We start from the raw sequence: 118,576 nt of genomic DNA, 5'->3' as shown, positions 1-118,576 counted from the left end.
CTATCCCCTGAGTCATCATGGTATCGTAAAGATATTATTTTAAAGATTTATGCTACTTTAATCCGCATTTTATTAATTTATTTATTATTTACTACTTTGAAGCTACTTTACTACTTTGAAATATAATTATGTAATTGAAGTTATTCAAAATCACCTCGATGATTCGTTTTACCCTACCCGAATATGCACGCTGTTAGATCTATCGTTGGTGCTAAATATTTAAAATGTTACAGCAAATATGAAAAACATTGATTTGGGAAAATTACATTTAAAGGCTTAATCCCTCTGTCAATGTGTAAAAAACACTGACTGAATGTAAACAATAACAAGCTTCCTAAAACCGAAAGAAACGTAGAAAACGTCCGGTGTATCCTTCCGCTAATGTAATGATTACAGGTCGATCTGTGAACAGGCTGCTAGGAAGTTTTATTATTGTGATTTGTGTTTAAATTTGCGCGTAAATTTTACCATTCATAAGAGCTTCCGGAAATTTAAAACTTCTAACAGGTCGTGAGCCTAGAACAAATTTAAAAAAACTATTATTACAACACAAATAAAGTTTAAGGTTTGCCATGTTTTGAGTGTTATCTCTAATTTGGCTGTATGCGTGTAAAGTAGTGCCATTTGTTATTATTTTGGCTAGCATCAAAACAAGCTTGTTCAGTCTTCCGAATTCATTTGTTGTTTGTTTCGTTGTAATTTAAATTGAAAGAAAGCATTATATTGAAAACACTATAAGTATAACAATATTGGATGGCGCACTTTTTTAAGATTTGGCATAAAAATCAATCGAAAGTGGTAACCCGGAACTCTGAAGACGAGTTTTAAACACTAGCGCCATCTGTGTTTTGCTTTCCACGATCAACCATTCATTCGCCAAAGCAAAATTAGCTGTTTAATTTTGTAAAAACAAAGATAGCCGTTTAGAAAAATTCACAGACTGGTGAAATTTCCTGCAATTAATGCTAAAAATTTAACAATGCAGGTTGACGGTTGATTTTTTGAGGTAAAATATGGCATATTGAACGAAAAATGCGAATCATCAATTTGATTCAAATAACCTAAATCACGTCGATGATTCAAATCAGTCCTCTGAATCAGGTGACTTGAATCATCTGATTCAACTAACCGATACGAACCAGTCTATAAAAATAAATATATTAATTTTTTCATTTACGTATGAAACGCGATCTGAAATTCGATCTACGAATTCGGAAAGGTGATAGAGAGAGGATGAAAGTTAACCATAAAAAGTGCATGGGATCACAAATCACGCTGAGAAAGTGAAAATGACGGAAAATCCATCCTATGTCACGTGGGGAAACAACTGCAAAAAAAGGCTAAAAACCTGTCAGCAACAACATTATTTACGTCATTAATTATTAAAAGAGTGGTTCGAAGTCACTCTCGTTGACATCATTGCACAGTTTACAACGACATAAAAATAATTCCTGGTCACTCCCGACGATGCCAGGTGTGTTTTTATTGTATGCCGAAGTAACAATAATCCTCACTCTGAGATCTTTCGTTCCGACCAATTAAATTATAAATTTAAGGTGACCCCCACTGGCAAAAATCACACAGTTTGCGATTTCATGAAAGTTCTATGGTACGTTTTCATCCTCTTGATATCGCTTTAACACATTTTAACACCTCTCAAAATGTTCTAAAGCTGTTGTATAATCTATTGCAATCTTTGAATGAAAAATCTAAAATCATCTACAAAAATTGTCCAGGTATATCATTTACAAGATTTAAAACTATAAATTCTATGCTTCTAATTCTTGCGGAGTAGATTAACTTGCGAAGTAGATCGAGTCGCGAATCTAAAAGTACGCTGATTTTCCACAATTTCGATTAAAATTTGCGAACACTTTATACACCAATCACAGGCGACTACAAGGGGCATCTACATCTTTAATTTTACAGACTTTCAGAATTTTTTTAAATGTTATTTCTTTAAAAAAATTAAAAGCTATTTTTAAGGATTGTTCTCATATAAAAAGTTTAAATTTGAATTAAAAGTTTGTATTTTTATATAATTAGATATATTATTTATAATTTAACATAATAGTTTATATATTGTAAAAATATATAAATTTAGATGTTTTTTTAGATTTATACACTACTATTTTACGATTATCCTTTTCACGTTGTTCAATTCTCTTAAATCTACCATACAAAAGTTAAATACTATATATATATATATATATATATATATATATATATATATATATATATATATATATATATATATATATATATATATATATATATATATATATATATATATATATATATATATATATATATATATATATATATATATATATACAATGTATTACAAAAGTTATATAAATACTTTTGTATTAATAAAAGCATTAAAACTCTGTCATTTTCATAAAATATCTTTGGTAAAGGATAAGTGTAGAAATTCTATTTTGGGACTTCAAGGTTGAAAACATGCCAAAGAATAATAATTAGATTTATATTTCAAAAGAGAGGTTATTTTAAGATCTTTCACTTCCATATAAGGAAAGATTAAACGATTTTCTATGAGTAATAAATAATTTTGATGAGGCGTAAGAATACAGAAAAGGCAATATGACTGGCCTCTTCACACATTTTAATTATCGTATAAAATAGAGGAGCAATGGTTTTTGCGTGCTTTTTGATATTTCATGTTTACAAATTAAACACCGTCAGATCTGACTGAAACTCTGTCTCTCCCTCTCCGGTTGGAGAGTAGTAAAACTGCGATTTCACCATCGTTTAGTAACATAAAAGATTATGCCGAAATGAAGATTAGTTCGAAATGAAGAATAAAACAAAGAAAAATTATAGACATATGAAGAAAAAGGGGGGTGGGAAATAATAAGTAAAAAAAAAAAAAAAAAAAAAAACAGTTTATATTAAAAAAAAAAAAATGAAATGTTAATTAAAAACCGGAAAAAAAGCCGGAAAAAAAAAGATATAATCTTTTCTTCAGCCCACACGATTATATTCTCAAAACTGAGTGCTTTCTGATATTGTATCAATAAAGCCAAAGCAAAATATATTAATACAATAGTGTGAGGAGCACTCAAAAAAATTTTTTATAAAATAACAACAAATAGATCACAAAAAGTGAAAATAAGTAAAAATAACATGTAAAAACAGATAATAAAATAAAATAAAGAGAAAAAACATTAAAAAGGGGGGACTATAAAGCGAGTAGCAAAATCAGAACAACTTACTTGGACGGATATTTTTCAAGAATGATTTAAAAATGTTTTCGCAGAAAGATTGCCAGATTACAAAATATGAAAACAAAAGAGCAAATTGAGTGTAACATGAGGGTTTTAAAGTGTCGTTCTTACTGCACTGCTGAAGTGATTTGTTATTCTGTGTTTTGATTTGTTAGTTACCAAGGATGGGCCCGAAATGGATGTGCGCAAGGTAATATAATACTGGATAATTTTAAAAATTGATCATAAATAGTTTTAGAGGATAGATGTTTATTTAAGAAAAAATATAAAATAGAAAAGAGAAACATAAATTGCCTGTTTTGCAAATAATTTTAGCCGCGGATTTGCACGATATGGATTAGCACATAGAAAAATTATTTAAATTATCAAAGAAAAAAATTTTAATAGATAATTTTAACACGGATTTGCCCGAAATGGACTTGTACATGGAAAAATTAACAAAGAAAAATTTTTAGTAGATAATTGTAGCCATGGATTTGCCCGAAATGGATTTGCACATGGAAAATTGTATAAATTAATAAAGAAATTTTTAGCAAACAATTTTATCCGCGGATTTGCCCGAAATGGATTTGCACATGGAAAAACTGTATAGATTAACAAAGGAAATTATTTAGTAAAGGAATTTTTAGTAAATAATTCTAACCATGGATTTGCCCGAAATGGATTTGCACATGGAAAAATTAACAAAGAAAAAATTTTAGTAGATAATTGTAGCCACGGATTTGCCCGAAATGGATTTGCACATGGAAAATTGTATAAATTAATAAAGAAATTTTTAGCAAACAATTTTATCCACGGATTTGCCCGAAATGGATTTGCACATGGAAAAACTGTATAGATTAACAAAGGAAATTATTTAGTAAAGGAATTTTTAGTAAATAATTCTAACCACGGATTTGCCCGAAATGGATTTGCACATGGAAAAATTATATAAATTAACAAAGAAATTATTTAGTAAATAATTTTGGCAATGAATTTTGGCCTGAAAAGGATTTGCACATGGGAAAATCATAAAAATTAACAACAACAAAAAAAATTGTTTAGTAAATATATCCACCAAAATGTACGATTAATTCAATGATTTTGTATAAAATTTTATTACATTAGTTGGGTATCCATTGTTTTTTATCAGATTTTGAAAGAGTTTATCGATTTGTTTTTTGGATAAATAAATATTACTACATATTCTTTTAATTCTGTTCATTTCATTAAAAGTGGTATTTAAATAGATGCTCCTAGAAACATTAGAATTCCAAGTAACTAGTTTATTAATATTAAAATTAAAATCATTTCTTTTATCGTATAAATCAACAAAGCAGATATTTTCAACTTTCATAATACCCAAATCCAAAAAATTGAAATTAATATTATCATCATGATTACGAAGTAAGATTAATTCCTCAGGGTATATATCACTCAATAAAACAGTAAAATCTTGGAAATTAAAGATAATTAAGTCATCAATATATCTAAAAACAAATTTAATACTAAGAGTATAATTTTTTTCATAATAATGCAAAAATAAGTTAGCTAAGAGAGATGAATAATTAGATCCCTGTGGTATTCCATTAATTTGTGGTATTCCATTTCCCACCCCCCTTTTCTTTCATATGTCTATAATTTTTCTTTGCTTTATTCTTCATTTTGAACTTATCTAATAAGTGCTGTTTACTTGCAGCTTAAGCGCAATAAATGATACTTATTGTTTTTCTTAAGTTTCTTAGTGTTTTCTTGCATTTATTTATTATATATTGTATTTATTGTTATATATATATATATATATATATAATTGAAACCGAAATTATTGTTTGTGAACTTCCACCGGTGAATGTTGACAATCGCATAGTCGCTTGGGTAAAAATCAGAAATATATACTAGGTTTAGTTAAATGTCACTGACCAGTTTATATTTGCCCGGTATGCCCTACATCAATGCTTTTTTAAGGTCAAGTGCTACTAGCCAGTTTTAACCAGTAATCCAAACACTCATGTTTCTCCTAATTTATCCTCAGATATTAAAATATCGAATAAATATATTATCAACGAACAAATTAATATCAGTTCGGATATAATAAATATTTCGGAGATTCATCAAAGCGACTATATGATTGTTGACATTCACTTTATTTTGGTAATTCACGGTAACATATATATATATATATATATATATATATATATATATATATATATATATATATATATATATATATATATATATATATATATATATATATATATATATATATATATATATATATATATATATATATATGTATATAGATATATATATATATATATATATATATATATATATATATATATATATATATATATATATATATATGTATATAGATATATATATATATATATATATATATATATATATGTATATAGATAGATAGATAGATAGTGCAAAGAAATTTCCAAATATCCTAATGTTTATTTTAATTCTACAGTGGTATTTAAAATAGTATAATAGTATTAATAATACACACAGAGAAAAGGGAAAATAACATTTTTATTTATATCCACGCATTGAAATTAAAATACACCTCTTCAGCTTTTCCATAAAAAAAAATTTAAAAACGAAGTCCCTTTGAAACAACTTTTTATTGCTAAAAGAAAAAAAAACCTCTAAAATTGCCAGAATTGTTTCACATTAAGCCTTTCCAATGAACAAAAGTTCCGGGAATCGTACGATGCTAAAATTAAATTATTTCCGATACAAGTATTATTTCGAAATTCTCCAAAAATATGTTTCACGCTACACTTTTGACGTCAATGCAAAATTGCTGCCGAGTAGTGTAGAAATAAAATAAAAATTTAATATTTCATTGTTTCGTTAAATTCTAACTTTTCCTTTCTTTAAAAGGGCGCCATTTTTTGTTTCTATATTTCTGAAATTGTTTTATATTTTAATACTTTTAACAAGAAGGTGCCCTTATTTTAAGACAAAGCTACATAAATTGCTTTTGTCCTGCATGATAATCATCTTTCCTTTACGTTCCTGAGTGATGTTTTTCCTCGTCTCTTATCATTCCGCTTAAAATTCTTTTCTCTCTTTTCCTCAGTGCTTTCTTTTCATTTCTTTCAAGGCACTTACGCAAAAAAGAAACTGTTTAAAATTCACTATATCTCTTTTTGTAATTTTGATTTCCCCGCCGCCAACAACGAATAAGTGAAATGTCAAACCACATCCATTAAATAATTAAGGCTTCTTTTTTTTTTCTTCAATAGAAAACTTTTCTTCAATAGAAAAAATATAGTTAACTGAAAAAAAAAATGCTTTTAAAAAGGGGCTTCCATTTTTTTATACATTCACACACACACACACACACACGCACACACATATGTGTATATATATATATATATATATATATATATATATATATATATATATATATATATATATATATATATATATATATATATATATATATATATATATATATATATGCTACCGTGAATGACCGAAATCAAGAGAATGTCTACTTTCACTGGTAAATGCCAACAATCACATAGTCGCTTTGGTGAATGTGCGAAATATTTGTTATATCCTTATATCCAAATTGTTATTAGTTTATTCGTTGGTATTTTTATATTTCATTGGTCGTATATTCGATATTTTAATATCTGCTGACGATAGATTAGGAGAAACATCAGTCTTCGGAGTACCGGTTGAATACATACTGGGTAATGGCACTTGACCTTAAAAGAAACATCGATGTAGGGCATACCGGGAAATGGCACTGAGCCTTAAGAAACATTGATGTAGGACATACCGGGCAAATGTATACCGGGCAGGGGCACTTAACTAGAAATGGTATATATGTACCAAAGCGACTGTGTGATTTTCAACATACACCAGTGTCAACAGTCACCAATTGCAGTCATACACAGTAACATATACTATAATAATGGAATATATAATATAATGGAATATATATTCATTATTATAACGGTTGATATAATAATGGAAGAGACACTTTCAGTTTTTGACATTTTTTTAAATTTCACAAGAATTACTTAAAGGATTATTTCGTAGCTTTAGAGATGTTTAGTGATATCGTTATTTTAATAAAAGATATGGTTATTTTAATATGGTTTAGATGAAGATATGGTTATTTTAATAAAAAATTTATTTTTTTTTTGCGATGCGTTTTTTCGTTATAACTTTATAGCTATCCAATGGAATTAAACAAAATTTTTGGAGAAATTTAAGATTAATTATAAAATTGCTGATTTAAAATTTTTAAAAAATTCGTTAAAAACTGCGAAAGATATGAGTATTTAAGCCAGTTCTTTTATACTGCGCATGCTCCGAAAAATTTAAAAAGGTTTTTTTTTTTTATAATTTTGTAGGGAATCGTATTTGGCAATTAATAATAAAAGCTTTATTTGAATATTTTGAAAAGTTTCAAGCAATTTTCTAAGTGGTTTTTGTATTTCTCAAAAGAAATCTCGAAATTCACAATTTTATTTGTAATCATAAGACAAAATTTAATAACAAATGATAATACCCTACTATAGATGCCCCAAAACTAAAATGTGATGCTATAGAGAAGGAAAACATATAAAAGAAAACATACTTTTATAATGGGTGATCCCCCACTTTTTAATAAATCTTGTTTAATAGCACAAGATGAAATTTGTGAATATCCCTTATCGTTTTATTTTATCATCGCATTTCTCATCATTTTTATATTTTATTTTAATTGCAATAAAGACTCTGCTATTTGTTGCTCCTGTTCAATTTAATTACTCCAAATAAGTAATATAAAAAAAAATGTTAAAGTAATTTCCTGCTTAGGACAACAAAGAAAAATTTTATTTTAGCTACTTTTTATTAAACAATTAAAAAAATTTCTGCCATATAAAACTAAATAATTAAATTTAATTACTGAATTAATATTTAAAAAAACAGTATTAACATCAAGTGTCATCCACTACAAGCTTTAAAAAATTTATTTGAACTTGAATGGATGAATAAAAAGTATTCGCGATCGCAACGCTCGAGTACGCCATCTAGAGGGAGCCTGTAAATATCAGACATTAATTTATCACGTTTTCATTTAGTTCCATCAAAATCATTGACTGAATCAGACGCCATTTTTTAGCAGCAAATAAGAAACAAAATTTCCCTAAGGAAAAGGCCGAAGAACTTGAAAAAAATCTCCAGAAAAGAGATACATCATGAAAACAATTTCGTTATGTGCTACATTAATGTATGCAAACATTATTATTATGAATCAAACAAATTAAAATAAGCTTAAAAGTTTTAACTTCTTTATTTATTTGTGACATCTGCTAACTTTTAACTAAGGAAGAAAATAAAAATAGCATTCCTTAAAATGAATGATTGGCATTTTATTCACTTGCTTATTATCTGTGCTGCGTCCAGTTTTCTTCCATGTTAAGTGATAATCAGCTTAAAAATGTTATGTTAAACATATAAAATACAACAATAATTATTTTGATCCACGGGTTACCAGTATTTTCGCGTTAATGAGGTATTAATTTTTTTTTTTTTTTTGCGCTCAGACAATAGGATTATTGATAAATATAAATATTGCTTAAATGAGAGGGAAAAAAAACAATTATGATTTATTAAATCAAGCTTCGCCAGTTTACAATTTAAAATGTAAGCAAAGCTTTAAAATAAACGCAATTGCTGATTTAAATATTAAAATTAACATTTTAATCGAAATTAAAAATATGCAATTTGTCCTAAAAATTTAGCTTTTTTTAACCATTTATGGCCCGAGCCATACATCACTTTCTCTGGCTAGTTTCGAATATTCACATTATGTTTGTATGAAGTATAAAAAGAACAAACTTCTCAAAAATGCCTTCATTCTCCACACTTTTCTTCGTGCTGTCACATTTTTATTTACAAGTGAATGATGCAAAATACTCACAATAGCTTATAAAGAGGGTTACAACAGAAGAGTGAAAAATCGTGAAAGCCTAAGGTTTTTATTAAATTCCTAAGCTCCCTCAACCCAATAATCCCAGATTTGGCCTTCGGTACTTAGGGAATCAATATAGCCCTTAAACTGCAAAGTTCATAAATTTATTACATGAAAATATCATTTTGCAGTTTATAAATATTTAATTAATATTTCGTTGTCAGGGTTGCTGAAATCTGGGGGAAAAAATTCCCTGTACATATTATACACAATATATTAAGAGGGAACTCACAATTATTGTATTCTTGTATGAGCTGTATTGGGCTAACGATACTTATTAGTTTTACTTGTTGAAAAAACTTAAGAGGAACAGCTGAACATACTTAAAAAAATAATGCTAGAGTAAATAAGCTATTTTATTATGGCTGAAATATCCTTAAATATTACATATTATTTTGAATATCCCACATCCGCCTTATAAGTGGTTATCATTTTTTAATAGACGAAAACAACAAATTCCCTGTTTTTACCTAGTTTGTAAGGAAAAATTATTCAAAATTCCCTGCATTTTCAAATTCCCTGTATTTTCCAGGTTTTCCATATTCTCCCTGTAGAGTGGCAATCCTGTTTGTATAAAATTGTTCAAAATATAACAGCAATATAAAACCAGTTTTTCAGTTGTAGCCCAGAATCAAAGATGCGATTGAGAGTTATTTATTTAAATTTGTGTCAAATTAGGTTTTTCTTTCCTAAAGGAAATGGTTTAATTTCACTTTGGCCATAAGAATAATATGAGTTTCAAACAGCTTCTGAGGTAAGTTTTTTTGAAATAAAAAACGGGGTGGGGAGTGACATTTTCAGGAAATTTTAGAATTTTTAAATTTTACCTCTAAAGGGGCATCAAATGAAGCATCTAAATCACACACTAAAATCAAAAGAACACACTAAGAGCTCAATGAATTCTACATTGAAAGGCATTCTAAAATTATAAAAATTTTCCAACGTTTCAGTTAACCCACTGACGGACTTTAACCTGCAGTTTTTCCTGCTCAGCAAAACCGGTTTTTCCATGTTATTAGATAGGGAAATAGTATATTGGGGAGAAACATTCTCCTTATTTCACACTTTTGCAAAACCGCCAGTGGGTAAAAGGAAATTTTTTTTGTTGCTTTTTTCGGCTGTAATGAGCATTATGCTCACTTTCAAAGGCCCGCAATCAGAAACTATAATTCGTAATGAAAAATGTTGAGATATGAAAGTTCTATGGTACCAATTACTGATTTCAGGGAACACTTAACATTACAGCTTCGCCCATTATTACACATTACTGCAGGCAAAAAAAAATAATAATAAGTAAAAACAAGTACAATATTTAAAAAAAAATTGTCAATTCCTAATTAAGTCAACAACGAAAAATTTTATTTTAGTTACTTTTTATTAAATAATTTTAAAAGAATTTCTCATATAAAACTCAAGAACATAATATACGGAACAAGTAATCTCCCAGAGTTTTCATGAAACGAGTCACATAAAAGAACAGAAATATGTCCCAGGAGTAATTTTTTTAATAAATGAATCACAATGACTCTCCTCTTGACTTAAATCCTTTTTTGAACTTAGTTTTTTTTTAGCGAAAATTATCAAGAAACTCAGAGGAAAATATTAACTTTTAAGGTAAATTTATAATTTTTTTCTTCCACTCTATGTACTTCATAAAATTTTGTACTTATTCACATAAGCAATAAAGTTCGTGCAACAGAAGAATGCATTTTCGTTAAAATATTTATTAACAAGCTAAAAAATATATTATATATAGATCACACAATATTCTAGACAGATGTCAAAATCCTGGATTCCAGTCTGTCACTTGCGCTACAGTTCTTAGGGAGAAGCAGGTAATAACATCTCCGGGTAAAAAGGACACTTCAGGGTCTTCAACCATGAGACCGCACTCTGTGTCCTTTTTGATGGACTCTACTGGTGTCTTCTCATGCTTCAGGGATGATATTGGACCTGAAATACATAAAGGGTGAAAGAGAGTTTATGGCACTGTGGAAAATACAAAAATGAAAGAGTCATTTTTGAACTTAGAAAAATATTAAGATAACATCATTGTGGCGTCGCTGTGGTAGCGATTACTATTGGTGAAGCGAACTGAAGTGGTGCAGATCTTCAGAGTATAAAAGTGACGACATGGATGCGATAATTGCTTTTTCTTCCACGTAATTTCTTCAAACTGCTAGCTGTATTGACGAGAGCACGCTGGGCGTGTGAGATGTTTGTTTAATCAAATAAATGTTTTCTTTAGTTGTTTATTAGTCTCAAGTCTTATTTTCGGAATACAGGATTGTTCCAGAGCGTTCACCAGATGAACCTACAATCATCATCAATGGCTGCTTATATATTATACTCTGCTTACAAACCTATATCTGTCTTATATATATAGCGGCATACCTTGAATAACCAATCAGAACACTTGTATGATGAGAGATATAACACTCATAATTACTATATTTTTTTTAATGTCTGAAATTAACTTTTAAAAAAGAATCAGACCATAAAAAAAAACATTTTTACAAAGCATAAAAAATTAAAACATTCTTTCCCAGTCATTTTACCTTTCTCCCTGTTCCAGTGATCTTTTGAATTCGTCATAACCGTCGTTGAACAGAGGACCCAATTTTGGGTTTACGACTACTAATGTTCAACTCCGTAGCCTTGTACTTTTGAACCCAATCCAGAAGATAAGCTAACTCCTGGATGGGGAATCTTTGCCTTCGTAAAGGACTTTAATGATAGAACTAACTTGCATTTGCCTTACATAGAGAGGAAAACCACGGAAACCTCCCGCGGTTAGCCTGACGGTAAGGGAACTCTAACCCATGATCCGTCTACCCCTGAGAATAATTTATATCAGCACCGTGGTCAGTGCAAGTTGGGTGCGAAATTCATATCGCTGGGATTCGAACCCTATTCACCTCATTGGAAAGCGAATGCTCCATCTCCAGAGTCACCACAGCTCTATCATCACTGATTGAAAAATTTGGCTCTTTGCATAAGTTGCCTGTATTTTGCGTTGTGCTAGGCAATAGAAATAGCTTACAGCAATCGCTTGATATTTCTTGCTTTTTTAAACTTTATTAAAAAATCCATTTAAAAAAATCATTCAATCAAACTAAATTGCATAGTATAATTCTTTAATAAGCCTTTACTACTCTTGGCTTATTACAAACTGCCTGTCATTTGAGAGCTGAATGATGAACTTAAACGTATATGGAGTTACTTTAATAAACATAAAAAGCGTCAGATGGATAGAAAGTACCGAAGAATTTTCTCTGAGTTATTGCGTCTTAGTTCAATTAACATATCAGTTTTGACAGATCACTCACCACTGTACAGGGTTTGATCATTCCTTGTCACTTTGTAGAGGGCGCTCTTTTTCAACATCCCCTTAATGCACCTGCATCCAGCCACTGGCAACTTCTTCTTCCCATCTTTGATAACAAACTCCTGCAAAACAGTTGCTTCTCCTGCAAAAACAAATATTTATCATAAAAACAGTTATAAAAAAACAATGAACAGTAAAAAAAAATTGAAACCAGGGTAGCCACTCAAATCTGGAGAGAAAAAAATTTCCCTGTAAGTGAAAAAATTATTGTCAGGGAAAATTTTTTTTCCCCGACACAATATATTAAGAGGAAAAACACAATCACTGTGCTTATGTCTAAGCTATATTAGGCTAACTATATCTATTAGGCTAGTTATAATCGCTGGAAAAACTTAAGGAAAAAAGGAACAGGTGAACATACTTAAAACAAATAATGCTATATTAAATTAACTAGTTTAATGTAGCTGAAATATCATCCTTATATATCCCTTAGAGTGCACTTTGAGTGGTCACCATTTTTTGAAAGGCGAAAATAAGTAACAAAATTCCCTGTATTTTCACAGTTTTCAAAGAAAAACTCAAAATTCTTTACATTTTCACGTTTATTTTAGGTAATTTTTAAATTCCCTGCATTTCCTTGTTCTCCTTGTGGAGTGGCAACCCTGCGATTGTATTTGTGCCCTATAAAGATGCTTGCAGAATGATAAAAAAAAGAGTAAAGCCTTCCCACAATAACCTGTAGTGGACCCAAGAGTTCTTGGGTTTTAAAGCAATGGAATTTCATGACCTACGGAAGGATATTGTGGCAATGTGGCCAACATCGTGCACAATCTGCCTTTACTTCTTGGACATTACGGCAACTGACCGATTTGAAGCCCTCGTGGGGATTGAACCCCAGTCCTTCACTTCCAGTGCCTGAACAAATGAGCTATTGAGGATCAATTTGAAGCAAATTTGTGAGTTTACTAAGAAAACCAAGCTGCTTGAATGAGAAAACTGTTTGCATTTTTACAGAACATATTTCCCATCTTTTTAATTTTCAAATGCTTTAAACTACCAAAACTCTTTTTAATGAGAAATTTGATGCATAAAGTCACTTTTTTATATTTATGTGGAATTCATAAATTATTTTTTGATCCAATTCACCCAATAATTCAATAGCATCCACTTTATCGATACAATGTCCAATATCTACCTGTATTGAATTAAAATATTAGCAGTTACAGGCTTTTTATAAAATGTAATAAAAATAACATAATTGGTTTAATTTAATTACAATTCAATTAAGAATGATTAAAAATAAATAAATTTATGAAATTAAAGAAATTTTTTAAAAGATAGGAAATATGTAATGAATATTGTGGCATCACACTGATATCTTAAGACAAATTAAAAAAAAACATTACAACTCATTAGAAATGTCAATCTATTTGCCCGAAACCATAGAAGCTTAACTAAGCTCTATTTCTCGAAATTATCCTTTCTCTTTTTTAAGAGAATCTCTAATTAAATTCAAACAATGTTTTTTTTATATTTTTAGACTGAAGAAATATGTTGCTAAAGTAAAAAATCCATACAAAAATATGTCTCTTAATTTATAACACACTTTCATTTTATTTTATATAATATAATATTATGCTAATACTCTTGCCAGCTTATTACATGCAACTTGGCTACAAAACAAATTTTAGGAATTATAAATATATGCTCAAAAATATTTTTTACTGATGACATTAATTATAAAACTTTTTGACATTATGAAATCTATATTATATTTGAAATCTATATTATAATTTATGAAATCTATATTATAATTTATGAAATCTATATTATAATTTATGAAATCTATATTATAATTTATATTATGATAAAATTTCATAATGATGATACAATAAAATCTTTTCAAAAAATCAAAAATACAATAACAGTGATAACTGTATACATTCTAAAATCTCATACAATAAATCTAAACTGAATATTTTTTATTTGTTCAGTTCAGCAATTATATAATAGGAAAAGTAAATAGGAATTAAAGATTTTAATATTTAAAAAATATTAAGAGCCTCAAAATTATTAAATTGCATAATGTATTTAAAATTGAATATAGATTACTCAATGCATGTTTAAAGTCAATTTGATGTTTTTATTACTAAATTGCTGGCCGAAAATGCTTTTAAAATATATGCTCAAAATTTATAATTAATAATTACAATGTATTAATTTGATGTTTTATCATAATTTGAAACTTGAATGAAAATTATACTATTATATTATAATTAAATACTTTTAAAGTTGAAAATTATAATTTACACAGAAATGGTAGAACAACATTTTAAACAAAAACATAAGCATAAAATTAAAAGCACACTAGATTATCACTTATAAATTGCAAGTATAATTTTCTTAATTTGTAAAGAAAATAGAAATGTTTGCTACCTTTTCATCGAAATTCAAGTATTTCAGAATTTTCTAAAGAGGTAATATGTGGACCCAGTTTTACCCCAATAGTGGGGTTATAAATAGATGGAGTTAAAAATAGATTTTGTTTTTGATTTAGTCATGACAGGGAATTAATGAGTTTTTCATTTGCACTGAAATAAAAAGTTAGCCCTTACATTGGTTGTTAAGAAAAGAATAAAATATTTATATTAGCTTTTTATAAAATGTAATAAAAATTAAGTAATTTGTTTCATTTAATTAAAATTCAATTAAGAATGATTAAAAAAATTAATTTAAGAAATTAAAGAAATTTTAAAAGATAGGAAATATGTAATGCCTATTGTGGCATCACATTCCTCTGATTATAAATTCTAAATAATAATATATTATATCATTTAATTATACTTCTTTAATTAATAATTTAAAATGTTCTTGTTTTAGCCTGTATTGATGTAATGTTACGTGATATGGCATTTTGCGCACCCTGTTTTTACGTAATATTACGTTCTGGTTTATACATTCCATTTTATCTTGTGTTTGATATAACATTTTGTTCTCTATGCTTTAAATGCATGTTAGCAAATAGTAAAGAGAGATAGAAAATCAAATAGGATTAAAACAGGTAAGGGGTAAAGAATATAAATGATTATCAAAATCACAAAAAACATCAAAATATGGTTTTAAATCCATTTTATAAAATAAAAATGACTTTCGAAATGATGATTATTTTGGATTAAAAATGAATGAAATTAAGTGGAGTTTGAATGGTAGAGAAAAAAAATTATTAAAAAGTATATGTAGAATCTGCAAACTAAAAAATTAAATATTCACCAATAAATTCCTCTTCTTCCACTAAAGGTAGCTTGCTATTGATTTCTATTTTCATGTCAGCAATGAGATGATAAATGACATTAAAACTTTTTATCTTGATACCCTTTTCATCAGCCATCTTCTTAATTTCTGATGGCACACTGACATTGAAAGTATATATAAAACCTAAAACATGAAAAAAATTATAATCAATAATTAAAATGAAACAAGATGACCATCAGCATCAATAGCACGGCAGCCCAAGGGGGGCCTTCTCAAGGAGTTTTTTCTGGGCCAACCTTTTTCCTGCTGGCATTTTCCAGTTTTTAGTTTTTAAGACGAAACGGTCTCTTTCTACGCCATCTATCCACCTCAAATTCGGCCTCCCTTTTTGTGGTACGCATGGATGAGATAGGCCAAAAGGCAAAAAAGCTGAATTTTCACGCCAGTAAATCTTACGTGATTTATAGCAAAACTATCAGTAACATACTCTCATCCAGTTTCGCTGATGTTGTAATGCCTATATATAGCAAGAATCAACGATAGAAAAACTGCCGCATTTATAGTATATAACTAATTCGAGAAAATGAACTTACCTTTTACAAGAATTGCGATAAAGGATTTTAAAATTGCATGAATACAAATAGCGATTTTGGATTTTAAATCGTTGGTTGGATTTTAAATCGAATCGTTACATAGAATTTTAAAAATGACTCAATACAAATCGCGATATTGGATTTTTAAATCTCGTAAATAAGAACTGCTATGAACTATATTGAAATTGCGTGAATAACAATCAGGTAAATACGAGCTTTCTAGGGGACGGGTAAAAATGAGAAAAATTTTATTTCCTGCTCTTAAAAGCTAATAGCTGAAATAAGTAGTATGCGGAAAGGTTGGAAACTACGTAGTTTGAATTTTCTATATATATTTCGATATATTATAATCAAATCGGAAATAGATATGACATGAAAACTCAGGAAAAAAATTCCCCAACTTTTTCCTGATTTATACTAATTTTATTCAATTTCTCGGATTTTTGTAACCAGAAACATACATTTTATTATTAAATTTTCAGTTGGGCATTTTTTATACAAAAAAGCGATATTTAGATTTTTTTTTCAGTTCAATTCTTCTTGAATAATGAGATGAAAAGAAAATGAAATGATGGTAGGATAAGTTTTGAAGCCTTCTTAGTAAAATTATACAAAATAATGTCTCAAATTATTTACACATAGAGGATAAATTATTTACAGAGTAGAAAAATATTAATACTATTTTACATACTTCTTAAATAGAAACTTAGACTAACTGAAGTGTTCATTAGTTGTGAAATAGATTTTGAAAATTTTAAAGCAATATATGATAAAACGTCTAATAATTTGAAACAACTTGTCAATAGAAGACTGAAACAAAAACAGCAATGATAGAAATATTTTTCAAAAACTGATTAATTTAAATACAGACAAATCAGAACCAAATTTAAGTTCACAGATTCTTTTTTAATTGGATAAATACACATTATAAATGAATTTTATATTTTTAATAAACAAATACATTGTTGATAAGCCAGAGAAGATTTACTTACAATAACAGTTAAAGTAGAGCAGAAATTCTTTTGGTTTTTAGCTTACATTTTAAAATAAAAATGTTAGTTTTATCTTGTAAATGAAAAAAAAAAAAACTGGCGACTAAGTATTCCCACTCAGTTGAAAGCATTACTGGTAGACATGAAGAAAACAATATTAAAATAAATTTGACAAATATCTTAAAGTAACTTAACAGTAGAGTTAGTTTTTTTTTATTTCCCTTTTCACAATTTAGTATTTTTTATTTTTGAAAATAGGTTAATCACTGTGGTTATCTGGTCTAGGTTGTTGTGTAGTGATTACTGTACTGGACTACTGGGTCAATGGTTGTCGGTTCGAATCCCACTGTAGGCATGGAGGTAACTTTCTCTCTCTCTGTTTTCTATGTCTTTTCCTCTGTGTGATTTTAAAATATTTTATAACCGCCGTTGAACAGCTGACCCAATTTTTGGATTTATGACTACTAATGTTCAACTCCGTAGCCTTGTAATTTTGAACCCACTCCTGAAGAGAAGGAAACTCCTGAATCAAGTATTGGGAGAAATTTGCCTTTGTGGTGGACTTCGATCGAACTAAGCCACATTTGTGTTACACAGAGAAAAAGAATACAAGAATCTCCCACGGTTAGCTTCACGGCAAGGGGACTCTAACCCATGATCCATCTACCACTGAGGATATTTCTAGTCAACACTGTGGTCCGGAGTTCGTATCGACCAGCCATAGCTGGAATTCGAACCCGGTTCACCTCATTGGAAGGTGAACGATCTATCCCCTGAGCCATCGCGGCTCTCGTCTGTGTGATTTTTTTTTCAATTTAAATTTTTTTTACATCTGTCATTGAACAGTCAAACCAATTTTGAATTTACGACTACTAATGCTCAATTCCGTAGCCTTGTCATTTTGAACCAATCCAGAAGACAGGGAAACTCCTAGATCAGTACCCCTAGAGGTATTGATTTGTTATGGGAACATGGAGGACTTTGCAACTCGACAAATTTAATGTGCATCAGTCACCATTTACTACACAGGGACTCTTCGGCCAACAAGGATCGAACCCACGGCCTGTTGGACTTGGTCCCAGTGCCCAACCTGTGTTGTTATGTATTATTTCAGTACATATTAAATAAACGAGCAGGATCTAGCATCTTCCAAACACATTTAATAACAACTTAACGAGATACGCAAACACAAACTGAAACTAAACATAAATACAAACTGAAACTAAAACTAAACAGTTAGTACACAGTTACAGTTAATCTGGCTGATGCCACATCTCCCCCCTTTAAAGATTTAGTCTATTGGGAGCTTTCACAATTCTTCCAGAGCGAGTCACAACAGTTTTTGAAGATACATCCTTCTTCTGAGTTAACACTGTAGGATCTGGATCCGTTATTTCTGGTAAGCTCCTTCTGTTATCTCTTTCTGAAAGAGCTTCCTCTAAATCATCGTTTAGCGGTGGAATCTGTAGTTTAGATCCTGGAATCAAATGTTTCCTATTCCGTCGAAGCACTTGTTTGCCTTCTTTAACAAAGTATGACCTTGGTGATTCAGCCTTTCTCTGTACAGTTCCAACAGCCTTCCTATCAGTTATCCATACCTTGTTACCCGGATGTATTGGTTTCAATTCATGAGCATTGTGCCTCCGATCATAATCCTTTTTCTGTCTTTCTATTCTTTTCTCTTCTTTTTCTTCCAGTATCTCCTTCTCTATTAGCTTTGGTTGAAGTAGTGAAATTGCTAAAGGTAAGGTTGACTGTAGTCGACGCCCCATCAACAATTCAGCAGGACTGTAGCCGTTCTTTAAAGGTGTTGTCCGATAACTCAATAAAGCCAAGTAAGGATCTTTAGACTTTTTGAATCTTAATTTAATTATCTTCACTGCTGTTTCAACAAAACCGTTGCTTTGAGGATATCTTGGACTTGAAGTAATGTGCTTAAAACCGTATACTTTTGCAAAGTTTTGAAACTCTGCTGTTCTAGTAACTTCAAACTGTGGTCCATTATCTGATCTTACAACATTTGGAATTCCATGTCTGGCAAAAATTGATTTGCAGTGTAAAATTACTTCTTTTGATGTTAAACTATCCAGTTTTGCCACTTCTGGATAACGTGAGTAAAAATCTGTAACTAATAAATACCATTCTGCATGGAGTTTAAATAAGTCCATAGCTACAATTTCCCATGGTCTCTGAGGAAAACTAGTTGGTTTCAAAGGTTCAGAACAGTTTTTAGCTTCCTGTATACATGAAGGACAGTCCCGAACTAATTCCTCTATTTGTTTACTGATGCCAGGCCAGTATACTGCTGAATTCGCTAAAGCTCGACATTTATTAATTCCCATATGCCCTTCATGGATTTTGCCCAATATTTCTTGTCGTAGCCTATTTGGCACGATTATTCGGTTTCCTCTCATTAACAAGCCATTCTGTATGGAGATTTCATATCTTAGAGGCCAAAAGGGTAAACCGGATGGTACTATCTGGTTTTTCTCCGGCCAACCTTGAGAAGCGTAATTGATCAACATATTGCATGCTGAGTCAGTCTCTTGTTCTAGTTTTATCTGGGAAAGTCTCTCTGAAGACATCGGAACAGATTCTAAAACTTGATTGATAAAAGCTTCAACTTCCTCTTCCAATTCCAGATTTGGAGTTTCTTGTTGATGTGGTGCTCTAGATAGTGCATCTGCTACGCAAAGATTTTTCCCAGGAGTGTGGAAAACATCAAAAGAATATCTCATGAGCCTCATTTTGAAACGTTGTAGGCGAGGTGTTAAATCATCCAAAGATTTTCTAGTAAGTATTGGGACAAGAGGTTTATGATCTGTCTCCAAAAGAAACTTGGTACCCATTAGATAATTGGAAAATTTTTCGTATGCCCATGTAAGTGCAAGGGCTACTTTTTCTATCTGAGCGTAACGTTGTTCAGTAGGAGTTAGAGTTCTGGATGCATAAGCTACCACCTTGATTGTAGAATCATGCTTCTGACACAGTGTGGCTCCTAATCCATAAGAAGAAGCATCGGCTGTAAGAATTGATTGTTTGTTTGGGTCATAGATGGTAAGTATAGGTTCAGATAACAACATGTCTTTTAACTTTTTTAGTGCGGTTTCCTGAGGAGAGTTCCAAACAAATGTATTCTTTGTGGATAACATAGAAATCAAAGGTGCCATAATATCTGAAAATCGTGGAATAAATCTTGCTAAATAATTTGCCATTCCAAGTAGCTGTTTCAGTTCAGTTTTGTTTGTTGGGCTTCTGAAATTTTGTATGGCTTTTACTTTGTCCTGATCTGGGTGTATTCCAGAGTCATCAATGACATGACCAAGATATTTTATAGATTTAACAGAGAAACAGCATTTTTGTTTATTAAGAGTGATTCCCGTTTCTTTCAGACGGATTAAAGTAGATGTTAGACGTTCATCATGCTCCTTTTGATTTGAACCCCAGACGAGTATATCATCCATGTGACATATAATACCAGGAATACCTTCTAAAGCTTGTGACATTCTACGTTGAAAATGTTCTGGAGCAGATGATATTCCGAATGGTAGACGTAAGAAACGAAATCTGCCAAAGGGTGTGATGAATGTTGTTAGATATGAAGATTCTTCATCGAGAGGAATTTGCCAAAACCCAGAGTTTGCATCTAATTTCGAAAAGATTTTCACCCCAGCCAAAAGTGATAAATTGTATTCTTTGTTGGCAGTGGGTGCCATTCTCTTTTGATGCTTCTATTGAGTGTCGTCAAGTCGACACATACTCGCACACTTCCATCTTTTTTTCGTACTACCACTGCAGGAGAACACCAATCAGTAGGTTTTTCTACCTTCTGCATAACATTTAATTCTTGCATTCTCTGTATTTCTAGTTCAGTTTTCTCCAGAAGAGGTATTGGAATTCGACGTGGAGAAGTTAGAGCATATGGTTTAACATCACTATTAAGTTCAACATGGTAACTTCCTTTCAGTAAGCCAAGTACTTGAAATAACGAAGGAAATTCATGAAAAGGATTAAAACTTGTAATGTTGAGCACAGATTGAGATTGGATATTGGGACCAAGTCCAAAAAATTTTATGGCAGGTTTTCCTAATAAACATGTTTGGAGTCCTTCTATAACATAAATTTCTTCTAAGCACTTTTTTCCATTATATTCAACATTTTCAAGCAGTTATCCCATTAACTTCAAGGGTGTTTTATCGGGGCCAAAAATCACTTTATCTGCACTTTTTAGTTCTGCATGTTTGAGTACTGTGGAGGCAATACTGCTTGGAATAACAGAGTAGTCTGCACCACTATCAATTTTAAATTGGATGCATTTTCCTAGTATTTTAACAGGAACAACCCACTCATCTGTGTTTTGTGTACTTCCCACTAGTCCTACAAAACCAGCATCACAAAGTTCATTGACTCTTTTAATAGTAGATAAACAAACATTATCCCAATGTCCTCTTTTCTTGCATTTTCTGCAATTTGAGTCCTTTGCTGGGCAGTTTCTTTTTTCATGTGGCTGTTTACCACACCATTTGCAATTTTTTCGCTGATAATTAGTCTTCGAATCTTGATATTTACTTTTCGAATCATGAAAATTACTTTTGTCTGCATTAGTTGTTTTATTATATTTCTTCTTTTGACTAATAGCATTAACTGTAGAATTTTCAACTAGTAGTGATTGTTGTTTCTTAACTGATTCCGAAAGACGTACTTTGTCAATTGCAGTTTGCAGGGTAAGTTCAGAATCAAGTTGTAATTTTTCGCTTAAAGTTTGATCTTTAATACCAACAACTATACGGTCACGAAGCAATTCGTCATGTAGATTACCATATTCACACTTGTCAGCAAGAGCATATAAAGCAGTAATAAAATCATTGACTGATTCACCTTCTTTTTGAATTCGCCGATTGAACTGAGCTCGTTCGAATATTATGTTTCGTTTAACAACAAAGTGAGTGTCGAAACTATTCAAAACCTCTTGGAATTTCTTTTTATCCTCTTCCGATATACTGAGCGAAAGAAATATGTCCTCGGCTTTATCGCCCATGACGTATATGAGAGCATCCACTTGTTCCTCTTCTGTTTTTGTTATTAGTCCAGAAGCAGTTCGGAAACGTAGCAATCTTTGCTTCCATTTAGGCCATTCCGAGGGAATCGAAAAAGGAAATGATTCTGGCGGCGTTATATGATATGCAGGAGCTGATGTCATGATGTAATTTCAGAATATCGAAGGAGAGTCAAAACTTACTGCGTTAATTTGTTTTCTTTTACCGCTGCCACCATGTGTTGTTATCTATTATTTCAGTACATATTAAATAAACGAGCAGGATCTAGCATCTCGCAAACACATTTAATAACAACTTAACGAGATACGCAAACACAAACTGAAACTAAACATAAATACAAACTGAAACTAAAACTAAACAGTTAGTACACAATTACAGTTAATCTGGCTGATGCCACACAACCAACCAGGATATCTCGGCCTCCCTCTGTGTGATTGTGTGAGGGCACTGGGCCCATGTCCAAGAGTTTGTGGGTTCTATCCCCACTGGCCGAAGACTCCTCACGTATTAAATGGTGACTGATGCACGCTAAATCTGTCAAGTCGCAAAGTCCTTCATGTTCCCAAAACAAATCAATACCTCTGGGGGTACTGATCCAGGAGTTAAATTGTCTTCTGGACTGTATCAAAATTACAAGGCTAGGGAGTTGAACATTAGTAGTGATAAACCCAAAAATTGGGTCGGATGTTCAACGACGGATATAAAATCAAATGTAACCCATCCTATAAAGGGGTTTGTGGTTGTATGAAGTGGGCGACACTATTCGACCTCCGTGGTTTAGCCAAAAAGGCCCACCGAGTATCGATAAGAGAGTAGCAATTCCTGTATTTCTGAGGACAATGGGAAATAGACCCATGTGCTCGCCATTAATTTTTTATTTATTTTTAAAATAGACATGAAAGGTACCATTGAAAGCTTCAGCCATTTCAATATCATTTTCAGTGACACTGCCTACAGCACTGTGGAGAACATCCATTCGGCATGTTTCATGAGATTGATATGTATCAACAACATCCAAAATGGCCTCCACTGAACCATGCACATCACCTAAAATTAAGACAAATAATTTAATTATAACAAATCAAAATATTTATTTCCTTATTATCACAGATGCGATTGATGAATCACAAAATAACTCTTTATTACAGATTAATCATTTATATTTTCAATTTAAATAAACAAGAAGAATATTTACAATTTAACCCTTTTGTCCTAAATGATATATATACGTCCCAAAGACAAAACTTTATTCCCTAAAGCAGTGTTTCCTAAACTTATGACTTTTGTGTAACCTTTCAAAATTTTTCGTAACGCTGTGTACCACTAATAAAAAAAATTTATGTATTTTTTGAAAATATGTTTATTTTTCTTCTTTGGTACAAAGTTTTGTAGGTACTAACCTGCGATCCATATTCTATGTTAGGGATAAAAATTATATTTTATAAAAATAATCAAAGTAAATAGAATTTATTACAAACTTTTACTATAAGAAAATTGCTCAGAAGTTAAAATCATAACTGTTGACACCACTAATTATTAACTGTTAACTCTGCAAAAAATAGCCAATAGAAAAAGATGCAATCGTAAATTTTCATGGCTAGCTTATGTTTTTAAATAAAAATTTTTGAAATTTTCGTTTGTTGCAAGATATTTCGCCACTGAACTGTTCCCGTACCCCTGAGGGTACGCGTACCACACTTTGGGAAACACTGCACTAAACAGATCCCAATTTTGCACAAACTTCATTAATTTTTAGATGTCAGTGGGAAATCATTTTCCCACCTATGATTTGTGTGGTCATCTTCTGCTAACTTCAAAAAAAAATGTAAGAGTTTTGTTAAAATAAATATTCTGCTTTTTGGCTTTTTTGCTGGTATAGTTACCGTTTTATAAGTTTATCGACACTACCAGACAATGTAAATAAAACGCTATAAGCATTTTTTCTATAGCTACATGTTATAAAGCAAAATTAGAACATTTTGCTACTGGCTAGTCATAGCTTTTTTAACAGTGGTCAATTTTCAAATATTAAAAATTTTAAGAAACAAGCCTAAATAAAATACTTCTAAAATTATTATGAAATTTTCAAAATAGTTCAGTATACATTTTTAAAAAAATAAAATACAAATGGAACGCATTTTAAATACAAAAATGGCGACTGGCAGAGAATACTTATTTATCATAATTTGTTACCTTCAGTTCTTTTGTCTCAAAGAAACCATTGAGGTTGCTTTATACTACACATAAATAAACCAAAAGGAAGATGAGACAATATTTACGGGTAATAATTATGGAATATAACTAAAATGGGTTGTAATCACAGAAAAACTATATATAAATAATTATTAAATAAAAAATCAACAAATAAATTAAAATTAAATAAATAAAATATTACAAGCTTGGGACAAGTTTGTGAGCCACACAATTATAGATTTCCAACTCAAAATAGAGCTTTTTTTTAGAAATCCTCAATGGTGCAATATAAAAAATTTGCGTTCTACACAAAATGTTTTTAGTCTGTACTATAACTTTAAAACAAAATATAGAACAAACCTTTCAAGACAAAAGCCACATAAGGAGTAGAATCAAGAGTGAACTCTTTCTCTCTAAAGTAGTTACGTTCCTTCCTGTAACGTCCCCTACTCAAGCGTGCCATTCTTTCTTCCCTGTATTTCTCAGTGTGCGCATCTGCTTTCTTCTGAATGATCTCCTGATCTGCAATCATTTTCTCTTCCATTTTCACACTCTCGCGGTATCGAATTACTTCTCGTGCACGCCTCTGGAGAAAAAATTTATTTTAAAAAGTACACACAAGAAAATAAAATGAATTCAGAAATAAAAACATAAAGATGACGTTTTCAATACAAACAAATAATCTAAGCAAACTACAGAACACAATTCTGATAATTTCAATTTGAAAGTTAAAGCAAAGCTAGATAATGGTCTTATATTGCATTAAAAAAGCGTTTCCCAAAATTTTTTACACAGAGTACCACAATTCTGTGGAGAGATCACAAGGGTTCCGAACGTTTGGACTAAATTTAACCGATTATGATCTTTGAAACTCCGTCTGTATATTCCCTCAATAATTCGTATTGAATTATTGGGTAATGAATGCGTATTGAATATGCGGATGCGTAACTGCGTATTGAATATTTAATATTTTGGGTTTTTTTTCATGTAATTATTCAAAACTTTTTATTTCCGTAGGAGCTGATTCTACATCACTGCAGTTCATGCATAACAGATGCACTAGATTGAAGACTTAAAAAAAAGAAGAAAAAAAAAGATAAAACAGTAATATAAACTTTATAACTACAACAGTAAATACATTAAAGCAAGACCAATAAAATGAATGACATTGATAATAAAAGAAAATATTATTCAAGTAAAATATTGATAAAAGAAAAAAACATGGCATTAAAGAAAAAAGTGAAAACGATATGCATGTCTAAAATTTGCCACAGTACTTCCAATCGAATTTTTCAATCTGAAATAAAAGAAAACAAAAGAATAAAGAAATATAATTCTCTGAAAATCATTTTCAAATTATATAGCTGTTTCTTTTTATTACAATGCAAATCATAATTAATCTTATTTCATTTATTGCAATCCTCACTTGATTCAGAATCACAATAAAACATTTAAAATAGCATAGTAATTGCATGAAGCAATCATTTTTGGAATTAAGATAATAATTCCAAGAATGATTGATTCATGCAAATACTTCCATTAGTACACAGAACCTTAACAAAATTAAATAAACGTTCTTGAGTTAGGGCTTAAGAAATATGTGTTGGAAAGGTTAATTACGAGTTTACAGTTCAAGTTTGATCTACTATGTGACTTTTATAAACTCATGTTTGTGAAAATCGCAACACTATGAAGGAATCGTCATAATTAAATGAAATTTAATACACAGTTGAGTAGTAGTGGTACAAATAAATGATTAAACTTTCAAAGCAAACAAACAATAACTAGACATCGAAATCAGTATTTTGTGTAGCCAGCACCCGCCGCAATAAGTGCCGCTACACGACGTGGCATGGAGACAAACAAATTTTGAATGCCTGTCTGAGGAAGAGCATTCCATATTGTTTGTATGCGTACCCAAAGTTCGTTTGTAGAAGCAACAGGACGAGGATCACGAGCGAGACGCCGAAATCCCACACATGTGCAATTGGCGACAGGCCAAGGAAGAAGCTGTACCTGCCGCGATGCAAGGAAGGATTGAACAGTCCTAACAATATGAGGGGGGGATTGTCCTGTTGAAACACAGCACCTGGCAAGGCTTGAAGGAAGTGAACAGCTTGGGACAGTAGAACTTCACTGATGTACCGGTTGCTGTTCAGATTACCCACAATTCGCAGCAATTGAGATCGTCCATGATATGCTATGGCACCCCAGACCATAACTCAGGATGTTCGTCCACAGTGCCGTTCGATAACGCACTCCGGAAGGTGGCATTCACCGGCAGAGCGTCTGACACGAATGCGGCCATCATGGTACCACAAATTAAAGCGGGATTCGTCAGAAAACACGACACGCTGCCAATCTGCACACCAGTCCCTATGCTGGTTGGCCCATTGCAGCCGCAAACAGCGATTGTTTAGCATGAGGGGGATACTGTATAAAGGAGTCCTTGCGCGCAGTCCACGCTGCAGCAGACGTCTACGAATTGATGAAGCACCCAATGAAACACCTGTAGCTATTGGCCACTGTGCTGCCAGTTGTCTAGAGGGAGCTGTACGGTCCGTCAGCGCCATGCGGACCAGGTGTCTATCGTCGCGAGCTGACGTGACATTTCGGAGCACTCCCGGATTTCCGAGTTGTCTGACACTCGTTCGTCCACTGCTTCCAAACACGCATCACTGTGCTGCTGATAAGCTGCACACGAGCGACTACTGCACGATAAGATAATCCAACTTCCCGAAGGCCGATGATTCTCCCCCGTTCAAACTCCGCAAATTGTTGAAAACTCGCTCTCTTTCGTCGAAGAGGCATAAGTAACGACTAAGATAACGTTTACCACAAGCAGATAACCTTACACGCCTCGCTACAGCCGTCTATTTATTCGGATCCATCAGCCATTAAGAGGACGCTGCTCAGCATTCGCATGCGCTACGGATCTGAAATTCTAAACATTTGCATATCATGCATTTCCTGAAAATTTCAGCTGACTCGCATAAGTCCTTCATGGTGCTGCGATTTTCACAAACATGAGTTTATAAAATTTATCAAACAAAAAAGGTATAATATATAAGATCCAAAAAAGAGGGGCAGTTGTGCAGAGCGTGCAGTCCAGAGACGCTATGAAGTGTAGTATGGGTAAGTTCTCTCCATACCAGTTATTCCCTTTCTTATATATTAATTAGTTAAAGTATTTTATGTTAACAATATAAGATAATAACTTTATTTTAATATAGTTGAATATACCTAATTATTTATTGCCTGCACCATCGTAACATTATTTTCAACTTAAGTACACCAAAAAAATAAAATTCTTAACAAGATTAAACGCTATTTCATGAATTTAATAACCTGACATAAAATTTTATTTTTAGACGAGCATAGATAGATAAAAAAATGAATTCTGATTTTGAAATAATTAGCTGCCTTTCATAATTACAAATGAACATTACAGAGGCGTAGCCAGGATTTCAATTTGAGGAAAGAAATTTCACTATAACCGGGAGTTCACTATATTCGTTCTGCAAACAATTTTAACTAATGGTTCTGAAGTTCTTTTTATTACATATTATTTAAATAAATGACCAAAAAAATTTTGCATTTGCTTTTTTTTTCACACATATCTTTTAATCCTCTTTAAACATGAGAAACTTTTCTCATGTTTAAAGCAGAGCATGCTGTAACAGAGCATAACAGAGCATGCTGTAACAGGAATTTTGCTCAGTATTTTTGATACACAGTATTTTCGATTAGAGGAGTTAAGTTCTCTATGGCCTACTTAATTCAGATTTCAGTCAAGTCCAGTGACATAAAAAATATATATATTTTCTTATATTTTTAACTGAGAATTTTCTTACTTATTTCAATAGTGTGTGGAGTGAGTTTCAAATTCATATACGGTACATATAAATTGCTCCATATCTCCCCTTCATATTAATGTATAATTTTCAAACTCGACCATATTTTATATTATAATATCCTCTACTACCAAACCAAATTAAATAATTATAGACAAATTTAGGGTCCACAATGTCGCACAATACGGTTCCATTGAAAAAGCACAGGAAACTACTTAAAGCTTTTTTTTAAAATCGGAAAGCTAATAATTGCTAATTCCGAGGGTCTTGGGTTCATGGTTGTTGGGCCTGTACCCCATGGTTATCAAACACAGGTCTATTATTTTATGTCCCAGAGCTAAGAAAATAAAGCAATTTGGCAAAAAAGTGAGATGAAAGCAACTTGAAGCAGCATTAGAACAATGCCACGCAATGCTAAGAGCTTCACAGTAGAATTTCAGAGAAATGGAGCTTGACAACTAATTCTTTCCCTTGTTAATACTATCAACATTAAAATAAAATTTCAAAAATATAATTAAAGAATTATTATTATTTTTATTTATTTATTTCGCAATTTAGCTTATTTTACAAATTGATTTTTACATTGAAATTTTGCAACAGAAAAATCTATGAACTGAAAATTACATTGATTTTTCTATTGCATGGCAAAATAGGTAATGACAATTTTTTAAATAAATGCCATTTAAAAATGACATACAAGCTAAAAAAGAAAAGCATGCACTTAATATCTTTAGCTAACTTACTATCTTTATAATTTTAAAAATGTAAACAAGAAAATACCTCAGACTCTACTTCTAATATGATTTCACCAGTAGGAGGGAAACTCTTCCAACCAACCACTTGCACAGGCGTACCAGGAGTCGCAACTTTTAGAACATTTCCATTTTCATCATATAGGTTACGCACCTATATATATAGCAAATAAAGGACTCATTTAGACTATAACTTAATCAGTACATTAGAAAAAAACGCACACACAGTCATAATAGCATAAAATAAAGCAAAATAAACGTGAGGTAATCCATTTTTAGTGTATAGAATATGTAACCATCAACAAGGGTATGATAAAATTTTAAGTAAGAGGGAAATCACTTTTCAATCCAAGTTGCACAGTGATCAAAATAAAAAAATGACCACCCTGAATAACTTTTGATCCAATGATCGGATCTTCATATTCTAGAAGTCAATCTTAATGATTCAAAGGGGTAACCTCAAATATGCTAATTAATTAGCGCAGACGATATTTTAAGTTATGATAAAATTAGTTACAAAAACCTACTTTCTCTGAATACACATATCTTTTTTCAATGAATTCGGATTTCTGACCCCCAAAATATAGGGGGTAAAAGTAATCTGGGAAATATGGCCCAAACAGTTTGGTCAGCAGACCAGTCTAAAGTTTGGACCCCTTAATGTAAATTTTATTTTTTGTGTATTGCGCTTTTTAAGCGAATTGAAAATTTTTTGCTCACAATTATAAAATTAGTTCATGATTGTGTGCAATATCTATTATATATAATTCTCTTACGTGGCTCCCAAATTTTGGCTGTATTTCTTTTCCGCCGGTGGCAACGTTTACTTTGTTTTGAAAACACCATTTTAATGATGTGTTTCTGATCTAATATACATAATTGTCTTACGTGGCTCCTAAATTTTGGCTGAAGTACTTTGTACAACTAAATCAGATTTTTTTCACAACAGTTAAATATTTACTTTATTTTCTTCATTCATAGAGAAAACAGTCGGCAAAGAATTCTGTTAGGTTAAAAAACATTTCGCTAAAAAAATAACGAATTCTAAAAGAAATAAAAATAAACAACTTAAAAAATAAAAATGCTGTTGCCAGCCATGGAATTTTTTGAAAGTTAACTTAGCAGCATAAATCAAAATGACACAGAAGCGCAACTAGATCAAAATTATGATACCTGAGCGCTTGACGTAACAAATCCTTCAATTCTAAGAGTGTTGTATCGCCAAATGCCCAAATTAACAATTGTGTTCTTAAAGAAATTCTATAAAAAGTTTTAAATAAACAACCTACTTCTACAACTGCTTCTTGAAGAACTTGGCTCATTGATTAAAAATATTGCTTTAATTTTACAGTACTAACTTTACTTCTACTTTCATTATTGCTATGACCCTCTTTCATTACATTTTACAACTTCATGCTAAATTTGAGGACTTTAAGTTGTTTTGTGGTTGAATACTGACATTTAGAAATGTGTACATAAAAAAAATAATATTTAGAGGTTAAGAGTTGCCTCAGAAAAATTTGAATTGTTGACATTGAACTTAACAATGGAAACAATCGTTTTTATGAAAAATTGAATTGTATTGTTGACATCAAAACTAAAAATATTGTGTTTCAACTTGACAATACTACCTTAATTTATACTTTAGAATTGCTTCGGAGAAATTTGAATTGTTAGCAATGACTTAAACAAAAAGTGTTATTTTAACTGACAAATACTATATTATAATTTTAGCTTTCTCTATGACTATACTCATTTTCTTACTCTTTTCTTTGTTTTTTATACATTTTATTTTTTTGTGATAAAATAAAAAACTTATAGTTGTTCTGCTTCTGAACACTGATGAAAACACAAAATGATGGGCTTCGTCAACAATCAATAATATATACATTTATTTTACAAATTCCATATTATTAAGGTGGCGCCCTTCAGAGAATTAAAATTACAAAATTATCTTCATCAAAGCCGATGCTTTACATCCGGCGTTCAAAGGCAGACTACTATTTCATATTGTTTTACAACACATGGCTTTAGCCCTCTGGGAAAGACTTTAAAACAAAACTTGCAACAGTTACTTTTCTCAACAACTGAAATTTAGAATAGTGTGATTAAGAAAAATATGTGAACTGTTTGCAATTTCAAATTAATATTGGAATGTACAGTTTTAGAATTTTCTACAGTGAAAAGTTTTCGGAACTTCAGTTTTCAAAAAAGTATACAAAAACTAGACGTTAAGAACGTATCCAATGAGCGAGCAAAGCGAGCATTGGATTGCGAAGCAATCCAAAATGAACTGCGAAAGCAGTTCCGGGGGTTGGTGAGCGCCAGCGAGCAGGGGGCGAAGCCTCCTAGTCTAAATATAATTCTCTGATCCAAAAATAATTCCCTGCAAAATACCACTTTTATTTTTTATTAATATGCATTTGACTTTTTACATCATTTTAAAGAATGCAATTTTAAATGGCAAAATACAAAATTTAAACGAAATCGGTCAAATTGTTCCTGAGAAGTAGAACTTCAAAAAAGCTGTATTTTAAAAATCAAATATCTCAGGAACTATTCAACCGTTTTCAATCAAAATTTGTATTTTGCCAAGTAAAATGACATGTTTAAAAATGATGTAAAACATTTTATACCTTACAATTCAAATTTTTTTGGCTGTTATTAAACCAAATAATAAAAAATAATAAATACTTACTTAAAGTGATATTTTACATAGAATTATCTTTTGATAAACGAATTTCATAGTTGTGTGCAAAAAATTTTTAATTCACTTAAAAAGTTCTTGAGATATGGCGAAATACGGAAAAGTAGAATTAACATTAAAGGATCATAACAGGGATAATTAACATAAAAATAAAGAATAAAGTCAGTGTTTTCACTACAGCGCGAGAACGCGAGAATCTCGCATATTTTTTTATATTCTCGCATTAAAAAATGATTACCGCGAGAAATTCGCGCATTCTATAAACCAATTTCAAAATTCGCGAATTTCTCGCATTTTGAAAAAAATTTCTCATTTGCGCCATTTAGAATAAAATCCGTTTCACTTTTCTTCCTGGATCTTTTATTATTTTCAACATCTGCCTATCTAGTTTCCCTATTTACCAGTATTGTTCAGAACCATCAAGAACAACAAAACACAATCCTTCCGAACCTCTTTCAGAACGCATTTCTCTGCAACCACGTGTTTACCGTAGGTAAGGTTTCTTCATGTAAGACGTTCAAATTTTTTGCTCGTTAATGTAAGATGGACAAATACCTTGTAAAGCCAATATCTTCTACTCCGAAACGGACAAATGAAAATTAAATAAATGTGGGTAGAAACGATCAAAACGAAACAAATACGCATTTGAGCAACCTAATGAGAATAGCTGATGAAAAAGTAGATGTAGAACATTTTCCATATGATGATGCAGCAAAAATATTCAATGCTTTAAAAATTAGAAGATGTTAAAAATGCATTATAATTAAAGAAATTATTTTTTTTTTCAAGTCTCTTTGTGTTTTTTTTTTTTTGAAATCTCACTTAACTTTTTGAAATCTCACCCTGTTTTTGAGAAAGGGTGAGAAATTCTCACCCATTTTTTTTCTGAGATGAAAACACTGAAAGTGTAAAAATGAAAAACTGCAAACAAAATTTCAATGCAGTTCTAGAAGAAATAAAGAAATGTGATCGCTCTTGCCAGACACCTCTTTTAGAACTTCTATACAAATCTATCTAGAAAAGTTTAGAGAGGTAGCTCTGACAGTAAGAGCTCTTACTCCTATTCAAAATAGCGTGGAAAGACCATTTTGCTAGGAAGATTATCGAATCGATTCCACGTTCCCCAATTAATGAAAATCTTGCCAAAAAGCTATAGTGCTTCTCAAAAATTAATAATGCCCGTTTTTCTATTTCGTAATAAATGTTAATTAAAATAAATAATCTGCCATGCTCCAATTTTTTCTGTAGCAACTATTACTTCCTTTATATTTTAAAAAAAAAATAAGCTGCAGCAAATGTTTACTTATATATGAGAGAGTCAGAGTCTTTAAGTTTAAAATTCCGAGCGTTGTAGTCCGCCATTTTCCCAATCAACTTCATAGTCCTGTTAAAAATAATCAAATTTATAAATTCTGTGTTTTAACAAATAAACCTGAGAGAAAAGTATTAGTTTCTCTTTCTCTTTTAATTATTTTTATTTTCTAAAGTTATTAGCTAATGGCCGCCAAATTATAGGTGGGAAAATAACATCGCAAGAACATTTAAAAATTAATGAAGTTGGAAATAGAGTTTCTACAGACTTATAAAGGGTAAAACTAGATGCAAAATTTAAATGAAATAATTGAGATATAATCAAGAAAAAAATCTGATAATTTATTTGAATGTATAATAACTCTAAATATGAAAAAAAAGACTTTGATAAAAAAAAAATAATTAAAAACACTCATTGTTACCAAAAAAAAAAAAAAATAATCACTTAAAAATTTATAATGAAATAAAGTTTTACAAGAACTGATAATCATTTTTAATTTAAAATTATGCACACATTTCGATGCTTACCTTCGCCCAAGAAGTACCAGCAACAATGACACTACCCTTTTTTAGAGTACCACGCTGAATTAATGCTGTAGATACTTTTCTGAGAAATAAAAATTAAGGTAAAATAAATTTCATAAAAGTAATAACCAATTTTAAATTTAAATTTATACAAAACAAATTCTGATAATGCAGAATATAAAAACATTTATTTATTATTGGTCAATTGTCTCTTACAGCACATTTTGTCAGCTGATATACATTGAAAATTAATTTTTTCTTTTTTTGTGTACTTAAAACAGGAAAATTAAAGAAAAGTTGTTCCTTAATTTCAGTTTTTTTCCTTTTAGTCTTTCATATTTAAATATTTAAGTTACTGTGTGGTACTTGAAATGCTTAGAATCAACATTTGCCTTGTGTTTTTTAAACAGGTTTTTCTATTAATTTTACTTTGACTTTTTTTTGTGTCAATATTTAAGTTACGATTTTATGCTTGAAATACAAAATTAATCACATTGTTGCATGTTTTCAAAGCATCTAAAAACATAAAAATGAAAATTAGTAAAACAAGTTAATACTTCTTCTATGATTTTTATTTACAGATTGTTATTATTTACGGTTTACTTACAACAAAAGAAGGTGGGGTGATCATTTTAAAGAAACCTTGAACAGAAAAAATCCCGCTGTTTTGAAAGATATTTCAGGAGACAGACAATTATCGCAGGTCCAACAAATCAGTTCGAGGTGCATCAAGCAAAAAAATTGCTTAAACATGGTAAAGCTGCTGGCAGTGATAACCTACCTGGTGAACTCTGGTGGAGTTTAAAAACTGCAATCAAGGGTTTAACTGGCCTGTTTAATAAAATCTTGAAGAGCGAAGAGTGGCGTAATGTCTGGGACGAAGGTCTGCAGATAGAACTACCAAAAACATTTAACGATATGTGACAATGACGATATGAAAGGAAAATGACAATATGTAACAATGGAGCCCTGATGGCTCAGGGGATACAGCGGTCGCCTTCTAATGAGGTGAACTGGGTTCGAATCCCAGCTATTTCTGGTCAATACGAATCTGCATCCAGCTTTGACCGACCACAATGCTGACGTAAAATATCCTCAGTGGTAGACGGATCAAGGGGTTAGAGTCCCCTTGCCGTCAGGCTGACCATGGGAGGTTTAACGCAAGGTGAGTGGTGTAACACATGGGAGGTATAATGCAAATGCATCAAATAGTCCTCCACGAAGGCAAAAATTGTCCCAATACTTAATCAAGGAGTTACCCTGTCTTCTGGAGTGGATTCAAAATTTCAAGGATACAGAGTTGAACATTAGTAGCCGTAAGCCCAAAAATTGGGTCAGTTGTTCAACGACTTTTATAAAATAAAATATGTGACAATGACGATATGAAAGGAAAATGACAATATGTGACAACTGGAGAGGAATCATTTTCTTAAATATATGTAGCAAAAGTTTCACTAGAATAGTGCTGTGAAGAATTTAAAAAAAAAAAAATCAACAAAAGCCTCTGACCAGAGCAAGCACATTTCAAAGCTAATAGATCATGTGTCGACCACATTGCAACATTAGGAATTATTGTTGAACATTCTATTGAAAGGCAATTAACAATATATTTAAATTTCATAGATTTTGAAAGGGCTTTCAATAGTTTACACAGAGAAACACTCTGAAATCTGCTGAAGTACTATGGAATTCCTAATTGTTTTGCAAACATCATCAAAAATACATATAAAAATTACAATATACGAGCTATCACTGCTGGTCAAGAATCAGAATCCTTTGGAGTTGATTTGGGTGTTAGACAGGGTTTTTAGCTTTCTTTAACAATCTTTTTAATTACTTTTGACCGGATTATGAAGAGAGTATGAGAGAATAGAAGGGGTGTAAGATGGAATCTTGCTGAATATCTTTTTGATCTCGATTTTGCAGACAAACACCCATCAAGAAAAAGCAAACAAACACAATAATTTTAAACGTAGAGGCAAAGAAAATGGATCCTATTATCAATCGAAATGAAACTAAAATTTTGAAAATTAATCCTAAACATTAAATTACATATTCTTGGAAAATAACAAACTAGAGGAAGTAAACAGTTTTATGTATCTTGAAAGTATAATTAACAAAGGAATTGATGAAGATATATGAAGATTAAACAAAGCCCAAAGCAAATACGCTCTCAATAAATTCTGGAGAAAAACAAAAACAAACAAATTCTACATAAATTTAAATTTTCAATTCTATTGTAAAATCAGTCCTACTCTATAGACTTGAGACATGACACTAGAATAAAAATAACACAATAAAGCTTCAAGTATTTATTAATAACTGTTTAAGAAGAATCTTGTGTTATCAAACAGTTCCATAAGATTTATAATGCAGAAATCTTCAGAAAAGCAAAACAGAAACCGATTGAACCAGAAATTAGAAAACGTAAATGGAAATAAATTGGTCATGTTCTATATAAACCAGATAAATTTTAAGTAAAACAAGTTTTTGATTGGAACCCTCGGTATATTTGGCACGGGACAATGGTAAGAGTATTGAGAACAATTAGAAAGACATGAAGGGAGATAAAACATCTGGCCACAAATAGAATGAAATGGAGAGCTATGATAGAAGCCCCATGTTCCAATTTGGAGTAAAGAGATATATGTATTGTTCAGAATTTATTTTTGTTTGCAAAGCAATAGATTCCATCAGCAAAAAAAAAACATGTTGAAAAAGCTTTTGCTCCAGAGTTAAAGATAATTTTGCTGTGCTAAAGAATTTTCTTTTAGTGAAGTGCTTGCATGCTCAAATAACATTTGTGCCATTAAATGAACGTAATGAGCGGCAACTACCATAGAAAGTTTCCTAGCTCCCCCCAGTAGAAAATTTAAACTCTTTTGATGGAGGTTAGATCATCCTACAAGGGTCATAGGAGTGCTTTGTTCAATCCCTGCTCATGGCCGATGAGCATCTTTCTCACATGCACTCCTCCACACTGGTGACAATGAACACTGCAAAGTTCAATCCTTGATGGACGGCAGCATTACACTGCTTTACCTCGCTCCACGGTTCGCCTTGATTCGACCATTTATTAAGTCGAAGAAAAAATCCCATACATCTCAAGCTTTCCAAATCACCCTACTCCGGGTGATTGACAAGAGAGACAAATTTATATCTTTAAGCAGATTTTAGTTTTAACACACTAAGCTGCACAAAAAGTAATAAAAACTCACATTAAACAAATTGGTACAAAGAAATCATATTCTTCCATTTCTAAAATCAAATTTCTCTTAATATCAACAAATAATTTATTGATTAATATATATGTTTTACAGAATGTCACCTTATTAAAACAAAGCAATACTAAAATAGCATGATGAGACAAATTTGTCAAGCTTAAAAGTTACTTAAAAGTTCATTCAGAAATTAAAACCTTTTTTTTAGTTTTAAAATTACTGAATTCAGTGAAAATTCTCAAAAGCTAAACATGTTTGGGCTTTAATTTGAAAAAATACTGAAATTAAAGTTCAAGTGGAACCCTAATTACATAATTAAAAAAACATAAAACATAATTAAAAAAATAAAATTTTTATGAAGTGTATATACACTTTACCCTTTTGAAGTGTCTAGGCTAGCCTCTAAGACAACGCCCTCTACCATTCCTTTTGGGTCACCAGCCACACCCATCACTTCTGCTTGTATCAGGATAGCATCTGTCAGGTGATCTAAGTTGATTTTCTGTATTTCACAATAGGTAAAAAGCTTAATTTACATAACTAATTGACAAAAGGGAAAAAAACAGTGTTACCTATAAATGATTTCCTGCATTATTATTATTGATTTATTTTTATATAGGTTGATCATAATTGAAGAGTTTAATGGAAAAATAAGTTAAGGAGTTAGACCATAAGTAGCTACATAAAAAAAGCATTTTTAGGAATTATTTTCAACAAAAAAATGGAACAAATCAAAATTCTGAAAAAGTTTTTTTATTACATGAATAGTGAATATGTTCACAATTCATATAACAAAATATTTCCAAATCATAAGTTGACAAATGATTCCAAAATAAATTTTTGGGAGAAATACAAAACAAAATGGTGGCTGAAAACTTTATCGCTTAGAAAATTTTTTAAAAAGTAGATAACCGGAACAATAGCATTTATACTTTTTATGGTGTTAACAAGTTAGTGAGGCAGGATGTTATGTTAAGATAAAAACAATTTTTCCTTTCTTGATTATGCACATGAATAGAAAAGTACAAAGAATTTCTTTAACACAATGTTTGCAAGAATACAACTTTTCTGTTTAAGCCCTTAACGATCAGTTAATTTTCAAGAAATACACAATTTTTTGTGTGATAAATTTCAAAACATAAAATACAGAGTACGTAGCATGAAATATAAATAGACGTATTTGATTAGTGCTGACATCTAGTTTAAAATAAACTAACTATCTACAATTACCTTAAAAATATCCTGGTACTGCCATTTGGTGTGTAAAATGAGAAATAAAATGTTTTCCCGGCAAAAGAAATGAATTAATTTTATTCTTATTGGCACATTACTTCTGAACACTCCAGCCCGGAAATATCATGGGAGCAAGAAGTAGAGGGCGAAACCTAACCCCGTTATTTTCACAAGAACAAGAAAAGGTTAGTCAAGTACTTAAAAAAACAGCAACATTGTTTTGAACATTAATAGTGTTTATTTACTGTGTTATGCAATTTTTTTTTAGTTTCTTAATTCAGATATGAAGTAAATTTGCATAAAAATAAAAAAAAAGTTATTTGAGGTTTTATAAATATACATATGTATATACAGTCACTTCACAATATCATGATCATTGATAACATAATATTTTAGTACCATGTAAAATTTCAAATTGTACGATGTTGCTAATAAAGAAAATATCTTTCAACAGAACAAATTTTATGGTAACTTTTGATTTTACAAAGGATTTTTGATCATTAAATTTGATTTTCCTAATTTCTGAAGAAGTAAATATGTTTTCTAAAATTTCAATTTTCAAAATATTTTCTTGAATTATTTTATGAATCACTTCTCAAAACCCTAATAAAAAAGAGTTTATCATTTTTGAAAAGAGCTCAATCATTTGTTTCTGAATAAGAAAACATACAAGATCAAATTGGAAGTCATTAAGGAGAAATCTTCAGAGGAAGGCATTAGCCCACATTGGGCTGTCTGGCCAACTATGATGATGAGACATACAAGATATGTTTATAGATAAAGATATCCACTCTGAAAGAATTTGCTAAATTTAATTAATCCAAAACAAACAGTTATTCATAAGGAAATAGTTACTGTAAACAATAAAGTTTCAGCTTGATGTGATCATGAAGAATAAGAAATAATAAAAGATTACAACACCTGGAGAGGCGTCAGAAAATGTTGATGATCAAACAAAAGAACTTCATTAAAATGTAAAAGCATAGTTATGCATGTTATACAACTTTTAAATGTCAATACAGTTATCATTTTGAATGAACTTTAAAAAAAAATCTTTCAATATTCAATTAAAATATTTAATTTTCAGTGAATCTTGAATGTCCTAAATTTTTAAAGTTTTCCTTCATGTTCGTAATAATGAGGCTCGACAATATATATATAGTCAAAGCCCGTTAACGTCAACTCGAAGGGGAACAAAAAAAAATTTCATGTTATCAGTTCAGAAATTTTTTTGGTGAAAATCTTATAATACACAAATATTTTCTGTTAACCTATTTGCATTTTCTTATCTTAAATTCCTATTATAAATAGGTCAATATAGATTTCATTTCAACAAATATTTAAGTTTCACACTTTGTATTTAATTAATAACTTCTATACATCTCAAAATAAATGCAATTAATTACTTTAAAAGATAAAATAAAATTATAAAGTAAAAAAAAAATATAGTTCAGACAAAATTAAAATAATAAACTTATTTTTGGAGCTCAATTTTTTAAAAATTCATTTATACCTAATAAAAATTGCTGAAAAGTAACTAACTAATAGAAGTAATCTGATTTATTGTACAAGTTAGAGAGGATTATCACAAAATAATCGGTAATAGCTTGCAGTTTTAGTTTCTTGTTTGCATACACTTCCAATAAGTCTTATAATTTATCAACTGTCTAAAAACTGATGCAAATTTTTATTTTACATTACAAAAGAACAAATAGTTTAATTGCTTTTTCCATCAGAGAGAAGTAAACCAAATGACCTGTGAAATTTAAGAAAAATTTTAGCTTCACAAGTCTTTGTTCCCAGAAATACAATTCAGCAATATCAATTTCTTAGAACAACTTATGAAAGTGTAGGGGAAATTATCATCTCAAAAATAAGATGTTTAAGAAAATAAATAAATAAAACAAAAACTGCCAATATTTTTTAAATAAGAAACTTTATAAACATGTTTACTTAGTAATAATTATGAAAGAATTTTTTTACATAAAGAAATATTTTCAAACTAAAATATTTTTTAAAAAAGTACACATTAATAAAACATTTTAAGCAATAAATCGATAATTATTCATACAATTTAATGACTGAAATACTTTTTTTCTAAGAATTAAAAATAATTTTCATAATAAACTAAAAAAAATAAATTACACAACAGTAATACACAATCAATAATAAATGAAGAAAATGTTCAATCCCATTATTTTACCACCCTATTTTGTAAATATCCAAGTATTTTGAATTTCAATAGAATTGTATGGCTCAGAAATTAGATAAAAATGAGGAAACCTTCCAAAAAAAAATCCGCATCAATTGAATATGCATCACTAACATAAAAACATAATATATAAGTCTTTCTTAAGAAAGCATACCTTTAAAGCAGATATTGGAATTGCTTGCACTTCTCCTCCAAGCTCTTCCACTTGTATGCCACAACCAAGAAGATCTTGCATCACTCTTTTCTGAAAAAAAATTCAAAAATACAAATAAATAGAACACGTCATGATACTTTATTTTATAACCATGCACAGTTGGCCAACATCCAAGGTTTCGTGGCCAAAAGTGGTATTTCAATAAAATTTGTTTCAAAATTTGGGGGGTTTTATTTAGGGGTTTTTATGCGCAGGGGAATTGAATTCATAGTTGAAATTTTGAAACACACTAAAAATACCCAAAAAAAAAACAAAATGGCGACTGAAATATGGCAAGCAAAAATAAAAAATCATAATATAGTACGCTTAAATAATTAAATATAGCAATGAAAATACAATAATTTATATTAAAATTTTATATTTTATAATTAAAAATGATAATTAATATTATAATTAAAATTAAAAATTAATATTATAATTAAAATTAAAAATTAATTTTATAATTAAAAATGACATAATTTTATATTAAAAATAAAAAGCAAATTATATTTCCGAAGTAATATTACAAAATAACGCGAATTAATTAGAAAATAACGCAAAAACTTGAAGAAAAAAAACATTATTTTGTGCAAAAAGGGACAGGTTTTTTCGAGAGAAAAAACATCAAAGAAGACAACAAGCTAATTACCACGCGGAACTTTTTGGAACTAAGTTTCGAAAGTCATTGAAACATTGTAAAATGTCAAATGATAAGATATAAACTATAAGTTTGTCAAGAGTATTAACTAATCCAACAAACTGAAAAAGTGTACTACAATTTCAGACTAATTACTTTGATAAAAATGTAACAGTAATGTGAAATTCCTATATATATTTCTGAAATAAAAATGTAAAAGTTAAATTTAAAAAAAATTTTTAAACATATTTTTCATTACATTGTACTCTTGTGGGTCCAAAAAGTAAATTATAATGTTTGGAATGATTATGAATACTTAATTTGGGCTATATTAAAACTGCTTACACACATTTTAGTTGAAAATTTAATTTTTGACTTTAAGCCAAAGATCATGGTCTTCTGGCCCACAGTGCCATGGTTGAACAGCCGACCCAATTTTTTTGTTTTACGACTACTAATTTTCAATTCCACAGCCTTGTAATTTTGAACCCAAACAAGAAGACAAGGGAACTCCTGGATCAAGCATTGGGAGAAATGTGTCTTTGTGGAGGGCTTTTTGATGGAACTAACCCGCATTTGTGTTACCTGGAGAGGAAGACCACAAGAACCTCTCACGGTTAGCCTGATGGCAAGGGGACTCTAACCCATGATCCGTCTATACTGAGGACATTTCAAATCAGTACTGTGGTTGGTGCAAGCTGGATGCGGAATTCGTATCGACCAGCCATTGCTGGGATTCGAACCCGGTTCACCTTATAGGACGGCGAATGCTCTATCCCCTGAGCCATCGCGGTTCATTGAGACCATACAACCCAGATCGTGGCTACCCCCAGATGCAAATGTGGAAAAAAAATTACCTGTTTACCCTGTACATATTGTACACAATATATCAAGAGGAAACACAATCACTGTGCTCTTGCATGAGCTGTATTGGGCTAATTATACTAGCTATAATTGCTAAAAAAACTTAAGGAAAAAGGAACAGCTGAACATACTTAAAATAAATAATGCTATAGTAAATAAACTAGTTTAATATAGTTATAATATCATTCTTAAATATTCCATAGATTGTATTTCAAGTGGTTACCATTTTTTTAAAAGACAAAAATAAGAAACAAAATTCCTTGTATTTTCACAGTTTCTAATGAAAAATTTCCCTGTTATTTTAGATGATTTTTTAATTCCCTGTGGATGTCAACCCTGTAAGAGTACCAGATGATGACTATTTTGATTAGCAAATTTTGTTTATAGAAGTGAATTCAGCGTTAACAGGGAAATGTTATTATGAACATGTACAAATATTATGAATATTTTTATGTATTATGAATTTGCATAAATAAACTAAAATCGAAATTTTCAAATATTAAATTAATAAATAAAAATATTATCATTTTAAAATTATAAAGACAACTATTGTATTAATGTGATACTGTAGTAGTAAAACCTTTTGTTTACTGAATTAATGTTAACCTTTGAGGTGAATAAAATATTTAATTTCCTGTAGCCAGAAATGCATAAATTGGTCGACAGTTCTAGAATTATAAAATAAAATATAGTAATGCAATAAATTGGTATTACAAACTTAGTCTAAAATAAAAAATTTTGAAAAATTAAATAAAGCAGAGAAAATATTACTATTTGAGTAATAAATTGTTATTGCTGTACTGATGATGGAAAGTACAGCAATAACCATTTGCTGCAGCAAAAAAAAAAACTTTTTTATAAAGAGCTTTCAATTTGAATGTTTTTTTATGATTATTGGGAGAGATTTACTTAAATCCCTAAATTTATAGCAATTAAATAAAAATAGCAATATTAAAACAAAACAATACTTACCACATCATGGTTGGCTTTGTCAATTTTATTAACTGCAACAATAATAGGCACTAAAATATCAATAGAAAAGATTATAAGAACCACAAGATACAATAATGATATAAACAGATTTAGCACATAAAATAAATTTCAAAAGTGTTAATTTTTTCCTTTTTTTTTATCTCAGATAAGAAAAAAACTTATTACATTTATGTGAAGAAACATGTTAGAAAATAAAATAAAAAAAAGCATATCAAGTTCTTATTAAATTAATAAATTATATTCATTAAAGTAAGAATCAAATATGAAAGCAAACAGTTTTCATTTTCTATCACAAGAAAATTCTGTTGAAAAAAGTGTAAAAGTTCGCAACTATGTCATCAAATAAAACATGCCTGATAAGCTACTTTTTACTGAATGCAGATAATGCCAGTATTACAATAAGAGTTCTTAAATTAATAAATTCTATTCATTAAAGTAAGAATCAAATATGAGAGCAAACAGTTTTCTTTTTCTATCACAAGAAAATTCTGTTGCAAAAAGTGTAAAAGTTAGCAACTATGTCATCAAATAAAAGATGTCGGATAAGCTACGTTTTACTGAATAAATTATAGAACTGAAGAATAATTCTTTTGTTACTGATTTTATCATAAAGAAGTATAACAAGAGTATACAAGTACAAATTTTTATAAAGTCTTAAATGAAATAATATTATAATGAAATATATTAATCTTTAATATTAAATTTTGCTATTAAAAAAGTTAACTTTTAAAACAATAATGCAAACAATTAAATCATATTTGTATAAAAAATAACTATAAAAAAATCTACATTTATATTATCTGACTTAAGTTTTAAAATTTTAAGAATATTTTAATGAACTAAACTGAGTATTTTAAAATGTAGCCATATTTTAAAATATAGAAGTTGTTAAAAGAACGAGTTATAGAAGTAGGAGTTCTTTTCCAGCAATCTTAAAAGTATTTATTCAAGATAACTACAATTCTTAAGATGAATAAAAAATTATTTTCGGACTTCTAAATGTTTTTGTTAAGGAGATTTAAAGCTCTTGTAATAGATAATGCCAGAGTTACAATAAAAGTTCTTAAATTAATAAATTATATTCATTAAAGTAAGAATCAAATATGAAAGCAAATAAAAAAATTGTTAAAAGAACAAGTTATAGAAGTAGGAGTTTTTTCAGCAATTTTAATAGGCTTGCTTCTGGAGGTTTAAGATTGAAAAAATGTAATACCAGTCGGAATCACTTACATGCTGAGTATCTGAGTAAAGTATCTGGACAAAGGCAAAATTTTACGATTTACTGAATTAATTTAGCATAAATTTTAGAAATCTTTTCACACAAAAAATATTTGCACACAAGATAAAAGTCATTTGACATTAAAATTAATCTCCCAAATCAAAAGCTCTGATCAGAAGTAACGAATCGCTGTACTTTCTTTATACCTATTAAATTTTAAATTTTTTATACTTAAAAACTGAAACAAACATTTAAAAAAAAAACAGTAAAAAAGTTTATGAAAATTTTATCTTGAGAAAGCGCCGGTCTAGGTAATACCTTTTCCAGTAAATGAGCCCAATTCGGGCTTATGCTATCTCATTTCTCATGTCAGATATGATTGTCATTCCAGATTAGGAGGTCATGTATTCTATTAAACAGCATGTTTTAGTGGGACTGAAATATCACAGACCTACTGCATTTGTATTCCTTTCAAGAACTCTGCACAGAGTACAATGTAAATCTAAAATTTCTGCATAAAATTTTACATCTTTTATAATAGACATACTGTTTGTTTCATTCCTTCACCATCTCTAGTTTCAAAGATTTTTAATTTATATATATATATATATATATATATATATATATATATATATATATATATATATATATATATATATATATATATATATATATATATATATATATATATATATATATATATATATATATATATATATATATATATATATATATATATATATATATATATATATATATATATATATATATATATAAAATATGGAAAAAATTAAAAGATTAATGAAAAGAAAAGAAGAAGAAAATATTTTGTAAAAAATAATTCTTTTTCTACCTCTATTTTAATTAATCTTTAATTTTTTCAATGTTTCCTCCATGTTTTTAACTTATTTTATGAGTTCTACATACTTTGAGCTTATGAGCATCAAATAAAACTTTTTAATGTTCTTAATTTTCTACGTTTTCCTCTTTTTATCCTTTTTGTCTTTATTGTGATATATATATATATATATATATATATATATATAAATAAATACAAGAAAACACTAAGAAAGTTAAGAAAAACAATAAGTATCATTTGTATTAATATATTTTGCTTTGGCTTTATTGATACAATATCAGAAAGCACTCTGTTTTGCGGATATAATCGTGTGGGCTGAAGAAAAGATTATATCTTTTTTTTCCAGATTTTTTTCCGGTTTTTTAATTAAAATTTCATTTTTTTTTTTTTAAATAATATGTTGTTTGTTATTTTTTTACTTATTATTTCCCACCCCCTTTTTTCATATGTCTATAATTTTTCTTTGTTTTATTCTTCATTTTGAACTTATATATATATATATATATATATATATATATATATATATATATATATATATATATATATATATATATATATATAACATGAAAATCATAAATTACTAAATTATTCAATATTAAAAAGCACTTTATTTTACATTAATTAAAAGTCCAGATGTAATTCTAAAAGCAGAAGAACAAAGGGTTCTAATTTCATGACATATTTCAAGACATGTTCTAATTTCTTGAGAAGCTAAATTTCAAAACCTAAAAAAGAACTGAATGACGGACTAAAGTTTATGCGCCATATTAAGAGATGTTATTTGAAAAAAATTTCTTTATGTATTTTCAACCTTTTATGCCCTATATTAAATAATACTTGGACTTTATTGAGAAAAAAACTGTGTATTTGTCAAAGCAGGCTTTTTCAAAAAATAAGTTCAAAATATAAGTAAATACTTGCACTATTTCTGTTCTGACCGTTATATTAAATGCGGATTGAATATATAAAAAATATATATGCAGTCGTAATGTATAAAAAAGTTTCAGATAAGACACATTATTTGACATCAATTCCTATGATAACATAAAATGAACACGAACTTTTGTTAAAAAGCATATTCATACACAGTTACCATTTGCTTCACGGGCATATCTAACGGATTCTATAGTTTGTTCCATTATGCCATCATCTGCAGCAACAACAAGTATAACAAAGTCTGTGACTTGAGCACCTCTGGCTCTCATTGTCTTGAAAGCAGCATGCCCTGGCGTATCTAAAAAGGTTATCCTGCCTCCAGGTAAATCAACTATTAAAAGAAATAATGGCTTTTAAATATAGCAACAGTAGTTTTGAATAAACTAAATATCAAATTAGCAAGCAAATTAGAAGCAAATTAATTATCCATTAAGCAAAATAATTATTTTTATAAGTTTATGTATTGAAATTAACTAGAAATTTTTTAAATTCAGAAATGATTATAAATACCATAAAATGTTTTAAAAGAAAATATATACCTGTAAATGCACCAATATGTTGAGTGATTCCACCAAACTCTTTAGAAACAATGGAGGAGTGGCGGAGTGAATCCAGTAGAGTAGTTTTACCGTGATCTACGTGACCCATTATAGTGACCACAGGAGGTCGCTTCACTAAATCTTCGGGATGAGGAGGTGGCCTGAATTTAGAATTCATGTCTGTTACAATCAACAAACCAAATTTTTATTCATCAAGATTATTATATATAGCACCCTTGCAAGAAAAGTGACACAAGTCAAAAAACAGTAATTTTGAGGTTATGTCAATAAAAAATATGTATGAAGTGCCCCATCAAGCTCAAAAAGTGTCACATCTCTAACTCGGAATTTATCCAGCAGAGAGCAGTTGAGTTAGTTTTGAGTCTAATTCTGAATAAAGATTATCTTATTCATTAAGTTGATTTCTCTCAAATGCTGCATTTTAGAGTTATGACACTTTTCTTGTCGTGGTGCGATCTGTGTCATTATTCAACATTTGTCTAGTAACATAAAAATTTAAAACTTGATTAATTATTAGTAGGGCCCTATAAATTATGCGAAGATGCGGAGGATGCGGAAACCCGCATAATTTACAATTTTCCGCGTAATTGCAGCATATCTGTATAATTTTTACTTTTCAGCAAAATGTATTCGTTTACCAGATAAATTTCTCCTTAAGGGTTTTTTTTCAATTGAAATATATCTTCTTTTTCAATTCCAAGAATCTTTTTGGTCAGGTGGTCAGTTCTTTCCAAGAATCCCCCCCCCGGCACATAGCTTCTTATCAGTCGCCATTATCTTCAATAGGAAGCTGGTTGAACAGCTTTCGCGGTGTATAGACAATAGAGGTCACCTCTATGGTATAGACCACAGAGCTAAAAAGTTGGGGAAGAATGACCCTCCCCCAAACTCCAGTCCCACCTCTTTTCTTTGTAGTTCCTGGAACTCCACAAGATATTGCTTGAGGGCCATGCATTCCGCTTTATTCATTCTTCGAGTATGCATGCGAATCTTTTCATTTATTGATTTGAAATTAGTTTAACTCATTTCCACACAAATAGTCACTGTAAACATGTCTCTATCTAAAATTAAAAAAAATGCCATCCATATTTCTGCACAGGATAGATGTAAGCAATATCAGAGTATTTTTCACGCTTCGGATGGAATAATGTTCTGTACCTCGTGTAATATTGCCGTGGATCACACAAGAAAGTGTGTTATCGATAAGCATTTGGATAGTAATCGTCACATAACAAATAAAAGAAAAAATGAACAAGAGGACAGCGAAGTGCAGAAAAAAAAACAAGCAACCGTGTCATCAATGTTCAAGAGAAAAACCGAATGTGCTGAAATGCGCAATCTTTTAAACTTTGAAATTGTTGACGCATTTACGAGTGCTAATATTCCGATTGAAAAACTGGATCACCCCAAAATGAGAGATTTTCTGACGAAAAATATTTCGGGTGCAGGTGCTTTACCTTGTGCTAATTCTCTTAGCCAAAATTATTTACCAAAAGTATTTGAAGTAAAGAAGAATGAATTGAAAGAAATTCTTCGTACTACTGATTCACTCTGCATCGGCTTCGATGAAGGCAGTGATGATAAAGACAATTATGTTTTACATATTTTAGCTGTCCCGCAATTTACAGATACTGCAATGATGCATCCTTATCTTCTTGATAGCATTCATCTTGAAGCTGTACAATCGACTACAGTTTCTCAAGCCGTAGTGCAGTGCTTGACAAATATGGAGATTGATTTCAACAAAGTTTCAGCAATCTTAACAGATAACGCAACTTACATGACTCGGGCATACAAGGAAGTGTTGCGTACTCTACTGCCCAATTCAGTGCACATGACCTGCAATGCTCACATTCTTAATTTAGCTTCTGATCAGTGGCGTGAACATTTTTCAGAGGTTGACAAATTCACAGGAAACTTTAAGAAATTGTTCAAGCATTGTCCTGCAAGAAAGCGCCTCTATTTAAAGTTTTTAACGGATAACAATAAGAAAGCTAAACTTTGTCCAGTACCAATAAAGACACGGTGGAATTCTTGGTTTAAATCAGTGCAATATCATGCTGAATATTGTAATGTTTACATAGAATTTTTTAGCAGTGAAATAAACCTTACTCCTGACACTGCTTGTCTCAATCAGTGCAAAGTTTTGGTGGAAAGCAAGTACGTTTGCAAAGATTTTCAATTCATTGCAGAACACGCTCAGTTATTAATGGATACTCTTCTCTTTTTCGAAACATGTGGTGTATCTATTCATAAAGCTTACAATAAGATTTTTGATCTGCGGTCTAAACTTCGATGTAATTCTCAGGCATCATACTCACGAAAAGATTCGCGCAACGTATTTCTTCAAGAAGTGTTTCACAAAACAATTGCAAAGTTGAATACTTACTACTCTCCAGAACTAGACGTATTCAAAAAACGCGGGCCCAAGTTTAGTCAACCTGCATTAAACTTCATGAAAACTGCTCGAGTTTTCGATCCAGAACAAATAGTCAACCTCAATATTGAAGACGACGATGTATTCAAGAATATTCCAGGAATGAGTGGTCAAGATATAAAACTCGAGTATGCTGCTTACAAAGAATATGTAAAAGAATGTTCAAACCAGGACATAATTAGATTCTGGAATTCAGAGGTAGTCTCAGAGAGATTTCCAGAACTTACAAAAAAGGCAAGACAAGTGCTCTCAGTGCTTCCTAATTCAGTAGATTGTGAAAGAGCAGTATCCTGCTACGGCCAAATTTTTACAAAACAAAGACAGAGTTTGAAAGAAAACGCAGCTTCTGGACTAACTTCTCTCCATTTTAATAAACTTTAATAATTGTTCTGATGTAGAAAATGGATGTACAATGCATAAGAAGGTAATTTAGTTGAAATATTTACTGTATTCATTGAAATTTTTTTATTTATTAAAACAGGAAAGAAAGTTGAACTTTTTTAAGAGATTTTTTTTTCAGTTTCAATTGTTTTCTGGGTCATTCGCAACCGATATGCATAATTTTTAAAAGACACCGCATCCTTGCCGCATAATTTTTAAAAATCGCCGCATCCTAGCCGCATAATTTTTAAAAAATTTCCGCATAATTTATAGGGCCCTAATTATTAGGAAAAAAAATACTGACTCAGTTAAAAAATTTCTTAGAATAATGTAATTAAAAAGGTACAGAATGTATTTAATATTTTATTATTTGTATTTTTACTGTGTAAAAAAATACAGGCATTTCAAAATGTGGGTATAAAATGCCCTGTATGCAACACAAATATTTAGCTTCCACTAATTAGAACCTAAAAATTATTTTAATGATTATTAATAATTAAATCATAATTAAAAAAGGATGATTTGTGATTAAGATTCAATTAAGAGTCAAATAAAAATTCAGGAAGTGGTAAATTTCTGTAATCATGTTTTTGACAATTTCGGACTATTCCTATCCTCTTGCCAGCAAAATTACTTAAGGTAGATAAAGTATGTACGTTTCAAGCACTCAAAATAAAGCTTTCATACAGAGACAAATCACACGAGAGTCTGATCATGTGTGGCGCCCTGTGGCAGAGTTGCAGCGACAGGGCAGAACGCTTCAGAGTTCTTACAGAAAGACTTTTCCTTTGAAAAGCAAAAAATTTTACTTTTCTTCTCCACAGAAATTTACACGTAATATTCAGGAATTTAGATAATCACTTTTTGGAAGACCTCAATTTCCGCCAATAGTGTCGTAAATCGATGTAATGTTTCAATTGTATTTTTGGCAGTTATTGATATTGATTTTGACATGGTTTTTAAATATCCCAATATATTTCAAACTATATGGAAAATTTGATTCGTGCATTTGAGTATTTACTTTTTAAGGCAGTAATTCTATCAAATTTTGGGCAGTTATTGCTACTGATTTCTCCATAGTTATGAAGTCTGATATTTCTTACATAATATTATTTAATACAACAACCTAGTCTTGAAACGAAATTTGAGGAGTCTGATTTGTGTGATTTTGTCGTTGATCCTTTTTTTTGGCAATTACTACTACTGATTTCATGATTTTTAATTATTTTTTGTTGTGATGATTATTTACAAAATGCAAAGAAGGAAATAATTTGTGTGTTCCTCCCCCCCCCCCCCAACAAAATGCACTAATATCAACCATAATATTAGAATAAAAAATTATTACATACTCAATTAAAAAATAAATTATTATTGTTTTTTTTTTGTAAACACAGCGCTTTTGTTATTTCAAATTAGCAACATATATGTTTGTTACTATTAAAAGTACCTTGCAAAAAGATATTAGTGCTATAATTATTTATTTTTTTTTTTTTGCAGGTAGCTCGAAAAATTTTGCCACAAGGGCGTGGCAGTTTCTCAGGAAAAATGCTTGAAACGTATATATATATTTATATTTAAGTAATATTGATGCAAATGTGAGTTGTGGAGGTAGTATTTTGTAGATGCATTGCTTAGGTACAAGAAAATAAAGCACTGGTTTTTTAATCTTATTTAAAAAGGATCTGGTTATCAGCTTAAGTTTGGCAGAGCAAGAATTAAAGAAAATTTATAATCTAATAGAAAAACAAATACCTTTTGGTTACATCTTTATTTTTCTTCTCTTCAGCAACTGATCCAGGTGGTTTTACAAGCTGGACTCTAAAGCCTAATCGTTTTGCTATAGCAGTTATAGTGGCAAAATCTGTTATCTCTGAAAAAATTAGCAAATGGTCATTCCTGATATTTTGTTTAAAGAATTTTCTACATTAAATAAGTACACTTTACTTCACTTTACCTTAACTTGACACTGCGTAATACCCTGACAAAAGTGTAGTTCAGCTGATTATGTAATTAAACTATTGAAATATACATTCAGAAATTAAAATCATTTGCAACAACTACAAAAAAAAAAAAAAACAAAAAAAAAAACAAAAAAAAACAGACAAATAAATCTAGCTGCAACAGTTTATAGGGTGCTGAAATTAATGACAAAAAAAAATTAAATATTGTTCAACTTTATAATGCTTGCTTAAATTGTTATTAATTTAACGATAAATACTGGAATCACTTTTAGTTTAATGCTTAGTTTATCTAGAAAACTTAACATTTTGATTAAAATACAAAACAAAGGTACAAATTAAGGAAATTTAGTCACTGGTGTATAAAACCTATAACTCAAAAATATAACTATAATGTAAACCAGACACATTTTCCCTGGCTTGTTTACTGAACTAAAATGAAAAATAATAATGATAAGAATGTGAAATGTTCACAATTAAGACAATAATGTATTTTGAAACAACACAGACCAAAATAAGAAATTAGAAACCAAAAAATCAAAATAGCTTACCATATATAACAATATATTTCCAAATAAAAGCCCTTCTAGGCATAAGCCGAAGAGTACGCTTTTTATTCAGAAATTCATGCAAAATTGAAAACTCCTACATAAGCAGACATGAAGAAAAACGAGGCATACTATGCTTGGAAATAAAAATGGTAAATCTAGTAACGGTTGCACAGTGGGTAAAAGAAGCATGGACCTTCCAAATTCGTAATTAGAAAACTTTAAAAAAAATATCCTTTTCACATTTTTTTATGCATTTCTTTTTCAATTTTTATATTTAGGCAGTCCGTTTTCAATTATTATTTTTATGCTTTGTTTGTAAGTTTTGCAATATTTACTGATTATGGCTAATGCTCAGCAAAAGTAGAAACATTTCTTTTGGCGATAACCTCCTGGAATTTTTTTTAATTAGGGGATCTGATTACAAACCGATCTCCCAACTTTAGATTTTGAAAATTTTCCAAAAAAATTATCGGCTTATAATAAGAAATATACTGTGCCATTCCTTTACATTGATCACTGATTCAAGAGACCACTAATAATTATTTTATGCTGATCTGAGTCAAACTTTAGTGGCTGTCCATTGTTAATTTTGAGTCTTATTTTAATGTTCAAGACAGAAAGTAAATGGAATATTATTGCAAAGTTTGCTGTAAATAGTTAACTGAAATTTGATCCTTAATGATAATAATAATTCACAATTTAAAACTTTTAACTGTATCATTTCGCTGCAACAATTTCTTTACTTTAAAATTTTGCAAATCAAAGAAAATTAGCTTCTTAATGAAGTATATTATCAAAACTTGTATTTTCAATTGAATTGCATTTTAAAAATTAACAATTTATTTTTATTAATGAATCTATTCGTTTGCTAATAATTAATGTTATAAATTTTTTAATATAAATAAGCCTAAAACGTATTTTGACAGAGGTAGCAGAACAATATGTTGAAAAAGTAAGTCACATAGGTTCTTCTTTTAGTTATTTAAAAAGTTTTTTTTTAAAAAAATAGTTCGAAAGTTAAGACATTGGGTTTAGGTCTGTACAGTTCAATAAGTTTTTCCCCATGAACTACAAGACATGCCAGTAATTGAAATATTCATTCCTTCAATAACAGTTTGCTTGAAGAGTTGAGTAGAAGATATGTTAAATGGGAATTTGAAAACATTCGTTCTTTCTAGTTTTAATAAGTAAATGATAATAAATTATAACACTTTAATAGTTTTTGAAAAGAAATGTTATTTACCTGAATCAACCTCCTGATAGAGCTCATAAGTTTCAAGGTAAGAAATAGCTTCAAATACATCATCTAAAAATAAAAAGCAAATAAATTAATAAGACAAAATATTTATGTTGGTAATCAACTTCAAATTATGCGTAACATTTTGAAAATGAATATTGAGAAGAAAACAGCTTCGCTTTGCACATTTAATATAATTTATATAAACTTTTTTTTGTTAGTATGTCTACTTGTTAAAGGGCATTCACTTTTGAGGATTATCTTTGTGCGGCTGTCAGATTAATACTCTACCATATTATTGTCTTTGTTTTAATATATTTAGGTATGTTAAGGTTGAGAATTTTGTATTCTTAAAGATAATTGCTTACACTGTAAATGCTTCTGAGAGTTACTTGTAATTTAAAACAAGAAGTGTACAATTGTAAAATAAACTGTACAGTACAGTGTAAGCTGCTTTTTATTGAACAATAGAGAACACTAAGTATAATCTGAGTGAAATACTTCTGGGAACCAAAACCGGACTAGTAGACCACCTATGATTTCAGACAATGAACTATGGATACAGTATCAATAATTCTTACCTATATCTCTTTGAGTAACATCAGCAATGTCGAGGGGTGTAACTCCTTTCCATAATTCCACAACAGTCTGTTTTGATTTAGGTTTGAACTGAATAACATTTTTAGCTTTCTGAAAACGATGAATTTTAATCAGTCTACAGGGTGTAAAAAAAAGTTTGGAAAATCTAAAAATTGATCAGACATGTCTATGAAAAGTCTGTTTTTTATTTTATAAATTGAGGTGAAATATTTTATAAAAATGATAAAATTGTTTTTTAAAAAAAGAGTTTATTTGCTGCTAATTCTAGAAATAATTTTTTCTTTTTAAAATGAAACAAATAAAATAATATAAACTTATTTATACTCATAATGTGATTTGTAAATTTCTTATCAAATCTTCAAAAGGGAATTCAAGATTAAACAAAAAATTTTCATAATAAATAATGTGCTTGGATTTAAAACTTTTTTATGGATGTTATTTAATCTGTTGACCTTCTTTTCTTGAAGTTATTTAAAATAAAAGTTAATTATACAGTTTAGATAATATAATTATTAATGCAAAATTTTAAATGCCTCATGTCTTTCTCAAGTAACAAGAGTGCACATTTTTTAAATTTACTATTTTATAAAACTATTAAAATTTATCAATTTTTTGTTACATGAATATGAAAGGTAGTATATATTCTTCTTCGTTCATTGGAAAATTGCTCCATTTAAAATAAAGAGATCATGAGTAAAAGCAAACCATGGAATTGTCAAAAATAACTGAGAAATATTAACAAGAAATAGCAATTTAAGAAACAGCATTTTCTTTTGTTATTTTTTCTCCATAAAATTTCATGGTAAATTTTCAAAAATCATATACGAATATTCTGATCATAGAAGTCAGATGAATTTACGCACGCTAAATTTATAACATACTTTAATAGGCAAACAAAATTTAATTAATAATCTCAAATTATTTTATTATTACATTTCTATTTATTTAAAAAACTTGTCAACTAAATTTTATTTTATATTTTATTTTATAACCGTCGTTGAACAGCCGACCCAATTTCATGGGTTTACGACTACTTACGTTCAACTCCGTAGCCTTGTAATTTTGAACCAATCCAGAAGACAAGGAAACTCCTGGATCAGTACCCCCAGAGGTATTGATTTGTTGTGGGAACATGGAGGACTTTGAGACTCGACAGAATTAACGTGCATCAGTCACCATTTACTACACGGGGAGTCTTCGGCCGGCGAGGATCGAACCCTGTCAACTAAATTGACAAAAGGTGACTAACAACTTTGGCATTGCATTACAAATTATATTTAGCATAAATTTTAGAAATCTCTTCACACAAAAACATTTGCACACAAGATAAAATATTATTATTCTCTTTTCAAAATAAATAAAAAAATAAAAATGCTTTTTGGCTACATTACATTTCTTTCTTTTTTTTTTTTTTTAATATTTCTAAGCAATTTCTATTAAAATTTGTTAGATTGCAGACTTTATGACAGGCTGCTCACTAACTTTTTTTAATGTTTGAAATGTAAAAAATGCCTTCAAACATTATATCTTACACAATATTTTAAGCATTTTTATTTCTATTGAAGTTTTCTAGGTTGCAGATTTTTTGACAGTCTGTTTACTTACTTTTTCACCTCCTTTTGCTTTGTTTAATGTAGATGATGTGAAATATGTCTGGTGACTGGGATAATGTGATGGGTAAGAAATAATAAGTTTTGAAAATATACTGTACAGTGAATGGTCGGACAATGTTTTGCCATGAAAAACATTTTTGACCAAAATTAAAGGAATCAACCTTCTCATTTTAACCTTTCTCTGTCATCTGAAAAAAGAGGAAAGAAATTATCAAGACCCAAAAATAAAATCATGCAGGAAAACAATAAAAATTAAATTAACAATTAATGAGTAGATTTTTTCAATATATAGCAGGTTGCAAAAAAATCTTATTTTAGGGTAATATTCCATTTTGAAGGGCCAAACTATTATTGATGCTTAATTTATTACAATAATGGTTAATACAGAAATAAACGGAATTTTAATAAAAAGCTATATGTATACAGATATGCAAAATATACATGAAAGCAAACCACGAGAAAATTGGTCACAATCGTGGCATATGTTTTTGCCTTAGGTATTCATCATAAAAAGAGTCAAAATTCTGCCTGACTTTAAAAAAATTTCTAAAAAACCATTCCAGATTAATTATTGAAAACCCAGTAATGGAAAATGAAAATATTAATTTTATTCTAAAACACAAAGGTTCAAAAAGAAATTAGAGCAGTGTAATGATTTTGTGCAGGAAAAACTGAAATGGGTTCTTTTATTAGTGCATTTTATAACAATAAAATATAAACTTCATGTATTGAAATATTTACCATTACTTTAGTCTACTGTGCCTTAAATTATCTAACCATTATAAAAACATGTATAATTAGAAATCACAAATAATGTACTAATGTATTATCAAAAAAATTTGAGACACTAATTCACAATACAATTGAAGCTGTTGCTATTACAAGATATAATACATAATGCTTTTAGAATCCTAACTCAATGAAATAAGATAATAATTCATAAAAATATTTTTTAACTATTAGTTTCCCACACCTGTAATTCTTGTTACATACAGTTTCAAATTATTTTCTTAAAATGCAGCTAAATAAACGCAAATTAATGATATTTATTGTTGCAGCAAGAGTTACTATAAGACTAAAGAATAAAAAAAATGATGAATAAAACTAAAGTAATTTTTAAAGAACTGAATAAAAGCCTAAACAAATTTAATAAAGCCCTGAAAAAAACACAAAAAAAAGCCCAGTGGGTAGGGTTTCTCCGGAAAAAAAAACAGGATTTTTACAAGCCTGAATTAGAAAACATAGCAGATTATTTAATAGAACCAAAGTCCTCATTAAAAATAAAAATATGTTGATCTGGTAGATATGCCATATTTTAAATCCTGCATCCCCATTCTTTACAAAAATTCTAAATTTAAAGTCATATAAACTCATATGTATAGTAATCAGTATAGAGCTTCAAAAAAAAAACTAGAGCGCTTTCAAAAAATCAGCGATCATTTTCAAACAAATTTTGTCAGGATGTCAAGTTACAAGAAACAGTAAATTACTCATGGATGTTTTTTGATAATAGTTTACAACAGGGGGCCCTTCTTAGCAATTTGAAAATCTATCAACTTTGGTGATTTGAAAATAAACCAATATATATGAAAAAAACAAAAAAGAAAAAAAAAACAATCACATAATGGCTATTAAAAACTGCTGTAACCCAAAGGTGATACCATTGAAAGCAAAAATAATCATGGTAACCGGGAACGGTGTTTCAACAAAACTGAACGAAAATTATACCAAACTATGGAGCCCCAATTCTACAACTTAATCAGGTTTTTAATTGAACTTTTGCATTTGCAGAAAGCTTTTCATTTTATAGAAGTTTGTATGTAAATAACATAAAATAAGAGGGGAAATATATTTAACCTTTTAACTTAAAAATAATCTTACAAAAAAAAAAGAGAATAGCCTAACTTGTCACAGGCTTTTAAGTTAAGGAGCTAATGTAAGCATCTGAACACGCCAAGAATTTCTTCTTATATATATATGAACTATTATTAGATTAATAATCAGAAACTTTTAAAGTATCCATAAATCCGAGGATAAAAGTAAAAATTAATGCATATTCACGTTTATAAGATTATGGCGAACTTTTCAGTAAAACGATTTAGTTTTTTATTTGAGGTGTACCGATTAGTTCATACCGATAATTTCAAAATGAAAACGAGAATATACAATCACAAGCATAAGTTTTATAAATGTTTTTAATATCATACGTACCACAAATATAAAAGTAAAGTTTCTAATTTCTATTCATTTTATATATCACAGCTAAAACCGGTGAAACTTAAAGAGATTCCCACAGTTAAAAGTTGATAATGAATATCCATTGAACCTTTTATCTGCATACTGAAAATTTAGCTTATAGCTTTCATGCACTTAAATAATTAGGTTTGTTTTTAAAATACAAAGCTGTAAGCTAGTCTTATTATTCGCAGAAACTTTTGAAATAACTTATCTCACATCCACTGCGAATACGAAACTAAATATTTAGCGTTAGAATTTAAAGCTTTTTTCATTGTAAATCTAAAGCTTTACAGCATGAGCTCATTTCATACACTCGTATTTTATTTAATGGAATAAAGTACTGAAAATAGTTTCAAAATCAGCAAGATGGACGAGAACATCAGCCGTGGATATATTCAGCTGGGATCGCAATGCAAAGATAGATTGTTATTAAAAAGAACGGGATTCAGTTCACATCCTCCGAGCGATTCTTGTCATTGTATCTATTTAGCGTTATTGCTCGCAGGTGTGGGTTTTCTCCTTCCATACAACAGTTTCATTATCGCTGTAGATTATTTCCAGTCGAAATATCCGGCCACCACAATTGTATTTGACATGAGCTTGATTTACATTTTGGTTGCATTTGTTGCCGTTATCATCAATAACGTGCTTGTAGAAACTCTCTCTCTAAATGTGCGAATAGTGTTTGGATACATAATTGCTTTCTTCACATTAACATTTGTGGCAATTTTTGAAATATGTTTTGAAATTTTCGACGATTCCCTCGGCTATTCTATTAATTTGATAGCTGTTGCTGTTGTAGCATTTGGTTGCACAGGTAAATATGCTGTTTACGGAGATTATGTGGGGATATGTATCGTGATCTGTAGCGCCAACTACAATCAGCAATTATTCTGCCACAGATCACGATACAGAAATCTCCCCGGTTATGTTATAATTTAGCCATGCATTAGCCATTTTATTACATATGTTTTTCAGTTTAATTACTGCAACTTTTTATATTATAATAGTTATTACCAATAATTTAAAAAAAAATATTTTGCAAAACTAGCATTAAATTTGGTATCTTTTTGTTAGCTAGGTACAAGAATGGGTATATTTCCGTATGGTGATCTGTTGTGCCAACTACAATCGCCAAAGAGGCAAATTGATTTTAGGGGATATTTCCATATCATGATATGTCGCGCCAACTACAATCACCAAGATGCCAAATAGATTTTAAACTTGCAAATTTTTTTAAAAAAAACAAACACGAGTTGGTCCCTTTCTGTGATGTTTTATTTAGTTTCTCGTGGGCCACTGCCCGGAAGTTTCCAATACTTGGCGGTTGTTCTGCCATAGATCATGATAGGGAAATCTCCCCTGATTTTAAACTTGCAGATTTAAAAAAATAAAAGATGTCAATGTTTACCAGGAGGTGACTACAAGTTATACCTTTCGAGTCAGTGTTGTTGTTTTTTTTAGTTTCTCGCAGGCCGCTGCCCAGAAGTTGCTAAGACTTGGCGATTATCCTGCCACAGATCACGATATGGAAATCTCCCCACAAAAATATTTGCTGGTAGACTCAGGGTGCGGCAAAGAATCGCCATACTTTGATGATGGCTGAGCAATTGCACATAGAAAATTACATCACAAAGGTGGACTAATTCAAAAGATTTAACTTAAGCCACTCTGGAGCAACTAAATCACTAGATATTTTTTTTTGCATCGATTTTAATGGTTTCTGTTCTGTTTTACAAGGATTCAGAGCAGGAAAATTTATTTATTTATTTGTCTTCTTTAAAGTACAACCAAATCAATTTTGAAAATGTATTTCTTAATAATATTTTATTTTTCTGAAAATTATGCATGTTCGTATGATAATTAGTTTGTTTTTTTTTTATGAAATATTATTCAAATTAAACACAGTATTGTCAATAATCTCTCTCTTTTTCATTTGAAAGAAAAATTTTATTTTCTTATTATTATCACGAAGTTCTGTCGATTTGGTATGACTCTATCTATTTATTATTTCTTTTTTATCTTATTGTGATTTCTTTTTGTTAAACAATAAGAATTTTATGTTATTGTAAAAAATCTACAGTGTTAAAATTAATTCTTGATAAAAAAGAAGTTCTTTAAACTTTTTTTGTCGCCATAATGAAATCTAGAATATGCTACAACATGGGTTCCTCAAAGTGTACATACTGGAGCATTCAATATCTACCAAACACTTTTAGTCTATCTACAATCATGATTTATTGACCAAATTTTTATTAGATGCTTCAGAATTTGGATGTTATATCAATTTCACTTTTTCAGGGCATCTAAGCAGATTTAAATTACTATAGAAATGAATTTACTTCATTTATAAAAGATTATCAGTTTCAATGAAGTAACATTAGTACCAGTTATCTAATCAAAGAATTCAGCTGATTTAAGCGAATTCCGAAAAAGGCAATATGAGGTTTTCATTTAAAATAATGATAAGTCAAAATGGAAAAGCGTTAAAAGCAGCTAAAACCAAATTTGTCTTAATTTCAACAATTTAGAAAGTTGAAAACACAAATCAAGCAAAAAAAGAAGAATTTCTAAAGGTACGTATGTTAGAAAAAACAGCACTTCAACAGGGGACACGCTGTCTGCTAACATACAGGAGCCTTTCTGTTTAATTTAAGCAAATCCAGAAAAGGGCAAAGTAAGATTTAAACAGATTTAGTATCAGTTACTATGAAGTAACTTTTTGTAGCTATAAAGAGTTATTGTTTCTTAATGCAGACTCTAAGATATGAGAACCTCAATTTAACGATGCTTCTATTACTGAACAAAACCGTTGTAAACGGGACATAGCTATTTTGGAAACATGAAAACTCCCATGAGAACTAAAATTTAAATGCATTCTTTAATTTTGTTATATATTTTTTTAAATTACTATATTCTATCTGAAATTCTAAATGCTCTAAGTGCAATAAGCAGTAATGTAGATGGTGCACTAAAGAAAAGAAACCCCATTTCTTTTTTTTCTCTTCCCAGACCTTCTTGAAAGTAAAATGACTGTAATTCCACGCCAGTAGCAGAATTGTAGCAACATTTTCGCAGATAGATATCGAGTTCTTGCAGAAAGAGTTTTCATTTGGGAAGTAAAAAATTTTAGTTTTCTTTTTCAAAAAATTTTATCTTTTCTTCAAAACTATATTCAAAAGGGGCCTCCTCGCGCATCTGAGTGGAAAGAAGATGCTTGTGATTTTTTTATTCTCATTTGAGAATAAAGAATAATGAAGTAAAAAATTTTGTTTCCTCTTCTACAAAAATTTCCTTTTTTGCAGTTATTATACTTTTAATTTGGACATAGTTTTTAAATCCTATATTTTTAAAACGATATTATTTATTACAATAACTGAATCTCAAAATGAAAACACACATTTAGTAAACCCTTTTTGAAGAGTCCCATTCACGTGATTTCGCCGTCGATCTTTTTTTCCCTTAGTTTCTGCTAAGGATTTCGGGTTTTTTAATTATTTTTTTAATGTGATGATGATTTACAAAATGCAAAAAAAGAAATAATTAGTGTGTTTTTCTCCCTCCAAAATGCGAGAATACCACCCACAATGTTAGAGTAAAAAAAATATTACGTATTCAAATAAAAAAAAAAAATTTATCCAAAAAGTTTTTTTTTTTTAGTTAAGGCTTTACTTACTTTAAATTAACAACATTTATATTTGTTATTATTAAAAGTATCTCACAGAAAGATATTATTAGTACTAGAGAAGTTTGTTGCAGAAAGCTCGAAAAAAATCTGCAGCAGCGATCCCTCATCCCTATTTAAAATGATAGTATAAAAGTAAAGGTTTGATCCAATTTCAGAGGTTTAAAATTCCATTTCATTACATAGTAGATAACAAAGTATTATTATTTATTTTATTTTATTTTTTTTGTATGTGTGGTTGCTTGACAATATTTGAAAATTATTAACTAACAGTTAGACGAAGATGAAGAAAAACGTATTTCAGGGAAATAATATCAGAGAATTCTCTAAACATTGATATTTTTATACATTATTCCTATGGAAAATCAAAGGGAACTAAGCTGAAAAGATGTTTGAAACAGGATCATTATACGATGGTGATGTTAAATCTGTATTCTCCTCTATGTTATTTTATTATTATTAAACATAAAAATAGTTTTGTGTGTATGAAGTCAATCAGTTGTTTGAAACAAATCAGTATTGAATTTAAGATTGCATTGAAACTGAATTGCAATTTAGATGGGGGGGGGGGGGGGTTAGAGTGTTCAAATTGTTTCATAAAAATGCAGAAATGAAGTCTCACAATTTTTTCATAATAAAAAAGAACATTGAAAAATACATTTGTTTTACTGGATGCACCTAGTATTCAGTTATCAACTAATCTTAATATTTGGTTAAGTTGTATAATTTCCTAACAAGGTTTAAAATTTTAAACTATGTAATGCTAAAAACGCTAAATTATATCCTATCCCAGATATATACAAGTGTTACATATCTCTAAGAACATTGAAATTTTCTTTCTATTTCTTTTTTTTTTTTTTATTCCTTTTAATTTTTTATCAGGTTTGTATTAATACCAATTAAATTCCAAATATTAGAACAATTTTTTATTTTTATAATATAAGAAAAATGGGCAGAACCTCTCAACTGTTTCAGTTTCTGTGTAAATTTTTGCCTCAACTTTTATTACTCTCTGAAGAAAGAAGTTAGATTCTGTTAGGGGAATGTATTCGTTGGACAATAATCTTTATTTATTTCTGTATGTGTAAGGAAGAAATCTCGGTAACAAATTACCCTTCAGAACAAGTATTTTCTTAGATTTTGAACTAAGTTAAGGCAAGTTTAAGTTTTGACTATAAGCTAGGTTAATTATCTACTTTGCTACATTACGAAATTAAAAGATCATGCGTTGTCTTTTATGCTTTAGAAAAGTTTAAGGTAAATGTTCCATTTCTTTCCAATTTATAAATACAATAAATATACGACATAATTGCTTCTCTGTATAACATATTAAGGTTATTAATATTTTGCTTAGATTGTTATGAAATAATAAGATTGATGTGTTTATATGAGATTTTTTATTTTTCAGTTCAACAGTCCAGTTTTTATGGCTACACGAGTATGTTACCCTCACGTTACACTCAAGCAGTTATGACCGGCGAAAGTAAGAGTTTACATTGTGTAATTATATGGTATTCTATATACTTAAATTCTATTTTGAATTATTATAGTATCACGACCAAAAGTTTTATTATAATGAGGTATTACTATTATTGAGGGCCAAAATTTTTTGTGGGCCGCTTGTCAAAATAATATCTTACGTATATTTTTATATCAATATTTTATTTTCATATTTTGTGGATTTTTTGAAGAGCCGGTATTAAAAATTATAGTTCTAATTGAGTTCAATTACAGAGAACTCTCTTCAGTTTTCCTTAAAAAAAAAAAAAATTAAAGAGTTATTTCTTTTGTATAAAATCTAGACTGGGCATTCAACAGTTATGGAGCAATAAAGACTTTGTGTTGTATACCTCTGATTTTTTGGTACTAAAATGCCGCGTGTCAATTGTAGCCCAAGGGTCACATTCTATTAAGAATATATTTTTATATCAATATTTTATTTTCATATTTTGTGGATTTTTTGAAGAGCCTATATTAAAAATTATAGTTCTAATTGAGTTCAATTATAGAGAACTCTCTTCAGTTTTCTTTAAAAAAAAATTTAAAAAATTAAAGAGTTATTTCTTTTGTATAAAATCTAGACTGGGCATTCAACAGTTATGGAGCAATAAACACTTTGTGTTGTATACCTCTGCCTTTTTGGCACTAAAATGCCGCGTGTCAATTGTAGCCCAAGGGTCACATTCTATTAAGAAGGGAGGATGCCATTTATAGATACTCTAATCAAATCATTAAGTGTTTCAGTTTTCAAAGAGTTAGCACAATGTCATGGTGCGTAACGTTTTTGAAAAGGGCTTTAAGGTGCTTATTTTCGTTTTTTAAAAGCCCTTAAAGGTGCTTTTTTTCATGGGGTGTTTTTAAGAATTGCTTAATTTTTCCTTTTTGAAAATAAGATTTCTTTCTTTATCATGTCTATTTTCGCTGCATATTATGCAAAAGTGTGGTTTACACACTGTTCTATTCAAGGTTTTCACAATTCATTCAATTACAATCCATTTTGCCGTATCGTCGGTCCGAAACGTATGATAACACCAATCATGTTACATATTTGATGAAATACTTGGGAGTCTGCATGTGCGACTATTGGATGAGATTCTTGCATTCTCATGTGCAACTTGGCTGCATTTGGCAAGATGCTCTCAATTTCAGGCTTCATTCCCTCTGAAATTGAGCCGCGAAATCTCTCGATCTTTTTATGGTGGCTAATATAATCAAGAAATATTTTTTCTCAGAAACTAGTTATTTTATCATGTAAAGTCTTTGAAAATTATTTTGCATTTTGTTTATGTATATAGTGCTTAGAAATATTTTTGAATGTACTTTAAAGGTGCTTATTTTTTGTTGAGAGATTTGGCAACGCACTCTGACTGTTAATAATTAATTTTTATGTTTAATACTTAAGGTTAGTAAAGAAATCTGTGACTAAATGTTTGTTTCATTTTATTCAGATTTTTTTCATTGGACGTAATATTGTGTTTCAATGTTATTAGGTGCTGCTGGACTGCTTGTATCGACCAACAGAATTCTGACAAAGCTTCTTTTGGAGAATGAGAAGCTGAATACCATTTTGTTTTTCTGCATCTCTATCGGTCTAATTGTGGTCTGCTTCGTCATCCATTTCATCTTGCAGCGCACTGAGTTTGTGAATTTCTATCTCAGTCTTTGCGTCAATGCATCAGAATCTGATGATATGCAAAAACACATAATACTGGAACCCACTGAAGATGTCAGTTTAGTGAGTTTCGAGTTTTTTTTTTCTTTTCATTTATTTTTATTTTAAATCCTTCCATTGTCAAGGTTTGTAAATATCATATTTGTAGAATAAAATAATTAAATCTATTGAATCCCATTTTCTATAAATTTAACAAAATGAAACAATAATTTGTTATTTTGGTTAAAGTATATTCAGGGTATCTGCGCACCTGGAAAGTCGTGAAAAATCATGTTCAGTCAAACCTCTATATCTCGAACTTGAAGGAAGAGGAGAAAAAATTCGAGATACCGAAAATTCGAATTATCGAAAATCGCATGTTATCGATAATAGAATAAAGAAAAATGCTCTTTACATGCCTTATTTACTATTCCATATTTATTCAAAAAACATTTTTTACACTTTCATTTAAAAAAAGATTCAAATTTTGTTTGCTTTAGAGATGTGTAAGAAAGTTTGTCTATAACACTTTCTAAGTGGACTATAGCTTTGAATGACTCCTCTGACTTATTTGGCTGCCTCTCAGTAAATCTCCTTAAAGTGTCCACTGCAGAAAGTGCTTGTTTGTTAGTAAGATTGGGCGGTGAATCTTCGATTTCCTCATCCTGATAGTTCACAAGAAGCTTTTGTTTGAGAGATGATATCATTGTCATCACATTGACCACACACTGTTATTGCATCATTTACGTTTACAGAGTCATGAAATTCCATGTCATCAAGTTTCATGAGTCCAGTCAATCTGTCCCAATCATTTTCGATGTAGTTTTCAGCAGAATTAACGATATTGATTGACTTTCGTGATCTTTAATGCATCCAGCCTTCTTGAAGACATTCATTATCGTAGAGGAGGACACATCATTCCATGCCACTGATGTCTTTATGTCCATTTTTTTTTTTAAGTTTATCATTATGTGAATTGGTTTTCTATTCTTAAAATGTTTTGTTTTTTTTGGAATATTTTTTTATCTTCAGAAAAAAAATCTACACTATTTATGGAAAAAAGAATTCAAGTTATCGAGGAATTAGAAAAAAAAATTCGTGAAATCAGGTTTTTTTTAACATTGAGTGTATAGGAAATTTGAAGGAAATTTTTTCTTCTTCGAGATATCGAAAAATTCGTGAAATCGAGGTTCGAGTTAGCGAGGTTCGACTACATTTGGATATTGAACAAAGTTTGTCATGAAATATCATGATTTTAATTATTATTTTTTTAAAAAAACGATGGAAAGTCATGGATTTAGGTCGCCAAAACATCCAATTTTTAAAATGAAATTCACCCCCACTCCCTCATTTCATGGTGTTCCGAATATCTGAATTTATAGCAAAATCCCCACTCGCAGTCATATTTATAAAAAATATTAAATGTTTTTATCGTGTTCTTTGAAAATTACTGTGTTCTTTCAAAAAATGAACGAAAGAATATCATTTCTGAGCAATATCTTTTAAACTTTTTGATTTCAATTTTTTTTTTATTATTTTTATTTTATCAATTTAAAATTCTAGCTGAAGCAAGCCAGTCATTGGCGAATTTTTTTAAATTCTGAAATGAGAACAGAAAAATCAGAAGTACTTCTTTCCTTTCCCATGAACAAGAAAAGTATCTTTAGAATATAATTCTGCAGAAAAAAAGAAAAAAAAAATATTTGCTTGTATTTTTTCAGCTATTTTATTGCTTCAACTTTTTCTTTACTCTGTTTTTTAAATTTAAAACCAATAAATATGAAGAAGCAGATTATAACAGTTTGGTATCATTTCAATTAATGTTATTACTATTTTTCTTTTTATTTCTCTTTCACCTTCTATTCAACGATATGCGTGTGCAATGCTTGTTCCCCACCCCCCACATAAATCAAAGAGAAAACGAAAACAGCATGTCACTCCCTTTTTGATTGACGGTAGCTTATCTGAAAACCACAAATTCTTGGGAATGCAGGGAAGAAAGTAAAAAGTTTCCCCTTTTCTGGCCCCTTCCCGTCCTAAAGAACTTCAAGGTTACAGAAGAAATAATCAAGTTTTCTCTTGACAAATGACTCCCCCCACCCGCCCTTTTTCCTACTAAACTTCAAAAATGAGTAACACTTCCGCATTTTTTCTCCATCCTTCCAGTTCAAAATGGCGGGAAAACGAAGCGAAATTTTTCCCGGTTTTCTGGGTACCGGATAAATGGTTCTGTACTGTACTTCCAAAATGATTATTTTCCAAAAGGAAAATATTGTGTATTTATAATCTTTTTATCGCTTAATTATTTAATATCTGATCTGTATTTATCTCAGATTTAATATCTGATATGTAATATCTTAGTGTGACCTTAAATTATTTCAGGTAGATATACTTGATCCTGCTGAGACGAAGTGTGGTAAATATGGTGTGTTGTCTCTGCGCTCACCTCCCTCCTCACCCGTCATTCAGCAGCAGCAACTCCCTTCTGATGCAGCAGCCACCAGTGATGATGCCTCTTGTGAATCTCTTCCAACCAAGTATCGTGTTCATGTTCACATGAGGGGAGGAAGATCTTATGCAAAACATATCCAGTGGTGGACTGGAGTGAAGAGTATGCATTTTTGGTACTTAGGGATTATCCTGTCGACCATTTTTGGGATTATCCCATCTATAATTTTAGTACTTTGGAATTATCCAATCGACCATTTTCCTACTTTGGGATTATCCCGTCGACCATTTTAATACTTTGAAATTATTCCGTTGACCATTTTCATACTTTAGGATTATCCCACCAACCATTTTCCTACTTTGGGATTATCCAGTCGACCATTTTTGCCAAAAGGCTGCAAATTTTATCATATTTACTGTGCAATCCTTTATTACTCGAGTTAGTTTTTTTTAGCATATTTAAATGAATTTATGTGGTGGCACAAGGATAATGGTTTGTTTGGTTACGCTTTAAAAGCTATTTTTTTAGGCACTGAAATGATTTATAATAATATGTATGGTTAGATCCAAAAATTATTCAATGTGTAATTATAAAAAAAAGATGTTTTTATTTTGTTTTAATTCTTTTTATTGCATTTTTTTATTATGTATTTTTACACTTAAATTTTTTTTTTTTGTTTTTATTATTTTATTATTATTACTATTTGATAAATTTAATGTGTTTAGAATGTTTATTTTGGAAATCGCTTTTCATTATGATAATGCCGAAGGATTTGCACATTTTCACAAGCATTGCCAGGTTGATGAAATAATCTCAAAGTACCACATTTTTTCATGTAACAGTTCAAAATTTCCCATAAGCAACTCCCTATTATTGATTTTAGCAGAACAAATGAAGGTTGAGTGACTGAAGCATATAAAAAAACGCTACTTTTTTAAATTTCAAATTAGAGAATGGACAAGACATCAACGTGTAAACTAAAGATTTTTGCTTTTTTTTTTCTTCATAAATTTAATCTGAAAACATCTAAACATTTGATTAAATACTGCTTGCCAAAATAATAATAATAATAATATGACATTTTATAGAAAGAAAAGGAAAATTTTTCAGCCATTGAAATAATTACTTAATTGGTGATTGTTATTCAATAAGTATCCGGGGTTTGATTTTATTTTAATGGATTGAAAAGAAAAATTTTTTTAATCAGAAATTTCGATAAATAAAGGCTCTTTAAATCAGGATCAATGCCGTAGCTAGTGGTATTTAGAGGGGACATCCATTTGTTAATTATGATCCCCATAACTTCTTCAAATTTCTTCTGAGTTGTATAAAAAGTGTCTATTAGGTATTGTACTTAGCTTTGCACTTAGGTGTTTTTAGTATTAAATGTTGACATATTTTTCAAGGAGGCGTCCTGAACAGAGTGGAAGTGTCTCGTCTTGTTTGGCCTTACATGGTGAGCATTGCACTTGCCTATTTTGTGACTCTCTGCCTCTTTCCTGGGATTGAGAGTGAGATTGTAAGCTGTAATCTCAGATCCTGGATGCCTGTTATTCTCATGGCTATTTTCAACTTATTTGACTTTGTGGGCAAAGTAAGTACCTTATACCTATTTGAAGAGCTTAGTTGAAAAACATTTGAGTTGAAAATTGATACCTAGTCGTAAACCCAAAAATAGGTCGTCAGTTATAAAACAGTGTTGCCCCTCCACAGGGAAAACCTGGAAAATACAGGGAATTTAAAAATCACCTAAAGTAACAGGGAAAATGTAGGGAATTTTGAGTTTTTCTTTAGAAACTGGGAAAATAGAAGGAATTTCGTTTCTTATTTTCGCCTTTTTAAAAATGGAGACCACTCAAACTGCAATCTACGGATGATATTTCAGCTATATTAAACTAGTTCATTTACTATAGCATTATTTTTTTTAAGTTTGTTCAGTTGTTTTATGTTCAGTTTTTTCAGCAATTATAACTGTAGTTAGCCCAACATAGATCTTACAAGAGCTTGTGTTTTTCCTCCTAATATATTGTATACAATTTGTACAGGGAATTTTTTTTCCAGATTTGAGTGGCTACCCTGTAAAATAAAATTAAACATTTATGTGTCTCTTTCCAGATCTTCGCATCTGCCTCATTTGAGTGGAAGAGAAGGCATTTGGTTTTGTTGTCCGCTATGAGAATCCTGTTAGTTCCCCTTTTGGCTGCATGTGTTGCACCCAGAGGAGATCCATTGCTCCCTGGTGAAGGGTGGTCCATGTTCTTCTCTGCAGTGCTGGGTATCACCAATGGAATCGCTGGATCCGTACCCATGATAGTGGCACCTTCTATGGTCTCTGATGACCAAAAAGAGCTCACTGGTAAAGCATTTTTGTTAACCTAGTTGTACAATGTGCAAAAGTGAACACACTGCCCTAGCAACAAAACATCTTGGACCCTCATTGGATCGATATTCATAAATCTTGGCTCAATACGGATTCAAAGGACCATTATTATTTTTCCTATATTGTCCCTATGTAGAATAGTCAAATTTACCCAATATTTTACAGCCACTTTACAAACATTATCAGCCCTATGTAAAATTGTCAGATTCATCTGATATTTTATATTCATTATTTAACCAATATAGGCCCTAAATAGATCGTTCTACGACCAATATTAAAAAAATCAAGACATCCTAATATCAGTGCATGTTCCAGGGAGCGTAGCGTTTTTAAAAAGTGCTTATTTTTGATTTACATTTTTTAAAAGCCTTTAAAGGTGCTTTTTTCATTTGGGGTTTGTAAAAAGTGATTAATTTTCTATCTTTTAAAAAGAGACTTTTTCTTTGCCGTGTTGATTGCCGTTCTAAATTACAAAAAAAATGCATGATTTTCACAATTTTTCTCCGCAAAATTTATCAGAAACTAGTTATTTTATCATGATTATGTGAAGTTAGTGAAAATATTTTTGAATTTTAATGATTTTATGTTCATGAATTAAAAACTTTAAACAATGGAAAAAAATAATTTTTATTACTGCACAGATCCTAATAATGATTTTTTTTTTTTGGAAAGTGATTAAAAATATTTTTTGAGTGCTTAACAAGTATTTAAAAAGTGCTTATTTTTTGTTGAAAAATTTGACTACTCACCCTGTGTTCTTATAGGACCCATATTGATTCAATTTTGAGTCCAACTGGGGCCATGGTAAAATTGTTGCTAGGGTGAATAAATTTTGATATATTAGGGCTGACATATCAGGCACTAAGACTGGCTATTTCCCTGGCCTACCTTTAAACATACTCATTAATTATTGCAGACAATATTTTAGCCTATGAAAAGACGCAAAAACATTTCTCTAATTAAACATACTTTTTTTCTGACAGACTCGAATTTCTTACCCATAAAATATGGGAGGTAGCCATAAGCTGAAAAATATCTCTCCATTAGTTTGGTCAGGAGGGCAGTCAAAAAATTGGACCCTTTTACCTTAATTTTACTTTTTACGTATTTTGCTGTATCTCAAGAACTTATAAAGGAAAATTAAAAACATTTTGCACACCATTATAAAATTTGTTTAGCCAAAGCTAACTCCATGGAAAAAATAGTTTTAAATAATTATAATTTTACTTAATAATTGTTTAAAAAAATTTCCAATTCATAAAGTATACAAATTTTTATATTGTTTTAAAACTTAGAATTTTGAATGACAAAATATGAAGTATCGATGAAAGCGGTCCAATAGTTCTCGAAGAATTAAATTTTTAAATAATGTGTTTTTTTTGTTGTTTTTTTTAAAATTTGATAACTCAGAAACTATTCTTTCAAATTTTGAATTTTGTCATTTTAAAGGAGTAGTATGTCCTAGTATGTGAAAATCCTACTACTGGATCCAAATTTTTTTAGAGTGTTGACCTTTTTAAATTTATATTCTGTACATATTTTTAGAATTAAGTCTGTTATCACATAATTTTGATAAAAGAGAAATCTCTAATTACCCATATTTTCTTCGAGAAATGTAAAGAAAATTTTTCTCCTATTAATTAGAGTACATATTTTTTGGAATAAGTCTGGTATCACATAATTTTGATGAAAGGGAAATCTCTAATTATCCATATTTTCTTCTAGAAGCATGAATGAAATTCTTTCTCCTATTAATTAAAGTGATTGGTTCAAAGTTATTCTTAATTTTAACTTGATAAAATTTACTTGAGAAAAAATCAGTTATTAAAATTGTAATCACCACATAAATAGTTACGAAAAATATTTATAATGAAAATAATCGATAAATTATGATAGATATAATCAATGATTATAAACTAAATGAAATAACTCTGTGGAGGTAAAAAGAAATTTTTTTTTTCAAAGCGTAGGCCGTGCTTCAAGCATGCCTTGAATGATAGTATGATGTGAACTGATTCTTCTAGGAAACAGGCTGTTTTCTATTGAATTACAATTGATAAGGCAAGATTGTGATCACATTTAATGAAATATACACTCAACTCTACACCGCCAATGATTTTGAAGATGGTGATAACTAAGTTGGTAAAGTTACTATGTCAAATGTCTGAACATAGGTTAAAACTATTGATTACTTACAAGGTAGTTTCTTGAACTGCATAAGAGCTCAAGAAGTTCAAGAGTTCACTGGCTACCCGAAATTTTTGTTGACTACCGACTCTTGGAGCCCTGGAAATAACCATATATTAAAATTTCTATTTCATTTTAATTTTGCACCTGCTATGATTACTTTAAACAGCTTCAATGCTTCTGATAAGTACTCTCATTTCTTTTCACATATTATTGTATTTAAAGAAAATATGACCATTTCAATAGGCTAGTCAACAAAAAAAAAAGAGTGAAATAGGCCAGTCAAACTTCTTAACTGATTATCCAAATAACTTGAAATTTGAGGGGATAGAGCATTCGCCTTCCAATGAGGTGAAGCAGTTTCAATTCCCAGCAATGGCTGGTGGATACGAATTCCACACCCGACTCACACCAGCCACAGTTTTGGCATAAAAATATCCTTAGTGGTAAATGGATCATGGGGTATAGTCCTGTTGCTCTCATATTAACTGTGGGAGGTTTTCGTGGTTTTCCTCTCCATGTAACGCAAATGCGGGTTAGCTCCATCAAAAAAGTCCACCAAAAAGGCAAAATTTCACCCAATATTTGATTCAGGAGTTCACTTGTCTTCTGGATTGGGTTCATAGTTACAAGGCTACGGAGTTGAAAATTAGTAGCCGTAAACTCAAAATTTGAGTTGGCTGTGAAACTACGGTTCTATAAAAAAAAATCTTTAAAAAAAGGTGGAATTTGGAGTTCTTTTCGATGGGGTGAAGAGGATTTTTGTGGGACTCAGTAGAATCCATTGCAGAGTGGGACAATGCTGCTAACGTTATTGAATCATGAATATTTTGGAAATCGGAATTTTTTGTGGAATATTTCAATTTCTAGCTGTACGGTATGTTTTAAAAGTTTTCATTGTGTTTTATTTTTTGAAATTCTCTTGAATAAATAAAATATCTTCACTTTTCTTATTCTTAATTTTTTTTTCTGAGCTATTTAAAAGGAATGTTTTGAAAAAAAATCTTTATGTTTTAAAAAAATATGATGAGAGAAAATGCAAGATTAATTGAATATGGCAGATTAAAAAAGTTTTGTAAATTAGTACCGAGTAGTTCATATATATATCGTTGTTTATAATGCTTTGGTATTTCAGAGTCAAGAAATGTCCATCTTTATTACTGAGACATAAGTTAACCCCCTGATTTTCGTAATGTTTTGGGGGTTTGAAAAGTCACCACATACACCAGGAGGATATACAGTATGCTTTAGAAAGCTATGTTAAATACTTTTCCACTTATATCTATCTATTTTCAGGTAACATTATGACCTTGTCCTACAGTATAGGATTGACTCTTGGATCGGGTGTTGCATATTTTATCGACTACTTACTTGGACCAACACTCCTTTCTCCCTGTGCACCATTGATTCCAGAAAATATTACTGAACACTCCTTCAGTAATCTGACTATTTACAACTCAGATGTTTGGAACATAACATTACCTTTGAATTATTCACTTAATAACAGTAGCTTTCTGTAAACAGATGATGTTTCTTTTCTTTTTAAAAGGGGCTATTTAAATGTGACATAAGCATTTGTGATTTGCTTTCTTTTTTCTTTTTTTGCCAACATGGGAGTGTTTACTGATCAATGCTTACTTATGAAGCTTAAATCCCCTCCTTTTTTAAAAATGAAAAAATAACGTAAGAAAAATTAAAGCAGTTAAATTTCGAAGAAATTTGCACTTGAAATAAATGTTAAATATGGTTAAAGAATAAGTTTGGAAATCTTTTTGAAGGAATATTTAGTTACATAAATTAATTAAAAATTTAATTTTATTTATTTATGTATATATTTGCAAAGCTACCTCGTGTCTAATTTATTACTAAAAATTTTAAAATTAAACTACTACAGTAAAAGGGAAGAAAGGGAAGTCCAAAAATAGGCTTCTTCTTCTATTGGTGTGGCAACCCTTTGTAGGCCAGAGCCTTCCCTAGAACCTTCCTCCATTCTGCTCTTTTCTAACCAATTGTTCTCTAGTTGGTAATTTTTAGGATTTTAAAATCCTCTTCCTCACACATTCTTACTCTCAAGCTATCTGATCTTAGGTTTACCTCCAACTCTAGTTTCCTATGATTTGTAATTTAAGATCTTAAATGTCAAGGAAGAAGGATCCATTCAACCAGATGTGACCCGCTAGCTTTAATTGACTTATTTTGATGTATTTGTTGATATCAGCTTCCTTGCATATACAGCTCAAAATTATGTAGTTGCAAAAGAAATAGGCTTATGTAACCTTTAAAGGGCTCCTTAGCATTATAATATCTTTTAATGTCAGTGTAACTTTGGTTCAAACATTATTAGCTATAGAACCAAACATATATTATTGTTATCACATGGATTATTGGGATCCTTGGATAATTGGACGTGGATTATTGGATTATGGGCTTATTAGGATTATTGGAGAAAGTGGGAGGCTCGTGTATAATGATAAAAAAAATATCTTCCTCATATGGAAGGCAAGATCTATAGATTGTTTTTAAATTATTTAATATGTTTTTTATACCTATTTCATATGTTATTTATTGAAAAAAAAAATTCATTAAATTGAAGCATTTCTATAAACCTACTATTAATTTCAAGGTATGAATAAATGCTTATGAATAAATTCTTAATCATTCCTTAAAATGAATTGCAAGTTGAAATAATTTAAATATCAAATTAAATATAAATTCGCATATTATTCATTGATAACGTTTTACATTTTTTTTTCTTTTTATTCATTAAATTACAAGATTTCATGTATGAGCAAATTATGGGCAAGATTTTCGTATCCTGATCTGTGGCAGAATAATCGCCAATTCTTGGGAACTTCCGGGCAGTGGCCCATGAGAAACTAGAGACAAAACAACACAGAAAGGGACCAACTCGAAAGATATAACTCGTAGCCACCCCCGGACAAACATCTACACGTTTTTTCTAATAATTTGTGAGTTTAAAATCTGTTTGACACCTTTGCAATTGTAATTGACGCGACAGATCACGATACAGAACTATTCCCAAATTATCATGTATCAATTTAAAATATCCTCATTGGTTGATGAATCGTGAGATAGAATCCTTTTTCCTCTGGGCTAACCGTGGGAGGTTTTCCTCGCCTTGTTAATCCAGGTTCAACCAAAAGGTCCGCCACAAAGCCCTTTTTACTTGTAACTTTTTTTTTTATTATGTATTTTATAATGTGAAGTTATTGGCAGCTAATCTGCTAGTGATGTCTTAATGAGGGGAATAGAATGTAATAAAATTTCTAGAATACCTCCTAGCTTCATAGAATCAATTTTTGAGATTGATATTTAATTATTTATATATATATGATAAAGACTAATTTTTTTATGTGTAATTTTTAATAGTATTCCCGTGAACATCAAAAAAATTAGTGCATTGTTTAATATTGAATTATTTATAATTATTATTTTAATTATTTATATTATTATTTTGTTTAATATTTAATTATTTATACAGTTAAACCTGTTTATCTCAAACCTTTTTTTCTCAAAAACCTCTATATCTCAACATTTCTAAAATTCCTTACATTTACTATTTAAAATCAATGTATTTTCCATGTCTATCTCGAATTTTTTTTTTTCAAAACCTCTGTATCTCATATTTTTAATAACCGAGCACAAACGCTTTAACAACATGACAAACAAAGAAGGTTAGATGTCAAAAATCTTTAAAAAAATTATTATTAGTGTTAAAGGTATGTTAATTTTTTTTTTATGTAAATAGATATATGTGGTACAATTAAAGCAGTTTTAATTGAATTTCTTAATTAAATTTTATTTTTTAAAGTACCTGTATAGCTCGAAACCTCTTTATCTCAAATTTTTCAACTTCTCTGTGAGATTCGAGATAAACGGGTCCGACTGTATTATTAATTTGTTTACTAATTAATTATTTGTTAATATTGATTTATTTATAACCATATAAGAAAGACTAACTTTTTATGATATTGACTGTGCAATTCTTTACTAGTATTGCTGTATACATCAAAAAAATTAATGCTTTGTTTAATATTTAATTATTTATAATTATTATTTTAATTATTTATATTATTATTTTGTTTACAATTTAATTATTTTTTAATATTTAATTATTTATAAGTATATAAGAAAAATTAATTATTAAGACTACTTAATGTTTTGTTTAATATATAATTATTATTTTAATTATTTATAATATTTTGTTTTCTATTTAATTATTTGTTAATATTATATTATTTGTTGATATTTAATTATTTATAAACATAATAAGGAAGACTAATTTTTTTATGATATTGACTGTATAATTCTTTACTAGTATTCCTGTGAACACCAAAAAAATTAATGTTTTTTTCATTTTTAGAAACTGTAAATAGTTTTATTTTTTTTAATTTTATTTTTATTAGATTTTTTTTAATTAGATTTCTAGATTTTTATAAGATTTACTTAAGCATACTTCTAACTTATTATGTCATTAATGAATTAGCTTTACTCTTTGTGTATTTTTTTAAATATAAATAATACTTGATGTTTTAAATCGTGCGTCCCAATTTGTTAAAATTGAAAGTTTTAAATTTTAATTATTTTTATCTACACTATACATTGTAACAACAAGTAATTATTGCAATATTTAACCCAATTTGTTAAAAAGTATTGAGATATAAAAAGTTTTCTTTTCATTAAAAATTAATATGATATTTTGTTATATAAAATATTCTTAAAAATATGGTCAATTGTAAAATGTAATAACAGTAGACTTCTGGTTATCTGTTATTTGTACTGTTCCGCCTAATAAAAATGAGTTATACTCGAACAAACACTTTGTAACACACATGTTGTAGGAGGAAAGATATATAAGAAAAGCTAAAGTATTTGTCTATATAATTTGACACTTTCTAGTCATAACTTTTCACATTTATGTAGTTCTTTAATTAACAGTAAGCATTTTTTCATTGCTCAAAAATTTTATATTCATTATTTTTCCCAATCTAAGTATTTTTAATTATATGTTTTTCTTATGTAATTATTTATGTGTTTATTATGCTATTAATGTATGTTATAATGTTTTATTATGTGAATAATTGTATTTATCTATGTGTTTTTTAAATATATGTTTTTCTTCTTTAACTAATTATATGTTTATTATGCTATTAATGTATGTTATAATGTTTTATTATGTGAATAATTATATATGTTTATTATGTGATAAGTTATGCGTTTATTTTGTTTTTAATTATATTTATCTTTGTGTTTTTAAGTATATGAGAATGGAGCTGAATTTTGTCTTATGCAACTGTTTTGTTATCTGGCCTAATCCTCTGCGACATTAGACCGGATAGTTGAGAATCTACTGCATTTTTAAAAACAAATGGTGGTTTTTATTTTAACTTTAGTATTTAAGGAAAGATATGTTTTCTTGATTTACAAAATAATGCTAACTCCATACTCTACCTATAAATCTGAAAATGTTTGTGAGTTAGAACTGTGAACAACTTTTGAAAGTTCCATCAAAGATTTCGGAATGGCTGTTATGTATATCTACATAAAATCAATGTTTAAAGTATAATTTCTATAAAAATCTCAACGCTTTTGTTACCCTCCTTGCAAAAATCAGATTGATAGAGAGTAACAATGTAGGTTTTTTAATAAGTTAATAGAATACACAATATATGGTCTCTAAATCACATGACTGCGTTTCAAGAATTGCGATGTGTAATTCATAAATCGCCTAAATATACCTGATCTATAAATCTTGATATATGTTATTCTAAATAACATGTGAATACTTATTGAAATGATTCCAAAATCAAGTGAATGTGATTAATGTCTAATTCAAAAATCACATAAACAAGAATCATGAAATGTAATTTGTAAATCATTTTATCCTGTATTAATATAAAACTCTTTACCTGTTAAGCTCTTCAAAAAATGTTTTGGGAGTCTTTCATTCCCTAAATTTAGTGCAAAACTTAAAATTTTTGTTGGATCTTTTCAATTTTTTCCCTTTTAAAATTATTGGAATTTCTATGTAAGCATTGCCCATACCCTTCCAATTATTAACATTTTGCGTAACATTTCAATGGTCCCACATAAATTGTGATTTGTGAATCAGGATAAAATAAATTGAAGCTGAAGAAAAATATGTATTAGGTATATTTCGCTAAAAAAAATCTTAGTTTTTTAAGTAATAGAATGTTTTTTGAATATCTACTTCTACCAGATTTTTTGTTTCGATTTCAAATTGATGGAAGGGTTTCGATTTTTATGATGTCAAAGTCTGTCAAAAGGCGCTAACAATTTTGACCTATGCCATCTTCTGAAGATACTGTTTTATTGTGTCTGTAAAATTTTTCATTTTGAACATGTGCCAAAAATTGAATTTTTTAAATAGCTTTAAGGAAAAAGAAAAACTTTTCTGTCTCTTACTGCCTGAATTGAAAATTACTTTGATTGTTTTCATCTAGAGCAAACTTTTGCCAAAATTCTTCAATGTCTTAAAATGTTTGAAATATTATCATAATTTTTGAAATATTTGCTACTAAATCTAAACAATTTCGTATCCCTCCGCTTATGTTATGCTTACGAGGCTGTGTGTGAACAGGCTTGATGTTCTTCTGGAGTTGCGATTTGTGTTCAAATTTTACCATTCATAAGAGTTTTATGTGATTTATAAATTCTAACAGGTCGTGACCCTAAAACAAAATTAATATCACAGCATAAAAAAGTGTAAGGTTAGTCATGTTTTGTGTTTTATCCCTTATTTGGCTATATTTGTGTAAAATAGCACGGTTTGTTATTTTTTGGATTGCATCATAGCAAACTTGCAGAGGCTTCCGAATTTATTTGTTGTTTGTTTCGTTGAGAGTTAGATTGAAGGAGCGTGTTATATTGAAAATATTACTACAATAATAATATTGGGTGACACGCTTTTTCAAGTTTAGGCGTAAAAATTATCTGAAAGTAATGACCGGAAAGTCTTAGGACGAATTTTAACCCCTAGCAAAATCTGTGCTTAGCTTTACGCAGTCAACCATTCATAGTATAAAATTAAATCTCACCTTTAAGTACTCTTTTGTTTTCTTTTTTCATTTCATTTCTTTAGTGAAGCAACTTTCAAAATCACCCATAACAGGTTTTAAGTAAATAGAATTTTAAGTTTTATTGTTTTATGACAGGGATTTTAAATAATAGACTTACATGATGAATGTTTATTATAGCAATACTCTGTTGAGAAATGAAAATATTTAAGAGGCTCTTTTTCTGGTTTTTCTGATTTACAGGGTATAACGGAGGAATATATTTTGCTTACTTAATTAATAACTGTCTTTCATATCACATATACTTAAAAAATTATTTGAAAGAAATATTTTTATAATTACATAACAAGAATGCAAAAAAAATTTTTTAATTGTTTGAATGATGAAAACATTATTAAAAGGTTGGGGGGGGGGTAAAAAAACTTAAGAAAAAATACACTTGAGAAAAAATACACTTTTGAATTTTCTTTTCTCTTTTTAATTAAAATTTTTTAAATTATCAAACTAGTTATTATTTATCCATAGTTAACATTATATCATATCACATATACTTAAAAAATTATTAATGAATTATTTTAACTAAATATTTTTAAAATTACATTGCAAAAGTTCAAAAAAATTTTTTTAATCATTTGAATGACGAAAAAATTATTAAAACGTTGGAAGGAAAAAAATAGTTTAACGAAAAATACACTTTTGAATTTTATTTTATTTTTTAAATTATTAGACTAGTTATCATGTATCCATATTTAACATTACATAAGTTATCAAAGAGAAGTGAAGTTAGTTTAAAAGTTTAATATTCCTTCAATCTCTGTCTTCTTGTTGTATAATTTTGGCCATAACATAATACAGCCCTTTCATATTCAGGAGGTGCAGAGAGCACTTACTTTTTGTAATTTCTGGAAAACTCTCTGAGACTATCTCTCAACACAAGAATCTGATTTTAATGTACCACTTTCTATGCAGCATACATATCAATTTTGTATGTAGCATACATATCCACTTTATATGCATACTTTGTAAGCAGCTTTTAATGATACCTAGTTTATTCATTTTATTAATATTAAAACATAGTGGTTACTTAGTATTTTTAAGTACTAAGTCATTTGATTTGAAACTCTAGCAAATTTCATGAAATTTAATCTAATTGACAAAACTTGGACCTACATTAAGCGGCATAGAAATCTGCATGGAGAAAAAACCCTATTAACAAATTCCCTCTGATAAATAAAGACATTAGGTTAAAAAAAATAAATAAGTGTGTGGATATGTCACCAAGAATGACCGAATCAAGAGAATGTCGACTTTCACCGGTGAATGTCAACACAATCACATAGTTGCTTTGGTGAATGTCCGAAATATTTGTTATATCCGATTTGATATTAATTTATTCGTTGATATTACAGTTAAACCTGTTTATCTGAAACCTCCTTATCTTGAAATCCTCTAAATCTCAATTTTTTTAAAATTCCTTACATTTACTATTTAAAATCAATGTATTTTTCATGTCCATCTCGAAATTTTTTCTTTCAAAACCTCGGTTTCGCGAATTTCTAATAATCAAGCATAAATGCCCAAACAACATAACAAACAAAGAAGGTTACACGTCAAAAATCTTTAAAAAGATTATTTTTAGTGTTAAGGGTATGTTAACAAAATTTTATGTAAATAAATATATGTGATATAATTAATTTACAGAAATGCCTATATTTTTCTACAAAATACAATTGAAGCACTTTTAATCGAATTTCTTAATCAAATGTAATTTTTTAAAGTACCTGTATAACTCGAAACCTCTTTATCTAAAATTGTTTGCCTCTCCCGTGAGATTCGAGATAAACAGTTCCGACTGTATTAGATTTATTTGATATTTTAATATCTGCTCAGGATAGATTAAAAGAAACATCACTGTTCAGAGACCGGTTAAATGTATACCTGGCAGTGGCACTTGACCTTAAAAAAACATTGATGTAGGGCATATAGGGCAGTGGTACTTATCTAGACCTAATATATATTTCGAGCATTAACCAAAGCGATTATGTGATTGTCAACTTCAAAGGTGGAAGTCATTCACGGTAACAAATATTCAATGATTATACATACAGTAGTAAATTATGCATCTTGGTACAATTTATATGGCTCTAATTGTGATATTTATATTATGATAGAAAATTTTATTTTCTTTCAAAATTAATTATTTATGCTCATTTATTTATTTATAATTATTGTGATTATTTATTAAATAAAAAGCTTTATTTATTTAAAGTTAAAGCTGCGATTGAATTTTATTGCAGCAGCTTGTGATATGTTATTTAACAATCATCAACGATTGTTGACTGCGTTTATATTTTTGAAATATTTACTTTATGTTCATTTTGTGTTTCATAAGCAAATATTAAAAGAATGTTGCCAAAGTATTGATTTTATAAAATGTTTTTGCATGTTAGCTTTTTTTTTAGAAAGAAAATTATTACATTATTTTCTTTTTAGTTTATACTGTTGATATAGACAGTTGGACAGCCAAGATTTAAACGTACTTAATACTTTAAAATATTTTCTGTTTTTTTGCTTTTTTTTTATTGTCTTTAGATATTCTTTGAAAATTTGTTTATTTTTTATGACCTTCGTTGAACAGCCGACCTATTTTTTTGAATTTATGACTACTGTTCCACTTTGTAACCTTGTAGTTTTGAACCCAATCCAGAAGACAAGGGAACTTAGGGATATTTGATTCTGTGGCTCTCTGGTTATAAGAATCCAAACTACAAGTATTACTCATACAAATTCTAAATTCTGTACTCATAATGATTTGTGAAACTAAACTTTGCTATTGAAATGAACTTGTGTGTGAAACTTTTTGGCTGTGAACATTACGAGTTTTTTTGTAAACAATACCTCTTTTTTTCTTCCAAATATATCCCATGTTCATCATAAATCAATTTGTTAAGTAGTAAATTTGAAATTTCTGTGGTATTTTCCTCCCATATCATCTTCTGACGTTAACCGCAGGTTGTGTGCATAATAAAATTATGTAAGTTGCTTTGAAAATAAATATGTGTATATATGTAATTAGTGAATTCTATTTTCCCCCTTCTTATTTTCTATCTCTCCAGGACTTGAGTCCCTGTACAGTTTGTCTATTGTAAGAACTCTCCCCACCACAAAGTCTGAGGTCATCTGCTGCCATGGAAGCAAGAATAGCGCAATAGATTGAATAGAACGATTCCTTTTTTTCTCGCCGACCCGAACCAAAACCTGTCCTAAACAGTGACCCTACACCCCTACTTGAAATAGTTATACCTCGTTACCATAATCACCGCCACTTGTCCAGACAAATGGCTAGGAAAGTTCTTACTTTAGACAAACTATATCTAACGTGGAGGGATACAACAAATATCTTCACATTTGTCCAGAAGAGGAAAATAACCACTCTTGGAGAAGATTCCAGCCTGACTTCATCTGACATAAATTGCATAAATTGATCCAGCTCTTTAATTATAAAAATATATAACTTATTTTGGAATTCATATTTTATCCCTTAATAAAAATTCATTTGAAGACGTAGCATAAAAAAATATAGCAAAGTCAAACTTGGAGTAGCGCCTAAGCAGCAGAAGCCCAAAATTTGTTTTCATATATATTTATAAAAAAATTATTTATAAAACTTTTTTTCAAAAAAAAATAGTAACTGTTTATTTAGCATAGCATAAATAACGTGGGAAAATTATAAAGTGTCCGTCATAGTATTTTAAAAGTAATTAATTCACCAAATATATGGTCATTTAACGGTAATTTTGCACATATCTGATACTTTAAATAATTAAGATTAATTTTTTTTAAAAAAAAGGAGTTGAAGTATATATAATTTGAATTATAATTGTCGAACTTAAAAACGACAAAGTAAAAGAAGTTTGCTCTACTTGAGTATAAAAGACAAGATCATTTGCCGACGAAGAATAAAATAAATACAACTATTTTTAATTTCAGAATTACTTCGTTTAAAACAAAGTAATTTAACAGTTTTCAGTATGAATTTATTAATGGAGCACTAAACAGCGCACCTAATATTTTAAGAACAACTTGTATAAAATTTTTATAGAACTATTTTTAAAACTGTAGCATTAAAAAAAATATATATATATATATATACATCACATACCAATATTTGACTAAATTCTGTTATAAAGTTCAAAATTTCTCAAATAATTTTAAGGTATAGCATTTCCTTTTACATTTTCCTTGAAAATAGCAGCTTTAGTAATATAATGGTTCAGTTTAGTATAGTTTACATGTAAAAAAAATATATTTATAGTAGATAGCCTTAAGAATTCTCCTCAGAGAAATAATTAAAATGCTATTTTCATGCATGTTTTAAACAATTATTGTAATGAACCAACTAAAAAAAACCATCTCGTGATTAGGACTGGGCTATAAATCGATATATCGCGACATATCGATTTAGCGCCTGTATCGGCAGGCCGATGCAGCGACTTTCGTTCCAGGCGATGCATCAGAAATCTGATTTAAGCCGTCGAGTGAAGAAGACGAACGATATAGCGATAAAGGATATAGAGATACAAGACACGCAAGGATCTCATACGTTCCGATGCCAACTCGCGCTGGGGAAGACGATGCACGTATCGTTATATTGAAACGGCCTTAATTGATGAGCGGTAGAATCAGAATCAGTTTTGAGAACATATATCGTGATCTCGCATGTTCGTTTCCGCACCTCTTAGGTTTTTTTTTTTCTTCTTTGTGGCGACTTGATATCGTTTCTTGTAGATTATTTTCAGTGGGACTGACTTCACATTGTGATCACTGTCGTTACCTTGTTCAGGACGTAATCTATTATTGAAAAGAATATATAAAGAAGTGTTTTAGGTAAAAAAAATTTTTTAAACAAAACTTCCCCCTTTATTTTTAAATGTGAAAATTAATTTTGATATTATATGTTTAAGTATTATTTTATTTTACATTATTGAATTTATTGCAAACGGAAATATAATTTAAGGCGCCCATAAAGAATTAAATTAAAAAGTAATTAAATTTGTTAGGCTATTTTTTACTTTATTTTAATTTATTAAAAATTTTTTGAATAAAATAATATTTTAATGGGTTTTTATTACTGATTTTAAATTTATAAATCTTTAGTTTTTTCATTTTTATAAATAAAATTATAACAAAACTTATTTTTCCTCTCCAAATGGATTTGGACATAAGTCAATCAACTTTGTTTATTCAAAAAAATTAGTAATGTTTGCGATTGCGACTTCTTTTTTTAAAATCATTTAGCGCTTCGTTTTATTTAAAGAGTACAATCGTATTTTTTAATTTTCTTTCAATATTGTCAGTTGAATATTATATTATCGAATATCATAATTCTTTTGTTTTTATTTTTAAGAAATTAAACCTTACTTTCAGAATTCGGTAATTATTCAATTTATCTTTATTATTTATGTGAAATAATAATGATAAAAAATAGTGTTATTTTAGAAGTGTTTTTTTTTTGTTTAATTTATTTAGCACTTTGTTTTAAGCATACAAATAATTTTTAACGAACTTATTTTTTAAATTTTCTTTCTATATTGTTAGGTAAATATATTGATAAATTTCAATTTTATTTATTTTTTTATTATTTATTTTTAAACTAAGAAATCTTTCGTTATTTGCGCGATCATTCTTAGAAAATATAACATTAATAGATATCTTGCTTGAGCAAAACATATACATCAAATTCATAAATTGATTTAAATCAATCTGAGTATGAAGTTTTGATAGAAATCCGACTTTCTGCGCCTTATAAGTAAATGAATTTCAAAAATACTATATCGCGATACATCGCTATATCGTGATGCAAAACTGGCGATGCATCACGATCTAAAATTTTTTATATCGCCCAGTCCTACTCGTGATATAACTGTTGAACACAATAACCTTGCTAGATGAGTACTAAATTAGACCATTTACTAATTCAACTGCTACTTCAAAAGTGTAACAATGTTTTTTTTCCCCTTATTTTAAAGATATAACGCAGAAAAAAATTCAAAAAGGAAAAAAGAGATAACTTTTCTAAGTAAGGTAAACAAAGTAATTTTGATTCTGAAAACCAGAAAGCAACTTCAAGTTAAATGCGAAGTTAAAATAAATAATTGATCAAGATTCAAAATCAATTTTATGTATACATATAAAATTGGAAAAAAAATGATTAAGCGGTAAAAAGCCAGAGCAGTTCTGGCCCTGATAAGTCAAGAATATCAATAACATTTGTTTAAAAAATAATTTATTATCCTAACTAATTTGTTAAAAAAAAAAAGGGTTAGCTAAGTGAAGGTGTTTGAACCGTTTAAAGAAAAAATTGGTTCAGCCATACGTATTATCGATCATGACATCTAGCAAGTGATGGAGAAATTTGTTCTTGTAGAACAAGAACAGAAAAGGTGATAAGAACTGCACGGAAAACTATATGGTACTGAAAACAACATTAAACATAGTTCTAAAGAAAAGCATCGCGGAAATTTAAAAAAATATTTTTATTAAATAAAAATATTAAGTTTGTTTGTTTGTTGTTAATTTACGTCGCACTAGAGCTGCTCAATGGGCTATTGGCGACGGTCATAAAAATATTAAGAAAAGGGAAAATATCGTTGTACATTCCTATACAACTGAAAAGTGATGGAGAGGAAAGGGAGAATGGCCAAAGGCATGAAACCGGTCTCTCCCCAGATGGCGTATTTGAGCGTTGCGGTCGCCAGGGAGGGTCCATTGTGCAGCTCTTGTGCGACGTCATAGGCCCTGTGCGACGTAAACCTGTAAATGACGACGTAATGTGCGACGTAATGTATACAACAACAGCTCTCTTTCATCAATTTAGGCTTATAAGCCTTTTTTAAATAGAATAGCAGATCCCGCTACACTTTGCACAGCGTTTGGAGTTTTTTTCCCTTTTAATTAAGGGGCTCTAAATTTTATGATGATATGATAAAAATTATTGATATCACTGAAGATGATATCACGTGATGTTTATGCATCGATATAAGATCATTCCACTTTAGGGACAGAATTAAAGAGCAGAAGTCGTTGTCACATTACTTTCTTTGAAATTTCATTATTTTATAAATAGAGTTGCAGCTTTAAATTTTTTTATATGCGGCGAATAAGTTTTTCCCATATGTTGATCGGAACGTTTCTCGGAGGGTTTTGTTCTTTGTATATTATGTACCCATATATTCAAGAGAAACGAAGAGAGATTAAAGATAATAAAAAAGAATAAAATTTGAATTAACAACAACTTAGTATTATATCGCAAAATACAGGAAAGTTTATAGATTAATGTTCGTTCAAAGTTTGTTGCGTAAAATTATTAGTGTTCGGTATGTATCTTAAGTTTCGTGACTGATATCATTAAGCTTGACATTATATTTTTCATTTCTGGACAAGTGGGGGTATTCCCCAGTGGGATTACCCCCACTTTCTCTCTGTAGCAGTTTCAACATAAACTGAAGTCAATGCTTATTAAACATGTCATTAGTAAATAGTAAAGAATTTAACTAAAGCATAGTTTTATAACTCGAATGTCAATAATTATGTCGTAAATTGAATATTTTATTGTTGCATAAAAGCTCTAGTTAAACGTTTTAATTTTTAGGATTTATTTTTTGATGTATTTAAAATTTGTTTTCAATTTCTATATTTTAGTGACTATGGCAGAAATTAATTCCAGGAAATCTCAAGGTCATTATATTCCAAAAGATTTACTAAACGATCTTAGCAGGTAGGTAATAGGTGTTTTTTTTTTAAATGTTACTTGTAGGTTAGCCTGGAGTGTAAAGTCATCAAAAAATTTTCACTTCCACCAATTTTTTATAAATACAGTAGAACTCCAATTATCCGAACTCCAACTATCCGAATCGTCGATTATCCGAATCTCTTTCAGAATTCATATGGAAATATGAAAATATAGTAAAAAGATAAGTTTCTCTTTTTTTATATGAATAAAATAAAATTTTAGTAAAGACAAGGAAAGATTTATGCTGGGAGTTTACAGGATAGGACAAAGATTTGTGGAAAAGCTAAGATCTTTGCTGAAAGGCTGGGTTATTTATCTTTCAAAGCAAGTAACGGCTGGCTAAGGAATTTTAAGTCTAGGCACGGTATTCGTGAGCTAGATTTAAGTGGCGAAAAGTTATCTGCAGACTCCAAAGCTTCTGACGAGTTTATTGAAAATTTTAAAGTTATAGCAGCCTCATTACGATTCCGACTTCTTATACAACGCCGATGAGTCTGGTCTAATATGGAAAGCTTTACCCAAAACCCATTTAGCCTCTAAAAGAGAGTGCAGTGCCAAAGCCTCCGAGTGCTCCAGGGCATAAAGCTAGTAAAGACCGCGTTACTGTGCTTAACTGCCCGAACTCAACTGGGAGCCATGAAATACCCCTTCTGTTAATAGGGAAGTCAAAACGCCCAAGAGCATTTAAAAATGTCAAAAAACTTCCCCTATTATATAAAAACCAATACAAAGCTTGGATGACTGCAGCATTGTTTACAGAGTGATACGATGCAATTTTCATTCCTGAAGTGAAAAAACTCCAAAAATCTGTTGGAAGTCCTATGCTTTTGATTGTTGATAATGCACCAACTCATCCCACAGAAGAATTGTTGAAATCCTCAAGAATCCTTAGAAGAAATCCTTAAAAACATTTTTTCCTCTCATTTCCACTATACATGCAGTAATTATTTAAAATAAGCATTTTTAAAAAATAAAATCCAGTTATCCGAATTTTTGATTATCCGAACGGGGTCCGGTCCCAATTGATTCGGATAATTGGAGTTCTACTGTATATTATTTATTTTATTAAACACATGAAATTTAAAAGGAAATATTTGAATTTTTTTTGTTCCTGGCTAACCGATAAGTACCAAAAATGTAAACGGTAAATAAGTTTTTCAATTAACACACAGCATAAATTACATCTACCTTGTGTTACAAAATTTGCATAATTCTATTGGTTTAAGTAATATACCTATAATATGAAATTGCAGAAATTCCGAATCCCTGAGTAATCCAAAGCTCAAACAAACATTTTATTGAGAAAAAAAAAGAAAGATGTAATAAATATGTAAAATATAAGCACTTTCAAGTTACTCTCATGTAAAATATGTATTGTATTTCCTTTCTAGAAAATAACTCAGACTTACATTTTTCTTACTAAATTTGACAACGTTTTAGGAAACGTGCAGCAATTATAAATATATTTAATAATAATATTAACTCCACAGCCTTATTTAATCTTTTTAAATATAACAAATATATTTTTCTTGAACTTCTACTACCAACCCGACAGTGTTAAGCAATATTCAAAACAACACTTAGATTTTGCTCAACACTCCAAAATTATCTTACTTATCCAGGAAGTGTTGATTGATTGAGAAAGTATATATATAAAAAAAAAAAACTGGCAAATTCTTAACTATTGAAAAATTTCAGCGCAGTGAATTCGAGAAAAAATATATTTTATACAGATTAAAAATGAACATTGATATTAAAGAATTGTGTATCCCTTTAAAATTAATAGGAGAATCCAGTATTAATCAAAACAACTAGATGATTCCTTATAATTTTATCAAAATTTCAATATGAGCATTACATCAATACCTTTCTTGCCCCCTACTCTCCTGATCATTACATTTTCTGCTTGAACAAAAGTCTGATCTAATCATCATATTGTTATACAGGTTTGTCACTCAACAGGGAAATTTAATTTTCTTTAGAAACTGAAAAAATAAAGGGAATTTTGTTTTTTATTTTTGTCTTTTTAAAAATGGTAACCACTTAAAGTTCAATCTTTAGGATATTTAAGGATAATATTTCCTCTATATTCAATTAGTTCATTTACTATAGCATTATTTGTTTAATCTATGTTCAGCTTTCCATTTTCCTTTAAGTTTTTTCAGCAATTAAGGCTATTATACAGAGCTCATTCTAGGCAGAAAAAAGGGCAGGGTGCAAAAGTTTAAAAAAAAGGGCATTATTATTCTAAAAAGACAATAATTTCTTTCTATAGGCTTTACACATTCTATTAAAAAACACTGTCAATTTATTTTTTTTACTTTACTAAAAGTAGCAAAGCACTCATATTAATTACTAATTTTTATTAATAAATTAACATATATATATTGAGTTAATGAGCTAATTAGCTTAGTAATTTATTTAAAACGCATGCATATATTAATAAAATAATAAATGTATGTTTTTAAGTGTCTGTAGTTATAATTTAATGATAGTGGAAGTAACTGCAAACTTTCAAAGACTAAGTGCAACAAGGGGGTGTGGTGGCTATTTTTCCTTTCTCATATAAATCTATGTATTGACAGCAATGACAAACTAAATAAAAAGAGTTGAAAATAACAAAAGTTAAAAAAATCCATTGTAGAGTTTGGGGAAAAAATAAAGAAGGGTTGGGGAAAGAAAGGGCAGAAAGTGTATGGAGTCTATTACATCAGGACACTAATTTACTTCAGGGGCAACAGGGTGGATTATTTTGACTAAAAGGGCAGCATGGTGCTGCGCCCTGTTTACCCTGCCTAGAATGAGCTCTGTATTATAGTTAGTCCAATATAGTTCACGCAAGAGCGCAGTGATTGTGTGTTTTCTCTTAATGTATTGTGTATAATATATACAGGGAAAACACAGGGAATTTCTTTTTCATATTTATCAGCAATGAATAACTGCAGAGTAGGACTGGGCTATAAATCGATATATCGCAACATATCGATTTAACGCCTGTATCGACAGGCCGATACAGCGACTTTCGTTCCAGGAGATGCATCAGAAATCTGATTTAAGCCGTCGAGTAAAGAAGACAAACGATCTAGCGATACAAGGCATGCAGGCCGATGCAGCGACTTTCGTTCCAGGCGATGCATCAGAAATCTGATTTACGCCGTCGAGTAAAGAAGACGAACGATATAGGGATACAAGACACGCAAGGAATTCTATCAGTCTTATCGTCTTTCCCAACTCGCGCTGGGAAAGACGATATACGTATCGTTATATTGAAATGGCCTTGATTAATGAGCAGTAGAATCAGAATCAATTTTAAAATATATTGATAAATTTCAATTTTATTTATTTTTTTATTATTTATTTTTAAACTAAGAAATCTTTCGTTATTTACGCGATCATTTTTAGAAAATATAACATTAATATCTTTCTTAAGAAAAACATATACATCAAATTCTTAAATTGATTTAAATCAATCTGAGTATGAAGTTTTGATAGTAATCCGACTTTCTGCGCCTTACAAGTAAATGAATTTCAAAAATACTATATCGCGATACATCGCTATGCAAAACTGACGATGCATCACGATATAAAATTTCTTATATCGCCCAGTCCTACTGCAGAGTAAAAACAAAGCAGTTGCTAAAAGAATTGCATATTACTATAAAAAGCTTATTCTAAAGTTGAACTGTCTGTCTGTACAGCCGTTTCATCATCAACGTCCCTGAAGAGGAGAGAGTTGATCTGATTCGACTGTGTTTCCAGATAGAACTTGCACATTGGTTTTACCTGGATTTTTATTGTGAAGAGAACCCAAAGCTTCCAAAGTGTACGGTCAAAGAATTCATTAATATCAGTATCCTTTTCAAATAACCAACTACTATTGTTCATTTTCTTCATTTGATTGCCAACTATCCTGTGTTAAGTAAAATCTTAAGCAAGAGCAAAGTTTTTACTGAAGTATCAACGGACTAGTCATATTTAACCTCTTGCTACATGTGGATATTTAATGTTAATAAATTGGGAATTGCAAAGTAATTAGTGTAGTAGAAATAATCTATCTGAAAGCATGAAAATAATTTTTAGTCGAATATATAAAGTAGAATATATAAAATATGTTCATTAGGATATGGAAGTAGAATGCATAAAATATGCTTATTAGGTTAGCATATTTTGTTGAACGTTAAAGCTGAATTTGTTAACCGGTTTAGGGAAACCAAAGTAGTAAGCTGAGTTAGAAAACCGCCTATTTAGTTTTTATAAGATGGTTTTTATTAACTATGGAATTGAAAAATATTGAAAGTCAAGTTTAATCTTAAAAAAAAAAAAAATTCTTTCTTTCTTTTTCTTCCCCCCCCCCCCGTTTTTCTTTTTTTCCCTTTCGAAATTTTTAAGTAATACAATTAAAAAAAAAAAATAACATTGATCATTAGAGTTTATTTGCAGCAACCGTATAGAAAACAGGTGGTAATTCCTCTCTCTCAAATTTCTTAGATCTCTATTGGCAAATCTCAGAAATAAAAATCTCATTGAATTAATTATGAAATGACCAGAAAAACATATTTTTCAAAAAATATTTCTATAATTAATTTCTTTGTTAAAATACCATTTTCATGTTTTTATACAATTTACCATTTTCATGTTTGTCTTTTTACAATTAAGATGATGCAACATTAAAAATTTATTGATAAAATTATGGTAGAAATTTAAAAATTATCCAATGAATTAAAAAATATATGTATATATATTTTTACACCATCATTCAATCATTCATTTTAAAAAGATGTATCCAAAAAATAGCAAATGCTAAGTTTTCTTGCTTTCAGATATTGAGAAAATATAGCGTAAATTTTACTGACTATCACTAAAAGCCATTTTGTGATTTCTGAGTTTAATTAACTGTTTAAGGAATACTATCCTTTTTAAAATAATTTTTTATTAAGTTTTTTTCTTCCTTTTCTTTTGATTGCTGTGTTTAATGTGTGTGCACCAAAATATTTGTGAATCAGTTGAATTGGGGATTTATATGTGCGGGATATCTGCGCACCTGGAAAGTGATGAAAAATCATGGAATGTCATGACAAAATTTGTCATGATTTTAACAATTTTTTTTTTAAACAGTCATAATTAGTCGTGGATTTAGGTCGCTAAGAAATCTAATTTTTAAAATGGAATTTACCCCCCCCCCCCAATTTCATGGTCTTCCGACTATCTGAATTTGTAACAAAATCCCAACTCAGTCATATTTTATTAAAATATAAAATGTTTTATTATGTTCCTTCAAAAAATGAAAGAAAAAACATTTCTAGAGCAAATTATCTTTTAAACTTCTGTGATTTCAGAATTTTCGTTATTATTTTCTATTTTTATTTTATCAATTTAAAATTCTAGCTGAAGCAAGCCAGTCAGTATTTCTTTTATTCCGAAATGAGAACAGAAAAATCAGGAGTATTTCTTATCTTTCCAATGGAACAAGAAAAGTATCTGTAGAATATAATTCTACAGAAAAAAAAGGGAAAAAATTATTCGCTTTTGTATTTTTTTCAGCTATTTTATTGCTTAAACTCTTTCTTTACTCTGTTTTTTAAATTAAAATTCTATTAATGTGAAGATGCAGAGTATAGCAGTTTTGGTTATACCTAACATTTTAATTAATGTCATCATAATGCTTTTTTAAATTTATTGTTGTGTTATTGTCAGAGAAAATAGTAACTTCATTAAGTCATTAAAAATTCTTGGAATTAGTCATGGAAAGTCATGAATTTGAAAATCTAAAATGTAGCAGATACCCTGCATATGGAACATGCATTTGAGCATTTTTTTATGTAGCGAGATTTTTATTTAGTTTGTATATAACATTGCTTTTGAAGCCTAATTATAGTGCGGCTTTCAGGAGAACTCCAGACACCCGTCTCGCGTTGTGGCGGGTACTATGGTTACGAGGAAAGGTCACTTCGAATAGGGGTGAATAGTCTTGTCTTAATCTTAGCGTAGGTCCTCGTGAGTAAACAAATTGACACCTTCTTTCCTCCATTTCACCCCCCTTAGAAATGTGCTCTCACTTGTTACCATAGCAGCAGACAGCCCCAGACTTTCAGTCTGGAGGAGTTCTCCTCAAAACCTGGAATTGTCAGGGAATTTTATTTTGCTTCTTAAAAGCAGGGAATAGTCAGGAAAAATTTCAATTTTCAAATAAAAACCTGGAAAACTCCTACATCATACCTGGAAAAGAACTAGTCTCAGAATTGTCTGTAACAGTAATCAGTTATTGAAATTAGAGTTAAATAATTCTGACATCTATTACAATTATTTGTTGTAAAAATGTCACATTTTAGTGAAATTTCCATGCTTCTATTCTCATTCGATGATATTTCTTTTCTCGCAAAATCTAGTATTCGACATTACAAATAAAAAATCAAAGTTGTCTGATGAAAAATTGCATGGTGGAGATGAAACATAGTTCAGATTTTCATTAAAATTTTCCTGATATACATGGAAAAAATCAGGGAATTTTTTTTCCTTCTGAAATTGAGAAGGAACCCTTTATTTAGCTAAAACAAACAAAATATTTGGTATTCTTTGACTATTAAAAGTATTCAGGCATATTCCTTTTCTTCAAAAATATTGCCAAGATATAGATGCTGTCATTGCTGACTGGAGGGAATATAAATCTGCTGTACCAACATATGGAGCAATATTATTAGATCAAAACTTGGATAATGTTAGTATTTCTTCTCTTGAAATCATTTGTGTTTATTATTTATTGAATTTGTATTTATTGAATTATTTTTTTTAATTCAGGTTTTGCTGGTTCAAAGCTATTACTCTAAAGCCAGCTGGGGATTTCCCAAAGGCAAAGTAAATGAAGATGAGAAGCCCTATCATTGTGCTATACGGGAGGTAAAGTTTCTTTATTTTATTGTTATCAATGAAAGTTTAATAACAAAGCATTTATCAATTTAATTCAAATGTTGTTGCTTTTTTTAAATGTACTTTTAAACGATTGAATAAACTTGAATAGAAATTATCAAAAAACCATTGTAAAAACATGCCAGCAAATCTGTAACAAAAGAATAGCAACAAACATCAATTAGTAAGGTCCTTATACAGTGTTGACACTCCACAGGGAAAACCCAGAAAATACAGGGAATCTTAAAATCACCTAAAATAACAGGGAAAACGCAGGCAGTTAGGATTTTTTCTTTACAATTTGGGAAAACACAGGGAATTTTGTTTCATATTTTCGACTTTTAAAAAATGATGATCACTCAATACATAATCCATGGGATATTTAAGGGTGATATTCCAACTATACTAAACTATTTAATATACTAAAATTTTAATATAATAAACCAACTATACTAAAATTTTAAGTATGTTCGTCTGTTCCTTTTTTTCTCTAGCAATTAAAACTAGTATAATTTGCTTAATATAGCTTACACGAGAGAGCAGTAATTGTGTTTCCTCTTAATATAGTGTGTATAATATGAACAGGGAAAACACAGGGAATTTTTTTCCAGATTTGAGTGGTAACTGTGATAAAGCACAATATCTTTTATATTTTATGTTTTCAAGAGAAAAAATGATTTTAAAAAAAAAAAAAAAAAAAAAAACAGAAAAAGTTAAAACTGGCATTTGATCGAATTCAAACGGAAAAAAAAAATACTGAAATAGCCTAAAGATCTAACTTAATCAGCATATTTTAGGTTATAGATTAGGTTTTTTAAAATAAATATATTCTCTTGTAAAAAGTGGATATTTTTTTTCTGCAAATAGTGATTGGTTATCATGCAAACACCAATAACTTGAGCAGTTTATTACCAGGAAAACTTGAAAAGTCAACCGAAGTCTATTTTTCTTCGTTAAAATGAAGTTTTTAGATACTCAACTCTCGAAGTCATAATGTCTCTAAATATGCTTGACGTCCACCAACTCTGTTTAGTATTTATAATTAGTTTAAAGTAGTAATCGAAGGAGTTAAGAATTACAGAGCACTATGGGACAGCAACTTTTAAACTGGCTATGTCTGATGTGCATTGAAAAATGTTTTAATAACGGACTTTTATAGTTTGACGAAATTATTCATACCTTTTGAATTTTTTTATTTGTTATACCCTTGCGTTTTTTTTTTAAATTTAATATATTTTAATTAGTTTCTTGGGTTTGAAAATTATTTTGTTATTTGAGGATTGCAACTGGTTAGCATCTAAATTTTTTTTTAAAAATCATGCATAATTTTAAAATGATTTATTTGCATAGAGTTTTTGGGTGAATAAAAATGTTTTTAAGTTTGTTTAAATTATTGCATACCTTAAGAATGCTTTATTTTACGTTTGTGAAGATTTTTAGTTCGATTTTAAACAGTATGGCATGTTATAGGTGCCCAAAACATTTCTGTGCCAATGGGCCCTACTTGTTATTAAGAGGGCCCTGAAATTACCCACTACAGATATAGGATCTTGATTCGTCATATTGATAACTCAATGCCTTAACCACGGGCCATGGGTTTCATGTTTTTCTAAGATATTTAAAAAAAATATATAAATACTATATTTTTTATTCATTTGTTTAAAAATTTGCTGTAAATTATTATGCGCTATTCATTTCGATACCAATTTTAAAAAAAATTCTTATCTTTTTCTCTTTCTTTTTGTTTGCTATCTTGTTCCTGATAGAATGTGAACAATACAGTAACAGGGTGCGTGGCATTTTTAGGAAGTGCTTGAAAGTGCTTATTTTTGATTTACTTTTTTTAAAAGCCCTTAAAGGTGCTTTTTTTTTGTTCGGGGCTTGTTAAAAGTGCTTAATTTTCTATCGTTTAAAAAGATACTTTTTCTTTGCCGTATTGATTGTTGTTCTAAATTACAAAAAAATTCAATTGTGATTTTCAAAATTTTCTCTGCAATGTTTATCAGAAACTAGTTATTTTATCAAAGTTATGTAAAGTTTTTGAAAATGTTTCTAAATTTTATTGATTTTATCTTAATAAATTAAGAATTTTAAACGATAGAATTTTTTTTTATTTATTACTGCACAGATCCTAATTATGATTTTTTTTTTGCAAAGTGATTAAAAATATTTTTTTTAATGCGTGAAAAGTACTTAAAAGGTGTTTATTTTTTGTTGAAAAACCTGGCTGTGCACCCAGAATAATCTTTTGTTTAAAATAAAACTTCTAATTTTCAATCCTAAATGTATGACTTTGGTTTTAGGTTTTTGAAGAGACTGGGTTCGATATTACTGATTACATTAAAAACGAAGAATTTTTAGAGCATTACTTTAATGAACAGCTGATAAGACTTTATATAATTACTGGAATTCCTCTTGATGCCAAGTTCCACCCCAGGACAAGGAAAGAAATTAAAGTAATGGAAAAAAAATTATTATTTTTTTAAAATTCCAATTGTATTTATCTAAACAAAGTGAATAACAGGAAAGGTGTTGAAAAACTTATGCATCTATTATGGCGAAATTAGGTGCGGTTGTAATTGTATGGTATAATTGAAGATTATGATGATCATAATAAAAATTTTATTCAATAAAAGCTGTAGAGCTCGAAATACAAAATTAAAGAATATTTTATACAGAAGACTTTTTAAGTGAAATAATAAATTTTGCATATTTATATCAATAAGGACAGGCCATTGGAGATAAATCCTCCATGACCAGTCTAATCAAAAGCCAAATTAAAAAGTGATTAAATTGTTCTCAACAGACAGCTAGGAGCATGGGAAGAGATTCATGGATAGCGACTTATCGAAAGATAAAATAGCCCAAAACAAAGCCAACCCCCATAATCAATATTAAATTTAAAAATAGCTTTTTTGTGGCAAGAGAAATAAAGCGTTAAAAAATAGATTTTGATGTTTGTTTTAGTCACGACATTTAATTAATGAGTTTTACATTTGTTTTGAAATAAAAAGTTAGTCGCTCTATTGATAGTTATGAAGATAATAAAAATTTTATATTACATAGCTGCCAACTCTACTGGTTTGATAAAAATTCTCCTGGTTTTTGTATATTTTTAAAAATTCGCTAAATTGAATTAGTTTTTTTTAAAAAAAAGAAAATCTCTATCCAAATAGAATTTATTGCTTGCTTGAATATTTAATGAAGTATTGCTAATACATAATGAAGCGAGCCTCATTGTTAGTAATCAGTTTAAAGCTTTTTTTATCTAAAATTTTCAGTTCATTTTTATTTAGAACTCCTTTTATAATGAATTAAAAAAAATTAACTAACTTTTTTTTTTTAAATTACTTTTTATTACTATTAAAAATGAGTTAACATAATAAAAAACATTTCTAGTTTATTTAATATCAATCATAAACGAAAAATATTGCAGACCATTTATTTAGTTATTAGAGTGATAAAGTTTTTTGTATTCTGATGACAATAAAAATCCTTAAAATTCCCTATATGTAAAATATTTTGTATATTATGCAACACTTATCGTGAGATTTATATTATTTTGTAAAATCTACTGGAATTTTTCTGACTCATGTATGATATTATGATATTAGCTTTTATAAAATGTTATAAAAATTAAATATTTGGATTAATTTAATTAAAATTTGATTGAGAATGCTTAAAAAAATTAATTTGAAAATATTAAAGACATTTTAAGAGCAATGAAATATGTAATGCCTATTGTAGCATCACAGCATCAAACATGACAAAATTTGAATCCCAAAAATGTCAAATCATTTAGAAAATATAAAAATTTCAGCATTGATACATTGAAGAAATATGCCTTTTTTTAAAAGATAGAGATTATTGTAAAATTAATAATAAGCATTGTTTTCTCTTTAAATTAATTTAGAATATTTGTACAATTTTTTTTATTAAAAATATTTTTTCCCTTAAACTTTTTAACAAATTAGGCTTTATATGATTATTGAACTCCCATAAACAAAGATAGTAATTTAAGTAATGAAAAAATTAAATTCTATTTATGTACACAAAGTAAATAACAGAAAAGATGCTTTAAAAACTATGTCGATTACGATAAAATTTGATTATTAAACATGTGATATCAATAAGAAAATGTTAGAAACATTTAATCAGAATTATGAAAACTTTTATAAAAATATGCAAATTGCAAAAAAAAAGAAATTGAGATTATAGTTTGTAAAACTTTATTTTTGCTCTATAATTCTTAAACTTTTTCACCCATTAGAGCTTGGTTACCATTTTAAAGGTCAACTCTAAAATTGCATAGTAAGGTCTTATAAAAAATTTTTTTAATGTATAAGCTCATAAAAATTATTTCATCTCTTTTAAAATTTCTAGAATGGCTTACATATAAATTAAAAAAAAAATCATTTCTTTGTTTATTTTTTATTTTGCGGTGGCCATAAATAATTCTGGACAATTTTGTTAATATTTAGGCATGTGAATGGTTCCCTGTCAATCATCTGCCCACTGGAAAAAGAGATGAAGCATCCAAGACAAAATTGGGTCCTAATAACTTCTTCATGGTTATCCCATTTGTTAAGTAAGTCTTTCGAAGTGAGCTGTACCTATTAATAGCAGGGTTGACAAACATCAGGATTTTTTTAATTTTATTTAAATAAGATTTTTAAATTTTTTTTTTATTTTTACATTTACTTGTCAAAGCATCTGATAAAATATATTAATGTATAACAATATTATAGATAAAATAATAAATTTTTTCTTACAAAAATTGTTAAAATTATTGTTTTATTGATACAAACTAATTACTGAATAAATAAAATCTTAATTCTTTTTGTTATAGCTTAACATTCTAATGAGTTTTGAGGACAGAGGCAATTTGTCAATTAGATATCCAATCCAATGAAGAGTAAATTAGTTTAAATTAAAAATCATTTATGCTTAGTTGAACTAGTCATTCTTCTTAATTGATACACACTACTAAATTTTAAAAGTATTTTTTTGATATGTTAACTATTTGTTTAATTATTTTTGTTTAAGCTTAACATTCTAATGAGTTTTAAGGAACCAGAGAGGCAATTTGTCAATTAGATATCCAATCCAATGAAGAGTAAATTAGTTTAAATAAAAAATAATTTACTCTTACTTACAGTTACTCTTAGTAGAGTTAGTCTTTCTTCATTATTGATATACACTAACTACATGTTTACTAAGTTTTAAAAGTATTCTTTGATATGTTTACTAGCAAATAATTTTACATAGAAAGAATAATAAATTTAATAGAAAGCTAAAAATTCTGTGCCACACTTTTCCACTTTGTCTCCTTTTTTATACTTTTTCATTTTTTGAAACATAATAATTTAAAAGCTCTTTCGTAATTTCTTAATAAAAAAAACCCTCATTATCAAGGATATTGAAATTTAAAAAAGAAACATTACAACAAATGAATGTATTTATTAATTATATCACATAAAAAATGTTTTAGACTTAATTAATTATTCAAAAAAATTAAGTCTAAATTAATTGTTGACAAAGAATAGAAAGTTATTCCTTTTATCAAAAACACCAATTTGAGTTTTCGACAAGTTAAATGTAATATATCTATCTATCTATCTATCTTTATATATGTATATATATATATATTTATATATATATATATATATATATATATATATATATATATATATATATATGTATATATATATTTATATATATATATATATATATATATATATATATATATATATATATATATATATATATATATATATATATATATATATATATATATATATATATATACAGTGAATTCGCGATAACTCGAATCTGATAGGACTGACGAAAAACTTCGACATATCGGAAGTTCGACTTACCGTTAGTTTCGGTTTTGGACTTTCAAAATTTTGTCGGATTACTTAATTAATGCTTATTTATTAATTACAAATCTTCTAAATGCTTACAATATTTAAGATCATTTTTCTGACAAGCCATTTACGATAAGACTGTTTGAAGCACTTTACGATACCCTGGTCCATCGGCTGCAACTTTGCTGTTGTGTTTGGCGGGAGAAACTGCAAGTTTACTGCTTTCAAATTAGGTAGATCACTATGCGCCGTGCATTTATCCATAAAGAGTATCACTTTTCTTTTTTTAGCGAAGAATTTCCGATCCAATTTTCTTACATAGTCTTCAAATAAAACTGATGTCATCCAAAACTTTTTGTTAGACTTGTAATCCAAAGGATACGTTTTTACATTCTTGAAACATCGGGGATTTCGGTATTTTCCGATAACAACTAAGGGCAATTTCTCTGTCCTAAGCGCATTTCTTCCAACTAGGACAGTCAAACGTTCCTTGCTCATTTTACCCCCGGAGCAGTTTTCATCCTTAAACATCATAGTCTTATTTGGAAGACATTTAAAAAATAAACCCATTTCATCAATATTGAAAACATCATTTTAACTGTATCCTTTAAGTAAATTTGGTAACGTTTCATTTAACCATTGCTCACATACTTCAAGAGGGACAGCTTTAGCTTCTCCATGAAGAGTGCGAAAGACATTGTGTGTTGCAAAGGAAGGGGCAAGATATCAGCTCCTAGGTTTTTTTTTCTTGCTTTAAAGGATAAAAAAAATCAAGTTAAAGGGAGTAAAATTCGAGTAATCGAGAATAATTAGCATGAAATTGAAGATAAAAGGGTCGGGACCTCATAAAAAAATCGAGTTATAGTAATATTCGAGTTATCGTACTTCGAGTTATAGCGAATTGACTGTATATATATATATATATATATATATATATATATATATATATATATATATATATATATGTATATATATATATATATATATATATATATGTATATATATATATTTATATATATATATATATATATATATATATATATATATATATATATATATATATATATGCACGAAATTTTGCATTCTGAAAAAGTACAGAAGAGTTATAACATATTTTTAGCAAACATATTGTAATTTATTGCTTGTCAAGTACTGATATAATTTTACCAATTAAATTAACATATTAATACAGGACAATATATTAACTAATTTTGAAATTGTGAAAATCAATAAAAATTTTAAACAATCTAAAATTAAAAAGCTTTAAAAAAATTTTTGACTGATAGATTATTTAAAATAAAATTTATTTATTTAAATGAATGATCATTTTTAAAGGAAAAAAATCAATTGAATTAGATATATACATGGTTTAGTATATATATACATATATAAGAGTGGAGTATATATATATACATATATAAGAGTGAAGTATATATATGCATATATAAATCATTGAACCCTGCTGGAAGGAATATTTCCTCTGAGAAGCTGTTAAGGTGAAAAGCTTTAAAACATGAACAAGGAGAGGGATTTGGAAGGATTTGCCCCTTTTTAGTATAAAAAAAAGCGTATTAAAATTTCCTCTCTTCTTTCTTGCTTTATTTTGCATTACTTTAATTTTTACTATTTAAATCAATATTCAATGTTATCAATGATGTCAAAAATTTTGGCTGCTTTTCATTTTATCTTTTAGTTTTTTCTTTTCATTTCTTATTGCTATTTTAACACAGAGCCGGATTAAGCGTACGCGGAGCCTTAGGCCATTCAAAATTTTGGGGCCCTTGGATTAAATTTTTTCCCTTGTATATTTTTTATCTATTTAAATATAAAAGTATTTATATATCTTTTCATTTATGAAAGCGTATTTAAAATTAAAATAAATAATAATAAATTAAATTTTAATAAGTAATAAATAAATATGATAACATTATATAAAAAAAATTATCGTATTTTATTAATAAATATTTGAAATTGATTTTTTTTTTAGAAAATCATTATTTTTCATAATTTTTTAAAATTTATTTTCCAAAAATTTATTTTCCAAAATTTTTTTTCCAGAATTTTTTTTTAAGAGGGCCCCCAATAGTTGGGGGCCCCAGGCCGTGGCGTAGTCTGGCCTAATGGATAATCCGACACTGTTTTAACATTACATTTATGTATGACAACAATCTTATTATTAACAACAATCTTACTATAGTAATAATTCAACCTGCTATAGTGAATTATCATTACAATGAACCTTTTTCTTGTATTTTGCTACTATTATTTATTAAAATGCGTTTAAACAAATCAAACTTTGATATAGAAAATTTTTCCTCTCTATTTAGACAACTACAAAAGTGGATTGCTTCATACAAAGAGAAGGAATCTCTGAGTGATGTTGAAAAAGATAGCAAAATGGATAAACAATTCATAAAGCAACAGCGTTTGTTTTCACAATTAACGAAAGTATGTTGTTCTACCTATAATTTTTTAAACTATTTTAGATTTCCTTTAGTAGCTTTTAAACTTAATTTCATTTTATGTACAGTGCACAGAATTCATAAGGTATCACCTGTATAGCTTTTGTTCCAATGATCGAATTTTCCCAAACTGAGTGATCAACCCCAAATATGCTAATTAATTAGCTAAGGCCGGGATAGCCTGGTTGTTAGGGCACTGGGCCTGTGTCCAAGAGGTCGTGGGCTCCATCCCTGCCGACCAAAGACTCCCCATGTAGTAAAAATAGTGACTGATGCATGTTAAATCTGTCGAGTCACGAAGTCCTCCATGTTCCCTTAACAAATCATACCTCTGGGGTACCAATACAGGAGTTTCCTTGTCTTCTGGATTGATTCAAAGTTTCAAGGCTACGGAGTTGAACATTAGTAGTCGTAAAGCCTAAAATTGGGTCGACTGTTCGACGAGAGATATAAAATAAAATTAATTTGCTAGATGGTTCAGGGAGTAGAGCGTTCACCTTCCAATGAGGTGAACTGGGTTAGATTCTCGACGATAGTTGGTCATTAAGAATTCAGCACCCGAATATCCTCAGTGGTAGGCGATTAAAAGGTTAGAGTCCCCTTGTCAGCAGGCTAACCGTGGGAGTTTATCGTGATTTTCCTCTCCTTGTAACGCAAATGCCGGTTAGATCCATCAAAAGCTCCACGAATTTAGGCATATTTATCCCAATGCTTGGTTCATTAGTTCTCTTGTCTTCTGTATTGGGTTCGAAATTACAAGGCTATGCAGTTGATCATTAGTAGTCGTAAACCCCAAAAATTGGGTCAACTGTAAATTCATGGTTATAAAATTAATTAGCTAATTTATTTAAGTTAAAAAATCCGACATACTTTCTCTACATAGCTTCTTCTTTTTTCTTTTTTTTTTCAATGGAATTGATTTCTTGATTGACAGATTTGGGGTAGCCGCAATCTGGAAAATATGGTTCCAATGGCGAGAGAAGTTAGGAGAGAGGCTTAAAGTTTGGGTCCTCTAATGTTAATTTCACTCTAAACGTGTTTTGACTTGCCTCAAGCTTTAAGCTTATCGAAAAATTTTAGGCAAATTCACGCGTAAGAAGTAAAATTATTAACTCTTTGATGCTCATGGGACACCAGTGTCCCATATATAAATTTTTTTTTTCTGATGCTCTAATTACAAGCAAAAATATATTTTGGTGCTTTTTAATTATAAGAAACAGTCTAGTATAAAAATCTGCTAGATTTTCAAAATTATATTAGTACCAAGATATAAAATCCAAAAAAAAAGAAAAAAAGAGTAGTTTAATTTTTTTTTCCATTCATATTCTAAACTTTATTAATAACTGAAGAAATTTCAAAGATGAATAACTGTTCCTCTTAATTCTAAGTAAGTGCAAATTTGAAAAATTATTGTTTGTTTAATTATTAGTCAGGATTAGTAATTATTAGTATATTTAATTATTGTTTATTACTAAATAAATTATTATTGTTGAAAATTATTTATTATTTTCATTCATATTCAAAACTTTATCAATATTTGAAAAATTATTGCTGGGAAGATTTTACCTTTCATGAAGAAAAAGAAATTTCTTAACCATAAATTATTAAAAATATTATATTTTTCACTGTTTTACCTAAATTATTACAAAACAATGGAAAATATGTATAATAAAAATTCTGCATCAAAGAATTTAGAGAGCCAAACGTTTGACGATTCTCATAATGAATATGTTGGGACCATAATTTCCAGAATCTAGCTGCCCTTCAGTGGCGTAATGAGGGGTGGGCAAGGGGGGTCATCATGCCCCGGGCGTTACTCGCAAAGGGGCGCCAAATGGTCCGCAAAACAAAAAATTGTAGGATAATTTTTATAATAATTGATTTCTGGAAAATATATTTTAAATTTAGTGCCAGTGTAATATAATATATGCTAATTCGTAAATAAAAAGGAACACTAATAGTCTAAATAAAAGTGTAATAATATATTCATAATGGAAATGGCACGTCTTTTCTACTGGCAGGACTGACTCGACCTGTGTCTGTCTGCACTTCCTTATAGCATCTACGCTGTGTGGTTACATAAATTATCTCCTCCTTTCTTGATTTGTCTGATGAAATAATATGTCATAATGAATATTTGCTGTGTACAAAGTACAAACATTCTTTCTTTCAGAACACTAATTATTTTTATTTCTATAAACGCTATGTAGCTTACGCTTGTTATTTTAAAACGATAACAACAACACTCTTATGTACTTATATGTACAGTCACTGAAAAAAATATCCCGAAAATAACAACTGAAGGATCGTCTATTTTTTAATATAGATACTTCTCAGGCACAGAACAAATACAGCGTTTTGTCATTTCTAGGAAAGGACACAAACGCCGTATTTGTTGTGTGCCTGAGAATTATCTGTATTAAAAAATAAATAATTCTCTAATTGTTACTTTCCGGATACTTTTTTCTGTGGCTGTACGTATCCGTGCAACTTGCTACAGGTTGCGGGAGTCCGCAACAAATTCGAGAAATACTCTAAATATTAACGTTTAAGTTATTTTGTGTGTGTATTTTTCAGTTTTGCGCCCTTGCCATCGCGCTCTGCTTAGAATAAAAATGAAATGTTATGAAATATTAAATGTTATAAGTTTAATGTTAGCATAAATTATAGTGTATATTTCACTGTGTTCACCTTTCAAGTTCAAGGCATTCCTGGTAAGTAATAAAACAAATAATGAGACCTTGCTGAAAAACTAGCACTTCAAGATGGTACAAATGTAGGAAACCTATTATCTTTACTTAGACTTAGCTCAGTTTGATCCACTACTAGCAAATCATCTTAAACATGCCACAGAAATTCCAAAAACTGTCTCATATTTGTCAACACAGATTCAAAATGAATTCATTCATCTTCTGGCATCTACAGTTCGAAATCAACTAATAAATGATATCAAAAGAAATAAATATTATAGACTTTTGTTTGATTCAACTCCTGATATCTCTCATCGAGAACAAATGTCCCAAGTCGTTAGGTTTGTAGATGTTGATTTTAACAATAAAAAAGTTTCCATCCACTACTCTTCGACTGAGCCAACGAACTTCAGGGAAATAAGGGACATCAAAAATTTTTTCGTCCAAATCTTGTAAAAACTGCCTGAACTGTCGGTGATTTAGTCCTCTGCTCCTTATAAAATTTACATTTTTAATTATAGGTAGCATGACATGGTCCATTTTTAAATGCTTGGATGCCAATGATTCCTGATGAATTATACAGGGAAATCCCACAAAATTTTCTGATGTTTTCTGTTTTAATTTAGTTACAACGCCCGAATGATTGCCAGCCATGGCAGTAGCGCCATCCGTAGTTGTGCTGTTAAGTATATTCCAGTCGAAGATTCCGCTTGCTGCTAAGAAATGTCGTTACTGTCTACCTCTCTCGCTTGTCTAGGCACGCGCTGCCCTTGAAATTACTTGTAAATGTAGTGTGCACATTTTAAAACTTCCGTAGAGGAATCGAGAGAAGTCTAAAAGCTCTAAAAAACATGATTCTCCTTTCTGTGACATATCGCGATCGCGGGCCGTATATTTGACATGACTGTGCTAGAGAATATAGTAGAAGTATTTGAAAAATTAGCAGAGGACACTACCACTACAAGTGACACTAGCAGTGAAGCTACAATTCTGTTGCAAAATGTACTAACTTTTAGTTTCATAACTTCAGTTCATTTCTGGTATGAAATCTTAAGGAGGAATGATCGTGTGCAGCTAAGATTACAAGATCCTAGACTGAATTTTAGAGAAGCGTTCCATGATCTTGAATCATTAACGACTGAACTAGCCGAAATTCGAGACAAGCTCTGTGAAGAGGCAATCGAAAAAGCGAAGTTTCTTTGTGAAAAATGGGATAATGATACAACAATGCGTGTAAGAATACGACGCAAAATGCCCGAAGAATTGGCTCGAGATGTTGGTCTTTCAGCAGAAAGTGAAATTTCTCGCTTTAGGAAAAGCGTTCTTGATCGTCTCCAACAAGAAATATGTACACGATAAAGTGATCTTAATTTCAAATTTGGATTTCTACTAGACTTTGAAAATTTATTAAACGAGGATAATGTTGATAACGACCTTGAAAAAAATTGCAAACATTTGAGTGAATTTTATAATACAGATTTCAATGGAATATAACTCTTTATCGAAATATGTGACTGCAAAATGTTACTCCGCAGTAGAAAAGAAATTGAACCCAAAACTCCATTAGAATTTCTTACTTTTATAATCTAGTATGGAGAAGATGTTTTTCCAAACCTGAGAGTGGCACTTCAAATGCTCCTGACTATCACAGTATCAATTGTTAGCTGCAAACGTTCATTCAGCAAATTAAAATTAATTTTGACATACCTACGACCAACAATGGGACAAGATCGCCTAAGTGACCTAGCATTTTTAAGTGTGGAAGGAGAAAAATTTGAAATGATCACCTTTGATGATATTATTAATAAATTTGCTTCATCAAAAGTAAGGAAAATTTATACATAGTATTTAGTTTTATAAATGTATTATAATTATACTATTGTTAAAAATACGTATCTCCTTAGAGATAATAAATATTTACTTTTTATTGTTTTAAAACTGCGTGTTTTTAAAATATTTCTTTATAAATATATAAAATAAATAATAGGTATCTTTTGAACTAATTCTAGATGATTATATACATATTTATTGATTTGCAAGTATATTTTACGTATAATATTATATGGTTTTCGAGTAGGGGGGGGGGGCGCTAAAAAGGTATTGTGCCCCGGGCGCGAGTTAAGCTCACTACGCCACTGCTGCCCTTCCCCATATTTTTATGATGAAAAATTTTGTGGAAAGAAAGTGTGATTATTCAGAGAAATTACGTTTTTGTAACTTAATTAATAAATAGCAATAATTAAATATCATAGTTTAGTTGACCCTCTTGAAGCATTAAAATTAAAAAATCTAATCTATAATTAAAAAATTTACTTGTAAAGAACATTAGAACATAAGTTATTTTAGGTGATCTTTTTTTTTATTTTACACACTGCACTAAATTATTTACAATATATCTTATCAGAAAATAAAAATGAACAGATATTTAATTTATGTAATTCTGGTGTTTTCAAATGGAATCAAATTACTAAAGGTGATTTTTTTTTTTTTTTTTTGCTAAAATATAAAAAAGCAAAATGAAATGTAAGGAACACAAAACAAAGTGTTGTAAATTTTTTTTACATATTATACTGTAGTTTTCAGATATTATTTATCATTTTGAAAAATTTACTGATTTTTTTTTTCCTCTTTCATTTTGATGGCTATGAATACATGCATTCCAATAGATTTTTTCAATTTTATTGTTTCGTTTTAAAATTAAAAGTTTTCTGAAAGTTTCCATAAGTAATAGAAAAGTCTTGCAAGAATGATCCTACTTTTCTGTCACACTCTGTACAAACTGTATTAATACTAGAGGCATAAATATTTAAAATTATAAACACTGTCCCTAGAATTTTTTTATCTTTAAAAATGACTTGCAATCGAGACATTTTCGATTTGTATAGTCATCCATTAAGCCAACTTCATTTAGGGTTCCATTGTTCAACTTTCCTAAAAAATTGAATTGCTAAACGATTTAAAAACCAACTTGACCAACTTGAAAGGTATAACTCGTAACTACCCCCTGGGTAAACATCTACATGTTTTTTTTTTCTTTTTTAAAAAACTTGCAAGTTTTAAATCTATTTGACACCTTGACGACAGATCAGGATATGGAAACATCCCCTTATATATATTTTTTTAAAATAAAGAGTTTAAGAATATTTTTTGAGTGCTTGAAAAGTGCTTATTTTTTGTTCAAAAATTTGGCTGCGCTAGAGGAATGAGCTTGTAGTTTAGATATAGAACCAGAACTGATTTTTCTAAAGATTGTTAGCAAATGTAAAGACATTTCATTGTTACAAGAATTGACTGTAACTCGCTATCAAAATAAGGTATGGAATTTCCAACCGGAAGGTGAAGACAAAACTAGTTCATAGAACCATATTTTTTGGATTATGGCTACCTCCATATTTTTTATGCTCAAGAATCTAAATTTTTCTAAAAAGAAAATTATGTTTATTCATGAAGAGTAGATTTTTGTGCCTGCATTTGTAACTTTAATTATTGTCTGCCCATATTAACTAGCATAATTAAGGTCAGCCTGAATCCTTCGAAGATCGAATTTTTTACTGTGCATAAGCTGCAAATATTATTATTTTTCTTCTTCTCTTTTCATAAATCTTTATTATATTTTTTTCTCTACATTTTTAACTTTTTATGTATGTGCTTACCTGCCAAGTCTCCTGGTTTTTAACTAAAACTCCTGTTTTTTACAACATTCTCCTGTTTACCCGTATATTCTCAAATTTCTCTGTATTTGTTGAAGAAATTTGAAGGAAGAAAAAAAAATTGGCGATAAAATATCTGTGAATGGCTAAAATACTTCTCTTATTCCTCAACAGATGGTGCTCTTGCCAGTACTGCAGTGTGTTGAGTATTTATAGTTTAAGTAATTATAAATAATGGTTTAAAAAATCTTCTTTTGATTAAGATTTATTTACATTTTATTTCGCTAAATCTAAGTGTTTTTATTATTTTCAATTTTGACTTGCATGATTATGCACGATGTATCAAAACTTCACTCGTAACCCAAAAAATGTCGCTAATAAAATCTCTGTTATTTTATTTCTCCAATGTTGGCAGGTATGTATTGTGTATGTGTATTGTATATCACCTATGATATTAAAACAACTGTTTCTATATCTTATCAGCATTAGTGTATTGATTTTTAGTAGCCAAATATTTTGCCAGTTAATATAAAATCACACTTTTTTTTCTTCTACGTAATAGAAAGATCTTGCAACATATATTAAAGGTGATGCTTTTTCTGACAAGGGAAATCGTTCGGATTCATCAAATTATTCACCACCTCCTAGAATGCTACGGCAAAAAAACTTAAAACATAGCGAGAAGAAAAAAGTGTCAGGCTCTAATCATCCTATGGTTAGTAAGCAATAAAATTTTAACAAATTTGTATGTTATTTGAATGCTAATGTCGTGTTTTTATGTCATTTTTTAAAATTTTAACAACCCAATTATCAGAATTTTTTTTGAATATCTTTTATGCATTTTCTGTATAAAATTGCTTCTTCAAATTCTTCTCTAATTTGCCATATTTTAAATAAATTTTTTCTTTCCTAATTTTGACAAATTTTTTATTTAATTTCCTTGTATAAGTTATAATTACAAAGAAAAAAAAATTATTGTGACTAACTTTTATATCTTTGGGAACATGCATAACTGATACTTACAAAACTCTCTGGACATACATACTTTGCAAATTAATAAGGAAATACTTGCATAGAAGTTTCACAATGATTGAAATATGCTATAAGCTGTATAGAAAAGACTTTTTTGTTGGCAGGTAATTCTCTGCAAATAGCCTGAAATAATGAAAATGGAGTATTTTTCTAAAGAAAAATGAATAAGTTATTTGTTCAATATATAGCATGGTGCGTAGCGTTTTTAGCAAGTGCTTAAAGGGGCTTATTTTCATTTTTTAAAAGCCCTTAAAGGTGCTTTTTTCATTGGATGTTTTTAAAAAGTGCTTAATTTTCCCTTTTCGAAAACGAGGTTTTAATTCTTTATCATGTCGATTTTCGCCATATGTTATGCAAAAGCATGCTTTTCCCATTGTTCTATTCAACGTTTTTACAATTCATTCAACCATAATCCTTTTTGGCGTACCATCGGTCCATGGCATATGAAAGCACTAATCATTTTACATGTTTTACATTATTTTGTCGTGATCAGGCTTCATTTTCTACCCTTTGAAATCAAGCCGAAAAATCTTTCAATCTTTTTATGGTGGCTGATATAATGAAGAAAAAAAAGTTCTTTTTCAGAAACTAGTTATTTTATCACGATCATGTAAAGTCTTTGAAAATTATTTTGCATTCTTTAATGTATATAGTGCTTAAATTTTTTTTTTGAGTGCTTAAAGGGTGCTTATTTTTTGTTGAAAGATTTAGCTACTCACCCTGACTCTTTAAGAGATCTTTATTACATCATGTTGATTGTATAATTATGTTGTTGGTTGATTATTGTTGTGAAACGTGTTGTTGATTGATTATTATAACATATTTCCAGCAGCAAGCATGATTAGCAATTTGTCCTGAGGAAACCTATTTCTCTTCCAGGACTGTCATGCTGAAATATGCTTAGCATGCTTTTTAACATTTAAAAACTAATTTATTATCTTATTTCATCCTTTTCTCAATCTTTTTATACCATAACCTTTAATTGTGTGCAGAATGAAATATTTTTTTGTCAGAGATTCCTTCTGCGTAACACGTTAGCATAAACTCAAAAACTGAACTAAATGTTTTGATTTTATTAAATTTCGTTATTATTTCTCACACTTTCATGTCCGCCAACTGATAGAATGTGTAAGGATAAGAAAATGGCAATAACTTAAAGCAATTAATAGCCAATACATAAATTCCTTAATTTTCCTTTGATTTTTAGTTCGCTTAAAATGTTCTCAAGATATAGCGAAATATGCAGAAAGTAAAATTAATATGAAGGGATCCAAACTTTGACCACTCTCCTGACCAAACTATTGGGACCATATTTCCAAGATCGCGACTACCCCCTGTATTTTGTGGGTCAGAATTCCGAAAAACTTGAAGAAGGAGTATGTTTATTCAGAGAAAGTACGTTTTTGTGTCTGATTTCGTAGCTTAAAATATCATCTGCACTTATTAATTAGCATATTTCAGGTCATCCCTTTGATCCATTAAGATTGAGTTTTAAAACGTGAAGATCCAATCATTAGATCAAATATTATTCAGGATCATCTTGTTTTGGTGTACTGTACATCTGGTTACCATTATATATTTTTTTTACAATTTCCTTCATTATATCACATATTCATTATTATTTTTCTTATTCTGACTACTGCCTAATTTAAGAAAAGTTGAAAGAAGATTGTGGTTGTGGGTTATATTCGCCATTGACAATAGTCACATTCTTTTTTTCTTTTTTTAATAAATAAAGTAAAAAACTACAATTTTGGTATTTTTTTTATTTTTTTTGTTTTTTAAAATACTTATAGTAATTAGTTTTATTAAAATGTATAATTTTGCAGGGGAAAAATGCTGTTTCCAAAAATGAGTTGAAGTTTGAAGGTATATAATCTGTATTGCAACAAACATTTATTGTTATTATTTATTTTCTTACACTTCTTTTTCTCAACTAAACTATTGGCTATTTTTAAGGTTTTAAAGAAAGCAAAGAAGGGCAAGAAAATATTTTTAGGCCATCCATTACATGGAAAAATTTTTACTTGGATTCTGAAGCAATTGTCGCCACTTTTAACATTTCCATGAGGTACATTCATATTAATATCCTTTTTATTCCCAAAAACCTTTTATCAGGGTAGCCAAACCATAGGGAAAAGTATGAAAAATGCAGGGAATTTTAAAATCACCTAAAATAACAGGAAAAATCCAGGAAAATTTGAATTTTTCTCACAAACTAGGAAAATGAAATTTTGTTTCTTATTTTCGTCTTTAAAATAATGGTGACCACTCAAAGTGCAATCTATTTAATATTTAGAGATGATATTTCAGCTATATTAAATTAGTTTATTTTCCACATTATTTGTTTTATATATATTCAGCTGTTCCTTTTTTCGTTAAGTTTTTTCAACAATTATAACTAGTATAGTTAGCCTTAGCCTAATATATCTCAGACAAGAGTGCTGTGATTGTGTGTTTCCTCTTAATATATTGTGTATAATACGTACAGGGAAAGCACAGGGAATTTTTTCCCCCCAGACTTAAGTGGCAACCCTGTTTTATAGATAATACAGTAGAACCTCGATTGTTTGTTTCTCAAGGGATCATTCTTGACAAATGATAGATAGGGGAAAGGGACAAATGCAGGTTAACACAAAATACTAAATAGTGACTTGAAAATGTATCAAAAGTAATAAAGAAGTAATAAAATTGCGTTAAGTATGAGGAATTTATTTTAATAAAAATTGTTATAGATGCCAACGATGCAAAAGTAAAATGAATAAACACATTATTAGTTTGAACACACACTTATAGCAAACTATATTTGTGACTTGATTTTTCTTCTCTTGATTTTCACATTTTCATGCATTTCTCCGAAACTGAAACAAATCCTAATTTTCTACTTCATCATTAGCATCAAAAGTTCTAAAACTGAAATATTTAAAAAAAAAAAATTTTTTTTTAATGTGGGTCAAATTTTTGAACAATATACACCAGAATTTTCTAGTTTCAAAAACATCTGATTCAGGTATTATTAACATTATAAGAATAAGATTTGTGACAGGCCTATTAAAACAAGACGATCCACACAAGAAAATGAAAGATAGTGGATGATGGATCGAGGTTCGACTGTATTCTATAAATTATACTAGTAGTTTTTTAATGTTTTATTTTTTCCATGTATTTACATTGTAAAACTTCTAATGAGTCTTTTGATATTAATTTATAGCTTAAAATATCTATTTCAAAGCCACCCCTTTATTTTTACGCTTTATTATCCAATTTCCTGCAGAAGAATATCTTTTTAAATGTTAGCATTTCTTGGAAATGCTTTTTTTTTCCAAGCAGAATACTACTATAATGAGAATCCATAGCTGCCAACTCTACTGGATTTTCCAGTAGACTACTGGATTTTTTCAGTTTCTCCTTATCTACTGGTTAAAATTTTGAGTTTATTTTTTTTAGAATCCCCCTCTTAAATAAAAAAATCTTTTTATTGTCTTTGATGAATTTAATGCCTATTACCATTCAAAATTATGAGGAAACATAATACGTAACTTTTCCAAGTCCATTTAACGTTAATCATGACTGGAAAATGTAGCAGTTTTTCTTGTTTGATGACTATAAAAATATCTAAAATTCCCCATGTCTAAAATATTTAGTGCATTTTCTAACAATTATCATGAAATTTATTTTATTTCGTAAAATCTACTGGATGTTTTCCTATTGATGTTGGCAGCTATAATTAAAAGATGTGATTTTTTATCTGCAGGGGTCTGTCCAGACAGTTTGTAAAAGGTCCGTTTTTGTAAAATTGTGAAACAATTACTCGTAATTTGTGAATATAAAATAAACATTAAGTCAAATTCTTTCAACCAGGGTCCTGCTTTTGTGAATTTGTGCAAATAGGGTCCTGTTATTGCAAAAAACTTTTTCCAAGGAATTTTTAAATTGCAAAGACATAAAAGATTATGCTCAACACTGTAAAATTATAATTAAAAAAAATTACATTTTAAATAAACAGCAATTGCTGCTACTAAATTAGAGATGCAACATACAAATATTTGGTATTTAGCCTATACTGCTGAATGCAGAATATTCATTTTTCGGACAAATAAAGGACAAAACTTAGTTTGTTTACATCAGTCTTTCTTTCCCCCCTTCCTTGGAAGGGTTTATTCGATTAACAAAACAATAATGAAGATAAACAAATTTGTGAAGGGTCCAATTAAAAGATAAATTATTTTGTGAAGGGTTAAGTTAAAATATTTTGTGAAGAGTCAGTTTTTATGAAAAGATATTTTGTGAAGGGTTCTTTAACTGACCGAAATTTCTTCTAAACAGACCCCTTATCTGACAGTATGACATAATTAAGAGGTCTCTTAAATTAAACATACATGCGCAAGGATAGATTCTCTCTCATCCATTGACAGTTTTCTGTGTTGCAGCCTGATGTAGGTCATTAAATAATAAATGTAAGATGTGAAATTATTTTTCTTCTATTTAGGATTTATTTAAGCTGATTGTGTTATAACACTGCATTGCAATAACTATATACTCTTATTATTTTTTATGGTGTGTAGCGTTTTTTAAAAGTACTTAAAGGTGCTTATTTTCAATGTTTGTTTTTAAAAGCCTTTAAAGGTGATTTTTTCATTAGGTGATTTTAAAAAAGTGCTTAATGTTCCCTTTTCCAAAATGAGAGCCATTTCTTTTACCATGTCGATTTTCGCCACATATTACGCAAAAGCGTGCTTTTCACATTGTTCATTGTTTTCGCAATTCATTCAACCACAATTTATTTCGGTGTACCATCGGTCCATACCGTATGAAAGCGTCAATCATTTTACATGCTTGATAAAATACTTACGAGTCCTGAAGTACTTGCAAGTCCGCATGTGCGTCTACTGAGCTGGGTTCAGTGAGATTATTGCACTCTCATGTGCAACTGCTGCACTTTGCAAGATATTCTCAATTTCAGGCTTCATTTTCCACTCTCTGATATCAAACTCAAAAATCTCTCGATCATTTTATAATGACTAATGTGATCAAGAAAAGAGTGCTTTGTCAGAAACTAGTTAATTTATCATGATCATATAAAGTCTTTGTAAATTATTATGCATTTTGTTGAAGCATATAGTGCTTAAAAATATTTTTTGAGTGCTTAAAAAGTACTTAAAAGCTACTTATTTTTTGTTGAAAAATTTGGCTATGCACCCTGTTTTTTTAATAAGGAATACAAATTGAAAGCACGCAAGATATTCTTAAGTTAGATGTAATTTCATCAGCAATTTTGGTGTGAATCTTTCTACATTTTAAAAAAAAATGGGGCTTGGCAATTATGATATCAACAATAATCATTTAATTCAAAATGTGTAATGCATTCTTAATTGCTTGGTAGGAAAAGTCACCCCATCTGGCGTTTTTGTTTTCCAGACTAACCTTCCTCCCAGATTGTTAGGAACCTACTATTACTACTAGTATTATTGATTACTGGCTGTTGATCTGGCTAGAAAAAGTGCATACTTTTATGATTGAATTCTCTTTATGAACAGTAATCCATTTTGTGGTCATTTTTGATGACCAAAGTGAAATGGTATTACAACTTTACGTTATTGTGTATATGAATACACATTTTACGCTCACTAAAATAAATTAATTTTAAGATTAAATTCAAATAAAAAAAGCAACTTTGCACAAAACAAAATTTATGTTTTAATTTCATTTAGAGTTTAGTAAAATATTCTTTAAGAACCTTTTTGTTTTATTCTATAGTCTGAAACCTCTGAAACTTTTTGAAAGAATTTTTCCTAACTTTTATTTTCCTCAAATTTTAACATTTTTCAAGTGTATCCTTTTTATTTGCCTTTAAAAAAAAAACAATTTAAAATAAAGAGCTTTTTAGTGTCATACATACGCATTGCTTATACTCCTCTTCACCCATTGTTAATAAAAATAAGCAAATCACAACCTCTCTTTAGTTGCTAAGTTAATATTTAAAAAGCCCCTAAGATCTAGAAGAAGAAAGTTTAGTCCAGAAAGGAAAAATTAGATTTTTTGAATCATTTTAGTATTATAAAAATTTTAAATGCCATCTAAACAAACAATAGTAAAATTCTTTTATTTACACTTCAATATATTTATGTATTTTTCTTAATTATTATTATTTTTTTTTTACTTTCAGAAAAGCATCACAGAAGAAGTTGTAAAGAAGCTTTTATATTTGTTATGAGGTTATTCAGTTGTAGTATGTATTTTGTATAAGATATTAAAAATATACTTATCCTTTAAATAAAGAAAACATGCTTATAAAGTTGTCGTGATTATACTTTCTGACAATTTATAGAACTAGGTATGTTAAATGATATTGCTTTACAATTTACACTGGGGTTAAAGCCTTTTGTATTTGAAATTATTACTTACTTTGCCAAACATAATTTTTTAAGACTTGTTAATCCTTTAATAGCTATCTTTTTTCCAATTAAGGAAAACTCTTTGTATTTTGTAGGGAATTTAATTTTCGATTATGTCAACCTTCATCTATCACAAGGTACCTCAAGATGGATTCAAGTTAACATGTCTTATATACTAGTGAATTGGTATTCAATATTTATAGTGGTAGTTACGCCACATTACTCCCCTTCCAGAATTTTATCTGGGATAGAAATTTGTTGTACGAATACCACTAGTTGATTAATGCTGTTTATTTATTTATAACATTTTTGCTCATTATATTTTTTCTTCATTTTTTTTATTTAAAGCATTTCGCTCATTTTTTTTTTTTTTGTTTATTGCATTTTTGCTCATTATTTTTTTTTCAATATTGTTTTTATTACCGGAAGTCTTTATTTACTTCTCCGAATTTTTCTTTTTTTTTTGAGCAGTATATTTTTAAGCAAATCAACTGTTTAATGTGGATCATCCATCGATATTAGCATGTTCTTACCACGTCCGGGTCACCAATGTGGGGAATTTGATTTTCGACTATGTCAGCCTTCATCTATCAAAAGGTACCTCAAGATGGATTCAAGTTAACATGTCTTATATACTAGGAAATTGGTATTCTATATTTATAGTGGTAGTTATGCCACAATTCCTTGTGCTGTTAAAAATAAAGAAAAAAAGTTATATTTTAAACATAATCTTGGAATGTTTCAACAAGAAGTTATGAAATGGTTCAAAAGCTAGAAAATACAGGGGGGGGGGGCATTGAGGTTTTTGAGGTAATAAAAATGTGTTTAAGTTTGTTAAAATTATTGCATATCTTAAAAATGCTTTTCTTTTTGTATGTGAAGTATTTTAGTTCTATTTTAAACAGTGTGACATGTCATAGGGGCCCAAAACATTTCTGTGCTATTAAGGGGGTCCTGATTACAGCCAAAAAAAAAAAAAAACTTACAGAACCAAACAAAAGCTATTGGGAACTCTCCGATGGGATATCTTACTTCATTCTTCATATTCGTCTTTATAAAATATGAAAAATGTGGCCTAATTTTTGGATTGTCTCTGAATACCATTTGTTCTTTCAACAAGGGATTTGTAAGTTTGCAGAAAGAGAGGGAATGAATAATGCATGCATGGTACGTAGCGTTTTTAAAAAGTGCTTAAAGGTTATTATTTTCGTTATTTAAAAGCTCTTAAAGGTGCTTTTAAAAAGTGGTTAATTTTCCCTTCTGACATGAGATTTTTTTATTTTCGTTACCATGACGATTTTCGCCACATATTATGCAAAAGCGTGCTTTTCGCAATGCTCTATTCAACGTTTTTACAAACCATTTTGGCGTACCGTCGGTACATAGCGCCAATTATTTTACATGTTTGATGAAATACTTGCGAGTCCTAATGTGCGTCTACTGAGCTGTGTTCGGCGAGATAATTGCACTCTCGTGTGCAACTCTGCTGCATTTTGTAAGATATTCTCAATTTCAGATTTCATTTTCCACCCTACTTATATCAAACTGAAAAATCTCTCAATCATTTTATAACGGCTAATATGATCAAGAAAAAGAATTGTCAGGAACTAGTTATTTTCTCATGATCATATAAAGTCTTGGAAAATTATTTTGCAATTTGTTAATGTATATAGTGCTTAAAAATATTTTTTGAGAGCTTAAAAATTACTTAGAAGGTGCTTATTTTTTGCTGAAAGATTTGGCTACACACCCTGACATGTGTTGTAAATTTGTTGCTATATATGCACAAAATATTCTTTAAAAGGACGATACTCACCGAATAATAATTTTTTTTTTGCCTGTGAACAAGAACCTGATTGGCCAGTTCTCTGTGGGTAAATACTTTAGCCTAATTTGGTTCACATGTGGAAAAAAAATTGCAGATAGTGAGAATGATCCATAAGCTTACTTTACTCCAAGTTATAGGTGTTGAAAGCCTCTTTTTTTAGAAATGCAAGCAAATTCTGCAGAATATTTAAGTTGAAAAAATATTTTTTTCCCATAAGCATTGCAAAACAATTGCTATTTTATTAAGGCTTGAAATTTGTTCATGATTGACAAGTCTTAAATGTTTTACTTAAATTCTTACCAAATCACAAAAACTTAACAATATGAATATAAACCTAGTATAATTGGAATCTTTTTAATACTTTTACTACCAAACCCTGATCTATTATGCCATACTTTTGCCTATGTTTAGATAAATCAACCTACAAAGCATTTAATGATGTTAATCATGTTCCTAATTAAATTCACATATTGAAAGATTCTTACCAGTAAAAATTTAAAAAATGATTTGATATTTTCTAAAATGATTAATCCTAAATTTGTTTTGAAATATCAAGTTTGTAACTAAGCTTTTTTTTTTTTTTTTTTAAAAAAAAGAACTTAATTACTATAAATTCTGGTTCCCAGTGTTCAGCACAAGAAGCTAACAAATTTGGTAGTAATTTTTCTTTCTATTTAACCTTAACAGAATAAATATATTAGGTTTCTTTTTTTTTTTAGTGTTACATATTTAATATATGTTTCTATTTATTTCATATTGTTCTTCACTTTAAGTAATTTCTTTATATTTCATCACCAAAAGAAAGTTACTGGGTGGCCACCCACCTGGAATTATCAGGGAATTTTTTTATACTGGAAGAATCAGGGAAATTTGGACAGAAACCTGGAAAAATCAGTGATTTTTTAATGAAAAGCTGGAATTTTTTATTTGATTTTTCTTAATTAAAATTATTTTACCAACTGTTATACCCACTTTTAGATGAAAATTTATTGCCAAACAGTTGAAATACCATCAACTTAGCAACACTTCGCTTGCATCAAAATTTGGTTCATTATAACTCTGTTAAACTCCCATGGATAACCATTAAAGAATAGATAACCTTTCCAGGTCACCTCATTCCAATAAGGTGACCTGGCTAGCACTCTATTCCCCGAGTCAAAGATGATAACATTAAAAAAATAATATTTCAAATAAAATACTTTATAATATTGACATTTTTCTTGTATCCATCCTAAACTTTACGAGGGAAAAAAGCACATTGATCTGGAAATTTTAGGACTTTTACCTGGAAAAATCAGGGAAATTTGAAACCTGATTTGAGT

At 29.4% G+C, this 118,576-nt stretch overlaps 3 protein-coding genes across 8 annotated transcripts; 2 read left to right on the top strand and 1 right to left on the bottom strand.

Moving 5' to 3' along the window:
* Positions 1-10,920: 10,920 nt before the first annotated feature.
* Positions 10,921-57,821, bottom strand: mIF2 (mitochondrial translation initiation factor 2). 2 transcript variants are annotated; one of them, XM_043053340.3, is made up of 17 exons: positions 57,696-57,821; positions 55,477-55,672; positions 53,853-53,961; positions 53,278-53,340; positions 51,278-51,395; positions 46,687-46,847; positions 46,305-46,478; positions 43,113-43,162; positions 40,601-40,690; positions 37,379-37,503; positions 33,784-33,862; positions 29,266-29,391; positions 24,992-25,217; positions 23,345-23,485; positions 15,815-15,979; positions 12,546-12,686; positions 10,921-11,169 (listed from the first exon to the last, which is right to left on the bottom strand). In XM_043053340.3, the coding sequence occupies exons 2-17, from the start codon at positions 55,651-55,653 to the stop codon at positions 10,997-10,999; spliced, it is 2,118 nt and encodes a 705-aa protein (XP_042909274.2). In that variant the 5' UTR covers positions 55,654-55,672; positions 57,696-57,821; the 3' UTR covers positions 10,921-10,996. The 2 variants fall into 2 exon arrangements, with proteins under 2 accessions (XP_042909274.2, XP_071039125.2); XM_071183024.2 differs by lacking the exon at positions 23,345-23,485.
* Positions 57,822-57,909: 88 nt separating this feature from the next.
* Positions 57,910-77,060, top strand: Ent3 (equilibrative nucleoside transporter 3). Of its 2 annotated transcripts, none has more exons than XM_071183026.2 (7): positions 57,910-58,539; positions 62,816-62,890; positions 64,398-64,642; positions 66,941-67,169; positions 68,414-68,601; positions 69,123-69,363; positions 76,854-77,060. In XM_071183026.2, the coding sequence occupies exons 1-7, from the start codon at positions 58,089-58,091 to the stop codon at positions 76,907-76,909; spliced, it is 1,485 nt and encodes a 494-aa protein (XP_071039127.1). In that variant the 5' UTR covers positions 57,910-58,088; the 3' UTR covers positions 76,910-77,060. The 2 variants fall into 2 exon arrangements, with proteins under 2 accessions (XP_071039127.1, XP_015928696.1); XM_016073210.4 differs by lacking the exon at positions 76,854-77,060 and adding an exon at positions 72,871-73,975.
* Positions 77,061-80,686: 3,626 nt separating this feature from the next.
* On the top strand, positions 80,687-115,326 carry DCP2 (decapping mRNA 2). 4 transcript variants are annotated; one of them, XM_087168442.1, is made up of 12 exons: positions 80,687-80,710; positions 86,334-86,409; positions 90,123-90,274; positions 93,012-93,139; positions 93,220-93,318; positions 95,631-95,783; positions 97,809-97,915; positions 101,525-101,645; positions 108,562-108,714; positions 110,861-110,900; positions 110,991-111,102; positions 115,198-115,326. In XM_087168442.1, exons 2-12 carry the CDS (start codon positions 86,339-86,341, stop codon positions 115,220-115,222), a joined length of 1,161 nt encoding a protein of 386 aa, XP_087024568.1. In that variant the 5' UTR covers positions 80,687-80,710; positions 86,334-86,338; the 3' UTR covers positions 115,223-115,326. The 4 variants fall into 4 exon arrangements, with proteins under 4 accessions (XP_087024568.1, XP_087024567.1, XP_087024569.1 ...); XM_087168441.1 differs by lacking the exon at positions 80,687-80,710 and adding an exon at positions 85,403-86,008; XM_087168443.1 differs by lacking the exons at positions 80,687-80,710; positions 95,631-95,783 and adding an exon at positions 85,403-86,008.
* The last annotated feature ends 3,250 nt before the right edge of the window (positions 115,327-118,576 follow it).

Source organism: Parasteatoda tepidariorum, chromosome 7 (genome assembly GCF_982258835.1).
Source record: "Parasteatoda tepidariorum strain Cologne lab strain chromosome 7, Ptep-v5.0, whole genome shotgun sequence".
Taxonomy (NCBI): domain Eukaryota; kingdom Metazoa; phylum Arthropoda; class Arachnida; order Araneae; family Theridiidae; genus Parasteatoda; species Parasteatoda tepidariorum.
Note: the sequence above shows the minus strand (reverse complement) of the source record. Positions and strands in the feature narration are given on the sequence as shown.

What these genes read in the sequence shown, in the direction of transcription:
- mIF2 (XM_043053340.3), bottom strand. Translation starts at nt 55,653, where the DNA reads ATGAGAAGGTTGATTCCTTTAATTTTGGTCAAAAATGTTTTTCATGGC. An exon ending in AAGCAAAAGGAGGTGAAAAA is followed by an intron (nt 53,962 to 55,476) that starts GTAAGTAAACAG and finishes CATCGTTTTCAG; the next exon opens with AAAGCTAAAAATGTTATTCA. An exon ending in AATGGCTGAAGCTTTCAATG is followed by an intron (nt 15,980 to 23,344) that starts GTACCTTTCATG and finishes TTCATGTTTTAG; the next exon opens with GTTTTATATATACTTTCAAT.
- Ent3 (XM_016073210.4), top strand. Translation starts at nt 58,089, where the DNA reads ATGGACGAGAACATCAGCCGTGGATATATTCAGCTGGGATCGCAATGC. An exon ending in GTGGTGGACTGGAGTGAAGA is followed by an intron (nt 67,170 to 68,413) that starts GTATGCATTTTT and finishes ATATTTTTCAAG; the next exon opens with GAGGCGTCCTGAACAGAGTG. An exon ending in TATTTGACTTTGTGGGCAAA is followed by an intron (nt 68,602 to 69,122) that starts GTAAGTACCTTA and finishes GTCTCTTTCCAG; the next exon opens with ATCTTCGCATCTGCCTCATT.
- DCP2 (XM_087168442.1), top strand. Translation starts at nt 86,339, where the DNA reads ATGGCAGAAATTAATTCCAGGAAATCTCAAGGTCATTATATTCCAAAA. An exon ending in TAGATCAAAACTTGGATAAT is followed by an intron (nt 93,140 to 93,219) that starts GTTAGTATTTCT and finishes TTTTTAATTCAG; the next exon opens with GTTTTGCTGGTTCAAAGCTA. An exon ending in CAGGCTCTAATCATCCTATG is followed by an intron (nt 108,715 to 110,860) that starts GTTAGTAAGCAA and finishes ATAATTTTGCAG; the next exon opens with GGGAAAAATGCTGTTTCCAA.